The sequence below is a fragment of the Mya arenaria genome, chromosome 3, assembly GCF_026914265.1.
Source record: "Mya arenaria isolate MELC-2E11 chromosome 3, ASM2691426v1".
Classification (NCBI taxonomy): domain Eukaryota; kingdom Metazoa; phylum Mollusca; class Bivalvia; order Myida; family Myidae; genus Mya; species Mya arenaria.
In genome coordinates, this window is record NC_069124.1 from 67,089,902 (window position 1) to 67,234,080 (window position 144,179).

Consider the following 144,179-nt stretch of genomic DNA (forward strand, 5'->3'; position numbering starts at 1 on the left):
ACTATCCAATATGCGAAAGTAACGGCACGTGAGAGTCGTGATTCTCGTCTTTGATAGATATAGATCAAAGACAAGAGTAATTATTAAACGATATTATAGAACTAATATATTGGATAGTGGTTACTTACAGTAAAAAACACACCAATATATTGCATCTCAACTGATTCAGATATTAGATCTAATGTTATATAAGAGATCTCGACTAAAACGGATTAAATGATACTAATGTAAGTAAATAAAACATAAAAACATTAAAATATAATCATCGGACACAAGCAATTACTGTATTAATATTAATACCGGATTATGTTGATAACGGGCAAAATTATTCCGGGTTATTATCAGATGATAAATCCTGGTATCACATGGCCTAGTATTTATCGGATAACGATCGCTGGTTTTGTAGGCATATTTTATGACTGAAATTTCTGTTGTACCTGTCTACCAGACAAGTCGGCCCCTTATCAAATCGGCCTCTAGTTGAAACAGTGATCTTTTCGGCCCCTTACCAAATCGGCCCAACACTGTAGCATTTTCGGCCCCTGATAAAGGAGACGTTTCGGCCCTTATTGTTTTGTTTATATTACATGTTATATAAATATGTATTTTGTTAAAACTGTTACGTATATAATATAATATAAAAATAAATTTAAAAAAAGAAGAGAAATTGTCTCTGATCACTGGATCCTTTGTCAGACATACTGTTGCCGTTTTGTGTGTAAACAAGACGTTCAAAGACGTGTAAATAAATTAGTGTCGCTTATTTCTTAATATGTTTGACAGGTAATTAAAGATGATTTAAGTATACATCGTGTTAATGGTCATTATTTTATATATATATTTTCAGTCTCAATTCACTTTCAAGTATATATATATAAACATACTAAACGGGTAAAAAATATGTAAAATATCTACAACTCTACGGCCCCTAACGCATGCTGTGGTCATAAAAGATGCTTCTGTACGTTTGTTGGCCTTACAAAACACCTCTGTCATTTGTCAGCATTATAAAATAAACAATTGTGTCTGACATGGTATTATCAATATATGATTTAAATAGCTGTATAAAAGGAGGTCGTTCATATTTCTTTTTACATTCATAAAAACTTACTTGCATATGCCTTTATTTTGGAAAGCATGCATAAATATTAGGAAGTTTTCATCAACTTCTGTGGTTTTGGTGTAACTTTTCCCTACATAACTGATTGGTTAGGGAATTAAAATCAACGTGAAGTATCAAAAGCTGGGATGGCATATTTTGATTTGTGTATATGAGATCACACACATATATCCGTGATGAAACAAGAGCGGTCACAGACAGCTATATCCTCCGCCTCATGGGGGCATTTTTTGTAACGAAAGCCAATCAATGGTAAGGGTAGTTTCCCAGGAACATAAGAAATGCGTAAAATTAAGAAAAAAGCAATAACTCTTTCAAAAAAGGTCAAATTGCAAAAGCCTGACAATATGCGCTGCGTCACTATACTGGGCGAGTACCTAAATCGGAACAGTACCTAAATATGGAACACCCATTATAAAAGTGTTTTTCCTATCAAGATCAGTTTATTTACGATTTTAATAAATAAAGACGCTTGCTTCAGATACAGTTTCCAAGGAACATGATTCTTCGGTATTTCAAAAACTGCAATCAATAAAAGTTTTTCATGTTCAAATGTCAATACATGGCATGCGGGGGAAAGACTTCATGCTTGCCATAACCACAGCATACTGGTACAGCCTGTATTATACTGAAACCATAAAATTTTACTGACAAAAAAGACAAGCTGGAAATAACATAAATTATTAATTTATTTAAAACATGGAGCAATAATTTTAAAAGAATACATAAAAATAAAAAACAAATTAAAACTGTTACATATTTGGAGGGCGAAAATGGCAGTCCTTAATTGTGCGGTTAATAAAGTACTTTTCATGCAGATTGGTAGTATCTTGAAAAACGGTATGACTAAAATAGGTTATTTTCGCGAAAATAGCTTTTTTGACTAAAATACGAAAATAAGGTTATTTTTTATGAAAATAAGATTTTGAAAAAAAGTCATTTTCGCGGAAATAAGATTTTGATAACAATTTGAAAGTAGGGTTAGTTTTGGCGAAAATAACATTTTTTGACAATAATGTATTGAGTTTTGACTAAAATAAAGTTATTTTCGCGAAAATCAGATTTTGATAAAACTCTGAAAGTAGGGTTAGTTTTGGTGAAAATAAACTTTTTGAACATATGGTTAGTTTTTGGATAAAATAAAGTTATTTTCGCGAAAATAACATTTAAAAAAAAATGAGAAAATATCTTCTTCTGTTGTCGTAAATGACAATTTTTAATCAAAAATATTAAAATACTTTTATTTGGTCTACATAACACATATGACGGGTGCATTAGTGTTTCGAAACAATTATGTTTTTAGGAAAATTGAACAATGATTATTGAAAGTATTTTAACATGTTTCTGTTGATCACACCTCCATCCGAAATGTGCAACATCGAAGCGGTTATACACACTTGTTTGTCATTAAGCGGATTAAGTTGATGACAAAGACCCATAATTATAGAGCGTTATTGCTACCCATAATTATAGACCGTTATTGCTACTGAAGCAGGTACACGATAAACTAAAGGGAACAATCAAAGATGCAGACATATATGCCTATGGCAACCTGAGCCTAAAATGTAAATCGTGGTGCGCTCGCCGAATGAGTATAACTTTTATCAAAATGTTATTTTCGCGAAAATAACTTTATTTTAGCCAAAAATTAACTACATTTTTGTAAAAAAAGATATTTTCGCCAAAATAACGCTATTTTCAGATTTAAATCAAAATGTTTTTTTCCGCAAGAATAACTTTATTTTATTCAAAACTAACTAAATTTTTGTCAAAAATGTTATTTTCGCCAAAACATTCCAGATTTTTACCAAAATCTTATTTTCGCGAAAATACCTTTCGAAAAATGCTATTTTCGCCAAAACTTACCAGATCTTAACCAAAATACCTTATTTTAGCCATAAACTTACTATAATTTTGTCGCAAATGCTATTTTCGCCTAAACTTACCAGATCTTAACAAAAGTCTTATTTTCGCGAAAATAACTTTATTTTCGCCAAAACTAACCCTATTTTCAGATTTTTACCAAAACTTATTTCCGCGAAAATAACTTTATTTTAGCCAAAAACTAACGGAAAAAAATGTTATTTTTCGCCAAAACTAACCCTATTTTCAGATTTTTACCAAAACTTATTTTCGCGAAAATAACTTTATTTTAGCCAAACACTAACTACATATTTGTCAAAAATGTTATTTTCGCCAATACTAACCATATTTTCAGATTTTTACCAAAACTTATTTTCCGCATTTTTTTTTTTATTTTATCCAAAAACTAACTACATTTTTGTCAAAAATGTTATTTTCGCCAAAATTTAGATTTTTATCAAATTCTTACTTTCTCGAAAATAACTTTATTTTAGCTCAAACTGAGTACATAATTGTTAAAAAGTGTTATTTTCGCGCACACTCACCTTTTTTCAGATTTTATCAAAATCTTAATTTCGCGAAAATAACTTTATTTTCATCAAAAAATACCTTATTTTCGTATTTTAGTCAAAAAAGCTATTTTCGCGAAAATAACCTATTTTCGTATTTTAGTCATACCCCTTGAAAAATGCCATTTATATCAACCAATTGGTCTTGAATCCTAGTATGCTGATGGAAAATTTTGTAGTTGTGGTGCAAGTCTAACTAAAAATATTTCACAAATAATGCCGAAAGTGTTCCGATTTAGGTACTCATCCAGTATAGTCATAAACGTAAGAGGAGTTGCAAAGAAACCAATTTTAAATGTAAAAAAAGCAAAGGGCAATAACTCATTCAAAAATGGTCAAATCAGGAAAGCCCGACAATATGCACTGCTTCACTTTATGATCATCAATCTGTGAAAGTTTAGAAGAAATTGCATGAAAAACGTAAGAGGAGTTGCGAAGAAACCAGTTTTATATGTAAAATAAGCAATGGGCAATAACTCTTTCAAAAATGGTGGAATCGGGAAAGCCCGACAATATGCGCTGCTTCACTTTATGATCATCAATCTGTGAAAGTTTGGTAGAAATCGCATGAGAAATGTAGGAGGAGACGCAAAGAAATGAATGTTGGACGGACGGACGCACACACACACGCACGCACGGAAGTGCACCTACCATTACTATATCCCTTCGCCTTTTCAAGGCGGGGGATAATAAAATGATCCAAGGATAAAACAAGAGCATCACATTCATTTGCTATTGCCTGTCTGTCGTATTGTGTTTTCTTGAAAAGGGTCAACTGAACAACAATTAAAGCTAGAGTTATGGTCATTTCTACATATGTGGGTATTATCTCTGTGATGATGATGCATCATCACCATCCTCATCTCATCACCAATATCCCTCGTCCTCCTCCTCCTTTTTCTCCTCAGCCTCCTCCTCCTCCTCCTCCTCCTCATCATCATCAAATCCATCTGTGCAATTACAACTTAAGAACTACTTTCAACTTTATTTATTGACAAACTTCAACATAAACTAAAACTTTCACACAGTCACATAATAAATACCATAAATATCACAATACTTAGATCACATGACTTGCACTAAAGTACATGTATCACAACTGCATAACAAACAAAACTTTCAAGCACATTTTATAACACAAATGAAAAAATACATGTTCAACAATAGGATACTGGTCACATATAAAAAGTCATTGCAGAGGCCAAACACAAACTACATGTATATTAGCAAAGTTTTAGATGCCATATCACAAAAACACTTCAACCAAATGCATGACATTATGATGAACATCTTCATTATTCTCTGCAGGTCACTAACGTTCAGCCACATCATTTGCCAGTTTTCAGGTATTGTATGCGTCCCTGAAGCTCGATGGCTTGCCGGTAGTCGCTTATCGCCTCTTCCTTCTTGCTGAGTTTTCCGCGGACGTCCGCCCGTCTCTTCAGCACCATTGGATCATCTGGCTGAAGATCCAGCGCTGAAAAAGAATACAGCCATTTTTACTGAATTTCAATTTCAGTTTATGTTTAATAGATGTTTAAAGAGATGGTGCCACTAGGCCAAATCTTTATTCCCTGTGGAACAAGAGTATATTCAATGCACAAGCTTTGATATTTTTCATAAGATTTTTATACTTGACCTACAATTTTTTTTTTAACCCATAATCTTAAAGATGCACTCTTACTCCCAAATAAGATGTACCAAAATTAATTGTTTTAATTTACAGAAAAAGGATGAATAAATATTGAAAACAATGGTTCTTATAGAAGATACCGCGTTCAATTGGAAAGAAAGGTGTAGAAAACACAGTGTTTCTACCTTATGAGGCCCACCAGTCATTTAATATTTGTGCATTTTCAGCTATTAAATACACGATTACACTCTTGTTATCAGTTACTGTATATGATATTTTCCAATTTATTTAATTTATTTAAGTAGTTAAAGGTTTATCACTCAAAATTTATGTTTGTTATACATGTGTATGTATTGATTTTAAATCAAGTGTCACTTTAAAAAAATCAGACAAAAATCTTAAATTGTCCGTCTCATACTCAAATAAAAACAAAAACGTATCAATCCCAATCAACGTAATACAAAAAGTCATTGATTAAATCCCCTGGTACCTTTAGTGTAGTCCTTCTCTGCGAGTTCGTACTGCTGTGTGGAGGCGTACAGGTTTCCTCGGTTCAGGTACATGTGGGCGGAGAACGGGCTCAGCTTGATTGCTGCCCGGAAATCCTCCAGGGCTCCCTTTGAATCCTTCAACATCACCTAAAACAAAAGCAGGTTAAACAATATAAAATCTGTTTAGCCTGATTTTCATAATTCTCAAGACAAAATTACAAATGCATTGTTTTTCGTGGGACTTTTGTTCTTACTATATTTGTGTTGCTTTTCAAAAATAATCTTACTTTAAAGGTTTAACTGTTTTCCTTTTATAACCATACAGTGCTTAATTTTTAATATGAGAGTATTAAATACCAATACATAGATTCAATGATGCTGCTGATCCACATACTTTATCTGTAATTCACATTATGAAAGGAAACCTCCAAAAGGAGCTCAACTTTTAAATAACCTTTGTACAGAGAATCTTTAACTGGAACATTGTATGAACAAAAGTTTTAGAAACCACTTCCTGGTATAGTTTAATTTATTCTGTTTCCACATGTTCCACACATACCTTAGTAATGGCTCTGTTCAAGAAAGCTGATTCATCTTTAGGGTTGTGGGTCACAGCTTTCTTATAGTAGTCAAGGGCCTGAAAGGAAAAAAATCATGAAATACTTTTTTTAAAAATTATTTATTTTTTTTACAAAAAAAAAAACATTTTCCTTTTCTTTCCCTTTCCCTTATCAATCAGAATCTGCACTATTTTCAGCTTGAAAATCTTGAATATGCTGGTAAAACAACAGATAAAAACAGCATGTCTACTCTGCTAAGAAACCCTTGAGTATAAATGTTCTGTAGGTGAACCTAAATATGCGCCTTTTAGGATTTACTAGAGCTTTCACTGGATGGGATAAATACCCCCACATTAACATCTTCTTGTAATAAGAAGCATCACTGGGAGTGATGTATGCTCCTTGAATGACCTATGTAAGTGAGTAGGCATGATATAAGTTAATGGTGTTAATGTTTCTTTTGTACAATTGAAGTAAATACCTTTAAAACATAAAACGTTATGAAGAAAGTAAAACAAAATTAGTATTGAAATAATCAACAAGGGCAATAACTCTTAAAACACCATACACAAAGTAATGTTTATTAGACACAGCTCTTCTCCACAACACCATCAATATGTGTATGAAGTTTTAAGTCAATATGCTATTTTTTTTTTGAGAAATAGCTACTGTGAGTAGAATTGTCTCAATGTTGCAGGACAGACAGAACTACGACTTCTGTACAGGACAAGGTGATTACTTTATAGTCCTCATGTGTTGGGGTTTAAAAAATTCTAAGAAAATAAGAATATTGCCATGAAAAGGTTTTCTCTTTGGGCGTCTTGTTGGTACACTTACGGTGGTTGTTGGACGCCCAGTATTCCTTAAGAATAATATTTAACGAGGATGTCAAACTCGTGTTCAGTTTATATTTTTAACATTGAATAAATATCCTTTCAACTCACTGTTATTACTCATGTCTTCCATTCTAGCTTGAACTTGTCATGGCTAGCCCCTACTTATTCAGGGGCAATACATTAATAAGTATATGACTCGTAAATAGTTCCAAATGCGGAGAATATCGAACCTCGGAAAAGTGTCTGGTGTGGAAGGATACATTGCCAGCGTTGAAGTAGGCGAGAGCGTATGTTGGGTCCAGCTCCATGGCAGCATGGTAGTCTCGCATAGCGTTCACACGGTCATCCATGAACTGAAATAGGATAGCAAGTTGAAATTTTCATTTTATGTTTAGAGTTTCAAATGAGAGAGGGTAAAGATAATGGGAGAAAAACAATCAAAATTGAAAACAGAATACAAACATACTTAATTTACATGTATAATTTCATAATTTTTCAGAAATGAAATGAAATTATGGCTATGATATTATTATTCAAATGCACATTGAAACAGGATTTAACTGTGTGAACAAATGAACTGAATTAAATAATGGGAGAAAAACAATCAAAATTGAAAACAGAATACAAACATTCTTAATTTACATGTATAATTTCATAATTTTTCAGAAATGAAATGAAATTATGGCTATGATATTATTATTCAAATGCACATTGAAACAGGATTTAACTGTGTGAACAAATGAACTGAATTAAAAGTTATCATAGTTATTTTCATTCTTATCTTGTGAAAAGCATGAAGAAAATTCTGAAAAGGAAAATAGAAGACCGGTGTATGTTAAACAGTTAAATGAAGAACTCCTCTCTCTCACCTGGTGTATGACGCCCCTATTAGTGAGCAGCTCCGCAGTCGGGTTAACCTTGACAGCGACATTTATATCCTGGAATGCTGCAAACGTGTCACTCATCTGCAGGTTGATGATCGACCGACCCTCCAATGCTGGCTTGTAATCTGAAATTATGTGCAACATTAGTATGGTAATGAGATTTGAAAGATATAAACATGCATACATTGTAATGCATATGTTAAAGAGATAACAAATATGTTGGTATTCATATTTGCATTTGTAAAAATTGTGTAGACAATAATTTTGGCTTAACACCATACATCTATAGACAGGCCTCCATACTTGTTGAAACACCTAGTGATTTGACCATTAATATTGCTATTTGATACAATAATACAAGAGAAACTTCAGTGACAAGCGCAGTAGTCAAACATTCAAACAAATACCCACATAACGCACACAAGCTACAAGCTACATACTAGGTTTGAGGTCTAGAGCAGTAGTGAACTGTCTCCATGCCTGCATAAAGTGGCCAGACACTTGGAGCGTGTAGGCGAGGTTCACACGGGCTGGCAGGTTCATAGGGTCATTCCGTAACACACGCTCATAGTCACGCCTGTAATTTAACAGTAAGGTAACACATACATGCCATATTTTCTGGAGACCATTCAGGAGGATTTGTTCAAAAGGCTGAAAATTCAGGGGGATTTTGGTTGTATTCAGGGGGATATTTTTAGCAGGTCTAAGTTGGCGAAATTTTAAAGAATTTTTAGACTTAAGTATGAAAAAATGTATTCACATATAGTTTGCTTTGAAAACCTCTGAACTTTTTCATTATACAGAATTATTTTATGTCATGATTTATCATATTTTTATGATACACTGTCATGTCATACTGTAATGCACTTGCCGAACAAAATATGTCATTGGAAAAATATGTTTTCGAGACAATTTGATTAAATTTACCTTCCTCCAAAGTCTTTGAAAAAATTGTGCTCAGCTTTGATGACTTTCAGACAATAGGAGAATAGAATAAATATTATTAATTTCTTCCTTCCAAAAGAGTAATATATCTTTGCCTTTGATAATTACTACAAATTAGTTGATCACTTGTTGTAAAAGTTTCCTTTTGGAGACATACTGTGGTTTCACTTTGTCATTATTGCCTGATGTAAAATTTCAATTTTTTTTTTTTTTCAGTGAAAATGATGTAGAAAATGCTCAAAAATTTTAAGCTATTCTTTCACAGTTAGAGTTATCCATTACTACAGTATTACCTGCTAATAAGTATGTTCGCAAGCAAAAATACACCTATCATTATGGTAACATTGATTTATTGAGCACTAACAGACCTTCCAGTTGTTGATAGAGTTAATATATTTCATAAACTTAAGACCAATATGAATTAAAAAGCCAAAACATTGAATTTTACATAGCATATTTGAGTCCCATCTCATGCCCATAGTCCATGTAGACGTTGCCGCGAGCGATGGTCCCATCCAGGAAGAAGGGCTGATTTCTGATACACAGGGTGAATGTTCGCACTGCCTCCTCCAGCTGGCCCAGTCTGTAAGAAGAATTAGAAAATTATTACCTCTCCGCCACAACAGAGAAACAAGATAGTGATTCTTCAAATGGCTACATCCCTGGCTACATCCCTGGCCACATCCCTGGCTACATCCCTGGATTCGACAGTTAAACTCCAATCCTCTCACAGATACAGCTGTAGTTAGATTTTATCCTGTGTATTTTCAGCTGAATAGTTCAACTCCTGATTTATAATATTGCAATCAGGATAGCTCCTATCTAAAAATGAAAAACCTTTTGTAGTGATGTTGGTGCATTATCTGTAGAAGAAAGGTATATAAACATGAACACGCCCATACTTGTGGTAGCAGAGTCCGAGTGTGTGGAGAATCTTGTGGTCATGAGTGCTGATGTTGGCGGAGAGCTTGAAGTCGTACAGGGCATTCTGGTAGTCTTTCTTCTCAAAGTACAGCAGACCGCGGTTGATTAGCACCTACATGAAACATGTTAAGTGAGAATGAGAATGACAGGAATATGTTTGGTGTGTATTGCAGTTGTGGATAATGTCATAGCACAGTATTATTGTCAAATACACACATTCTGATCATTGAATAATTAATTTCATCTAATCTATTTTGTTAATTTATTCATTACATGAATTTATTCAGAATTTGCATTATTCGAGCAACACATATTTCAAATTGTACTCGATCAGTTTTACGAAGAGTCATTATATTTTTTTACTTTTTTGGTAATGTTTGTACATAATGCATAATGATTTCTATCACCAAAAGGGGACATAAAGCTGCTGAATTCCAAGTACCTTTAGCTTCAATGAATCGCCAAGGAGTAGAACTATGCCATAATCTGTCAATGCCTGAAAAAAAACAAAAGCCTTAGTATAATGAACACACCAACAGAATATGAGACATCACCACAATTCTGAAGCACAAAGGCAGAAAGAATGCTTATCCATAACCCTGAGATCCCTCCATAAATTGCCCCCAAAAAGAAGAAAATGTTTCAACATTAACAGTACAAGGATTATATCCCCCATCTCACACCTTCTGGTAATCCCTGTTTTCCTGGTAGCAGACAGCCCTGTTGAAGTATGCAAGTGCGCAGGTACTTTCAATACTAGCCGCCTTGGAGAGGTCACGGATGGCAAGGTCATATGCCTTGATGTGGTACTTCAGGGCACCCCTGGAACAAACATGTAATAAATTTTCAATAAATGTTTAACAAGTGTTCCTCAATTAATCAAAATCATTTATTCCTATAGCACATTGAAAAAGCCTGGCAAATTTGAATAAAATGTTTTCCTTCTCAAGAAGATCAAGTTCAATGAAACTTTGAGTATCCACAGACCATACATGAAGACTTATCAACTCAATGAGTTTGTTTTAGCAATTACATTCCATCTGAATGTGTTTTTTTTAAACCTCATAAATATCCTGAAATGGTGGTTTTTAAAACATAAAAATGGAAAGAATTCATTTACTAACAGTAGATTATAAGTATCTTCCATGAGAGTGTAAGATAGGTTCATTCCGACCCGAGCGTAGGGTGTTTTGCAGTAACGAGGTTTACAGAGTTTCCGCAAAACACTCTGCACGAAGGTCGGGATGAACCTATCTTACACGAGCGGCTATGGTAGATGCTTTTTCTCCCACCTCAGTTAAAAATAATTAAGTAAAAATGTGTTTTTTGCTGGAACTCTTTTGTGCTTAGTGAAAATAATTGCGTATGGATATGCGATAATTCGTGGTTGTCATGGATATGCGCGCAGTGATTCCGATTATATAAATAGTCAAATCGGTCTTTAAATAGTCCTAAGGAGAGTGAAGCATTATTTCTTGAATGGTGCGTGAAAACTGTTTTATGGTGACATTCGAAGCGAGAAATAACTAACTAGCATATTGCCACAAGACAAGGTTTCCATGATGCTACAGACGAGTCTTCAACAAGGGAGGTAATTACAATGTGGTGACCATTTGAAAGGAGTTCCATACGGGCATTTTATCTTTGCCCGTGGGCAAGATAAGAATTTCTAGCATGATTAAATTATTGGATCTACTTATCTGAGGTGGGAGAAACAAATCTTTTACAAACACATACCTATACAGAAAAGCTCTGACACTCTTAGGTTGGAGCTTGATGGCCTCATTACAGTTGAGAATGGCCTTGGTGTAGTTACCGCGTGCCCCATAGTAGCAGGCCCGGGATAAGTATGCCTGGAAGATAGTTGGGTTGATGGCCAAGGCGCGGTTGAAGTCCTGGATACCCTTCGACATCTTCAACTTCATGCGGGCCATGCCACGTTGGTACAGGGCCTGCACAAATTTAAATTGACATGAACCAATTTTCTTCTGCTTCACCAACTTTGTTTACATATTAAAATGTTTTCAAAGTTGAATCCTATTAATAAGAATTTTAATGACAGAATGACTAAATGCATGGATGGATGGAACAATGGATGGGATGGAACAGGATGGGAAGGGATGGGATGGGACTGGATAGTATGGGAGATGGATGGATGGATGGGCTGGGCTGTGATGGGCTGTGATGGGATGGGATGGGATGGGATGGGATGGGATGGGAAGGTATGGGAAGGGATGGGATTGAATGGGATGCGATGGGATGCGATGGGATGCGATGCGATGCGATGGGATGGGATGGGATGGGATGGGATGGGATGGATGGATGGATGGATGGATGGATGGATGGATGGATGGATGGATGGATGGGATGGGATGGGATGGGATGGGATGGACAGACAGACGGAAGGACGGACGGACGGACAGACGGACGGACTGTCGGATGGACGGACAGACAGAAGGACAGACGGATGGATGGATGTGGGTTAGAGAAACTCTTTACCGTAAATAGTTTGTATTTGGTATTGACAGCAAATCAATTAAACAACTGACCATTTAATCAAAAACTAACTGATCCAACCTAGCATTCAATCAATCAGAACAAAAGCAATTCAACATCTAATCAGTTAATTAATATCAAATCAACCAATCACAATATATTGAGAAATAGGAATCACATGATAACTTACCTCAGCCATGTTGGTGTTGAGCTTAATGGCATCAGTGAAGGAGTCAAGGGCCTGTGGGTAGTTGGCCAATTCCATGTGACATTGACCAATCAGGTAGTGGGTATCAGCTGCCTCTATAGGCCAGGGGTCTCGGGCTCTCCACGGCTTCTGTAAGGAGGAGAATTATTAACAGAGGTACTAGAGGCAATAAAAATGAATTTTTGGCAGGAAGATAAAAAATTATTCAACTTTAATTTTTAATTTATATTATTTGAAAAGAAAAGATTTCAACATCAAAAATATTGAAAAGAAACATAGTTTTCTTGATAAACAGGTTGCTATTTGAAAGTGCTTTCATACATTTATAATTTAATTATTGAGGAAGCACTATTTATCAATGTTATTGGTATTGCTCAAAAATAAGCGTTCAACTTCTAGCCCCCAGTGAGGATCGAACTCACGACCCCTGGTTTACAAGACCAGTGCTCTACCACTGAGCTATGGAGGCTTATATATTGTAGATCAATTTGTAAATAGTTTTATCACCACCGCTGTCCAAGTGTTACCTACAATCAATACTGTAAACCAATGATGTGTACATTATCTGGCATTAGTCCAAGTATGTAATACATTCCTTATATAGACAAATAGTTATCAGGCAAACATAGGAGCCTTCATAGCTCAGTGGTAGAGCACTGGTCTCGTAAACCAGGGGTCGTGAGTTCAATTCTCACTGGAGGCACTTACTTTTTACATGCATATATGACTAATAACTGAACATTATAAAGTGTTTTATCAATACAGTGTAATCAGTCAGTATTTGTCTATGATAACCATGCACAATACTGTATTAATTTGATGTTTATTATTTAATAAACATATATATCATTGAATTCTGGTGAAATTGCAGTTTATTTGTATACATTACTGGGCAGTTGTACATACTTTTTTGTTTTATAAACTGATTAGGCAAACTTTCAATGATAGAAGCACTGCTTTAATACCGGTAGTTTTGAAAAGGTCCATTCTGTCAGATCAGTAGCTGCCTGATTTTCTGTTAAGTAAGTGTTCAGCTCTTTACACATTCCAAATCTTCACACTAATTGTTGACCATCTGAGATTGACACATTTTCGTAACAAAAAATCAACTTTATTTTTATGGTGCATACATGCCATATTTCTGATAGGCTTCGCAGAGGATTTTGGTCTAAATTCCAGGGGATTTTGATATTTGACCAGGGGATTTTTACGCAGTGAAATTAAGCTTAGAATACTTAGCACGTACATTTAAGTCAATTCTTATAGCACTGAGCAAGATAATCTTTCCACTATCAATTTTATCTTTCATGAAATAATTCCACCAACACACTCTATGATTACAACAATTTTTGGACTAAGACAACATGGTCTTGGATGGTACAAGAAAGTCATAGATTGTGTGTTCATTGAATTTTATACTCATAATATTATGGATGATTTCCACTGTGAACCTTGATCTAGAGTCTGTTTTGAAGTAAAAAGGTTTTACATTTATTTTTAAATTCCAGGGGATATTAATCCCCTGCTGGGGGACTTGGGGATGGCTGGGAAGTCAGGGGGATTTCCCCCCCTGCTGGGGGACTTGGGGATGGTTGGGAAGTCCGGGGGATTTGCCCCCCTGCTGGGGGATATGGCATGTATGATTTTTTCAATATTTGTGGTTCAATATCTATATTGTTTCATGTTTTATTAGCTGTATTTATTTGTTGAGTCACCAGCATATTGGTTGTTTAAGTTCAAACATTATTGTTTGTCTAATTACTCTATGAAAGTATTTTTATTTTCACTTTTTCCAGGTACTAGCGATCTGACAAAATACACTTTAGTTAAATCCCTAGATTAAGTTATTCTGGTAAGGTAATAAGTTGTGCATAAGGCCATTATACATTTGTTTTTTTCCTCAGCCTCGTTTTTTGTTGCATTATGCAAGGACCTACTATAATAATTGTAATAAAATCTTAATAGTAAATTATTTCATAAAATTTCAACCAGGCAAAGCGAACGATCCTTTCTTTATAACAGCAGTGAAGATATTAAAATTGAAAATAACAGCAGTGAAAATAACATGATATTTCACTAAAAAGCATGTTAGAAAATTCTGAATTACATTTCAATTTATTAACATTGAATATCAGCACTTGATAAAACATTGGATTTCATTTACTTGTAGGTCCTTTTATAATGACAATGTCTATGTGTTAGTCTACTGTACACATAAAATAGAGAATACCCTACCTCTCCATCATTCTAACACCAAAAACACAGCAAAATGTACCAAATCATACACATATTTCATAAACAAAATTAAACAAGAGCTCTGAATGTAATTTTCAATACTTCATGCAAAAAGGGGCATAACTCAACATTTTTTGAAGCCCTAGTTATTTGCCTTGCTACATATGTGTAAATTGTCATTGGCAACATGCATACTTAGATTCATGTGAATATCTTTAATGTTTTTTGAGTTATAGCTTATGTTTTTCAATGCTGATTATGCCACATACAAAGTCACCAAGGCTACCACAGTACCTCAACTTCTTTTTTCTTAGAAAAACAGAGGAGATAAATAACCCCATCATTGAGAATTTTTCCATTTCTACATCTTAAAAGTATTGCCCTCTAACCATGCCATATTGAATAAAGAAACTTAATGCTTGAAACAGATAATAGAATAGTTATTACTGGAGTCAAAGAAAGCCAAATATTCAAACCAAAGATAGTTGTCTTAATATATGTTATACTTCTTTTTGCTTTTTAAACTGCAAGAGCAAAACAAATACACATTTTTAGGAATGAGGTTGCGGAGAATTTTGAATGATGGTTATTTTATGAATTGAGTTCCTTTGAAATAACTATAAAATGAATTTTATGCAATTAAACATCAAACGTGAATGCGAAAGTAACAGTAAAATGTGCAATAAATTACTAATTTATTCTGAAAGAAAAAAAGACACAAATAATGGTAATGGCTGAAAATACATCTTTGATTTTCAAAATAATTCTGTAGTAAATTTTCATTTTTAATCATCTCCAACACTTAGTACCTAAAAGATTTCATACAAATTACAATTTCCTTTAAAGGGACAAGACACCAGATGATAAAATTGCAAGAAAAAAAGAGAAAATTGTCAAAAACGTACATATAAAAAAATTAATTGATATTGTTGTGAACAACATATTGAATCTTCTTTGCTGATGTACCATATTATTCTGTTTCTGGACGCTAGCATAGATAGGACACAGGCAAAAACATTTATTATAAAACAGCTAAAATCCCTTAATACAAAAGATGGGATGCACAGGAAAAATGCTTATTTTAAATAGGTTAACTCAGCTGAGACAGAGACAAAAAATTATTTTAATCATGTAAAATGACATATTATCGGCCTCATACTAGCTGGTACTGACAATTCTAGGCTTATCTTCTGGAAAGAATGTATATACTGAATTTTGGACCATTTGGTGTTTAGTCCCTTTTATATGAAAGCAAACACATACACTTCAGGCAGAAAACTTTTTCATAAATTTTATAGTATAGCATACCGGTACATTTCAAACACTCATGATATTAATAACTTGGGAAAATCACAAATACACGAATATCATGGAAAAATTTGACTCACATAAAGGCTGAGAGCCAGGTTGAAGCTGTCCACAGCCACCTTGAACTTTTTGGCTTTCATCTGGGTTTTCCCCAGCAGCATGTACATGGAAGGCTTCGGGTTAGAACGGGTGGACAGCATAAGGGCATCTATAGCCTGCAATAGAAATAAGAGAGTGGATTCTTTGTACTATATACAAATTCTTCATATCGGTTTTCTCAAACAACATGTTCATGGACTGCTTCGAGTAGGAGCATGTGTCTATATCCAGTGAAGGGAGAGAATCATTTTGTCCCGCATACTCTCAGCATGGGATTTTTCAACTGGAATGTATATTGGTGAAATTTCAGTCATGTTGGACAGTATCAGGTTGTCTATGGCCTGTAAAGGTAGAGAATCCTTTTTATAATAGTAAAATCTTAATTGGGGTTCCAAATTAATGTATGAGGTGGTTTGTGGGTTGAACACTTGACAAAACAACAGGGTTCCTATGGCCTATGAAGGGAGATAATCTATATACTATATATATGGGCAGTTTGGGGTTGAAGTACTTGACAAAACATCAGGGTGTCTGTGGATGGCACAGTAGAGAAAAATAAGTAAAGCCTCCATTGATCTTTTCCCAAAAGCTGTTTGTACATGCAAGTCTTTGAATTGGACCATTTGAACATTATCATGGTGTCCAGGGTATTTAGCCAAGGAAGACCAATAGTCAATAGTCTGCAAAGGGAACCATGTATATATATATTCAAGATAAATATTAAAGATTCTGATTGTAGAAAAATTCCTTTCCCACAGATGTTGATAGAATGTTAAAGATACAGGAGCACAGATCACATACCTTGTCATAGTTCTTCAGGAAGGAGTGAACCACCGCCTGCTGTGTTGGTCGCTGGCCCATAGACACGTCATTACTGATCTCTGACGCATGTCTGTAATACATGACACACAAAAGTTGAACATACTGCATTTAGTACCGGTAAAGTTTACATAAAATATCTTGTTTTCATCTAGTGAAACACACTTTTTCCTTCAAAAGGATTAATTCTGCCAAACAAATGTGCACACTTTATTCTCTTAATGTCATATAAAGATAAGATTTGAATGGTTCTTTCTTGTTTTGCCCTTCCCTTTACTCTAAAATGTTTGTAAAATATAAAAGGTTCTGATGTTCTATGAACACTTACTTCACACAGAAGGCTGCTAGGTCAAGCTGACCCAGCTCCAGCAGAAGTTGGCCCTAAAATAAATGTCAAAGTAGAACACATCAAGTAGAACATATACCTGCATATAACAGAAATCAGCATTTTAAATATAATTTATTGAATGTTGAGAAAACTCCTTTTTTCAGATATTTGTAAAGTAATTATATTTTCTCAGTGGTTAACAGTTACTTCATAGATCTTGGTTTCATCATATTTCAAAATCCAGTGTCTTATTTTCGTCTAATTGGAGGTGGAATTTTGGCCCAATTCCAAATGCTAAAACTAAAACGTAGTTTTTTTTCTCAAATGTGACATTAGAATTCCCAATTTATACTGTGACCCCACCCCAAAAACAAAACAAAAACAACAACAACAACCAAACAAACCCCAAACCCTGTCATATTTTCTGTCTATCTTCTACAGCACTCTTGTTTATTTCTACGCAAATTTCAGTTCCCACTTTTAGTCAAAATTACACATTTTCCCAAAAAGCCTAGGCCACATTTCCAAAACGGTGAAAGAAAACACTAAAATCTGATAAGCTAACATTTTCCAGAATATTTCAGTAGTTCAAAAATCCTTACCCTGTACATGTAGTAATGATTGACATCTGGCCTTAGATGTATCGCTCGTGTGAAGTCACGAAGAGCAAGCTTCAACTACAAACACAAAAGAAAAATGTACATTTTCCACGTGGTCACCACCAATACAACTTTTGAGTCCTGGCAGGACTGAAGACAATATCAATTTAATTTCAATTATTGATAACATTCCCAGGTGTTCTGACTTTGAATTTAAAACTCATAATACAAAAGTGAAAATCTTAATTCTTTTGTAAAATTGCTACTTGTAAGGATCCATAGGCATAGTGAACATTGCTGTTTGTATGACAAATAACTCTATTTATCATCACTTTCTGACAATACATTTAAAATTTTACATTTCTGATTCTGATAACCTCAAATGAGACTAATAATAATAATAATAATAATAATATCTTTATTTTAAGAAGGTGACATATTAAGATCATGTACAAAACTACAGAATCTTATTTTCGATATGGCCCTCTGAAACAGAATGAAAATATGGCAAATAATCATAAGACAAACATGAAGACGATGCTAACAACGATGACGATGATGATGATGATTATAAGTATGCTGTTGATGCTAACTTAATGATGCATATGATGACATGATGATGATGTTGAATCAATATTAGACAGATACTCTCAGTTAAATATAATTATGAATAAAACATCACAATTTGTATAATCACAAGTTTCCTATGAGGTACTGTTTGACCTTTATTTTATACGTATTAAAGTTTTTTGATTCTCGTATTTCCAAAGGTATATTATTCCAAACAATTCTGCTGTAATATGTAAACGATGCTTTCATATAATTAGTACGAGGTCTAGTTTGTAAAACAATATCTTTGTGTGCCATTGATCTTAGCATATATACATTATTGTCTGAAACTGTTACTAATTCTGACATATATGATGGAGCCATGCTATTCAACGTCTTGTAAACTAATACTGCTGCGTGGTATTTACATCTATCCGAGAAGTTTAGCCATTTTAGTTCTTTAAATAGATTTGTTGATGAATCTCGTTTAGATTTACCAAGTATGATTTTTGCAATTCGTTTTTGTAAGTTATTTATTTTATTCACATATGAATTGGTTCCCTTGCCCCAGACCAAGCAGCCGTAATCAAAATTTGGCAGAATATATGCATTGTAAAACATTCTTTTTGTATCAGGTGTGAGGAAATATATTATATTTTTTAGAAGTGCAATTTTCTTATTCAGATTTTTACAAACATAATCGATTTGCACATGCCAGTTTAGTGTATTATCTATATATAACCCTAATAACTTTTGCACAACAACATTAACTATTTGAACATCATTAATACAAAGTTCAAGATTCCCAGTGTTTTTTAATTTATTTGCAGACCCTATTAACATGCATTTAGTCTTGGAAGGATGCAATGACATATTATTTAGTTGACACCACTTATTAACATAATTTAAATGATGTTGTAATTTATTTTGAATATCCGTCAACTGATATCCAGATTCATAAAGTGTTGAGTCATCTGCATATAGATCTATATTTAATGTTGGATGCATAACTGCAATATCATTTATGTATAAAATAAAAAGCAAGGGTCCCAGTATGGAACCCTGGGGTACCCCAGATGTAACAGTGAGTTTTTGCGATTTAATTTTGCCAATCTTTACAATTTGGTTTCTATTTTCAAGATATGATTTAAACAAATTCAATGCTATTTCAGAAAAATGATACAGTTTCAATTTATAAAGAAGAATTTCATGATCAACTAAATCGAAAGCTTTTCTCAAATCCAAAAAATATCGCACCAACTAGTTTACCACTGTCAACATCTTTAAGCCAAGTATCTATAAGTCTTATTAGAGCAGTGTTACATGAATGGTGTTTTCTAAATCCAGATTGTGTTTTGTGTATGACATCGGTTTTCTCAAAGTACAACTGTACCTGTGTCGCTATATGCCTTTCAAAGATTTTTGATATAGTTGGGAGTATTGAAATGGGGCGGTAATTATTGGGGTCCTCTTTGTTGCCCGACTTGAAAATTGGTATTACTCGTGCTTCTTTCAGTTCATCAGGGAAAACTCCATGCGCTATACTACTGTTGATAATTGATGCTATACAAGGTGTAATAGTATCACCACATTGCTTCAAAATTTTGGGGCCTACTCCATCTATGCCTGTGGCCTTTCCAACATTTAATTTATCAATAATAGTATGGACTTCATAAGGGGTAATATGTTTAATCTCAAACCTATTTGTACCTAGTTTTGTATCTAGAATATGTTTTAAGTTTCTAAAATTTGTATTCAAAAACTTTGTTTTATTTATAATGTTTGAAATGCTTACAAAATGACTGTTTAATTCGTTTACAATATTTGACGGATCTTCAACCGTAAATTCATTAAATGTCATTTTATGAGGTAATGCTGTCACAGTTGATTGATTCAAATGTGAAATATCTTTTAGATTTTTCCATAAATATGTCGGATTTTTATTGTCTTTTATTGCATTGTTGAAAAAATTCTTTTTACTTTTCTTTATCATAGAAGTTACTTTATTTCTAAGTATTTTATACTGGTCTATGTTGCCAGTTTTTCGGCATGTTATTGGCCCTATACCTTGATACTTTCTTAAAAGCAAATTCTTAAATTTATTTTATTGACCATCTCAAGATAAACATTAATGCAAACAAATAGTTTGTGAGCAGATACAATTCTACTGCCATACATGCCTTACCTCATGTATTTTATGATAGGCCTCACCCCGGCACACATACGCCCTAACATAGGTAGGGTCTACCTTGATGGCTGAACTGAACCGCTTGATCGCCCTGAAAAATATGCACTTTTATTGTTAACACCCTTTTTTCATGAATGCATTACTAACCAGTATGCAGTTAAATTTTAGTAAAATCTAGCGATATTGTAAAACCCCCCATGGTTTCTTTCATGTTCTTCGTGGTTTTTCCCATATATTTAATATTCACCATAGTCTGCATGATATCCTTAAATAATTCTTAGTATTTAGATACCTGTGGTAGTTGTCATGGTGATTCATCATGATGAGCCCAAGGTTCACGTGCGCACAGGCGCTGTCCTTGTTCAGCTTCAATACACTCTCAAAGTCCGGGATTGCATCATCTGGTCTGGAAACATTCAAACAGCATTTGAAATACTGAATATATCTATTCAACATATAGATTGGATACGATGAAACCAAGTTTCAATTCAGACAAGCAGAACATTTGGGTAAATTGAAAAAGTAATGAATAGTATTAAAGATGGACAAGGATAACTCTATATGATCTATATATGCTTGACCTTTGTTGAAGAAACACTAAACATGTCAAGCTTGCCACTGAATAGAAATGATGATACCATTCTGTGAAAGGTTGTTGCTAAATTAGATATAAGTGTTTTTATGAATATGGATATTAAATTGTTGTATTGTATTTGTTCAGGGGAAAGGCTGTTTACTCATTGTGAAAAGTTATTTTAAAATTCTCTATTGTATGGCCAGGCAAAAGCCAGGCCAAGCCAAATATTTTGACTCAACAAGTGTGACCTTGACTTTTGAACTATGGCATAGGTCTTGCACATGACACATGAGTTTCTCATAATATCATTTGTACTGAGAAATTTTAAATCACCCAATGCATAACCAAGCTACAGATGGACAAGCCAAAATACATGTTTTGACCATTGACCAAATGTGACCTTAACCTATGTACTACTGACAAGGGTCTTGCATGCCGGCTTTTCATTATGAACATTAGTGCCAAGTAAAACCTAAATACATATATTTTGACCAATTACTCTTATATGAGTCTGGACAAGCCAAAGCCATTTCTTCCAATGACCCTCAAGTGTGACCTTGAACTTTGACCTTCAGACATGGGTCTTGTACATTGCAGGCAACCTTGGCATGCAATCTTGTCATTGTGCACATTTGTGTTAAGTTATTTTGTAATCCCCCCATGCATGACCAATTTCGAACCAAGACAGAAATTGTTTAAGACAACCCACACAAACACACATCATAACAAATAAAATTAAGCATATAGTAATAACACCAGCCTTTCTTTTGCTGTTCTGAAAGCTCATATACCTAGCATTGTCTTTTGCTTATCCCATAAGCTGTTTTTTAGTTAGAACAGGAAATGCCCTTAGTTACCTGCCCATGGCGTTGTAGAGGATACCTCGGTGAAGATAGGAGCTGATGTTCTCCTCTGAGTCTTTGATCAGCAGTGACACACTGTAGTCATGTAGGGCTCGCTTCGGATGTGCTCTGATATTGGTACAGAAAACTTGTTTTTAATCAAACATGAAATTGTAACAGCCTTGAAAGATTAGAAACATAAAATAATTTTGTTCATACCATATACCATTATTATAAAATCAATTTAACAAGTTACAGGTTATTCATATTTAGCTAGTTAATGCTGTAGTCAATTCTCTGTTCACACTTTTGTGAACAAAATGCTTGTAGAAATAATAAATCATCTACAAAAGTTCAAATTAGCTCTATTCTTAATAATTATTGGGAAATGTGATAAAAGATGCTCTATTTTGCCAAAATGCGTTCGATTTATTGAATTCTGTTCAAATGAGTATCTGACAGTTGCTGTTTTTGTCTTTGTTCATGAAAGTAAGTAAAAATAACTCAATTAAATTTCAACAATTAGAAAAAAATAAAAAATGCTAACATAAAATCTGTGAACGGGTCCCTTTTACATTGAGGAAATAATACTAGACTGTGTACAAAGTTTTTCTTTTAATCACTGCATCAAAAAAGGTAAGTGGGACAGAGTCAAAACATAAATATTGTAGTGCAAGATGTGTTTATTTGAATGAGCCCCTACTTTCGGAGGATGCATGCCCTGTGGTAGAAAGCCTGCCAGTGACCTGGGTCAAGGTGGATGGCTGCTGAGAGGTCTTCCACAGCGGGGCTCCACTGCCCCATGGCTGCGTAAGATCGGCCCCGTAACACCCGTGCAGAAGCATTCAGTGGATCTACACGGAGAAGGTCTGTGAAGTCATTGATGGCATTGTTCCAGCTCCTAGCAATTGGAAATAAATAACTTCACATTATTTAATTCAACTTAACAATTGGAAATAAATAACTTCACATTATTTAATTCAACTTAACAAAAAATAAAGTACTGTAATGAGTTAAAGTATCAAATTAAAATGCAATGATCAATATTAAAAACATGTGAACCCTTAAACTTTTTAAATAACTTGACATTTTATTTAATAATACTTGACAATATACAACATACAATGACCAATGAGGTACAGATTTAGCTTTGACATTACCAAAATAGGACTTCAGTTTGCTTACTCAGGTTTTTTAAACTAATTCTTTGAAGCAACAAACAACAGTTAAACTAAAGTTTGTGAACAGTGAAACTAAAATAGAGTTGATAATAAGCCCCCAGTGAGGATCAAACTCACGACCCCTGGTTTACAAGACCAGTGCTCTACCACTGAGCTATGGAGGCTTATATTCATGTTTATGATACAATTTGATATACAAAACAGCTGTTGCATAAGAAATAGAGCAGCTCCTCGCAAAGTGATCAATAGATGATTACAATATAATTCATTGTAATTGTCTGTTGAACTGTTTGTGTCCTGCAAGCAGCCTCTATAGCTCAGTGGTAGAGCACTGGTCTCGTAAACCAGGGGTCGTGAGTTCAAACCTCACTGGAGGCACTGTGTTTTTACTTTAAAAAATATTGATGTTGAGCTTTGACTACAAAATCGGTATCAAGTTATGAAAGACAAGAACTTCATAATTATATTAGAGAAAGCATGAAAAGTTTCCAAAAAATATCTGCTTGTTCGAAGATGATATCAGATATCAATACTAAAATAATTTTCAAACTCACTTTTATCTAATTGCTTACTTTCTGTACAAACAGTAAAGTTAACTGTGAAATGAACTACTTTGCAAATTTTTACACCAACTAAACGTCAAACTGTTCAAGTACTACCCTCTTGTCTTTTTCTTCTGACCACAGATGAGGCTAATAGAGAAATGTTTCATATTATATACACATATCATATAAACATCTTCAACCAATTATATGACCAATTATCTTCTTAAATTGGTGAAAGTTATCTAAAAAGTTTGGTAATTGTAATTGTTGATTGTTTTGGATAAGTATTGAGCAATTAAATTATTGAGATATACATACTGGCTGAAATATATCACCTGTAGTTTTAAACAACAGCAACCTTGTCTATTAGTATATTCTAATTTCTGTATTTTCACTGTGCCAAAAGCTCATGTCAAACTTGTTTGTTCCATTCCCCAGTATACTAATACTAAAATGTACCCATAGTGGGCGCTGACCCACAAACTCTTAGATAAGAACTGGTCTTTACCACTTTTTCACCTATTTAGTTTATTCAGAGGCATAAACAAGTCACAAAACTCTTGATATTATTAATAAATGGGATGCTAAAATGACTATAACTTACTTGTTTTCAAAGTAGTACATTCCATGTTTAAGAATAGCATCAATCCTGTGAGGTGCGATCTTTGTACAGGCAGAATAGTCCTCTAGGGCCAGGAGCATGTCCCCACGCTTTTCGTAACATTCTGCACGGGCAAAAAATGCCTCATGATCCCGCGGGTTCAGCTTGATAGCCTGTGTGTAGTTTACAATCGCCATGGTGATGTCATCCTGCTTCTGATAGATCTCAGCCCTAGAATAAATGAGAAAGATTTTTCTTAAAATTGTAAGAAAAAACTGAAATGAAATTGCCAGCATTTAAAATACTTTTTTATAAACTTTATGGGACAGAAAACATTAAGCCTACTCCAAAACATTTGTTTTTAACTTTATTTCTATGACTTAGGATTAAACAAAAAAATGAAATGTACCATATTATATTGTGTATAGGATGCACTTCTATGCCAAAATTTAGCCTCTAGAGTGTTTCCTAGGTTTTTACAGAATTAGATCTAAAAATGAAGTTTTTTTACTCAATTTTTACATGTGTTTTTTTGCCTGCATCATATACACAGTATAATACAGTTTTGTCATTATAATGTATAATGTTATAAACAATAAAACATGTTGTATGCAATTCGCACTATTTAAGTGCACATACATGGATCTGTAAGCTCCTGAGTGATTCTTTGTGTGTTTAAGAATAAAGGTAAGATCTTCAAGAGCCTCTTTCTTGCGATCTTGGAGAACCAACAGCAGGTGCCTGTGCCAGTATGCGTCCAGTAACAGTGGCTCAAGCTGGATGGCCCTGCAAATGATCATTGTTTAATATTCTTGTGATATCAGTTGATATATATGAAATATGTTATGCTTTGCAATTGTATTTAGACTTAAGACTGTAATAGTATTTTGTGTAAAAAAGAAATTCAAATAATTCAAAACCCCAAACAACTGCAAATGCTCATCTGTTTTAATTCAGTCAAAAAGAAGGCATAACTCGACAGTTAGAGTTATGGGCCTTGCTATATATATGGGTATTGTCCATGGTAACATGTATACTGAGTTTTATTTGAAAATCTTGAACGTTTTTTCAGCCAAGGTTAAATGTTTATCGCTGCCACCACTAAGGCTTTGATTATACCTATATTTGCTTCCTCTAAAATCAGACAAACTAATTTATGAAAATAATGGCTATAAAACGTGACACTATAAAATTCATACTAATATTTGTACTAACATTACTAGTGCTTGGTAAAAACTTTCTCATAAATAACCGTTTAGATGTAGATGAATTCTTACTTGGATAAATCAGTTTCAGCTGCTTTCAAATACCCAATCTAAAATAAATAAATCAGATAAGTCATAAATATTTGAATGTTTTATATTTTTATTGTATATAACCTTTTACAACCTATATGAATATTTACTTTTTTATTTCAATGGCATGAGTGAAACATCTGTGGGACATCTATCCCAAACACTGAATCCACTGTGTCTCGTACCTTCCTATAGAGAGCTCCCCTGCGGCTGTAGTCGAAGGCAGATGGTTTGGACACCTTGTCCATCTCTCCTGTCAACTTCTCTATCTCCTCCATCAGGATCTGGAAAGGTAAACATTTACCCATAAACAAAAAGTTTCATCACAAGGTAAATTGCCTGCAATCAGGAAATTATGGCAAATTAAGACTTTGGATATCTTAATACAAGCACTGACTTTGACATTAACCATGTTTGTACCAACGGCAACTCCAAATACAATAAAAAAGTATGTATCGAGCCAGCCAGACTGCCAAAAAATCTTCCTTCTAATAGCCCAGTGTTTTGTTGGCAAGTCAATAAGAGCACTGCTGGTATATCAACATGTGTCCATTTTTGCTCAGTTGACCATATGGCGTTACTCTGAATATAATAGCAAGAGAGATGGGACTTGCAACACATCTGCATAATTATCCTAACAGTTTTCAAACATGGCAAACTTTTAAGCTTTTTTCAAACAACAATGTCAACTACTCGAAAACTATGAAATAAGATTTTGTTTTCTTTTGAGATAAGGACAAGCTTATAAGAAGGCCAAATATTAAGCCTGCTTCAACAATACCTGGTGGACTTCTAGAGTCTCATCAGTCTCAGTGATAGGCTCAATATACTCCATGCCCTCTGGAACAGCGCTGGACAGGGAATCCTTCCTGAATACATAGTTGTTTAGGGTATAGTATTGCCTTTCTTTATAGAACAAATGCTTAGAAAAATACATAGTCATAACTCTCCACTACTAATGAAATTTAAAGGAAATATTGAGATGTTACTTAAGATCTGAAACTCTTCTACTCTAGTACCAAATTTACAATGGAGATATGATATGCAATTTTGAGTCTCAACTAAAACTTTTATGTTAAAACTGGATGAGATCAAAAGATGTTATTGAATGTGGGCCAAGTCTTCCCCCTGACTCACCTTTTCTTCATTTTCTCAGCCTCCTCCCGCTCTGCAATCTGCTCCTCCGTTAGCTCCTCCTCCTCCTCGTAATCGGAATCCTCTGGCGTTGGCGGGTACACCTCATCAAACCAGTTGTTCCAGATGTCCCTCGTCCACTCACGAAGGTCTGCATTTTTCCTGCAATGTTTAAATGAGGGCACTCTTTCTCATTATTTCAAGATTTTTTGATTTTTATGTCACATGCTGCAAAAAATGGTCATTTGTAAGAAAATGGATGACATTTTCATCTTTATTTCAAATTAAATATTATAAAAGTAATCAAAGCTATCTTGAATTATGTATGAAAAAAACAGCCATTATTTGTTCTACACATTCTGACAAAAAAACAAACAATTAAATCGCATAGATGAAATATAAATTTTATCATGCACAAAATGAATACCTTTTCCCTTTCCTTCTTGCATATTCATTGAAGTTGAAGATGTCGGGCATGCTCCGTCTTGACCCTTCACGTACACGTCTGTAACATTAAATGCTGTTTAAAAATAACTCAATTATACAATGATTTTGTAAAGAAAATAAACTCAATCATAACATTTTCATTGAGAATATCACAAACTGAATTAAAGGAAGATATTTGATGGATCTTTTCAATATGGCAAGGATCTACAAACCGGTACTCTAAGTGTCTCATACTAGTACTGTATGTGTATAAAACTGGTACTGTCAGTGTCTGTGTCTAGTAAACTGTAATATTCCTTACACTGATACTGTAAATATATCATACTGGTACTGTTAGTGCCTTTAAGTGGTACTGTAAGTTCCTGACACTGGCACTATAGTTGTCTCATACAGGTACTGTAAGTGTTTCATACGGGAACTGTAAGAGTCTAATATTGGTAAGTGCCTAACACTAGTACTGAAAGTGTCTTATACAGGTACTGTAAGTGTCCCATACTAGTACTGAAAGTGTCTTATACAGGTACTGTAAGTGTCCCATACTAGTACTGAAAGTGTCTTATACTGGTACTGTAAGCGTCTCATACAGGTACTGTAAGTGTCTCATTCTGGTACTGTAAGTGTCTTATACAGGTACTGTAAGTGTCTCATACTGGAACTGTAAGTGTCTCATACTGGAACTGTAAGCGTCTCATACTGGTACTGTAAGTGTCTCATACTGGAACTATAAGTGTCTTATACTGGTACTGTAAGTGTCTCATACTGGAACTGTAAGTGTCTTATACAGGTACTGTAAGTGTCCCATACTAGTACTGAAAGTGTCTTATACTGGTACTGAAAGTGTCTTATACTGGTACTGTAAGTGTCCCATACTAGTACTGTAAGCGTCTTATACTGGTACTGTAAGCGTCTCATACTGGTACTGTAAGTGTCTCATACTGAAACTGAAAGTGTCTTATACAGGTACTGTAAGTGTCCCATACTAGTACTGAAAGTGTCTTATACTGGTACTGTAAGCATCTCATACAGGTACTGTTAGTGTCTCATTCTGGTACTGTAAGTGTCTTATACAGGTACTGTAAGTGTCTCATACTGGAACTGTAAGTGTCTCATACTGGAACTGCAAGTGTCTCATACTGGTACTGTAAGTGTCTCATACTGGAACTGTAAGTGTCTCTTACTGGTACTGTGTCTTATACTGGTACTGCAAGTGTCTCATACTGGAGCTGTAAGCGTCTTATACTGGAACTGTAAGTGTCTCTTACTGGTACTGTGTCTTATACTTGTACTGCAAGTGTCTCATACTGGAACTGCAAGTGTCTCATACTGGAACTGTTAGTGTCTATTACTGGTACTGTGTCTCATACTGGTACTGTAAGTGTCTCATACTGGAACTGTAAGTGTCTTATACTGGAACTGTAAGTGTTTCATACTGGAACTGTGAGTGTCTCATACTGGAACTGTGAGTGTTGCATACTGGTACTGTAAGCATCTCATACTGGTACTGTAAGTGTCACATACTGGAACTGTAAGTGTCTTATACCGGTACTGTTAGTGTCACATACTGGAACTGTAAGTGTCTCATACTGGAACTGCAAGTGTCTCATACTGGAACTGTAAGTGTCTCATACTGGTACTGCAAGTGTCTCATACTGGTACTGCAAGTGTCTCATACTGGTACTGTAAGTGTCTCATACTGGTACTGCAAGTGTCTCATACTGGTACTGCAAGTGTCTCATACTGGTACTGCAAGTGTCTCATACTGGTACTGCAAGTGTCACATACTGGAACTGTAAGTGTCTCATACTGGAACTGTAAGTGTCTCATACTGGTACTGCAAGTGTCTCATACTGGTACTGCAAGTGTCTTATACCGGTACTGTTAGTGTCACATACTGGAACTGTAAGTGTCTCATACTGGAACTGCAAGTGTCTCATACTGGAACTGTAAGTGTCTCATACTGGAACTGCAAGTGTCTCATACTGGAACTGTAAGTGTCTCATACTGGTACTGCAAGTGTCACATACTGGAACTGTAAGTGTCTTATACCGGTACTGTTAGTGTCACATACTGGAACTGTAAGTGTCTCATACTGGAACTGCAAGTGTCTCATACTGGAACTGTAAGTGTCTCATACTGGTACTGCAAGTGTCTCATACTGGTACTGCAAGTGTCTCATACTGGTACTGTAAGCATCTCATACTGGTACTGTAAGTGTCACATACTGGTACTGTAAGCGTCTTATACTGGTACTGCAAGTGTCTCATACTGGAACTGTAAGCGTCTTATACTGGAACTGCAAGTGTCTCATACTGGAACTGTTAGTGTCTCTTACTGGTACTGTGTCTCATACTGGTACTGTAAGTGTCTCATACTGGAACTGCAAGTGTCTCATACTGGTACGGTAAGCATCTCATACTGGTACTGTAACTGTCACATACTGGTACTGTAAGCGTCTTATACTGGTACTGCAAGTGTCTCATACTGGAACTGCAAGCGCCTTATACTGGAACTGCAAGTGTCTCATACTGGAACTGTTAGTGTCTCTTACTGGTACTGTGTCTCATACTGGTACTGTAAGTGTCTTATACTGGTACTGTAAGCGTCTTATACTGGTACTGCAAGCGTCTCATACTGGAACTGTAAGCGTCTTATACTGGAACTGCAAGTGTCTCATACTGGAACTGTTAGTGTCTCTTACTGGTACTGTGTCTCATACTGGTACTGTAAGTGTCTCATACTGGAACTGTAAGTGTCTCATACTGGAACTGTGAGTGTCTCATACTGGAACTGTGAGTGTTGCATACTGGTACTGTAGGCATCTCATACTGGTACTGTAAGTGTCACATACTGGAACTGTAAGTGTCTTATACTTGTACTGTAAGTGTCTCATACTGGAACTGCAAGTGTCTCATACTGGAACTGTAAGTGTCTCATACTGGAACTGTAAGTGTCTCAATTTGGTACTGTTATTTCCTTACAATGGTACTGTTAGTGTCTCTTACTGGTACTGTGTCTCATACTGGTACTGTAAGTGTCTCATACTGGAACTGTAAGTGTCTCATACTGGAACTGTAAGTGTCTCATACTGGAACTGTGAGTGTTGCATACTGGTACTGTAAGCGTCTCATACTGGTACTGTAAGTGTCACATACTGGTACTGTAAGTGTCTCATACTGGTACTGTTAGTGTCTCTTACTGGTACTGTGTCTCATACTGGAACTGCAAGTGTCTCATACTGGAACTGTGAGTGTCTTATACTTGTACTGTAAGTGTCTCATACTGGAACTGTAAGTGTCTCATACTGGAACTGTAAGTGTCTCATACTGGAACTGTGAGTGTTGCATACTGGTACTGTAAGCGTCTCATACTGGTACTGTAAGTGTCACATACTGGTACTGTAAGTGTCTCATACTGGTACTGTAAGTGTCTCATACTGGTACTGTAAGTGTCTCATACTGGAACTGCAAGTGTCTCATACTGGAACTGTGAGTGTCTCATACTGGTACTGTAAGTGTCTCATTCTGGTACTGTAAGTGTCTCATACTGGAACTGCAAGTGTCTCATACAGGTACTGTTAGTGTCTCATTCTGGTACTGTAAGTGTCTTATACAGGTACTGTAAGTGTCTCATACTGGAACTGTAAGTGTCTCATACTGAAACTGTAAGTGTCTTATACAGGTACTGTAAGTGTCTCATACTGGAACTGTAAGTGTCTTATACTGGTACTGTAAGCGTCTTATACCGGTACTGCAAGTGTCTCATACTGGAACTGTAAGCGTCTTATACTGGAACTGCAAGTGTCTCATACTGGAACTGTTAGTGTCTCTTACTGGTACTGTGTCTCATACTGGAACTGTAAGTGTCTCATACTGGAACTGTAAGTGTCTCATACTGGAACTGTGAGTGTTACATACTGGTACTGTAAGCATCTCATACTGGTACTGTAAGTATCACATACTGGAACTGTAAGTGTCTTATACTTGTACTGTAAGTGTCTCATACTGGAACTGCAAGTGTCTCATACTGGAACTGTAAGTGTCTCATACTGGAACTGTAAGTGTCTCAATTTGGTACTGTTATTTCCTTACAATGGTACTGTTAGTGTCTCTTACTGGTACTGTGTCTCATACTGGTACTGTAAGTGTCTTATACTGATACTGTAAGTGTCTTATACTGATACTGTAAGTGTCTCATACTGGAACTGTAAGCGTCTCATACTGGTACTGTAAGTGTCTCATACTTGTACTGTAAGTGTCTGATACTGGTACTGTAAGTGTCTCATACTGATACTGTAAGTGTTTTATACTGATACTGTAAGTGTCTCATACTGGAACTGTAAGCGTCTCATACTGGTACTGCAAGTGTCTCATACTAGAACTGTGAGTGTCTTATACAGGTACTGTAAGTGTCTCATACTGGAACTGTAAGTGTCTTATACTGGTACTGTAAGCGTCTTATACCGGTACTGTAAGTGTCTCATACTGAAACTGCAAGTGTCTCATACTGGAACTGTAAGCGTCTCATACTGGAACTGTAAGCGTCTCATACTGGAACTGTAAGTGTCTCATACTGGTACTGCAAGTGTCTCATACTGGTACTGTAAATGTCTCATACTGGAACTGTAAGTGTCTCATACTGGAACTGTAAGTGTCTTATACTGGTACTGTAAGTGTCTCATACTGGTACTGCAAGTGTCTCATACTGGTACTGTAAGTGTCTCATACTGGAACTGTAAGTGTCTCATACTGGAACTGTAAGTGTCTCATACTGGAACTGTAAGTGTCTTATACTGATACTGTAAGTGTCTCATACTGGTACTGCAAGTGTCTCATACTGGTACTGTAAATGTCTCATACTGGAACTGTATGTGTCTCATACTGGAACTGTAAGTGTCTTATACTGGTACTGCAAGTGTCTCATACTGGAACTGTAAGTGTCATGTACTTGTACTGTAAGTGTCTCATACTGGAACTGTAAGTGTCTTATACTGGTACTGCAAGTGTCTCATACTGGTACTGTAAGTGTCTCATACTGGTACTGTAAGTGTCTCATACTGGTACTGTAAGTGTCTTATACTTGTACTGCAAGTGTCTCATACTGGAACTGTAAGTGTCTCATACTAGAACTGTAAGTGTCTCATACTGGTACTGTAAGTGTCTCATACTGGTACTGCAAGTGTCTCATACTGGTACTGTAAGTGTCTCATACTGGTACTGTAAGTGTCTCATACTGGTACTGTAAGTGTCTCATACTGGTACTGTAAGTGTCTCATACTGGAACTGTGAGTGTTGCATACTGGTACTGTAAGTGTCTTATACTTGTACTGCAAGTGTCTCATACTGGTACTGTAAGTGTCTTATACTGGAACTGTAAGTGTCTTATACTGGTACTGTAAGTGTCTCATACTTGTACTGCAAGTGTCTCATACTGGTACTGAAAGTGTCTTATACTGGAACTGTAAGTGTCTTATACTGGTACTGTAAGTGTCTGATACTGGAACTGCAAGTGTCTCATACTGGTACTGTAAGTGTCATATACTTGTACTGTAAGTGTCTCATACTGGATATGTAAGTGTCTCATACTGGTACTGTAAGTGTCTTATACTGGAACTGTAAGTGTCTTATACTTGTACTGTAAGTGTCTCATACTGGATATGTAAGTGTCTCATACTGGTACTGTAAGTGTCTCATACTGAAACTGTAAGTGTCTTATACGTGTACTGCAAGTGTCTCATACTGGTACTGCAAGTGTCACATACTGGTACTGTAAGTGTCTTATACTGGTACTGCAAGTGTCTCATACTGGAACTGTAAGTGTCTCATACTAGAACTGTAAGTGTCTCATACTGGTACTGCAAGTGTCTTATACTGGTACTGTAAGTGTCATATACTTGTACTGTAAGTGTCTCATACTGGATATGTAAGTGTCTCATACTGGTACTGTAAGTGTCTCATACTGAAACTGTAAGTGTCTTATACTTGTACTGCAAGTGTCTCATACTGGTACTGCAAGTGTCTCATACTGGTACTGTAAGTGTCTCATACTGGATATGTAAGTGTCTCATACTGGTACTGTAAGTGTCTTATACTTGTACTGTAAGTGTCTTATACTGTTACTGCAAGTGTCTCATACTGGAACTGTAAGTGTCTCATACTAGAACTGTAAGTGTCTCATACTGGTACTGCAAGTGTCTCATACTGGTACTGTAAGTGTCTCATACTGAAACTGTAAGTGTCTTATACGTGTACTGCAAGTGTCTCATACTGGTACTGCAAGTGTCTCATACTGGTACTGTAAGTGTCTTATACTGGTACTGCAAGTGTCTCATACTGGAACTGTAAGTGTCTCATACTAGAACTGTAAGTGTCTCATACTGGTACTGCAAGTGTCTCATACTGGTACTGTAAGTGTCTCATACTGGAACTGTGTAAGTGTCTCATACTAGAACTGTAAGTGTCTTATACTGGTACTGCAAGTGTCTCATACTGGTACTGCAAGTGTCTCATACTGGTACTGTAAGTGTCTCATACTGGTACTGTAAGTGTCTCATACTGGTACTGCAAGTGTCTCATACTGGAACTGTAAGTGTCTCATACTAGAACTGTAAGTGTCTCATACTGGTACTGCAAGTGTCTTATACTGGTACTGTAAGTGTCATATACTTGTACTGTAAGTGTCTCATACTGGATATGTAAGTGTCTCATACTGGTACTGTAAGTGTCTCATACTGAAACTGTAAGTGTCTTATACTTGTACTGCAAGTGTCTCATACTGGAACTGTAAGTGTCTCATACTAGAACTGTAAGTGTCTCATACTGGTACTGCAAGTGTCTCATACTGGTACTGTAAGTGTCTCATACTGAAACTGTAAGTGTCTTATACTTGTACTGCAAGTGTCTCATACTGGTACTGCAAGTGTCTCATACTGGTACTGTAAGTGTCTTATACTGGTACTGTAAGTGTCTCATACTGGAACTGTAAGTGTCTCATACTAGAACTGTAAGTGTCTCATACTGGTACTGTAAGTGTCTCATACTGGTACTGTAAGTGTCTCATACTGGAACTGTAAGTGTCTCATACTGAAACTGTAAGTGTCATGTACTTGTACTGTAAGTGTCTCATACTGGTACTGTAAGTGTCTCATACTGGAACTGCAAGTGTCTCATACTGGAACTGTAAGTGTCTCATACTAGAACTGTAAGTGTCTCATACTGGTACTGCAAGTGTCTCATACTGGTACTGTAAGTGTCTCATACTGAAACTGTAAGTGTCTTATACGTGTACTGCAAGTGTCTCATACTGGTACTGCAAGTGTCTCATACTGGTACTGTAAGTGTCTCATACTGGAACTGCAAGTGTCTCATACTGGAACTGTAAGTGTCTCATACTGGAACTGTAAGTGTCTTATACTTGTACTGTAAGTGTCTCATACTGGTACTGTAAGTGTCTCATACTGGAACTGCAAGTGTCTCATACTGGAACTGTAAGTGTCTCATATTGGTACTGTAAGTGTCTCATACTGGAACTGCAAGTGTCTCATACTGGAACTGCAAGTGTCTCATATTGGTACTGTAAGTGTCTCATACTGGAACTGTAAGTGTCTCATATTGGTACTGTAAGTGTCTCATACTGAAACTGTAAGTGTCATGTACTTGTACTGCAAGTGTCTCATACTGGAACTGTAAGTGTCTCATACTGGAACTGTAAGTGTCTTATACTTGTACTGTAAGTGTCTCATACTGGTACTGTAAGTGTCTCATACTGGAACTGTAAGTGTCTCATACTGGAACTGTAAGTGTCTCATACTGGAACTGCAAGTGTCTCATACTGGAACTGCAAGTGTCTCATACTGGAACTGCAAGTGTCTCATACTGGAACTGTAAGTGTCTCATACTAGAACTGTAAGTGTCTCATACTGGAACTGTAAGTGTCTCATATTGGAACTGCAAGTGTCTCATACTGGAACTGTAAGTGTCTCATACTGGAACTGCAAGTGTCTCATACTGGAACTGTAAGTGTCTCATATTGGTACTGTAAGTGTCTCATACTGATACTGCAAGTGTCTCATACTGGAACTGCAAGTGTCTCATATTGGTACTGTAAGTGTCTCATACTGATACTGCAAGTGTCTCATACTGGAACTGTAAGTGTCTCATATTGGAACTGCAAGTGTCTCATATTGGTACTGTAAGTGTCTCATACTGATACTGCAAGTGTCTCATACTGGAACTGTAAGTGTCTCATATTGGAACTGCAAGTGTCTCATATTGGAACTGTAAGTGTCTCATATTGGTACTGTAAGTGTCTCATACTGGAACTGCAAGTGTCTCATACTGGAACTGTAAGTGTCTCATATTGGTACTGTAAGTGTCTCATACTGATACTGCAAGTGTCTCATACTGGAACTGCAAGTGTCTCATACTGGAAATGTAAGTGTCTCATACTTGTACTGTGTTTGCCTTATATTTTTCCTGTAAGTGCCTTAAACTTGTACTGTAAGTGCTTGACACTTGTTCTGTGAGTGTCTTATACTTGTACTGTTAGTGCCTTAGATATACCAGTACTGTAAGTGCCTTATACTTGTATTGTAAGTGCTTGACACTGGTTCTGTGAGTGAGTTATACTTGTACTATAAGTGACTTATATATATATCGATATTGTAGGTGCCTTATACTGGTAATGTATAATGTTAGTGCCTTACGCTGGAACTCTAAGCTCCTTCTCTATTGGCTTGGGTATACGGATCATGGACTCTGCCCTCTTCAACTTGCGTGGCCTTTTCTTCAGGAAGGTCTCGATGTCGTCCAGCCGAGCCATGCTGACGCTTGACTTTGTCTTCTTTTTCTTCCTAATAAACAAGTAATAATCAATTAATTTTGAATGCAAATTTATCACACTACCATCATTTTGTTTTTTTAAACAAACATAGTAATGGTGTGATGTCCTTACATCATTGTTTTCACTGCGATTCTTGCATCAGTATCTCTGTACCTGTAAGTGCTTTGATTCTGAATAAGTAAAAGTTGTTCTGAAGTGATATGGCTAGACCAGTTATAATAATTATTTTGGTATAAAAACCTAGTAAATGTTCTTACTTCTTTGGCAGAATGACATAGGCTCTACCTGCCGCAAGAGCCAGTTCTGCTGGGGTAGGCTCATCTTAAATAGAAAAAACAATGCAATACTTCTTTGATAATAGTGTGCTAATGTCATTTACATAATAGAATATCAAAAAAGTGATGGCAAGGTAATAAAATGAAACAAGAGCGGTCACAGACAGCTATATCCCCTGCCTCATGGGGGCATTTTTTGTAACGAAAGCCAATCAATGGTAAGGGTAGTTTCTAAGGAACATAAGAAATGCGTAAAATTAAGAAAGGGCAATAACTCTTCCTAAAATGGTCGAATCGCGAAAGCCCGACAATATGCGCTGCGTCACTACATAGTCATCAATCTGTGAAAGTTTGGTAGAAATCGCATGAAAAACGTCAGAGGAGTTGCGAAGAAACCAATTTTAAATGTAAAATAAACAAAGGGTAAAAACTCTTTCAAAAATGGCCGAATCGCGAAAGCCAAACATTACGCGCTGCGTCACTATACAGTCATCAATCTGTGAAAGTTTGGTAGAAATCGCATGAAAAACATAAGAGGAGTTGCAAAGAAACCAATTTTAAATGTAAAATAAAGAAAGGGCAATAACTCTTTCAAAAATGGTCGAATCGCTAAAGCCCGACAATATGCCCTGTGTCACTAAATAGTCATCAATCTGTGAGAGTTTGGTAGAAATCGCGTGAAAAACATAAGAGGAGTTGCTAAGAAACCAATTGTAAATGTAAAATAAAGAAAGGGCAATAACTCTTTCAAAAATGGTCGAATCGCGAAAGCCCAGCAATATGCGCTGCGTCACTATATAGTCATCAATCTCTGAAAGTTTGGTTGAAATTGCATAAAAAAGTAAGAGAAGTTGTTGCGAAGAAACCAATTTTAAATGCAAAAAAAAGAAGGGCAATAACTCTTTCAAAAATGGCCGACTCGTGAAAGCCCGACAATATGCACTGCATCACTACATAGTCATCAATCTATGAAAGTTTGGTAGAAAGCGCATGAAAAACGTAAGAGGAGTTGCGAAGAAACCAATTTTAAATGTAAAATAAACAAAGGGCTATAACTCTTTCAAAAATGGTTGAATCTCAAAAGCCTGACAATATGTGCTGCTTCACTTTATGATCATCAATCTGTGAAAGTATGGTAGAAATCGCATGAGAAATGTAAGAGGAGAAATGAATGTGGGATAGACGGACGCACACACGCACGAAATCGCGCCTACCATTACTATATCCCCTCGCTTTTCAAAGGCGGGGGATAATAACATCATCATTCATTGGGGCTGAACATAGGCAATAATTGATTTTCATCATTAATAACTTTCACCAAACCACATGATTTTACTTAAACACCATAACATACACACGTAATCTGCCAGTAACATTTGCTGTGTCACATCATTCATCTTAATTGTGCTGCCCTTGTACGAAGAAACAGTTCATTCTATTAAATTTCTATTATCAAATGACATGTCAGCCCATTTTTGAAGACTATATATTTATTTATGGATATAATCAAGTTGTTGCAATTATTTCCAATTGATAGTGGTTGAACATTTCAATTTAATAATCATTTATGATCTTTGATAATCAAACACTATTTGAAATAGACAATATTTTAATTTTCGAATCCTGTTTTTTGTCCATCCATGCAGCAGGATAGCAAGATCAGGTCATTTTACTTTTTACCCTGTTTATTATAATTTGTCTAAATTTCATTTAATACAGGTACAGTTTTTATGTGAAGTTGTGAAAAAGAACTTGGAAATCTTGTTTACCATTGTGCGGATGTCGTCATGTTTATCAAAGTGTAGTAATGTAATAAAAAAAGACACCATTATCTCTTGCAGTTAATGCACTATGGATGTAATTTATTCTCTTAAGAAATGACTCGGGGTAATGAAAATATTTTACGATAAAATCTACTACCATATGAATACCTTTAGGTTGATGTACTTTCAAGATATCTGGCTGATACTGATGGGGCTCAACTCTCTGAAAAACAAGCAACATGAGTAGAACAAAAATGAACTGAACGTAAAATAACTCAACACTGAATAAGTTTAGTTAAATCAAACGGAGGTTTCTACTTGTCTACTAACAAGTAACCAACATATGTATGAAAACCAGATCTGAAATATATACACCTTAAAGTTACCACAGAAATAAGAAAAACTTTAAACTACATATACAAAACCCCTGTTATCCAGTCTGTGTGCCAAACACAGCTTAGCAGTTCTACACACTTTAGACCTCTATTGAGCACACTACATCACACTGTTATCCAGTTTGTTGCCAAACTGTAGCCATTAAATGACCCATTCTATCGCACATCTTCAGCTGTTCTATATAAAGTTACACCATTCTGGCATCAATCTTTAGCTGTTCTGCATTAAATTACCCTATTCTTGCACACATCTTCAGCTCTTCTACAATAAAGTTAACCTATTCTTGGCCATTTTCAGCTGTTCTACTTTATGAAGCCCCACTCTTGTGCCTATTTTCAGCTGTTCAATATTAAGTAAAACCTCTTTAGCTGTTCTACATCAAGTTATCTAATTTTTGCGTCCATCCTTAGCTGTTCTACCTTAAGTTACACCTTCCTTGCGCCAATCGTCAGCTGTTCTAAATCTATTTAACCCATTCTGACACCCAACTATTGTACATTAACTTACACCTTCTTGCGGCCATCTTCAGCTATTCTCCATCATGTAACACCTTCTTGCACCTTCTTGCACCAATCTTCAGCTATTCTACATGAAGTAACCCACATTTTTGACTACCTGTAGCTGATCAATGGTCTCCTCCTCCTCCACCTCCATGTTTTCTGCATTCTGTTCCAGCTCTGCCTGCTGCTGCTCCAGTTTCCGCTGCATCTTCCACTCTCGAATGTTTGCCTTCTGTCTTGCAATCTCTTCCATTGCTGAATTGTAGTCTTGGGCCACCATCAGTGTGTCGTCTTCCTCTTCAGCCAGGTCAGGGGCTGATTTTGACCTCCTGAGGGTGGACGAACACAACATAATTATTGACATGAATGCATATGTAAAGTACAAGGAATCAATATAAAGAGCTACTCTAATTATTGGAATAAATACTCACCCAATATACAAATTGTAATCTAATCAAGGTTACACATTGATAAAATGGTACCAAGGATGAATACTTCCACAATTGTACAAAGCAGCCATGTTAGGAGTTGGTGGATTAAAATCTATTATTATTGTCCGTTTTCAATGTTTTAATTAATGAGTGACATAAGACTGCAATCTAATTCTTTAGATTTAAAAAAATGGCTAGCTTTTCAACTTTACCTCCAAGGCACAAATGCAGGCAGGAGGTCTGACATTGAGAGCTCCCTCTTGGGTTGAACAAAACTTGACTCCCTGTCTCCCATACCAGCTGCTCAAAAAACAGATTGTTTATGTATAATAAATTGACATCACTGTTCAATGAATTGAATATAAGAAATAAAGATTGAAAAAAACAAAAAAAACATCAAAATCTACCAAGACTGAATAATGACTTCATAAAATAGCACATAATTTATGAATTAAAGAACAATTTCATAAAATTCATAAAAAAATAGACCATTTTTAAACATTGACAAACCACCTTGTTTCAGATTGAGTTCCTCTCTCTCGCGCTCCGAGTCAGTGAGTATCCTTTCCTCATATGGGAATAAACGGCCAGCCTTGATGTCCTCGTCACGTGTACGGCTTGCCTTCACAAGTGTTGTCAGGTCCTCGTGAGACCCATGCTTCCGTAACAACAGTCTGTAATTCCAAGCATGCTGATATTGTTTTTTTTGTAGCATAACATGACCAAACAAATATTTCTGCAAGAGAAGTGAGACATGATGCATGCATGTTCATTTTTACTGCAACAAGAGAATAGAGCTCCATATGAGTAATTTGAACACTTTCTAACTTAAACCTGTTTAGAAAAACATTTAAATTTTAGCACAATATTTATGACAAAACCATGACAGATTTTCTTCGAAACGATATTATATGCATGATACTATTTGCCTGTAAAAGTAACACTATATTTTAACTGATCACTTAACTTGTGATATAATGCAGGGTTTCAGTATTGTTCTCATGTCAAAGCACCTGCTATGACATTTTATCAAGATGGAGGTTGCTGCACTAAGAGTAATATAGGAAAAGGTATCAGAGATTTATAATTTTTATTATAGTAGAAGCCCCAAGAAAAACTAGTCAATTCAGCCCCCAGAGAGGATCGAACACACAACCCCTGGTTCACAAAACTATCACTGAACTATGGAAACTTACACAGTATATGACATATATGTTCATTTTTTAGTATAACATGTCCAAATGTTATTTGCAATCAATATTGTTGTACACTTTATCTAGCCTTCATCCAGATTGGTGAACATTCCTTAAGGAGGTGGAATGTTATCTGGCAAGTATTGGAGCCTCTATAGCTCAGTGGTAGAGCACCTTATAACATTCATCCAGATCGGTGAACACTCATTATAATGATGTAGTGATAGCTGGCAAACATGTGATTTATAGCTCAGTGGTAGAGCACTGGTCTTGTAAACCAGGGGTCGTGAGTTCAAACCTCACTGGAGGCACTTATTTTGTCCATGTTTCAAAAACAAAAATGCGTATTCAAAACCTAAAAATTCTCAGTCATATTCACAGTGAATAATTGTGTTTCGAATCAATTGAGGTTGATTTTGATTTGTTAAACATTCGATTAACCTGCAAATTTACTCCATTTTTATTACTGCTATTCTTAATACCAGTACTCTTGAAATAAGCTTAAGGGGCAGACCCAGTATTTGACAGAGGGGGTGTTACTTTTTGACTTGCAACCCTCCCTCAATACCAAAGTTATTTTGTTTAAAGTATTAGCAGGGGGGTTGGGGATCTTCCCTCAAGGAAACTCTTACAATTTCTAGTCTGAAATGGTGCATTTGGGGTTTATTTTTTTTTTACTTTTTTTCTCCTATATTGAAAACAAAAGTAAATTTGGACAAATTGTGGGGGGGGGGGATGCTGGGTGAACCCCCCTGGATCCATTATGGCTACCAAGAATATTATCTTTATAATGACAATGAGTAATGGGAGACAGACAGGAGTTTGTTATTTTACCTGTGCACATAGTGCATCTTCAATGCATACATAACTAACATGATTACAAATTAGCAAGACAATGTAACATCATACCAGTACTTATACAAAACTTTATAACATTTTAAGTGTCAGGTGATTCAGTGAAATATGGATGTAGCATATAACACTTTACAATGTATGTAATTAACATCTTGATAAATATCTAATAGTTTTAATAAAGAAAATCAATCAACATTAAATACTTATCTCTATGTCAATGAAAATACACCACATACAATAGGAATATTAGATAATTAGCCGTAGTTATCCTCATCACCCGGTAACCGACCTTTATAATTAAATTATGATTTGTATATTTAATGAAAATCATAAGTAATTTTAAAGTAGAACCTAGAGCAGAGTTAAAAAATACAAAAGAAAATACTCTGTTTATAGGACGAAATTTTACCTTGGAGGCAAATATGTGCATAAAAATGCAACTGCCCACTGAAGTGTTGGTATTTCATGTTGATAATGATGAGGAATTTAATAAAAAGAAATGCATATATAACAAAAACAGAAGATGATGTTTAAACAGAAGATGATGTTTTAATTAAAAAATCAACAAGGTATTCCAAATTTAATTATATCACATGGCGATTACTTAGTTTATTGACTTCATGTTAGGTACCTAAAGAATGTGAATAATTATTAAAGCTAATTTTTTATTAATATTCTAGGCAGATTTATATACAAAGTGTTCAAGATTCTTTTCTACAGAATGAATTGTTTAATACTTAAGAAAACATAATTTATTGAATTCTAATATTTCTATCAAAACTCACTTATAATACCTTTATCAACATGATTTATGTACTTTTAAGACACATACCATCGACTTTTTAATAAAATTAATAAGTTTTTCAATTGCAATATAAACATGGCCCAAAAATATCCTAGGTGCAAATGTTGGTCATAAAAATTTGGTAATAGATTATTATAATAGTTTATTCTTAACTTTTTTTGACAAAGGCAATGAATAAAGATAAAAATAATAATCATCTAAGCCCTTAGTGAGGCTCAAAGTTTATATGACTGATTGCTCTATTAAACCACTGAGCTTTGTAGCCTCTCATACACATGATACAATGACAGCTGTGCAAGTATGGCTACAATCAATATGCTATACTGTGTACACATTATAGCATTCATCCAGATCAGTGAACACTCATTATAATGATGTAGTGATAGCTAGCAAACATGTGAGCCTCTATAGCTCAGTGGTAGAGCACTGGTCTTGTAAACCAGGGGTCGTGAGTTCAAACCTCACTGGAGGCACTTACTTTTTATAAGACAAAAATAAAATATATAATTGAAAATTATAAATCTCAGTCAAATTCACTGAAAAATGAACTACATCATGATGTATTTCATTAGAGATCAGTCTGACAATACCAAATTTAGAAAACATGAATCGATAAAATGAACAGGTTTTAGAAAGATTACAACCATAAGAACGTTTAATGCTCATTTTTATCAAATTTAGAAAACAAATTCCAAATTAATGAATTTACATACACACTGCTTGAAATACTGCTGATTTAGAAAAACAGATAAATTGAAAATGCTAGTGATTTTTTCATTTCTTTTGTCGTGATTTGGTAAAATCTTACAAAATGAATTGTTGGAAAATTTTCAGCGAATAAAAAGAAACCTGGTGGGTTTTTTTTACTGAAAAGATATTTCATTTTGGTTTTCAATTTTGATTCTAAAAATAGAATAGACCCCAATCTCCGCCATAATAGCACCACACTGATACAAGTTAAACATGGTCAGAACTTGTTGTAAATTTCCATTACAATGACCTATATTTCAACGGCACCCTGTGACGTAAAGAGGGATCACATGAACTGGGTGCGCATATTTTTGTCTAAATTTTGCAATATACTGCAAATTGTTAAGCAAAGAAAACTGCCAATGATGCTCAATGCTGTGAGAACTTTGAGACATGGTCTCACTATGCAATAATTAGCACAATTTTCTGTATTTTTCTTCTTTGTTTTACTTCCCTCTATGATTAGTCTGAGTGATTCAAGAGTCCAAAGTTTTATTAAATGGAGCCAGACATTACAGTAAGTGAGAGTATAAGTGAATATCTACCACCATTTAAATGAAACGACACATGTAAATCGATATATACTGTCACTGTTTTCTTTTATTTTACCTGTTTCTTTTTTAAATATTCTATTATAAACTCTGCAGTACCACAGTAAATGTGAAATGGAACTATATAGCCAACGCAAGCTCAGATGAAAAATAAAATGCTGTTTTCCTTTTTATTTTTTTTTCCTTCTTCTACAACAGTTGTGGATCCTGGTGGTTCGTAAAATGTAGAATAAAGGCCTTTTATACTAAATTGATGAGTTAAAACACTTAAAAATCATAAAACATGAAGTATAATGCATGTATCACTAACAATGTCACATCAAAACTTAATACACTAATTATTTAGTGCCCAAGTCAGGACCAAACTCCAAAACCTCTTGTAAACATCACCAGCACAGCAACCACTGAGCTATAGATGTTTACACTTCACAACAATATTGATTTATAATTGGCCCCCAAATGAGGATCAAACTCATGACTCCTGGTTTACTTGACCAATACTGTAACCACTGAGCTATAGAGTCTTACACACCACAACATAATCTGTTACAAATGAGGGTCAAACTCATGGCTTCTAGTCAACATGACCAGTGCACCAACCAGTGAGCAATAAAGGTATAATCAGGAACTTGTTATCTTTAACCAATTTGAGTCCCAGTGAGGGTCAAACTTTTAGCCCCAGGTTAACAAGACTAGTGCTCCACCCAATATGTTTGGAGGAATACCCATTATCTTTTTACAATTTGTCATGATAGCCATCCAAATATTACCTGCAATCAATATTGTTGTACACCATTTCTAGCATTCATCCATATCGGTGAACATTCCTTATGGAGATAGATTGTTAATGGACTATCATAAGGAGCCTCCATAGCTCAGTGGTAGAGCACTGGTCTCGTAAACCAGGGGTCGTGAGTTCAATTCTCACTGGAGGCACATATTTTTTCATGTGACAAAACAAAGACAAAAATGAGTATTCAAAACTCATATCCAATGCAAATAGTTGTGTTATACTTCAACTGAGGTTGATTGGTTTTATTTTTGACATGTTATATTTCAATAACCATCAAATTTACCTCATAATTGCTATTGCTTTAATACTGGAATTACTGCCTTGATTTTGACCAGAGAATTTTAGCATCAAAATGGTACTGAGTAATGACAAACAGAGATTTACCATTGAGGAAAAATTTACCCGAGGGCAAAAATGTGCACTGGGCTTTTCTTGTCCCACTGTGTTTTTCATGTCATAAATGCAACTCATATTTTGATTTTGGCAGGGTTTTGCAGTAAATATTTGACAAAATGACAAAATTAAAGGACAAAAGTTGTTAAAAAAAATACATATTTCTAAAAAGTGACAGATATGATTTACTTAAAGGGGCTGCACGTATGATGAAATAGGGAAAAAAAAAAGAAAATTGTCGAAAACTGACATAAACTTGGAATCGATGTGTACAATGCATTGAAAATTACTAACTGAAGTACCACATAGTTTACAATTAATTTATTTTTCACAGGTTTTTCGCATTTTTCTATTAAAAAAGATTACTAGGTATGTCTACCTAGTATAATTAATTTCTTATCCGTGATTGGCTAGTCGATATTATAATGTGATATTACCAAGTTAGATATAAAGCTTAAATATTCCAACTGTTTAGGGTAAGCCTTCGTAGCACAGTGGATACAACACTGGACTGCAATTTTGGCGACACCGGTTTGAACCCGGTCTCCTACTCAATTTTTTTTTTTACATTTTGGTATTTTTTTTACAATTATGATATCAATGAGTAAAACAATTTATTAAATAATTGTCCTGAGTTTCGTCATAAAAAAACACTTTTTTTGGTATACAGTCCCTTTAAGGCTTAGTGTTTATTTCAGAGTTAACTATTTCTTTTTTCATGCTTAGCTATTTGGTCTCCAAAGAGGCATGTGTAGAAGTTCCAAAATGGAGTACTTATCTTTCACTTTACAATAAGTTAAATGCTCAGCCACATTCAGAATATGAAAGTCAAAAACATACTTGATTCTTATTTCGTTTAAAAAGTTTGACACATATTAAATATGAGAACATAGACTTTAAGTTAAGTTGCTGTAATCAAAATTTTGAATGATGTAACTTAAGGGAAACTTAACAATATCAACTATCAATATTTCTATAACAAGTCACTTACAATAGCTTAATGAATATGATTTATGTTCATTTCCAACAAAAATAATTGAATTTTTATTAAAAATATTCATTTTTTAATTGCAATATTAACACATCCAAAAAATATCCCAGGGGCAAATATTGGGTATAAAAACAGGGTATTACAGTAACTTAATAATCTTCTAAGACCCAGTGAGAGTCAAACTCACACACCCTGGTTTACAGGCCCAGGGGCTAACCACAGAGCTATGGAGCCTCACAATAAATGGGATATGGTAAACATTAATGAATTATCAACGGAGCTGTGCAAGTATTTAAATACCTACAATCAATATTGCTGTACACCCAGATAGGTGGACACTCATTATAATGATGTGGTGTTATCTGGCAAACATGTGAGCCTCTATAGCTCAGTGGTAGAGCACTGGTCTTGTAAACCAGGGGTCGTGAGTTCAAACCTCACTGGAGGCACTTACTTTTTAAAGTGACAGAATCCAAAATATAACTTAAAATCTTAGTCATATTCACTAAAAAAAGGTAACTACACCATCACAAGATATTAAATAGAAGACGATGCCTGTGGGCATGGTATCATTTTGAGAATAAGTGACCTGAAATTGATAAACATTTTGAGGCCTTTTATCAATATAAAACCCATTTTTATAAATTTTAGAAAACTTGCATATACATTCCAAAGTGATTGACCTTGAATGTGATATTCATTTCAAAATATGAATTATACTTATTTGATAAGTTATTGCGATGAATTCAAAAAACACTTGTCCTCTAACACACTAATCATTTATGTCATCACATCAAAATTTGATAAACTGGTTATTTATATGATTTAAAAACTGACCTAAAATTTATTTCTGATGTTGAAAAAGAGTTTTTTTATTAATTTCTTAAATTTTACCTTAAAACAGGAATGAGAAAGTGAATAGTATGGTAAGTAAGTTAAATAAAAGGAAATGATTAGTCTCAAGTCAATTTCAATATGTTCAGGCAATTAAAGACAAGAATGGTAGAATATTAAACTCAGCCCCCAGAGAGGATAAAACTGGAGATATATATATAAGACCAGCATTTCAACCACTCATTATGGAGGCATAACAATTTTCTTCAAACTTATTATGCCAGGCATCCATGTGTTACTTACAATCAATATTGTTGTACATTTGATCCAGATTGTTAACATCTTATAAACATGTATTGTTCAATGGCACAATGAAAAGCCTCTATAGCTCAGTGGTAGAGCACTGGTCTCGTAAACCAGGGGTCGTGAGTTCAAACCTCACTGGAGGCACTAAATTTTTCATAAGAAATAAACACCTCATAAATTGAACTCAATTATATTCACTGAAAATACTACAAAACAAGGTGTTTTGCTTCAGATATTTTTATTTTTAGATTTTTTTTTTTATTTTTTCAAATATTCAATGGGCAGTTATTGTGGATAAAGTCAAGTAAGAGTTATTTACTTTACACATTAAAAAAAGATGTTATGAATCAGTTCTTATCATCAAAGTTTAAAGATGCAGTATCTTTGACAGCATTTTTCTAGCAGGGAAAGTCAACTTAAAGATATGGAATCAGCATTTCTCATACATGCAAGGCATGAACTATTTTTTTAACCTTGAATGATTTGGAAACGAGTATGATTTATATAACAAGAGCAGTCATAAGACAGTGCACTCGACTACGCCAGTTTGACTTGAAGTGAATACAATATTGATGTATGTGCCTGTCAAAAGCAAAAAAAATCAAATTAAAAATTAAACAGTGACAATAACTCTTGGGGGCCCAAAACACAATCTTATGAAAGGTCTCTATAATCTCTTTATATAATGCAAGTTTGCTTGCAATATGTCAACCCTTACTTAAGTTATTCCATACCAACCATTTTTATATTAATAGTAATTTTGACCTTGACCTTGATCCTATGGGCCTCAAACGCAATCTCATGAAAGGTCTATATAGCCTCTTCCTATATACCAAGTTTGGTCATTAGATGTCAAACCTAGCTAAAATTATTTGATTCATAAGGTGACTTTGACGCTGCCCTCCCACCAGCCTGTCCAAACAATGACACAAATCTTTCTTATAACTTGTTTTCCCTTAGTGAAAATCTGGTTAAGAATATAAAAATGTGCTTGTCAAAAGAAATCCAAAAAAAATAAATAAAAAAAAGTAAATAAAGGGCCATAATTGGTATTTAGGGTTTAAATGGAGTCAATCAGGGGCCATAACTTGTATTAAGGATAATATGGAGTTATGTAACTTCATTGTGTGATGGTCCTGAACAACTTTGTGAAGTATTAAGTTAAATAAATGAAGGGTATAGAAGTTATTTATAAATATCCCAACCTGCCCTAAAACTTTAACCTAAGTTCCAAAGACAATAAGGGACCATAATTTGTATAAAAGATAAGATGGAATTATCTAACCTCATTATGTGATGACCCTGAACAACTGTGTGAAGTATTTAGTCAATTGAATGAAGGGTATTGGACTTATAAGAGAAAATCCCAACTTACCCTAAAACTTTAACCTGCCTTAAAACTTTAACCTAAGTTCTTAAGTCAATCAGGGGCCATAACTTGTATCAAGGATAATATGGAGTTATGTAACCTCATTGAGTGATGGTCCTGAACAAATGTGTGAAGTATCAAGTCAATTAAATGAAGGGTATAGAAGTTATTAATACATACCCCAACCTGCCCTAAATCTTTAACTTAAGTTCCATAGTCAATCAGGGGCTATAATTTGTATAAAGGATAATATGGAGTTATCTAACCTCATTATGCGATGGCCCTGAACAACTGTGTGAAGTATTAAAGGAATTGAAGGTAGGTTGTTGGACTTATAAGTGAAAATCCCAACTGGCCTTAAAACTTTAACCGGACGCTGATGCTGGGGCGAGTAGTAAAGCCCTCCTTATTCTTTGAATAGTCGAGCTAAAAATTGAGCCAAAAACTTAACCTAAAATTTAACGATGACCACCTGCCCATTCTGCCCAACCAGCTTTTGCTAGGCCATACACAGAGATTGTTCTTAGCTACATGACTATTATTAAAGAAAAATATAATAACCTAAGACCAGTGCTCTACTGTGAGTTCAAACCTCACTGGAGGCACTGAATTTTTCAACTGACAAACAAATTAATAGATGATATTCAAAACGTTTTTTACTGATTTTGTTTAACATCACAGTACTTTTTAAGAAAATGAGTAGATGAATATTCAATTTATAACCATAATTTGACAAATAATTACAAACCATTTTTTTCTCAATTATGACCATCGAATCTACCTATAAAAATAGCTGGTACCTTCTTCCCCATCTGCTCATCTATTTTTCCCTATTCTCTGACATCAAATCTGACTCAATAGACTCCACATTCTGTAACTTTTCTACATGCAGTTTTTCTTAAATACAAGTTGTCTTCCTGTTCAAATTAAAACCTGAAATTGTGCTCAATATTTACCTCCCCTGTTAACCTCTCAATCTGTTCCAGATCCTCTATCATGACCACAGGACCCACACTCTCTTACACACTGAAGGATCCATTCAATACCCAGATGATCTTTCCTTAATTTCACAGTTTAAACGCCTTTCCTCTCTTCAATTTACCTGCTCAGCCTAATTGAAAATCTCCACTCTACTAACCACTCTTACCACTCCACCTGTTCCCTGTCCTCCTCAAGAACCTCATTATTGTTTAACATAAAGTAGTTTCCCAGTTTTCTCTAACAGTAACAACCAATTATATCCCCTGCCAACTAGTCATCTCCCTTGCTTATGTCTCAATCTCAATCCTCCTTGGTGATTTCAGGCTTCTGCTTCAACCAATTACTTATCTTTATTATTACAAAATCAACCATTATCCCCCTTTGCTAACAAATTATCTCCCCTACTCACCTCTCCATTTGCTCCATCTGTTCACGATCGTCCTCAGTGATTTCCGGCTCCTCCAACTCTTCCTCACTGCTTGATGATTCCTCCATCACCTCTTGAAGTTCCTGAGACTGCACTCCTGCTGTTGGCCTCTTCAGGATAAAGAGATAGAAGATACTTGATAAGGAAAGAAAAAAGGTCTGCAGAGAACAAGCCTTGGAATACTCATTGTCAAATTATACATGAGTCAATGTTGCAGATCATTATGCACAAAATAGGTTTCAGTCTCGCATTAGTGGAAAAACAATATTTTAAATATTCTTTTAAAGAAAAGTTTTCTGTTTATTATCTCACAGTTTTATGTAATGCTTACAAAATGTGTATAACGATATCTGAAGATGACCAGATTAAAAATCTAATGCTTGAAATTTTACAGTGTGTGTATACCATGTGATAAATTACTTCATAAATGGTACACCGGAAGGCAACATTTTGCTTCAAATGATGACATATAACACAGATAACTTTTCATTTTCTTCACCAATTAAAACGAAACAAAGGGCAGTCTATGCTGCTTAAATAGCCCTGCTTTTGTTTTATTACCTGAGTTTGATTAGGTGATTAGTTTCCTCAAACACTTAGACAAACCTTTTTCCAAATAATGTTTAAACAGTGCTCAATCAGGCGGCATTTTTGTGAAAATGTTTGTCATAGTGTTAAGAAACTTAACTCTCAATTTTGATTGTAAGACCGAATGCCAGGCTATGGAAGTGGCATGCATAGACTGTGCCATGTTTCATTTAACATGGTGAAGAAATTGTAAAGTTATCTTTGATTAAAGTCTTCATTTGAAGCAAATATTACACTCCAACATAGAATTTGTGACATAATTTTTAACAGTGTAAAAAATGGGCAGATTGTTCAGAACTTTGATAAAGTCAACAACATTGTTAACATTGTCAATGTCAACTTTTGAAGCAGTATTGCTCTGGTAGTTTCATGGAAAAACTTCTTATCTGCAGTATTCCTAACAAGATTTGAGACAACTGCTTCATATGTTCTTTTTTATTTAAATACATGAACACATCTTAAAATGCTTCACTTTTAAAAGTTAATAATGCTGATGTTAATCATGTTAACTTTAACAATCAGCCAAATGTTAATATGATTTGATCTTTTAAACTTATTATCTCCATACCTGGTATTCTGGGAACAAAATGTCTTTGACCTTGGCTGGTGCAACATCCAGTTTGGGTGGAGCAGGAGCCCAGTACAATCGAGACTCATTATACTGACTGTAGGCGGGCTTTCCTTGCACTAGCACCTTTTCTGGGTCCCTCTCAAACTGAGGATGAAAGCTAAGGTATAACCAAATTGTTTTCGCAAATATGCAAGCAATAATTTCTCTTATGCATGAAATATACATTTTTGTTCTTAATGGAAATTGAAATGAGACACATGTTAAAGCTGTGAAATAATGCAATGAGCCTTAATCTCATGTACCACTTGTTCTGCACGTTGTTTCCATGTCTCCAGTGATTGGTCAGCACCGCTTTCTTCCTCTGCGACCTTCTCCAATACCCGCCTTGCGACTGCTGACATTCGTCTCTCTTCACTGCCCTCCTCAACTGGGCTCACACCAGGCCGGGCAGGGCCACCACTTCCAAACTGAGGAATACAGACAGAGTCAATGATGTACTGACTTTATCATTTTTTGTATAGAATATTGCTATCATGACCAAAAAACATTGGCCCTGTTGTGTTTAATTCAAAGAAGTAGCTTTATGAAAAGGCTGAGAGTTAAACAAAGTTCAATGTTGTTGTGAAAACCACCCTACCATCACTCTAAAGGTGGTGTTATGAAAGTCAAAACACTTTTAAACTTCTTAACACATGGCTTTCTATTTTTTTGAATTTCAAGAAGATATGTTGCGATACTATTGATAAACCCATGTACTTACCCTGTACTGTTGGTCAGGCATGGCAAACTGGAAGCGGCTAGGAGTGTGGTACTTCCTGCCAACGTTCAAGAACTCATCTGGCAGCTGGTACTCCCGCGTGACTGTACAGAAATGGTGCACACTCTTAGATGGCCTTTTCTCCTCCTCAACATCCTCCTCCCTCTCACGTTTATCCCCTACCGGTTTCCACGCCGACAAAAAGGAGACGGAGTCCGAGTGTACAGGCGTTTCAAAGGACTTGAACCCTGGTAGGGGCGGATGGCGGCCCTCTAGCAAAGCCTGCTTGCCTGTGATCCCAACCAGGTCCTCGTGGGTCACATTTGGCATCCGGTACTCCTCCCAAGCCTATGAATGTAGGATTACTTATATAATGTTTTCATGTAAGTCAATTTTTAATGTAATTTGCATTTTCATTAATTAAATATGAATTCTTACCAACAAAAAAAGAAGGAGTTTTCAACAAAAATCTTCTGTAATAAGAATGTGAAAACAGTTTCCCTACCTTGTCAATGTCAATGACCTCCTCTCCCTCTGACTCGGAGTCCCCCAGGGCCAAAGGCTCTACCAAAGGTAACTTCTGGGCTGTCGATGGTGGCACAAGGGGAAGCTGCACTGTCTCCTATTGGGATTAGAAAAAAAACACTTTGCTTACGTATTTAGAAGTACACTTTGTTAAGTGCCATGCCGACTTAAAAAAAAAACTTCTGAAGAGAGACTAAGCACGAGCTATTATGCTTACTTCCTAATTCTGTAAATGTATACATTAATAGCTAGAAGCACTTTTTTCTTGCTATTTTATACTTACTTACATTATAACTTTGTGATTATCTGTCGATTTGGTGTTGTAAGTGAGAATTCATTATAATTATCAAAATAAATACTGGTTAAACCAAAAAAAGCAAACTAAATGTTTCTGCCCAAATGCTGGTAGCGCGTCAATAGGACCAATGGTTATTAATTAAGAACAAAAGAGCATTGTTTATAATTCCTGTTATAGTAGGGCAACAGATCTGATTTATAAATAACGAAAGCAGGTGCAGTGCCCAATATGGCGTTTATAGAGAAATAAGCTGCACTTTCGTACATTTTGAGTCAGTTTCAGCAATGTTCTACTCCCAAAATGAGACGAAATGCCAACAAAGGGACTCCATGCACGTCTATTAGGGCATGTGCATCTCTACATATACAGTATCTAACATCTTTTAACCCAATTGACCCAGATTCTATTTTGGCATTGTGATTAATGGTGGCATCATCTAGCTCTACGAGCATGCAACCACATTGTCTTGTGACATTTTGCCAACTTACCATTCTTTCCTCAAGGTACTTTTCTGCCTCCTGTCTGTCTTGCTCTGAAACACATATTACCATAAAGATTATACATCAGCTTATAAGTCATTTTACTTTATCATGCATTGAAATACATTATTATAACACACTCAATGAATTTCCTCAATCTCTTTGGCTGATGTCATTAATTTGTACAAAGACTGTCGCATAATGTTGCATATTTTGACTCACTCATGAATATATAGTTTTATTTCTGTATCAACCTTTTAGGAGATATTATGCCCATAAACATTCTGACCAATTTTAGTGATGATTGGACAAAGGTTTCAAAAGCAATTGATCGGATAGGACCGATTTAGGTTATTTCCATAATTAAAGGACAATAACTCTCCATGACTACAGTGATATTGATGGTAATTGAGCTTGTTAGAGATATATGGCAATGCAGACAAGACCAATTTGAGGTAATTTCTATAATTAAAGGGTGATAACTCTTGAGTGACTAAAGTGATATGGCTGGTTATAAATGTGTCCAAGATATTATGCAAATACACATTCTGATCAAATTTGGTGATGATTGGACAAATGCTTGTAAAGCTTTTGAGCAGACAACTTACTGGATTCCACCTGCCCACACTCTGCTGGTAAAACTATATTTTTATTATTATTCTTTATTATTCCCTATTTTTTTAAAACGGGCATATAAAAAGGAAGTTGTTTTTAAGATTATCATGTTTTAGTTCACAGATGTATGGTTAAGTGAAATATGATACTGAAACCAGTTATGCTTAAAATATTACATGAAATTGGGGCCTTTATTCTCTAAGGCCATTTTATGTGACGGGCCATGTGACCTACCATCGGTCTTCTCCTCTTCCTCTTCCTCAATGGTTTCTTGAATCTCACTGTCCTTCTTCTCTGTTGCCATGGAAACAAAATATTTTATATACATACATTTCATTTATTTCTTCTTAAAATCAGGTTGTAATTGTTTTCTAAGATATTATAGTGTTATTTTTGTTAAAGTATTATAGTTTTCTGATGATTAAGTTTAAGTTATTACTTAGAGATTACTAAATGTAATTTTACTATGCTATACTGTTAAACATTATATTTAATTTAATTTGTTCTAGCATAGAATCTAGCATACACATGCCTATAGAATTACGTTAATGTATCACTATCCGAATATGACGATATTACCATCCCACATCTAAAACTAGTTATGCTGTAATAAAGCATGTTAGAGGATGAGCTAATAAATGAGAAGGATTAAGGGCCCTTATACCATGGGAATCAGATGTTAGATCACAGTTGGTTGTACAAGTCATGCACAAGAGAGAGCAGAAATGAAAAGTAGCCAACATAACAACAAATTAATAACATATTTTTTTTTAAATACAAGTAAAATGTTTAGTAATGAAATTCCTTTCTAAACTATAATGTAATCACATCTATTTTAAGATGTTATGGTAACATGAAAATTGGTTAACTTTCAAGCAGAGGAAGAATACTGCCAACAGATGTAAACACTTGTCCGTATCACTCAAATATTTTTCTCAGAGTTACTGGACATGCCACACGTGAGTGTGCATACTGCCATAGTGAACATATGTACCAAGTTTTATGCTTATATGATTATCAGTTATTTATTTATGCAAGGCCAAGTAAGTATTTTCACAATGACAAAGATGCTGATGACATCAAATCTACAGCAATACCTTGACCTTTGTTCAATGAAAAATAGACAACCTTAAATTAGGCCATGTTATTGTTTTCAATCATTGGTTGATATTAAATTGTTATCAAACGTTAGTTGACATAAAAAAATTATCAATCGTTAGTTGAGATGTTGACCACACAAGATCATGCAGCACAGTTAGCGGAAGAGGGACAGTTAAGAGGCAGCTGCATGCGAGCACAGGCGACCTGACATGCTGGACTCTGCCCCGGGACTTGGGGTCAGGTACGGGGTCACGGGGGTGACGGGGGAGGGGCCAGAACTGAGGGACCCCAGGGGCAACGCCAACTGACCAACACTCTCCGTCGTCTCTGAAACATGGTCGCCAGATGTGAAGATGCTTATGGGTTTTTATGAATACAATTATGCAATGTAACTTCTACCTTTTCAGTCTTTGATTATGTGACTTTTTCTCATTGTTATAAAAACATTCCAAAAAGGAATTCTATTTTACTACAAATATCCAATAAGAATAGCTAAAAACATAAAAATCGGCCAATTATTTGAACAGTTTTCCTGCTACACTTTTGAAGAAAAGCAATTCTAGATTTATTTTCAATTGTTACTTTCAAAAAGACAGTTGGGTGAATATATGACATTTTAACAATGAAGATTGAAGAAAAAAATCTTGGACTTTAACACTGAGACTGAATGGTTCAATTGTACAATAAAGGAGGATATCTATTCTTCCATAATATTCTAAATTCTATTGTTTGGCAAATCAAACTATCGGAAAGTGAATTTCTTTCTACATAAAAAGGCTACATGTGAACACTCAAGAGCTCTTTCTCCCAGGGCATTCTTGCCATTGTATTGTTAATTTTGAAAATTCTATAAAACACTAAAAATGAATATTCTCAGTAAAAAAGGGAGAAAAATATTTTAGATAAAATATAAAGTATTCATAATAAAAGATTATAATACTAAAATATCTGCTTATTTCAAATTTTGAAAGTATAAAAATCATAAAATCTAACTAAATACACCACTATGAACTAAAAAATAAAGAAATAGAAATAAGTCTGTTATAAAACAAGTTACCAGGAAACTGTAACAACCCTGTAATTCAAGCAGGAGGACAGTGAACACAGAGATATACTTAATGCGTTCACTTAAAATTAAAATAAAGCAAATTGTAACCGCTTTAACCAGAACGGTTCTAAATAATTAATTTTCATTATTTGAATCTCCAGCAAAGCGAAGACTGCTTTTGGATCTTTTTCTGGATCTTTTCGATCTTCTTCTGCCTTATTCATAAAACTTCTTAATGAACCAAATCAACATCTTTTTTTTAATATCGGTACCCTCTATTTATTTATCAAATTCATATAAATGCATATGATCTTTTTCTGGCTTATTTTCATATCTTTGGCATACAAACATAGTTAGTTTGATTTACTAAAATTAAGAAGAATAATATTTATTCAGTAAGATGCTTAAAATTGAATACAGGTACAGTAGCTGAAATATTTCAAAATGTTCCAGAGACAAAAAGCTGCATTACTATATTGAATGTTTACATTGGTATCATTTAGGACTCAGCATTCAGCCATCGGCATACTGGTATGCACTTTCTATTCAATGCTTTATTTAAGTATTCCATGGGTATCATTTAGGACTCAGCATTCAGCCATCAGCATTCTGCTATACACATTCTATACAATGCTTTATTTAAGTATTCCATGGGTATCATTTTTGACTCAGCATTCAGCCATCAGCATTCTGGTATGCACATTCTATACAATGCTTTATTTAAGTATTCCATGGGTATCATTTAGGACTCAGCATTCTTTCATCGGCATTCCGGTATGCAAATTCTATTCAATGCTTTATTTAAGTATTCCATGGGTATCATTTAGGATTCAGCATTCAGCCATCAGCATTAAACATAATACATTTTACAATGATTGTGAAGAAAGCGGCGGAAACCTGGAGAAAACCCACTTGTCCGGTGACCACTTACCAAATTCACATGCGCCCAGGCTTGGAATCGAACCCGGGTAGCCTTCATGAGAAGTGAGTGCGCTAACCACTGTGCTGAACCGGCATTTACATATTGTAGGGTGAATGCGAAAAGGTTCTAAGTGACATTAGATAAAGAAGAAGATAGAACCTTTTCGCTTTCAACCCTCGATATGCACTTTCTATTTTATGCTTTATTCAATGTTTACATGGGTGGCATTTAGGATTCAACATTCAGTGATTGGCATTCTTGCATACAAGCTCATTTTAACTTCTTGAACATGCCTGAATAGTAGTAATTCACAGAGACAAAGCGCACTAAAACAACCACATGGTCAGATCAGGACCCATATACTATATCGTCCTGAATCTAAGTTTGAGACTCAGACTATAAAAAGCAAACTTTCAATTTTGTTGTAAAAATGCTATAACACGAGCAGGTTATTAAAAATCTGTTCTAAAATGTGGCACACATCTTTGGTCAATTTTAGTTATATTATAGCTTATTTGAAAAAATTAAGAATACAGTCTGAGACTCAAAACGTTGAATATAGGCACAGCTTTTTCCTTATCGTTTGTATAAAAGCATGTCATTGTTTGCTGGTCTAAACAGGACCACATTTGGAACACAATAAACTGTACAGTGTAGTATAGCATCAAATGTATACAGCAAGTGTTTACTGCAATCATGCTCAAAAATTACTTAAATAAAGTTTTATTTGAACCCATTTTGCAGTGGAAATCTATTTGACAATTTAAATGGTCCAGAAAGTACTAAGGAGGCTCTGTTGTCTATATTCAACATAGAATGTCATTCATTTATTTGATTTTTTTCGAGTTTTTTTTTTTTTTCAGGCTGGCTAGATTTTCACACTTAGGGTTGACGCTAAACATGAAACCTAAGGTAAAGTGGAATTTAAGATATCCTTTATATGCAGTTTACTTCTGCTTTCAACTGCTGCTTTCCAGCCACTATTCCAGTTTTGTTAAGTGGTAAAAATTGATATTGCCCAATCAAATTTCAAAGGTTACATAAAATTGTGCTTAAAATATTGGTGCAATAAAAATAGATATTTCAGTGGTGTTTTAATTTTATTGGGATACTGTAACATACCTGGCCGCTCTTCCTGACCCGGCTCACCACCTGAACAGGAATAAACAACAATCATTTCAATGTACTACTATTTGGAATCTTTGATGTACTGAACACATTTGCACAAGATATGATTACATTTTATGAAATACATGTATTGCTAAGAAATTGTTCAAGCATTCATACCACACGACTGTGTTACACCATCTTAGTATGATCTTATGCTAAAAAAGAATCAATTTTGTGTATTCCTGATTTTTTTTACCTTAAAACGGCCTTATGTATAAATTAGCATTTAAATGCATTTTAAATTTTACACCCCAAACTTTATTCATTACAATTATACTTATATTGGATTAAAGTTTTCTTTATTCAAATTTCTTTAAAGTTATACAATAAGAAAAAAAAGAACTACTCACTGACTCCGCTTGATCGAGACATGACCCTGTCCATGATTTCTTGTATCTTACGGTCAGCCTCTGTCTGCCTAAAATCACAACCAATTACATTACATTTGAAACGACTAGTAATGAAACATTTCATAGCAAAAGAAAGTAAAAAAGAGAGGTGTTGATTAATGTTAAAAGTTAAAGAGAGTGTTGATTTCTTTAAGTTACATGCTAAATTGTTAAAAATGTTTCTGCATAGTTTTAGGTTCTATACAAACTGTCTGGAAATATATTGAGGTCATTCACAGTAAAACACGACTAAAGACTCAATCCCATTTAAGAGTCTGAAAGAATGCAATTCACAATAATTCTCTATTGGTAAACATTATACACCACCTTCTACTGCGCTGAAGTTAATAAGTAGCTAAGTTTCCATCAACCGAGTACTTGGTCAATTAAATGGGGAGTGGGAGATAGGATTTCCTTTTATTATATGCTTTCTGTTGGCTTATAGAGATTTATCAGTGAAATAAAAAATAGAAGATATTTCACTCTTTCAAACATTAAAATAACACTTTGATATTTTTCACTGTTTTGAAATTAAAGCCCGCTCTCAATTCCAAATCAAAAGTCAGCGCACACAGGGCTAGGACACAAATTCTACGACCTCATTTCCAATATGATGTTACCTTCATATACAATTTTTTCTGCAAAACGACAATTATCCTTTCTAGGCATATAATAAAAAGAAAAATTGTCAGTGTAAGATTGCAATATATTCACCTTGTGAGAAAATTAATATTTGATTCATGGCTTCGCACTCTTTAAAAATATAGCTTTTGGTGCTCACTCGGTGAAATATAGTACCATCTTACACTGAATCAAACAATTATCCTATATCTTACATTTTCGGATTGTAATTAACTTTTGTTGATCTCAAAAAGTACAATACTAGCAAATATTGCATAATATTTTTTTTTTAACTTTTAAGTTAACAATATTTATTTTTCAGAATTTTCAACTCATTATTATATACATGTTTATGCCACATGTTCACTAGCCTCATAGTAATAAAGGGACTAGACACCAGATGGTCGCAAATTCAGCAAATACAGTATTTCATTACAACAATCCTAGAACTGTCATTATGTAGTATGAAACTGATAATACATCACTTTGCATGATTAAAACAATATTCTGTCGCTGTCTCAGATGAATTTACCCATTTTGAATTAGCACATTTTGGTTTCCCAGTTTATAGTGTGTATATTTAGCATGTGAAAGTCACATGGTTAGTACAGAGAAATATACCGATGCTTTTTAAATTTACTGGTATTTACGAGGTAAACAAAATCGAATTGGACAAGTACACAAAAACTGTGAAAGATGCATTTGGTGCATAAGTGATGTGATACATCAGTAAGTAAAATTCAATGCATTGTACACAATAATATCAATTAAATGTTTTTGGCTAGTCCCTTTAAGTATGAATTATCCATAAATTGTGTTCAAATTGTCATGTGTAAGCACAAACATATCATTCTATCATCATTTTTTTTCAAACATTAAACAAATAACAAATAACAAAAAATTAAAATAATATATTCCACAAAATGATTTAAACTACACTATTAACTAAACATGCAATTGGTGAGCTATTTATCAAATACTGGAAGCCCAGTGCCCGCATAACCTGCTACTAGTATACATGCAGATTTCAGTGGTTGTTCTAAAAAATATCAGCAAAAAGATTGATAAAATAACTCATAGCATTATATTATTTGCACCAGCACTGGACTTCTGTGACATGTTAGCTGGCAAAAGTTAGGTGAAATATTAAGGGCGCCGCTAACCATTCTATATTCTTACCATTGAAACATGATGGTTTTACTTAATGTTACTGCACAAAATAAATGTCAAACAATGGCTGTTACACTGCTACAACAAAGTTGGTGGTGGGGAATACTTACTTGTGTTGACTAAAATGAAAACAATTTCTAAGTTAGAAACAAAGTTAACAAGTATAATTAATGTGACTGCATTATTTGAAAAGCAAAATAATTGTTGCAATTTTTTAATGAATCTTTCTTTGTTAAAAGTTTGAACACTTAGTTGAGTGATCTTTGATGAAAATTTAAAAAATCCGAACATTTACGAGGAAAGTGACATTTTCAAATACCAACATAATAAGTTTAAAACTACCAATTACAGAAAGATATAAATAAGTGCCTTAAATGCATTTAACAGTGGTAACTACATACTGTCCAGCACGAGACTGGCTGCGAAGGGAGGCTATGATTTCATCGACAGTTCTCTCTGTACGGGGGCCGCCATCCTTTGATTCATCGTCCTTTTTCTTGTGACCTTTGTCTGTAAAATAAGCATAACACAATAATGAGCATGATTTTTGTCAGCATTTGGTATGCATTGTGGAGAATGACACCAGGACACAATGCCAACAGTCAAATTGCTAATAGGTAAAAAGACAGTTCTAACAATGGTGCATATTATCTTTGTTATTGATCATCAAAACTCATTCACTAGTAGATTAAAGGTTATATATGGTGGCTGACTTCAAAAACATGCTGGCCTTTTCACTTCAGTTCTTGAGTATTGGGGCGAAAACCTGCCAGTCAAATAACCCGAAAACGCAAAAATGGATATGCCAGAAATCAGCCACCATTTCCTGCAGTTAATTAAGTTTAAAACATAATGCGAGCATAACACACAACAGTATTTAAACACCACCCTAGTTTAACACCCACCACTTACATTGGTTCAGGGTATTCTCACCTTTCTTTTTGCCTTCCTTCTTCACCTCCTTCTTTCGCGGTGACTTGCGAGTCCTGAATACAGGCTCGGCCCCGGGGGAGGCTATCTTCTTCGCCTCTTCCAACATGTCCTGCACAGACTTTGCCTATGGTTTATATGGACAGAGGTTTATCATGTGATCAATTTCTATAAAACATTCAGATTCATAAAATATACTAAACAAGTTTCTATGTATCTATTCAAATGTTCAAATTGAATAGGACAACACAAATAGTGAATTGAAAGATAAATGAAGCCACAAACATTGCCAATATAACATCAGATGTACTCAGTTACTGATATTGCATGATATTTGCTTTCTTAAGTTATCTGATTGTGTTACTGCTTCAGATATTATTGCATATTTGTTTTTTAAAGTTATGAATCATTGAGTTTTCTTTAATAAGAACTTTGAGATATTTCTATGAGCAAACAGAAAAGTTAACACAACAGGAAACCTACGGCCTCTGACAAAGCTCCACTTTTCCTGCCCTCATCATCTGCCAACCCTGTAGGTATTTTAAGCTCTGCCTGACTCTGCTCTCCGACTGCTGTCTGCACGTTTTCTAAGTCCTTGTCCATTTCAGCAATTGCATCAGCATATTTCTCATACACCTTCTCATCGGGGAGAACGATTTCCTCACTCTTCAGCGAATCAGCTATACTCCTGGAGCTCTTCACTAAATAAGATGAAAAATAATGTAAATTGAAAGAAATTAAGTTGAAAAGTAGAAAGATATGACTTTGCAATTACTGAGCACATACCTATGAATGTATAAAACTTACAGTGAAATAAGACAACAACGTGAACCTCCTTTGTAGGAGGAAAATATTACGTTAAGGACTTTTAGACTCCATTCTTGAGAAGTGGGAGCAACTATCTTCTATCACAACAATTTAAGCATTTACTTCATAGAGAGCTGTATCAGTCACCCCTGCTATATAATTTAAACATAAAAAAGATGACCTATCAGACAACAGTATGCTTTATACCTCTATGCCTCCTCTTCAGTGTTGATCGTGGGGCCTGTTTGGGTGGGCGAACTGCCAGGGACACCCGGGTGGTGGTGCCCTCGGAGCCCAGGATGGCAGGCTTCTTCTTTGGCACCTCATCCTCGTAATCAGGCTCCAGGGCTATGTCAAGCTCGTCTGGGGTGCCTGGGGTCTCTGTACGTACCATGTTGGCCTGACAAGTAAATTGGATACATTGTAATTTGAATAAGCACAAACATAGACAAGTTAGTACTGAATAGAATGTAGAATCACATGTAAATTCAAGATAAACCAAACATTTTTTAATAATGTGTTTGTGTAAAACATACAACGTTAAAAGGGTTTGCGTGAAAATATGTTTATGTAAGCTGCAATAGTATAACAAAACTAAATATATTTAAAGAGAGATACTGTTGTCTATGTTTAATGAAATGTAAACAGAGGCTAATTAACACTTTAATCCATTATAAATACCACTGATGACATTGGTATTTCAATTAGCAACAATGGTCTTCCACCTACCTCCTCTATTTCCAGAAGTGAGTCTCGAGCCTCAACAACCGGCCGTCCCTCCATGACAACTTTCAGGTCACTTACATCACCGCTGTAACAAAAACATGTAGGGGACCCTTCACAGATTTAGATGCAAGCCCTGACATGGTGGTATTTATATGACCTTGATCTAGTAAAACAGTTGCCAAGATGTTTAACATCTAAATTAAGTTTAATGTTACCAGAGTTCTTGTGATTTTCCAATTCAAAAAGTAATGCAAAGTTTAGATGCTCTAACGTTGCTTAAATTTTAAGTTAAATTACAATTTAAAGGTAATAAATCACACATTCGAGAATGATATAAGGGAAAGTAACTTTGTCCACATTGCAAGAAATTTAAGATTACCAACTTGGAACATCCATTTTAAAATAGAAGTATGAATACTGTATCGATCTTAATGGGAAACATTTTGAAATCAAACACAAATTGAAAACTGAAAATATTTCAAAATTGTTTCCTTCAAATCATTTGCTGATATTCACTAGGAGTATAAACATGCTTACTATATTGTAACTGTATTCAATCACATGGTATTACATTGATTATGATGATTTTTTTTTTGAAGATGGTCTAAAAATATCTTTGATTTTAGATTTAAAAACATTACTTTAGAAAATAACACCTGATTAACTTTAACTTTGAAAGTGATCAGACAGTAATTGGAGAATTTCAAGCATATATGTACATGTCCTCGGTAGAAAATAAATATGCTGTAAGTCTAGTAATCTATCATAATTATAAGCATGTAACCTGGCTAAACACGGGTTGCTACCTACAAAGAAATGCATTTCATAGATATACCAGACAAGGTGGTTAACTGTTTATTGCAACAGAAAGCCAAAATTTGAATATAAATTGTCAAATGGAATATTAACTATACGGTTGTTTTTGTTATAAAAAACTTATGTCTCCCTCTCTCATTTAATCTCAATATGGTGAACATTTGTGGCAAGCTATTTCAAATCCTTCAAGAGGTTGAAGAGATATGGAGCAGACACAAAATGTAGTCATATGACCTTTGACCTTTAAGTTGACATAGAACCAAGCTGGTTGTAACATCCTTTCTGCACATTGTCTCAGTATGGAGAACATTTGTGACCAGTAATTTCATAATCCTTTAAGTAGTTCAGAGATATGGAGCAAACACAATTTGTTATGGACAGACAGACGGACGGATGTTCTCAAATATCAACCTCTGTTACGTATTTTCCCATTACTACATGTACCATTATAAATATATACACACTAATGTCCTAATAACCCTAGCCAGGAAGTGCTACCTAACAAGTTTATCCTCTATAAGGAATTAGTACCCAATATATACCCATATGTGTGTGCGGACGGACGGATGGATGGACATTGATGGGGGAGACATAATTCTTTACATTATAATGACTTATTTGATCACTAGCAATAAAGAAGCACTACATGCCATTAAGACTACAATAAATAAATATTATCATGTTTTCACTGTTTGTCACAATGATCACTATACAAAGTGATAAACAATTTTGATCTTTCAATGATAGTTCAAGTATGTCTACATGGCTTGGTACAAGCAATAAATTGGCCAAAAATCTATGTTTAAATATTTCAATTTAAGAGCAATCATACGTACTGTCCATGGCTGTCAACATTGAAACAAAATGACTCAATGCTGATATAAAATAGAATAAAATCATTAAACAATAAATAGAACAAGGGTGCTGTGTATTGCCAGCCATACAATAGTAAAGTTCTGGTTTTGTTGCCATAGTAACAATAATTTTAAAAGCTGCACTCTCACAGATCGAACTTTTTGACAACTATTTTATTTTTTTGTCTTGGAACGAGGCAATGGAAATTAGTGGAATAAGACTGCTGACAAAAAATCAGATCGCATATTTCATATTTAAGTTCAAAAATTGATGTTTTATGCATTTTTCTTCAAATGTTAGTAACGCTTTTAGCGATAAAACATTAATTGTCAAACGGAAATATGAAAATCTGAGATCTGATCTTTTGTCAGCAGTCTTATATCACTGGTTTGCAGATATTTACGCAATAATTGGCTCATCCAAAGACACAAAATGATGTCTAAATGGTAAATCTGTAAGAGTGCAGCTTTAAATGACATGCATAGTCTCCTAATGGCCCCCTATCCACAAACCAAGTTTTTATTAGGCTAGCTTGCATATTTTTTGATTCATTGCAGTGTCCAGTTTTTCTGTAGGGACATGGACAGACAGACAAAGTCTTAACCTCTAGTCCCCTTCAATGAAACCAGTAGGGGACTAATCATCACACTGAATATCGTTATATGAACACAATATGCTTTTCTACAGGTATCAAACCATTTTGAACAAAATATCCAAAGTAAATAATTCTATCATGACCATATTGCATTATAGTTCACTGGAATTACACCAAAACATGTTACCTTTTTCTGTTAGGCAGAACCCCCAAAGATGTCACCCTGGCTTGCCTCATACCTTTAATAAATTAATATACATATAAAAATAATAACAACAGTAAAACTTTCACACTAACATTATAATTTTTTTTCCATTATTTTTATGCCAAACTCCAGTTTCAGAAAGTCCCTACTGTCAAATTTAACATTTGTTATTAAGCCGTGCGGTCTGAGTAAGTAAAAATTCATTTAAGTCAAAAGAAATCAATCAAGAGAAAGATGTACCAATCTTAAAAAATAACAAAAACATGTACTTTTGCAAGCAAATTGGTATAAAAGACAAAAGGCAACCTTCAGTGGTGATAGTGTTCTCCCTGGTGTAAGGGTATGTCCGTATCCTGTCATCCATGTCCTTGGGCTGTCCAAACCTGTCTAGGGGGTTGTAAGGGGGAATGTTTGGGATCAGCTGGAACTGGGGGACCTGAAGAGGTAACAGCATGGTACAATGTTAATCACATGAATGAAGTTCAGCTTATTAACAAGTTTTGCGTTACCTACTACAGAACTGATAAGAGCAGCACAAATTGCTCTAATAACTTCCCTTTTATACTTATTATATCAGAACAACGTTCTCTAATAACTTCCTTTTTCAGCTTATATGGAATGAGGCCAAATTGCTCCAACAACTTCCCTTTTATTCTAACAAAATCAGGACAAATTACTCCAATAACTTCCCTTAAATTGTCAGAACAAATTGCTCTTATAACTTTTCTTTTATTCTTACAAAATCAGAACAAAATGCTGTATGACTTCCCTTTTATTCTTACAAAATCAGGACAGATTGCTCTGATACGTTCTCCTAATTCCTTAAATACAAAATCAGAACAAATTGCTCAAGGCACTTTCTTTTAATTGCGGCATCTTTCTTATGTTTGGACATGAATAATACTGTTAGAATGTTTAAAAGATATCATATAAATAAGGAATATTATGTAAGTCAGATGATCTGTGGGTTGCATCACCTTGAGGTGCTAGAGTAAAAAAAGTTCAACAGTCATTTTTTTTGCGTAAAATTGTGGAAGTATGTTAATGCATACACACTTGTCTACACTGTGATACAGAGTCAGAGAACACCAATCATAATATGATTTTTTTCTTGGTTTCGATATTTTATGCTTTAATCATACCATATTTTAGACAGAAATGAAATAAAAAACATATTTGAAGGTCTTCAGTTCATGACAGTATTTTGGGAGCTAAACTTCAGTTGTTGTACCTTTGGTTTCATCTTTAAAAGGTCATCATGAAATACTGGCTCTGATTTGTTTTTTTTTGTTTTTCTCTGAGGAGCAAATGCTGGTCTCAATCTCCTGCAAAGAAATAATTTATAATAATAAAAATTAAAATAATTATTTTATCTGCATAGCATTATTCTAAACCTATCATAACATAACCTTACACAAAACAATACAACAGTCAACACCTATAGGGAACCACTACAAACAAGCAAATTCGTTGAATTGATATCCCCCGCCTGATTGGGCTAAGTCAAGGAATGGAAATCAATTGTTGGTGAAATAATTATATATATGAGATTGAGTTTGATTGCAACTGTTTGAAATAAAAAAATATATTGTATATAATGTAGCATTTAGAATTGACCAATATTTTTTCTAAGATTTGACCTATTGACCTTGTTTTTGACCCATATGACCCACTTTTAAAACACAGTCGAAATTTAACCCAAGAGAACATGCTGACCATGTTTGAACATAATCCAACCAATCACCACCATAAAATAGTTTCGGACAAGATTTATGAAAGATTTGACCTAGTGACCTAAATTTGTATCACATGTGATGCAGTTTAAAACATGTTTAAAACATATGGACGGCATGTAAAAGTGGGGCACATGGGGTCAAAAACTAGGTAACTAGGTCAAATGTTAGAAAAATGTTTGAAACACATTAGAGACTTTATGAATGGTCTAATATTCATGAAACTTGATCAAAATGTTTTCCTTGATGAACTAGTTTTAAATAAGTCCAAGATTTCATCAAGGAAAACATTCTGATTAACGGGGGGGGGGGGGGGGGGGGGGAATTGTAGAAAACACATTATTTTGGGCCATATTATCACATGGTGAGTAGTATTAATTTCCCATAAATGCTCTTTCAGCTCTATTGTATTTAGGCTTCTTTCAGTGGAACAAAAAACTTATTGAAGAAAAGCTTCAATGAATCTTATATTCACAAATGTGAAAAGCGAGAAATTGGGAATTGGGACTTTCCGTATTTTTTTTACATTTTTATCTTTTGCAATATTTTCTCTTCCAATGTTGGTTAAAGTGGGTATTTTTCTCCTGACGTTGTCTTTCCTGTAGAAGAGCTTCATGGTAATTATTTTTACATTAACCATCCAAAACATTTTGAGATCTGATTCCAATTTAAATTGATTTGTATATGTATCATAAAATAATAACGTGTTGTTTGGCATATAGTATATTAAGAGTCAATACAGCAGTCCGATTTCTTGCTTCTTCGACCTTGAAATAAAAAAACCTTTACAGAAGCCAGTGGAACTGAAAGAGCGTCATCACAGATGGGAACTATGTAGTAAACTGTCCTAATATCCAGGTGAAAATATGGCCCAAAACATGTTGTTTTCTACATTTAACTCACCATCTTTGAAATATCACATAAGCCGCTGTATACTCACTTTACATGTTTGGCTTTATCATAGACTTGGAGTTCATTTCTATAAGCTCAATGAAAGGCCTACCTTACCAAGACATTTGTAGCACTCAGTGTTCAACATTTTATCATGGTATCTCTCTTACCTGGAAGTATACTCCTCATTTTCAAGAGGCTTTTGAAGCTCCAACTCCTTCTTAACAACAATTTCATCCAATGATTTCTTTGCCACATCATCCAATTCATGCTGGAGGGCAATATCCATCATTCTGTTTGTGCCATAGCGAAATGTCCGCCTCTCATCTTTGAGTGAGGACTGCAGATCCCTACTCCCCATTCTCATTAATTATTGAGTCTAGTTTTCAACTGTAAATAAATAATATAAGATGAACATTTTAAACAACCAAGATATAAATTAATGATGTATTAAGGCATTCTAATGAAGAAGGCTACATCACATGCATACTTGATGGACATGTACAGCATGTTTATTGATGTGTATACTCTGTTCATGTACATGCACATAATCAACCACTTACTGAATCTTTCAATGAAGTTACCTTCAACATTTCTACTTTACTGCAGCCTCAGATGATCTTTGAATAGGTGAACTAATGTATGAAGTGAATGATATACGGTACATCACACCAGTCCATTTTCAGAAATTTCATGTACCTGCACAAGAATGTATCAGTTTCAAAAAGCCTTAGTTAATTTATACATGTCATTATATGTTACTAATAACTTTATACCAGCAGGATAAAAATGATGAAAAGGAAGTGATTTTCATGTGATTCAAATGAAGTCCTGCCACATTTAGGCCTGACAGTGACACACAATGCCAGTATCATGAGTACATGTCATGTGTTGTTTGGTGAAACATCATGATTTGCTTTCCAGACAATCTTAGCAATATTATTACCCTATATCCTGTATCTTTATCTACATTATGTCTTTGGCATGTTAAAGAATCAAATTGGCATTTTTTAAAAGGTGCACAAGAAAAAAAGGAGAAGATAAAACAAACATAGTTAAGAAAAAATAAAGGAAAGGAATCTTCCAAGTAAGTTTTCAAACATCAAAGCAAGATCAATTCAGCTTCTGCAGCAGTGCCAGCTAGGGTGCTGTAGTATAAATACAACAGTACAATTTAGCCGAAAACTACTGGCCATAAGTTTGGGATATTTACGCTTTGAGCATGCTTGAAAGTGAGTATTCTCTTTCTCATTTACTCATGGTGCTGGCTATGAGTCCTGTAAGAATGAGTACATAACCAAGCTAGTAGCACAGTCCAGACATCTATGTGTGTTTAGAAATAATATTATAATGGTAACGAGGCTTAAGTCCCGTTCCCAGTCTCACTAGTCCACCTAAATGGCCGTCAACGAGTCTTATGACGATTTTCTTTACTATGGCAGACTCGTGACGTCCACCATACCAGCAAAAAAAAGCGAACGGTCCTTGCGCAGAGAATCCTCACAGCTACAATTTTGAATTTATCTGTTAAAAATTCAAATTTCTACGAAAATATCATTGCCTACTTTTAAACATATATTTATATATGTCATTATGCCATAAAACATGTTCAGATATCATAAATCACTTACACTCACTTACACTGTTTATCAAGTATACCAATATCTGTAAATCAGGGACAAATCTAACAGCTTGCATGATTTATGTGAAATAACGACTCTAATGACAAATTCAATCCAGTTTAGATCACTGTCAGGTATATCTATATTGAACAATTTTGTCATTATTATTTCAACATTGATGCATAATATTACTATATATTCTTTCGCTCAGTGTTAAATGGTAGAGAGTTGTAGCGTTACTGGGATAAACAAGAAATGTCAAAATAATAAAAAAGTATCGCTGATTGCTCATAATTGTAGCTAACAGTGACACCAGCTCATCATTTGTTGACACTTCTGTTTTATCACACCACATTCCAGCAAAACTGACATCACCTTACGAATATTTTTTCATTGAAATGACTTTTTTTCCTGGTTAAACAATCGAAATTGGTTTTGGCTGTTCAAACCCGTTGTAAATCATGAAATAAAAAATAACAGAGATACTATGCAGAAACGGGCACCGTGCGCATAACTATTCCAATGACACAATAAATTGCGTGTTTTATTTATGAAATCGGGGTATTCATGTATCTCCGATAATGTTATCTTGCCTACACTTATTATTTATGCATCCATACTTACAAAAACGATCAAAATAACAAACTTTTCTTCACAAATAGTTAATCGTCCACCATATTGTTTACAAGTTGCCTGGTTAAATTCAGTCAAGTCGGTTATGTCACAAAACGGGAACATGCGCTTGCTTGATAGTGCCAAGTCGTCACACAAACCATTTACTTGTGATCAAAATCACTCTAACACATTCCTTACGCCGTACCGTACACTTTTTCCTTTTTCAGATGAAGTTTGACTGTTTTAAGTATAGTTTGCTTAAAGTTTAGAGTATTTGTGTATAAATGTATTTGAGAACGTCAAGTTATTTTTTAAGGTTTTTTTTTTTTTTTTTTTTTTTTTTTTTTTTTACAGTAAATCAGTTTTTTAAGTGCCGAAATGCGTCTGTTGCACGTCTGCCGTATCCTGCTGTACCAGACATGCGCGATGTGTGTATGTAAGCTTACTTATACTCGCACTCGGGCCTTGCCTGTTCGCCGAGTGCTCCGATAAGATTGTTAGTCATTTTATGTTTCTGGAGCAAAGTGCACAGATCCTGGTTAGAGCTACCCCGGTTTCTTTAACGTGCACCAGTGTATAGCACTGTAACATTTAACACCCCTCCCGGAAGACGATTAGTAGGGCATTTTTCGTTAACCGTTAGTAACGGTTTAAGCCATAAAACATTAATTTTTTCAGCAATCTTATATCATTGGCTTGCAGGTATTTATGCAAAAATTTTCTCTTTAAAAGACAAAAAAGTTGTAAAAATGGTATATCTGTGAGAGTGCAGCTTTAAATTCGCATCATAGAAAAACTATACTTTCTACTTTCGCCACTTGTGAAAATATGTTTTTCTATGACACTCGTGTTATAAAATGAAATCAATGTCTCTCTATATATATTACTGTTAATGGTCTAAGGCAATACGCCGATTTTCCAATAGACTTTGAGGTATTTTATCTTTACCACATACACCATTAAACCATTTATTTAAAAAAACAACAAAAAAACGTGTTCAAGTGTATTTATTAACCCGCAGCATATAATTAAAACAAAATCAATACTTATTTATTCTTACCAGAATCTTAATTCAGACGCTTTTGTGAAGTTTTGATAACATTTTCATTTATTAATATATCACCTTTTGCTTATTTGAGGCCCCTGAACGGGTTCAGAGCGGCCACATCACATATAGGCTTTGTATTCGAACAACTGCTCTGTAGTTTTTGACGGTTACATCATATTCCAGTGAAGTAAGTACACAAATATATTCTCACGTCAGCATTCCTTTTATACACCTGATAAAAAACACACTTCCGATAATGTGTTAGGCCGTTTGATAGTAATATTTTGTAAAATGTATTTACACTTTGCCCGAATGAACTCCGAGAAATATTTTTTCTGTGAAATGCAAACAGTTGAAGTGTCATTCTTAATTTGAGCATGATTTGTAGTTTTCGTTGTTATATGGCATAGCTGTGATCTTTTGAACATTTTATATTTAAAAGAAAATGGTTGTTAAAATGTTCGTTAGAAAAAAACAAAGAATGTGGAAAAAATATAACACAAATATTGTAACTACTTGACGGATCATCACATGCTCTTTCAGACTATATATTTTAAGACCAATTATTTTATTTTACGTTTAACGTTATCAGAATGATGGGGTTGCTCATACTTTTTCTATTTTCGAAGTGGTAGGCAATCAAAAATGGTTGTACAAAAATGATTCTAAGCAAAACGCCAACGAAATTACGGGTATGGTTATACGAACAGGAGATAAGTCATCACCTCGATCACAACGGGAAGAGAGGCAAAAAGGCGCAATAGTTTATGCTTGGATTCAATTAAATGTTCGCAATTGTAAAAACACTATTTGGCAGTGTTTTGGCAGCGTTTAGTTATTATTTTGTCCTTTCTATCCTTGAAGTTATTGCTACAATTCACTGTTGACATGTTTGTTGTGAAGGTTTATTTACGAGTAGCAGCTACTTTTCTTGCTTCTTCGTACATGTAACTTTTCTCGAAAACGTGATGAAAAAAATCCTAATTTTTAAAAATGGAACACATTTTCGCTTGAAGTACCGATATAACTGATACACTTCTTTTTACTTTTAAATCATTAATACAGGTTTTATCAAATGATTGCTCATCTCTTTATTTCTCGGTCCTGACATTTAAGTGCTTAATACTGTTAGGGTTTTAATTTATATTTTGTCCTATTGGGTGACAACAGGAAGCTTTTATTGATTTAAATCACCTGCCCATTGAAATAGAGGAGGAGCGAATAAACAAAATTTAATTTGTACATTAAGCCAGTAAATGTTTGAAAATAAAGCGGTCACTCGGCAAAATTGAAAAATGGTACATCGCGTTGAAATGATAATTAATTTGTTTGGCCTCAGAACCCATCGCGATAAGTATATAAAAGAAACAAACGGGCGGGCGACAATTATATACCAATGTTAGCTGATTTCTATTTGGAATCAACGCTTGATCAACTGTTTTTATTATGTATACACGATTGAACCATATTTAATCTCAACATGTTCCAATTAACTTGCATGCGCGTTTTGTGTGGCTTTTATCTTGTTGCAGTTGGGTTTGAGCTTGAACTATTTGATGACCTCTCTACGTACTGCCCTTATATGTCACTATGTAACTACAGTGAAGGTAAACCGTTGAACACATCTCTTGATGAGGATAGTATGTTTTGCTGCTCTGCATGCAGCTGCGATGATGACTGTGGACTGACGGGAACATGCTGCTTTCAGTCCTTGGACAAATACAACCCTCCAGATGAAGTATCGTGCATACCATCTGGCAAAGGTCTTGATAGGGTACAGGCATACTACATGGTGGACAGCTGTACATCAAATGACAACTTTACGAAGGAAGTCAATGATAAATTGGCTCCCGTCGACAACATAGCCCTTCAAACCATATTTAAGAATGCGTATTATGCGGAATGTAATGGGGTGTATGATTACCGGAAATGGAAGTTGAATGTTCTACTTACAGAATTACCCACGACGCCGTTGGAAACGCGAACCATAACTGTCTCCAACGCAAAGAGGCTAACTTTGCCACATTATTATCATCCACAAAATGCAACTGAATGGACCAAGAAGCAGTGTTTATATCACAACGCTGATGCGTGCCTTGACCCTACACTGAAACGGAAATGTATGGCGCTTGATGCACCGTTTGTGAGCCTATCAGGACACAGATATAAAAATGTTTATTGTCTCATGTGTGGTCGGCATGGACGACATGATAATGTGATTTGCGAAACGGATGCTAAATTACCAGAAAAGGGTTTCGAAAAGGAAGATATCTACTCATTGATCAACTATGACGCTCTAGATACTGTTGACAAAAACATACACGTTCGAACGGAAAACAAAGGAGAATGTCCAAAAGGATATATCCCGAGTCCTTCGCTGGTAAGTCATTTATTTGTTTACTCATGCTAAATTAATGGTTTGGCGATTCTAGATCTTGTTTCACAAAATAACACGTTTTCAATAGATCTTAGACATACTTGTAGTAGCAAAATATATAATAACATTGGTTTACTTTCATTAAAGGTTAATTGAAACATGTAAATAATGTAGAAGCTTTGACATCAATGTTCTGCATATCAAAACATATATCATATATACCATTTTATGTATGATATATTTTTTTTCATCTTTTAAAATACATAACGATTATTTTCTATCCCAAAGAAATGTTACTGTTTTATATGTCGACCTGGTGAGTACCATTTTGTATACATTTGCAAACACATCTTAAGAAAACATACTTTGTTAAACCAAGTGTTGGTGCACACCGGATAGGCATTTCCTGTGAATTTTGCCATACTGAAAAATCTCTTATGCACCCTCCATGTAAGTTAAGTCACGTGATACAGCGCGACACTTATTTTTTATAGTATGGTTTATTTTTAGTATACTATGTCGATTTTGAGAGGAACTACTTGACGTCAACAGTGATCTAAAATAACTATGCGTCATGACGATGTCATTCAACAGCGTCACACGCACTTTCTAGTGAAATGTACAAAACTGCATTCAATATGTAAATTTAACCAAAAATTGATAATTTTAGGTGCACGCAAGGAAAAATATCCATCTTTTTCCGTTCCGGATCGTAAAATCCGACCCTCGGGCACGCTGCGTGGCCGGTAACTCGGCAAGTTTAGTTTCCGGCTTTCATGCATGCCATCGGATCGGATTTTTCAATCCGGACCGGAAATTTATGAGAGATGTGATTATTATTTTGAAAACTTACTCTCCAAAATAGCAATATCAAAGCAGTAAACCTGCGCTTTACTACCACTTTACTACTTGCGGTTTTTGATCACTATATTTGTATAACAATTAACTCATTCAATTAAAGTACGCTTTTACCTCCCTTTGTTCGCTATTTCTACTCTACTGTTTTGATCACAAAACGAAATATATTTGTTTCGCCTTACGCAATTTGTGATGACACTATAGACGTTCAGGTCCAGTAATTCGTGATAAGGGGCTTCGGCCCGTGAACTCACGTTTGCGGCCCGCGACATTACTTTCGTTCACCATCCTGTATTTTGCAAAGTACCCGGATATTTTGGCTTATATTTGCTCCATTCTATGGTAAAGTATGTAATACAGTTAAATATTTAACTCCTTTTTTGATAGCGTTACATATTCGGACAGAAATACAACCATTTACGTTATTCAAGGACCTAGGATATCTGATTTGAATTACACTATACTCAATCTTCCATTGTGCTTTGCAGGGGATCTGTCATTTGATCTTATGCCCGGAAGGCATGATGTTGCTAGAAAAAGGGACATGTGTGTATTACATCGAATGGTGGTACTACGACTTTTACCAAATAACACTGACCCTGACGCCTACCACCGGGAAAGTACCGATAAGCGACATTACAGTCATACAAAACATGAAAACCAAACGGGCCTTGCGGTATTTGCACTGTCCTTGCATGGACGTTGACTGGTCATCATATTGGTCAGTTTATTTCTGGAATGACACATTTGGGGACGTGACTGCTCTACTTATAACGTTAAATGTTGAAGAGAGAGGCAATGGAAAAGAACCGAAACCATTTATCAACCGTCTAAGGTCCTGTATTGAGCGTAAATGGACCATAACAGACTGGGGTCTTCAACAGGAATTCACCGCACAATTATCTCCATACCATGTCGCTCCGTACTATTTTATCGGGGATGCAAATCTACTCCTTCGTAAATTGATATTTCGGCGCATAAAAAGCATAACTAAGCTTTTCTTCTGTGAACAGGTGCTAATTATACTATTTAAATACTTGTAGTTGACCATGTTTGCATTTAAAGAAGATAAAACAATATATAGGGGATAATTGTTTCAGTGTAAGAACGTAATATATTTCACCGAGTGAGCACCAAAGACTATTTTTCACCAGTGGCGTAGCCACGAGTGGAATATTTACCATTGGTACTCACGAGGTAAAATATAATGCGATCTTACACTGACACAAACACTTTTTTTCTTTTTCTTAAATGCATCAAAACGATATAAACATGACATTTAATTATTGTTTTTAAGAAAAGCGCGCCATATTGTATGCGAACGTAACGTCCTTTCGGATATTGCGTCGTTGAAATTGTATCCTAGCCCTGTGCGCGCTGACGTATGATTTGGAATTGCGTGCGGTCTAAAATTTCAAAACAGTGTAAAATATCAAAATGTTATTTTACTGCTAAAACAGTGAAATATCAATTTTATTTCACTGATATATCTCCATAAATCACGGAAAAGCTTTTAATAAATTTAGTTATTATTTTTTTGGTCCTTTGTCATCAATGAAAACGTTGTTACGAATTTCGAAAAAAAAACCCGTTTAAGCCGGTGCTGTTTATTTCTATGAAAAATTCGTTATTCAATTTGAAACTAAACAGCTATTTTTTTTTATATAAAATTGGGATAAATTTTTAAGTAATTTTTAGGGAAGTTTACACATTTAAATGATTTGATTGGTTAATTTTAATGAATAAATGTTGATCAATGGATGAAAAGTTTGGCTAACTTTAACCAAAAAAAGAAGAATTAACCATTTTTTACGATTGGTAGCACATATTTTAGATGTCCTAGACCGGCCTGTCAATTTTTGTTGAATATATTGAATATTGTCTTCCTGATTATTTATTATATTTGTTTTCAAAATAGTTGAAAAAGTAACAAAAATATAGCTTTTATTGTTATGCGTTTTATATCTGTATGTTTGTGTCTGTTCAACAGAACCTTGGAGTAGGATTTTGTCTTGGCCCCAGAACTAAAAATGTACACATGGTTATAGGTATACATAAGAAAGTGAGATCAGACTATTAATTAAACTTTACCTTTCAAAAGTATTTTTGTTTCGCATTGAAGACCAGCGTTTTCTGTGATTTGTTACATCAAGTATTATACATGTAATAGTAATCATTGTGTCTTTTTATTATCAAACCAGGTATTTCTGAGCAAGGACGATGTGATTAGAGAAAGCGTTTTTAAAATAACACTGAACGAGACTGGGCGAGTGCTTTATAGGAACGAGTTTTCAGAGGCAGGAGAGGATTTGGAAATGAACCCCACTGGATATACCGTCTGTTTAGAGGACTTCAACAGAGACTGGTTGCTGAAGCATCATGCTTTAAATCCGGCGTGTACTCCAAGTGTCAGATACTTACGTTATGTTTATACTCTTTTGTGCATAGTTGTATGGCAAGTTGCATGTTAATAGGTAGACTTAAAGAAGCTTATTACATGTAGATCTGTACATAGAGGTAGTTGCATGCATATCCGTAAATGATAAAAACAGCAACGTGAATTCCTCCATTCAAACTGCTACTCTGCCTGTAAACGCCTAATATTCGGAAATATCTCCAGTACTGTCAGAGCCTGATCGCTTCAATGCTTTGCACCAGTATAACATAATGACAACCACCACGAATGTACATGGAGCTAGTTGCATTAAAGTTTAATGTTAAGGACAGAAAAGAAATATCGAGACATGTTTATTGTGTGTGTCTTTTCCATTTTGTTTTGCTTTACCTCCCGATCTGTACAATAATACAACCATTTTGAGGCTCTATGGGGGCATAGTTTGAAACCTTGAAGTATGACAGGTGAGCTGTGTTTTCATCGTCGTCATTATCAGTCTGCTGCACATCTGCCGTATCCTGCTGTACCAGACTTGTGTAAAAGGGATATCATTTCAATACAGAACATTCAATTCGTATCATAGAGAAAACTATATACTTCACCACTCATAAACATATGTTTTTATGACACTCGTGAAATAAAATACGATCTTACACTGAAATAAACAAATATATTCTATATCACAAGGCGAAAACCTTGAACCCGGAAGTTCGCTCCTCATAAATAAGTTCTCATTATTTATGTCAAGCTGTATTGTTATCAAGCTCAATATAACATCGAAAAATTGAAATGAGGCATTTAATACCATTGTATTTGTTTCATAAAACATGTAAGAATATTTAGTCATACTATATTATTTAAGCTGTTTGTTTTGTTCTCCCGGATATATATTATGATATTCAAATATAAATTCATGTCCTGTCATAATATTCATATGTTTACTATGTTAATGGCCGAAGGCAATATGCCGATTTTCCAATAGACAAGAGGTATTTTATCTTTTCCACATACACCATTAAACCATTTATTCCAAAAAAGCTTTTTCAAGTGTATCTTTTTACCCGCAGCATATAATTAAACAGATCCACTACTTATTTATTCTTACCAGAATCTTAATTCAGACACTTTTGTGAAGTTTTAATAATATTTTCATATATTAATATACCAACTTTTGCTTATATAACCCTCCTGGAAGGTATCAAAGCGAACACATCACATCAAGACTTTGTATTCGAACAACTGCTCTGTAGTTTATGACGGGTTCCTCATATTCCAGAGAAGTACGTCAACAAATATCTTCTAACGTCTGCATTCCTTTTACACATCTGATACCCCCGCCACTTCCTATAAGGTGATAGACCGTTTGATAGGAATGGTGTTATACTGTTTAAATAGATGAACACCAATGGCTTGACACTGTTTTGTAAAAGGTATATGCCCGAATAAACTCCGAGGATTATTTTTTCTGTGAAATTGTTTAGAAATATTAATACAATGTAATGCAAACAGTTGACGTGTCATTGCTTAATTTGAACATGACTTAAAGTTTTCGATGTTATATGACATATCTGTGATCTTGTGAACATTTAATAGTTAAGGAAATGGTTGTTCAAATGTTCGTAAGAACAAATAAAGAAGGTGTGGAAAATATAACAGAAAAATGGCAACTACTTGACTTATCATTACATGCTCTTTCAAGCCGCATATTTTAAGACCAATTATTTTATTCTACGTTTAACGTTATCAGAATGATGGGTTGCTAATACTTTTCTATTCTCAAAGTGGTAGGCAATCGAAAATGATTGGAATGGTTGTACAAAAATGATTCTGAGCAAAACGCCAACTAAATTACTGGTATAGTCATACCAACAAGAGATAAGGCATCACCACGAACAAAACGGGAATAGAGGCAAAAATGCGCTATAGTTTATGCTTTGATTCAATTAAATGTTCGCAATTGTTATTTTTTTTTCATTCCTTCCTTGAAGTTATAGTTACAATTCAATGTTGAAATGCCTGTTGTGAAGATTTATATACAAGTTCTAGCAGCTACTTTTCTTGCTTCTTCGTATATATGTATCGATACGACAAGGTGCGTCATTTATCGTGTTTGTTTTCTTCTTCAGAAAACCATGTGATTTGTCGATGAATTGACCGTTATCACATTCCGTATGGTAACAATTAGACTTAACTTTTCTCGAAGACGTGATGAAAAAAATCATCATTTAAAAAAAAAATGAAACACATTTTTGCTTGAGGTACCGATTGAACTGTTACATTTTTATATCTAATTTTAAATCATTAATACAGGCTTTATCAAATAATTGCTGATCTCTTTATTTCGCGGTCCTGACATTCAAGTGCTTAAACTTATATTTTGTCTTATTGGGTGACAGCAATTAGCTTTTATTGATTTGAATCATTTGCTCATTTGAACAGGGGATGAGCGAATAGACAAAATAAATTTTGAACATTAAGCCAGTAAATATTTACAAAAATGAAAAATGGTTCATCGCGTTGAAATTATATTTAATTTGGTTGGCCTCAGAACCCATCGCGATAAGTATATAAAAGAAACAAACGGGCGGGCGATAACTAGATAACCAGTGTTAACTGACATTTATATGGAATCAAAGCTTGATGAATAGTTTTATTATGTATACACGATTGAACCATATTTAATCTCAACATGTTTCAATTAACTGGCATGTGCGTTTTGTATGGCTTTTATCTTGTTGCAGTTGGGTTTGAGCTTGAACTATTTGATGACCTCACTACGTACTGCCCTTATATGTCACTGTGTAACTACAGTGAAGGTAAATCGTTGAACACATCTCTTGATGAGGATAGTATGCTTTGCTGCACTGTATGTAGCTGCGATGATGACTGTCGACAACATAGCTCTTCAAACCATATTTAAGAATGCGTATTATGCGGAATGTGATGGGGTGTATGAATACCGGAAATGGAAGTTGAATGTTCTACTTACAGAATTACCCACGACGCCGTTAGAAACGCGAACCATAACCGTCTCCAACGCACAGAGGCTAACTTTGCCACATTATTATCATCCACAAAATGCAACTGAATGGACAAAGAAGCAGTGTTTATATCACTACGCTGATGAGTGCCTTGACCCTACACTGAAACGGAAATGTATGTTGCTTGATCCACCGTTTTTGAGCCTATCAAGGCACAGATATTTATTGTCTTATATGTGTTCGGCATGAACGACATGATAATTCGGTTTGTGAAAGGGATTATAAATGACCAGGAAAGGGTTTCGAAACGCTAGGTGTCTACTCATTAATCAACTATGATGCTCTAGATACTGTTGACAAAAACATACTCAATAGAACGGAAAAAAGAGAATGTCAAAAAGTACTTCGCTGGTAAGTCATTTATTTGTTTAATCATGCTAAATTAATGGTTTTGCAATTCTAGATCTTGTTTCACAAAAGAACAAGTTTTCAATAGATCTTAGACCTTCTTGTAGTAAAAAACATATATTAGGATTTGCTCGACCGTCATACTAGATGGCCTTCGCAGAACATTGGTTTGAATTCATTAAAGGTTAATTGAAACATGTAAATAATGTCAAAGCTTTGACATCAATGTTTAGCATATCACAACATATATCTAATATACCATTCTACTAATGATAAAAATTATTTTAAAATACATATCGATTATTTTCTATCCCAAAGAAATTTTACTGTTTTATATATCGACCTGGTGTTAGAAGGTGAGTACCATTTTGTATACATTTGTAAGAAAACATTCTATGTTAGACTAAGTGTTGGTGCACAGCGGATAGGCTTTTCCGGTGAATTTAGCCATGCTGGAAAATCTAATCTGCATCCTCCATGCAAGGAGAGTCACGTGAAACAGCGCGTCACTTATTTTTATTGTATGGTTTATGTTTAGTATACTATGTCGATTTTTAGAGGAACTACTTGACGTCAACAGTGATCTAAAATAACTACGCGCCATGACGTTATTAAACAACGTCACACGCACATTCTGGTGAAATGTACAAAACTGCATTCAATACGTACATTCAACCAAAAATTGATAATTTTAGGTGCACGCAAGGAAAAATATGAATAATCTTTTTCCGGTCCGGATCGAAAAATTGGACCCTCGGGCACGCTGCTTGGCCGCTAACTCGGTAAGTTTTGTTTCCGGCTTTCATGCGTGCCATCGGGTCGGATTTTTCAATCCGGAAAGAAAATTTATGAGAGAAATTATTATTATTATTTTGAAAACTAACTCTCCAAAATAGCAATGTCAAAGCAGTAAACCTGCGCTTTACTACAACACTTGCGGATTTTGATCACTAAATTTGTATTGCAATTTACCTATTCAATTAAAGTACGCTTTTAACTCCCTTTGTTTGCTATTTCTACTGTACTTGAATCACGCAACGAAATATATTTTTCACGCCTTACGCCATTTTTACAATTTGTGATGACGCTATAGACGTTCAGGTCCAGTTATTCGTGATAAGGGGTTTCGGCCCGTGAACTCAGGTTTGCGTCCCGCGACATTACTTTTACGAACCACCCTGTATTTTGCAAAGTACCCGGATATTTCGACTTATATTTGCTCCTTTTTACAGTAAAGCATGTAATACAGTTAAATATTTAACTTTTTGATAGCATTACATACTCTGACAGAAATACAATCATTTACGTCATCCGAGGACCTAGGGTATCTGATTTGAATTACACGTTACTCAATCTCCCATTGTGCTTTGCAGGGGATCTGTCATTTGATCATATGACCGGAAGGCATGCTGTTGCTGGATAAAGGGACATGTGTGTATTGCATCGAATGATGGTACTTAACGACCTTTACCAAATATCATTGAGTCTTACGCCTACCACCGGGAAAGTACTGTACTATTTTATCGAGGATGCATTTCTACTCGTTTATATCATGAATTGCGAAAAAATACTAGCGGTGGGGTAGATTTATATTCGAATGTGATGTTTATATATGGTGAAAAGTATTTAATACATTATTTTCATGCTTTATTTAATTCGTGTTTAAAACGAGGACATTTCCCAGAAATCTGGTCTGAGGGTATTATTTTCCCTATACTCAAAAAATGGTGATGAAAATGATCCGAGCAATTATAGAGGAATAACATTACTTAGTACATTAGGAAAACTGTTCACACGAATTCTTAATAACAGGTTAAATAAATGGGCAGAAATATACTCAGTTTATGTAGAAGCTCAAGCAGGTTTCCGTAAAGGCATGAGCACAGTGGACAACATATTCATACTGCACTGTTTAATTAGTAGTTGTGTAAGTAACAACGACAGACTGTTCTGTACATTTGTTGATTTCCAAAGGCCTTTGATTTTGTTGTAAGAGATGTGCAAAATTACTTAAATGTGGGGTAAGGGTAACATACTAAATGTAATCAAATCTATGTATAAGAATGTTCAGTTAAAACGTGCGATAACCTAAGCTATTCTTTCACATGTGATTTAGGGGTACGTCAAGGTGAAAGCCTTTCACCTTTTTTATTTAGTATATATCTTCATGACATACAGGATACATTTATTATACAAGGAGTGCAAGGTATCGAACTAGGAGAAATTAAATTATTTGTGTTATTGTACGTGGACGATATTATTTTGTTCGCAAAAAGTGCACAGGAACTAGAAAATTCATTAAATGTTTTAACTGATTATAGATGGAAGCTGACAGTAAATATTAAAAACACACACAATAAAGTGATGGTTTTTCGAAAAGGCGGTAGAATACCATAAAATTTGTCTTTCAAATATAAGAATGAAGATAAAGGAATTCTAAGTAAATTCAAATACCTTGGAATTTTATTCACCACAGGAGGTTCATTCAATAAAACTGAAGTTCAAAGTTTCAAAGTTTATTGTACACTCTGCACATATAATACATGTGATACGAGGTTTACAACAAATTTACAACAAATAAACATTCACAAATTAAATCGGTCAGGCTGTTTAGGTACTTAGAAAAAGAAGAAAAACGCTATTTTCTATCTTCTGGAGTCAACTAAGACAAATATAATAAATATATTTATATTAATTTGTAACAATTTATAGTAAAAATTGAGGTAAGCGCTAGTTAGCCTGGTATATTAATAAAATATTCCAATATAATCTTAAAAAATTCGCTAAATCTATCAATTTCTTTTCATCTGTTTCATTCATCATTTTTTATACATAATTGTGTAACTGATAAAATGCTAGGAGTCCAAGCACTTATAAAGGCTATTTTGAAAATGAATAAGTACTTATTTAAGTTCACCAAAATTTCACCAAAACACATTCTTGATCTTCTTGATAAACTTATAGCTCCATTTCTCAACTATCCAGGTGAAGTATGGGGATTCAATACTGGGTCTCAGGTTGAGCGCACTCATTTAGCATTTTGCAAAAGGTTGCTTGGCGTTAAAATATCAACGCAAAATGACTTTATCTATGGACTTGATGCAAATCCTAACAAAATAAATTGTGCTTCGAAAATGCAAGTAATACTTTGACTGTTATGGTTTTACGAAGCTTGGTTAAATCAAGGAGTAGGGAGTAATAAATTATTTTTACTGCTAGTTAAACAACGACTGCGAGACAATTTCGTTCAAAATATAAATGCAACTATACATGACTCATCTAGGTCAATGTTTTACGGAACTATTTTCAGTTTTTAATTTAGCAAGAACCTCAACCTAATAAACATGCCAAAATACAGTAAAGCTCTATCTAAATTACGCTTGTCGTCACACAGGTTAGCTGTGGAAACCGGAAGTTGGCGTAGACCCCAACATTTACCATATCACGAAAGCAAATGTATAAAATGCGGGGTATTGGAAAATGAATTTCATTTTGTTTTGGAATGCGATAGTTATAAAGAAAAAATAAATAAACAGCTACTTATGGCGTTATCCAAGTTTCTTCAAATCAATGCAATTGACGTGCGACATGAAATTCTTCCTTCATGAAGGTCTCATATTGCTATTTGAAGATGTAAACTTACTATGCCAGATGACATACTTTGTTGTTAATTCTGCTATACTATGGATCTTGTCAGATTTGTTTGCATAATAAAATCTTCTTCTTCTTGTTGTTCTTGTTGTTCTTGTTCTTGTTCTTGTTCTTGTTCTTCTTCTTCTTCTTAGTCTTCTTCTTCTTCTTCTTCTACTTCTTATTATTACCATTAGAACAGTTTTAAGTAAAAAGCTAGGGATATCAAAAAATTAAGATAATGTAATATGTACGTCTTTGAAAACTGTTAATATTCCAATCTTTGTTGATTTATCATTGATTGAACGATACTTGTTTTCACTGTCCAATCATTTCCAATAATCATTAGTGCAAACGAGCAAAAGAGGAAAATCTTTTATATAACCATTTGAAAGTTAGCCCCGGCACGTTACAATATATCACCTTTTGCTTATTTGACGCCACTGGAAGGGTTCAGAGCGGCCACATCACATCAAGGCTTTGTATTCGAACAACTGCTTTGTAGTTTATGACGGGTACCTCATATTCCAGTGAATTACGTCAAAAATATCTTATCACGTCTGCATTCATTTTATACATCTGCTAAAAATAACACACTTCCTATAAGGTGATAGACCGTTTGATAGGAATGGTGTTATACCGTTTAAATTAATAAACAAAAATGTCTTCACACTATTGTGTAAAGTGTATAAACCATGTAACCATGCAACTTGTCGATGAACTGACCGTCATCACATTTCGTATTGTAACAATTTCAAGTGTTTGAAATTATATTTTTTCCTATTTGGTGACAGTTTTTTTCCAAATTCGCAGCACATTTATTATGGTAAATCAGCAGTTAGCTTTTGGTTTGAATCATTTGCTCATTTAAAAACAGAGGCGAAGCGAATAGACCAAATATAATTTTGAACCTTAAGCCAGTAAATGTTTGCAAATAAAGCGGTCACCCGGCAAAAATAAAAAAAATGGTTCATCGCGTTGAAATAATAATTTGTTTTTGCCTCAGAAGCAATCGCGATAAGTAGAGTTTGAAAACCGGACTCCATTTGTTATCGACAATCGAATCGAATCAGACCAAACATTTCGATTTACTATCGGACAACAATCAAAAGTTCATAATATCAGTAAGTAATACATTCTTTATACATAGTATCATCATGATCATTTAAATGGTTAAACCTGGAATCAGTACGTGAAATACTATGGTCATGCATTTTGCAATAGAAAGTAAATTTCCACAACCTTAAGAACACAACACGTACTTAATAATTGCACATCAATTGCAAAATGATGTAATACGCATCATGTAAGTTATCTTAGCATTTCATCTATGTAAAAGCATATTAAATATTTGTGAACCAGCTTAACATTCACTATCCTGTCATATTGAACAGTTCAATAGAATAACTTAATTTCATAAAACTTTCCCAAAAAAGTAAATTATTTAATTACAATTAATACAAAAAAGATTTCAACAAGAGGACCATGATGGCCCTTAATCGCTCACCTGAGTAAAAGAGTTAAACATTTGTAATCAATATAGCTTGATATCTGTTCTCAAAGCAGTACATAGGATCCATTTCAAAACTCTAGCTTCAAAAATAAGTCAATATTGATATATGTTTTCAGGCTGTACACATGCTCGAAATTTCATAACAGACTTAAAAAATAAGGAAGGTCAAAAAGATACAATAAAGGTCATCCAAGCCCAGCATTGATAATTGTTTTCAAAACTCTACACATGGTCCAAGTTCCATTGCTGTAGCTTTAAAAATAAGAAAGTAGGCTAACAGGTCAAAGTCATGGTCATCCAACCAGAACATTGTTATTAGTTTACATAATTGTGAACATAGTCAAAATTTCTTCGCTGTAGTTTCAAAAATAAGACAGTAGGTCAAAAAGGGTGGGACCGAATTTGACTCAAGAGGCGTAATTTGCACAATCTTGGTAGAGAACCACTATATGATGCTTATAACAAATTATTAAAGGTCTGGGCCTATCGGTGTCAGGCGAGAAGATTTTCGATATGTCCACAGGAAAATTCATGGCTTAAACCCCTTTTGACCCCGCAGGCATACATGTAATTTGATTTTTACAACCAATAATTGAGACACACGAATGACGGACAGCGCACCATCCAATAAAATATATACCTGTTATGAACTATGAGGATTTGATAAAACTGCACTATGAACAGCCTAAAGTAACAGTGTCTCAATTTCCATCCTTCATAACATCAGTGTGTGTACACCGCGTGATAAATTACATCATAAAATTATCTACGTCAGAAGGCAACATTTTACCTTTTATGGCTTTTATCTTGTTGCAACTGGTTTTGAGTTTGAACTGTTTGATGACATCTCTACGTACTGCCCTTACATGTCACTGTGTAATTACAGTGATGGTAAACCGTTGAACATATTTTTGATGAGGATAGTATGCTTTGCTGCACTGCATGCAACTGCGATGATGACTGTGACCGACGGAAACATGCTGCTTTCAGTCCTTGGACAAATACAACCCTCCAGATGAAGTATCGTACATACCATCTGGTAAAGGTCTTGATAGTGTACAGGCATATTACATGGTGGACAGCTGTACACCAAACAACAACCTTACGAACGAATACAAGGATATACTGAGTCCCGTTGACAACATAGCTCTTCAAACCATATTTAAGAATGCGTATTATTCGGAATGTAATGGGGTTTATGATTACCGGAAATGGAAGTTAAATGTTCTACTAACAGAATTACGCACGACGCCGTTAGAAACGCGAAGCATAATTGTCTCCATCGCAAAGAGACTAACTTTGCCATATTATTATCATCCACAAAATGCAACTGAATGGATCAAGAAGCAGTGTTTATATCACTACGCTGATGAGTGCCGTAACCCTACACTGAAACAAAAATGTTTGTTGCTTGATGCACCGTTTATGAGCCTACCAGGGCACATACATAAACGTGTTTATTGTCTCATGTGTGTTCGGCATGAACGACATGATAATGCGATTTGCGAAACGGATGCTAAATTACCAGAAAAGGGTTTCGAAAACCTAGATGTCTACTCATTAAGCAACTATGACGCTCTAGATACTGTTAACAAAAACATAAAGGTTGGATAAGAGAATGTCCAAAAGGATATATCCAAAGTCCTTCGCTGATAAGTCATTTATATGTTTTATCATGCTGAATTAATGGTTCTGCGATTCTAGATCGTATGACCCACGAGCTTGTTTCACAAAAGAACAAGTTTTCAGTAGAACATAGACATTGTAGTAACAAAATATATTAGGATTTACTCGACCGTCATACTAGATGGATATGCACATGACCTTCACAGAACATAGGTTTAAATTCATTAAAGGTTTATTGAAACAATAACTGAAATATATTCTGTGACAGAAAAATGTAAAAGTTTGACATCAATGTTTAGCATATCAAAACATATATCTAATATACCATTCTACTAATGATAAAAAATGATCTTTTAAAATACTTAACGATTTTTTTTCAATCCCAAAGAAATGATTCTGTTTAATATGTCGACCTGGTGTTAGAAGGTGAGTACCAGCAAGAAAGTAAATAAAACATGCAAATAAATAATCTTCAAAAACTCGATCTTTAGAGGAACTACTTGACGTCAACAGTGATCTAAAATAACTAAGCCCGGTGACATCATTAAACAACGTCGCAAGCACTTTATGGTGAAATGTACAAAACTGCATTCAATATGTCAATTTAACCAAAAATTGATAATTTAAGATGTACGCAAGGAAAAATATCAATCATCTCTTACCGGGCCGGACCCTCGGGGACATTGCGCTGCCGCTAACTCGGTAAGTTTAGTTTCCGGCTTTCATGCGTGCCCTCGGGTCGGATTTTTCAATCCGCACCGAAAAAGTATGAGATATTTTATTATTATTTTGAAAACTTACTCTCCAAAATAGCAATGTCAAAGCAGTAAACCTATATATATATAGAGAGAGAGAGGATAATTGTTTTAGTGTAAGATCGTAATATATTTCACCGAGTGAGCACCAAAGACTATATTTTACGCGTGGCGTGGCCACGAGTGATATATTTACCTTTGGTACTCACGAGGTAAAATATATTGCGATTTTACACTGAAATAAGCGATTTTTATTAAATGCTTCTAAAGGATATAAAATGACATTTAATTGTTGTTTTTAAGAAAAGCGCGACAAATTGTATGCGAATGTAACGTCCTTTCGGAAATTACGTCGTTGAAATTGTATCCTAGCCCTGTGCGCACGACGTTTGATTTGGAATTGAGAGCGGGCTACAATTTCAAAACAGTGAAAATATCAAAATGTTAATTCACTGCTAGAAACAGTGAAATATAAATTTTATTTCACTGATAAATCTCTATAAATCACGGAAAGCATATAATAAATTTAGGTACATGTATTTATTTTTTGTCATCAATGAAAACGTTGGAACGAATCTCTGAAAGATAACGTCGCTTAAGTCGGTGTTGTTTATCTCTATATTGGTTATTCAATTTTAAACTTAACAGCCAATTTTAACCAAACAAAATAATTAACCATTTTTTACCATTAACTGCAGATATTTTGAACCATTTATTAAATATTGTCTTCTTGCTGATTTAATATATTTTTCAAGATAGTTGGAAAAGTAACAAAAAGGTAGCTTTTATTGTTATGCGTTTTATATCTGAGTGTTTTTATAGTCTGCTCAACAGAACCTTGGAATATATTTTTTTTTGTCTTGGCCCCAGCCAAAACTAAACATGTAGACATGGTTATAGGTATAAATAAGAAAGAAAGACCTATCTTTAAATTAAACTTAACTTTTCAAAAGGATTTTTGCTTCGCCCTTTAGACCAGCGTTTGCTTTGATGTGTTGAATCAAGTATTATAATAGTAATCATAGTTTCTTTCATGCTTTAAGATGAAATATGGGGTTTTAACAGTGAAATAACAACAGTGAAAATATCAATTTGATATTTTCACTTCAAAATAAGGAGTGAAAATATCAACTTTCAGAACTACTTTTTAAATTCCTTTGTTGTTACATGTACTTGCATTGATCAAAACAGAACATTGGACTTCAGTAAATTATGTCAAAAATGTTAAAAAAAGAAAGAAATATTTTATAAATTTAAATAAATATAGAATTGGAAATTAACAACTTACCTTTATTACCGATTATCCCGTTTATCAAACATTTTACTGATCTTTGAAGCTGAATGTTCGAACATTTGCTTTCATACTAAACAAATTACAGACAAAAACAACTATTCGAACATAAATAAAATTTTATATCCTCGTTCAATGTATTTTGAAATGTTAACCGTTGTAGTAAGTAAAATGATCTTCCTGGAGAATTCACACAATTTACAGATAGATCCGATATTTTTTACCCCACCCACACCTCAAAATGTGTCAACAAACTAGCGTGGCATTTACTCTTTATCTGGAAAACAAACATTTTAAATCGAAACAGACTAGTCTCTGACAGTAAGATGACTGAATATTAACTTACTGTAAAATCACGCGTACATGAAGTCTTAAACTAAGAAGAATGGTTAAAATCCAATGAGTATCCACATTTGTTTTGCTAACACATTTGACCTTCCAAATGTTCATTCTTTAAATAGCGGCGTAGTAATTTGGTTTTGTATTCATGCCCATCTGAAAATAAAAAGTGTTTTCATTATTTTTTGGAACATATGTGCACTAAAAATTGTTTACTGTTCATAAAGTTTTGCAATAAAAAACGAGCGAATATTAAGCTATAAGAATGAATAGCAGAGAACTATTTCTCAGCAAACTGAAAGAAGAAAAGTTGACAGCTATAACTATGCATAAGGGGCGCCCCACGGGTAGCGGCGTAAAGCCCACCCTTTTCAAAAAAGGGGGTTATTCAGAAATAAATAAAAAAAACAAATAAAACTCCGAAAATAAGCATAAAAGAAACAGAAAATTTGTTTATTTCAGTGTAAGATCGTATTTTATTTCACTCGTGATCATAAAAAACTACATTTTTCGCCACTCGTGAAATATGTATTTCTATGACACTCGTGAAATAAAATACGATCTAACACTGAAATAAACAAATATCCTCTATATCTTTTATTATCAAACCAGGTATTTCTGAGCAAAGATCGATGTGGTTAGCGAAAGCGTTTATAAAATAACATTGAATGAGACTGGGCGAGTGCTTTATAGGAACGAGTTTTAGAGGTAGGAGAGGATGTGGATATGAAGCCCACTGGATATACCGTCTGTTTGGAGGTCTTCAACAGAGACTGGTTGTTGAAGCATCATGCTTTAAATCCGGCGTGTACGCCAAGTGTCAGAGACCTGCGTTCTGTTTATATGATTGTGTGCATAGTTGTGTGACAAGTTGCTTGTTAATAATAAAAAAAGAACAAAATTGTCGAAAACAGACATAAACTTGGTATCGATGAGTACAGTGCATTGAAACTAACTAACTGAAGTACCACATAGTTTACAATTAATTTATTTTTCGCAGTTTTTTCGTATTTTACCATTAAAAAAGATTACTTTGTATGTATACCTAGTAGAATTCATTTTTATGCGTGTTTGGCTTGTCGATGTTATCACCTGATATTACCAAGTTAGGTATATAGCTTAGATATTCCAAAGGTTTAGAGTAATCTGGTGTATAGTCACTTTAACAATATTTAACATTTATTTATACAGGAAAGTAGACATTTTATCTGGTGGACGAGGCCGAAATGCCAGGGAAAGGAAGTGACAGTGTTGTGAGCCTGGCCCACCACTACTTTCAGCACTATGGTGTCGGTGAAAAACATGCTTAGGTATTTAGTGCTTCAAAACGATTACCCATTAAAATTATCTTTAGAATAATTAATGGATTAAAGGTTTTAATAGCCTATGCAAACTTCATCCTTATTGCTGAGAAGAGATTATGAGAATCAATAGTGAACATAAAAGATGATGAAACTTAATATATTTTACACTATGAAACACATTCTTACTCATTTTTTTTCCATTTCACATTCGATGATTGATAACGATTGGATATTTGGATTCAACTATGGCTTATGAAGTGTGTTCCTCATTATAACATTGCTTTCTTCATGTACTGAATATAGCTTAAATATGAAAAAAGAATATATTAATTTTTCCAGGTTCTTTTCGATAATGCCGTCGGCCAAAACAAGAACCATACTGTGCTTTGGTATGCCATGTGGCGTGTAATGACAGGTAAGTTTTCTTGTCTGTTAATTATTGTTTGTCTGGTTTGTTAGGACAAATGCATTGAGCCGTCTTTTGAAATCAATTACATCATTGATACCTGCGATTGATGCTCTAATATAAAAGGATGCAGAACTGGATGAAGTTAAAGTGTATTTGGCAGTAATATGATATGAGGAATATGTTAACTAAATAAACATATATGTAAACACTCTTATTGTAAGATTTAAATGTCTTGAAAATTTTATTATGCCCTAGTTAAAATCATTTGTTTAGTTATATTTTTTGTGAATATAGATAAGTTTTAGGACTGCATGAGAGTGTAACGCTTAACACTATGTTGGCTGGGCACACCAAATTTGCTCCTGACTGTCACTTCGGCATCTGGAAGGTGAAGTAGCGATGCTGTTATGCCGAGAATCTTTAAGAAATTGCCCACACTGTATCTGCCTCCTCAAAGTACGTCCACAACATCCCACAGTTGGCTAATGACCCTCAGCAGCCAGTCACATTTCACTGTTGGAAATCATTCCTAGATACATATTTCAAAACTCTAAAGAATATTACCAAATACCAACATTTCTACGTATCAAAACATAAACCAGGAGTTGTAGTATGCAAAGAGTTTGTAGATTCCTCAGAAATTGAAGTTAATCTTTTGACGATGAGTCCAGAATGTGGTGTTTAGCCTGAACTAAAGCACGCACCATGCCTAGATGCTAAACGTCAATGGTACCTTCGCGATTATATTGGTCCATTCTTTGATCTGAGTCACCAAGATCTGCAATATGCCGTAAACCAATTCTGTGTGAAGTCAAAGTTGATATTGACAAAAATGACACACCGAAAGGCAGTAAACGCAAACATAGCCTTTTGTGTTAATTTAATGTGGACTGGTTAAATGTAGTGCTGCATAGATCTGTTTGTCAAACCAGTCAGGAAGTATACTCATATCATAAATGGCATTTTAAGCAAGTGTAAAATTACATCATTAAAATGAATGGTGTTGAAAATGTGAACGCTTTGTAGTATCGATTAATGTGTTTAGCACTGTAAATACTCACATTAGTAGGATTGATATGAATAATATATCCCAGGAGAGGAAATGCAAAATAACTTATTGGAATTGTTTACTTAGATTGTTATAGGCTTTTCAAGTCCCTTTATATTAGTTGGAAAGAAAACCCTTGTTTAATCAACTTTGTATTGAACAACTTGAGTAATATTCTCTACATCTAAAGACTAACACAATTAAGATCTATGTATCTGAAACATGAGAAAGAATATTTGCATTTTGTGTAATACTATTACTAATATCATTAATTGGTTGCATTGCATTGTGTATTGTGTTTTTTATTATAAAATCATTGGAAACTTCAACTCTTTTTTTCCAAATGACCATGCATATTTTTTCTTTATCACTTGCTTGGATTTTAGCATTACCAAAATGTGACTTGACAAGTTTAGAAGATGCATTTTTTATAATTATTACTTCAGTTGAAAATGACATCTCGATGAATTTACTATTGTCATTTACTCATTTGTTGCTAAAATGTTGATTGAATATCAAATGTTTGTGACAACCTTGAAAAAAATGAGTAAAAAATGGCATTATCACATGTAACCATAGCAACAGACTATTGTTTCCGTAGTTCTTTTATGTGATGTTGTACATATAATGAGCCATGTGTACTTATTAATTCTATGAATTAGTTTAAGTGTTAGCTATAACAGACAGTTAAGTTAGTATTTAGGCATGGACCGCTGCATTTAAAATAAGAACGTTTTTAGTGGACATTGTTTTCAAACTGGCTTACCAATGTGTAACAGAATGATCCATATCTTTTGATTTCTTTGTACAAAAATGACTTGAAACTTAAGTTTTTATACTTTAGATACTTGGTATCATTTACATGCCAATAACTTAAAACACATTGTATATTGAGAACACATTGTTTGTGGCAGGGTTTGAAAATGATAGGAAATAGCATTTTCATTAGTAACCATAGCAACCGATTTTTGCTTTGACCTTTGTGGCCAATTTCTATGTCATTATCGACATTAGCAATGTGTACTTGCTATTTTGATTTTGAAGTTTATGTAACACTAGTAAAGATAAGTTAAATATTAAAATATCTTGACAAATATATATTATATTTAAAATTAGAACAGTTTTGTTCACATTGTTTTTTAGCCTTGTGTTTCAAAATGTTTCATATGTTTTTTAACTTGTGAAATTTAACGTGAAACTTCAGATTTAATTTCTGTAAATACTTAATATCATAAAGATGTCAATAACTTATAAATAGTTTTACTAAGATAATTCTTTTTTTAAGCAGACTTTCAAAAATGTGGGTTAAAGCATTTTCATAAGTAACCATAGCAACCGAATTTTGCTTTGACCTTTGTTGTAAGTTTCTTTATCATTTTGGACATTAGCGATGTATAATTGTAATTTTCCTTTTGTAGTTTATGTGATACTAGTAAAGATAGTTTTATATTTTAATATTTTGACTTGTGTACTTCATTCAAAATAAGAACAGATTTAGCGAACATTTCGTTCAAATTGTGTTAAAGCTCTCTGTTACAAAATGTTCCATATCCATTGTTGTTTTTTTAATATTTGACTGACTAGTTCAGATTTTATTTCTGCAATTGCTTGGAATCATAAAAATGTCAATCACTTAAACACAACTTTATGAAAAACATATTTTTTGAGAAACATTTAGAAAATGAGTGAAAATGGCATTATCAATAGTTACCATAGCAACCAAATGCACTTATGAACTTTTCGTAAACTTTTGTAATGAAACTATGAGTGCTTATTGTTTCTATGCTAAAACTTACACGTTACATGTAAATAGTCCTTGACATTATACTTATCTGACATGGATATTTCATTCTAAATAAACACATTAGACCATACATTTTGTTCATTTCAATTTCTACACCCGTGTTACGAAAAGTACTATATTTTTTTAGGTTTTGTGAATTTTGACTTGAAACTTTGGATTTTTGTTCTAGAAATATTTGGCATCATAAAGGTTACAATATCTCAAAATGTCATTTTTGGGCCAGAATGATCATATTCCCATTCCCATCCACATATATAGACTGAAAGAAGCTTATTACATGTAGATCTGTACATAGAGATAGTTGCATGCATATCCGTAAATAATAAAAACAGCAACGTGAAGTCATTCAATCAAACTACTACTCTGCCTGTAAACGCCTAGTATGCGGAAATATCTCCAGTACTGTCAAAGCGTGATCGCTTCAATGATTTGACATAGTATAACAAAATGACCACCACCACCACCACCACCACCACACAACTACAAAAACCACCACCACCACTTCTACTACTACTACTACTACTACTACTACTACTACTACTACTACTACTACTACTACTACTACTACTACTACTATTACTACACAATAAATTCATCGAATGACTACATTTTCATTCGTTGCTTTACCACTCGTAAAAATATAAATTTTTTTATGACACTCTTACAATGAAATCAGCAAAAAACTCTATGTCACATGGGGCGAAAACCTTGAACCCGGAACTTCGCTCCTCGTAAATAAGTTCCGAGTCATTATTTATGTCAAGCTATATTGTTAACAAGCTCAATTTAACATCAACAAATTGAATTGAGACATTTAATATCATCGCTTTTGTTTGATAAAAAAATGTAAGAATATTTATTCATACTATAGTAATTTAGCTGTTTGTTTTGTTCCCTTGGATATATATATATATACTATGATATTCATATATGAATTCATGTCCTGTCATCATATTCATATGTTTACTTAGTTAATGGTCGAAGGCAATATGCCGATTTTCCAATAGACTTTGAGGCATTTTATCTTTTCCACATACACCATTAAACCATTTATCCCAAAAAAGCGTTTTCAAGTGTATTTGTTTATCCGCAGTCTATAATTTTAACAAAATCAATTCTTATATATTCTTGCCAGAATCTTAATTCAGACGTTTTTGTGAAGTTTTAGTAATATTTTCATTTATTAATACTGTAGCGAAATTGGGCCGAGCGATCATTCGTTTAACTGTTGTCTGTTGCTTTTACATAAGGCATAGGATTTTGCTATTATACACTTTCACTTTTATTTTGAATAGTTAGAAAACCGCTGTCTTTCAATTGTCTTAAAAATAATGTATTTCATTAGCAAATGAGCTTTCAGAAAATTAGTGGAAATAGTAAATAGTAAGTATTCATAAACAACTAGTATTTGAATGACTAATATATTTTATATGCACTCAATGCTTAACTTTTAATATGGGGTATGGAATTAATGCTGAGAGTGAATTTACTAATTGACAGCTAATGACATAACATGATCAAAAATAATTGGATGGTTGAATGGTAATAATCATGATGAAAACATCGATTTATTATAATAATGTTGTTTTCTGAAATTATGAAAATATAATCCGACCCCTACGGAAAAAGACTTATCTGTGGTCTAGTGTTAACACACTTGAGTCTCAATCCAGGGGTCGCAAGTTCGATTCCACGTCGCATCACTAGACATACTAATCATCTTCCGGGAGGGACGTAAAATGGGTTTCCCGTGTGACAGTGCTATACACTGGTGCACGTTTAAGAACCAGGGTAGCTCTAACCAGGGTTACATTCTGTCTGTGCACTATGCTCCAAAAACCTAAAATGACGAACAATCTTAACGGAGCACTCGCCGAATGGGCAAGGCCCGAGTGCGAGTATAATTAAGCTTACACACCACCAGTTTTATTCGTTCTTGTGCTGGCTTCTGCGAGTGAAACAACTTGGATTGAACAAGGTGTAATATATTCATTACATCTAATAGTGGTTAAACACAATTTGTCCCAGCGGCAAATATACATGTTAATTAAGGGGTTTATACCGAACTATCTATATTTGATATAGATATAAGTATGGTATTAACTGTGAACCCGAGAGTATTAAATAGAAAAGCGCCTCCTTGCCAATAGAACCCATGAAAGAAAACTCAAAATATCGTACATTGACATATAACCATTAGAACAGTTTTAAGTGGAAAGCTAGGAATATCGAAAAAGTAAGATCATGTAATATGTACGTCTATGAAAACTGTAAATATTCCAATCTTTGTTGATTTATCATTGATTGAACGATAATTGTTTTCACTATCCAATCATTTACATAACCAATAGTGCAGATTATTTGGCAAAGTAGCCAAAGAGGAAAATCTTTAAATAACCATTTGAAAGTTATCACCGGCACGTTACAAAATTTGGCGCCCAACGAGAGACTATTTGAATTTTCATATATATTCACAAACCTACAACAATTGCCGGAAGAAGTGATCGTGAATGCCATCTGGAGCAAGAGATAGATAATTTAAGGCGACAGCTCCATATAATGAAGTAACAACAATAAATTGATGCAATGCAACGGGAGATTGACATAACTTTATATAAAATAGATGCATCAACGCCAGTCAGGGAAAATATACCGCGTGGTAGGATTGATATGCCTAGTTCATTTGTTAAAAGAGAACTGATATAAACAACCCCAGCTTTTCATTCAAAATTGACAAGACCAAGACGGTTGTTGCCTGACACGCCAAATAAAACAAATGTTTCCTTTATTAACATAGCATGCCAGACGGAGAATGAAGGTACGTTGTTGAGAAACTGTGCCTTTAGAACATACGAAGCGGATATGCAATAGTGAGGGCACAGTTGATCGGCGTGAAACAATGAAGCCGGCGACTAATGATGGGACTAGTGCCTGGGTGGACTATTAAGCCCATTTCGAAGCATGGGATGACCATCAAAAAGGCCTGTATCTGTCTATTACATTGAGGGTACAGGCGCAATGTGTATTAGGAAACCCTGCAAATAACACTACCGACTACAAGAAGTTGGTGAGTGCTTTGAAGGATCGATTTGCCCCTTCAAATCAAACTGAATTGTACAAGGTACAGTTAAGGAACCGGCAACAAAGAGCTACTGAGATAATGTCAGAGCAAGGCCAGGATATTCGCCGTCTCACAAATTTGGCATATCCAAGCGCACCAAATGACTTGCGAGAAACGCTCGCAAAAGAGCAATTTATCGATTCATTGATAAATGCAGATACGCAATTGAAAGTAAAACAGGCTAAGCCTGTTGATTTAAATGATGCTTTTCGGCATGCTGTTGAACTAGAGTCCATGTCTCAAATGAGGGAAGAAATTCGAGATCTTCGAGCAAAGCTGAACGCTCAAAAACAATCGAAATCGTTCAGTAAAAATGAGATTGGACGTAGAAGATATCAGCAAACACCGTACAAGAAACAGTTTGATATTGAAAACAGATTATTTGGAAAAGAGTCAAATGAAAGACAATTGGACAAAAAGAAAGCAAGTTTTGAGCGTGGGTCAGAATAACATTTAAGATGGGATTGCCCAAATATTTAAATTCAATCTTATGACGGAAAGAAGGAAAATAATAAGCAGCAACAGCAGCAAAGCTGAAAACAAGCTCATATCCAAACATCGGCTGTTTTATTTGTGTCAGCTAAAATAGGGAGTATAGACGTCGCATGCCTTGCTTGTAGATACAGGAGCTACGCTTACATTAATTTCCAACAAAGTATGGGAATGATTATAGGTTATCACATCCTTTCGACTTTTGAAGCTCCAATTAAAACAGTTTCTGGAATTAGCATGGATTTAATCGGTAGCACGGAGCTTGCAATACAGTTTGGTAAAACGAGTTGCCCGATAAAAGTTGTAGTAGCAGACATGAATGTTGATGTCGTACTTGGGATTGATTTTATGAAAGTGCACAATGTTCATTTTGATGTTATACAGGACACATTAACAATCAATGGGCAGAAAATTGCTTTGCAAAGCGTTGGGAAATCAGGTTGTTACCTTGTAGGGTTGATGAATAAGGGTGACATTCCTGCACAATCAGAAATGATTGTACCGGAAAAAATAAACAATTGTAGTAGAAAGGAAAAAGGGCAGGTTATAGATTGCGATCGAATACGAAAATCTAAGAGTCAAACATTAGATAGGGTAAATAACGAAGTAAAAGATGGTCAAAATCTGTATGGGCTCAAGATTATATATTTTGTTGTTCCCGTACGGAGATGGTTTGAGCAGCATCTTATTCAATGTACCGAAGATAAGAAAAAGTTCATGTTAGCTCAACAAGCAAGTTGTGATAAATGTGGGAAGATCTTTAAAAAAAATTCATTCATCATGATAAGACCTATGAGAAAGGTGATAGGGTTAAGGACAATCGAATCGAATTGAACCTGGGTGTAGTAAGATTGACGTTGAGAAATTGGAAGCTGCTGATGAAGGATGGGATTGTGATCCTGGTATTGAACTTGATTAAAGTGATTATAATGATGAAGAAGAAAAGTGTGTTGAAAAGATGTATGTTGAAAATGAGGATGATTTTGATGAGGGTACAATTAGTGAAAAGAAAGAAGTATTGCGGAGATATGTACGTTAAATGATGGAATGAATGAAGAAGATGTTGATATGGCTATTGGCAGAGTGACGCGCAAATCCACTTAACCTTTACTTCCATGTGTCATAAAACGTTTTCTGGGCGAAGTCCACGCATCCAAGAATGCCGAGTCAAATGTAAAAAAGGAGGATTACGCTAACTGAGACCAGTCAGATGGAACAGAGTGAAAGTGAAGTCAAAGGACATTATGCTGGACGTCCTATATCAAAGCCATTACCCAGAAAGATTGGTTTGAGTTTTCTGAAGTGCATAAAGGATGGAAAACAACGTTAGGAAATGATTATCCGAGATAACGAGGACGTCAGTTTGGATGCGAAGACAGTATGCTTCGAGAGGAAGAAGATTGGCAAGCAGACATATTGTCTTGGAGATTATGTTGCTGATGGGTTATTCAAACCTGCCAATATCACAATAGAAGTTTCCGAAGAAGCGAGGCTTCAAGTGAGCTTTGAAACTGAAAAATGAGTGTGTTGTATACATAACTGAAACTTTTGCGAAATGTTAAAATTGAAAGTTTGTTTTTGTCTTTGTATCAATGCTACAACAGGAAGCTGATGAGAAACTTTATTTATTTACAGGATCAAACTCATTTATTGTCATGTTGTAAATGTCGTTTTTCATTAAAGTGTTTTAAACTTAAATTTGTTATAATTGGTCGGTTCAAGTATTAGAAAAATAGGTTTATCCCCGCGACACGCGTTGTAATAGGTAGATAGATACTTTTTAGATACTTTTTATTCCTCCATGAAATGAAGAGCAAAACATTGATATATATACAAATAATGACACATATTGTGAATTACATTTAACACAATAACATTCAAACAATACGAGTAAACCAAACATGCATATTATGTACACAAGTAGACAAACAGAATAAAATATCAAGTACTCTCGAAAGATAACAAAATTAAGCATTGGTAAGAAATATTTAGATTTAGAGCAGCCCTCTATTCCTAGGTATAATTACACACATAAATGCAAAGCTAGTACGAAAAACGAAATAACTAGGAAAGCAAAGTGTGATTTTACAATATACCTAATTATGGATCAACTTAATTCAACAAGTCGATCAAACGAAGTTGCTGACATAAATGACCTTTTCTGTTTATCAACAGTTGAATTTAAAACACACGATATGTTGCATACTTTTCCTTGCTGATTCACCAATGGTGTGAATATTACGATATAACGAAGGTAAAACTAATTAAAAAACCGTCGTCTATCTGTTATATCATTACCCCACCCATCTCAATTAAAGAGATACGTTCATATATATATGAACTGTACAGTATGGTGGCAAGATTTTATAAATATCATTGAAATGTGCATTTTGTTACTTGATTGAGTTACTTTACTTAATTGTATTAACAAACATTAAAACGTTACTGGCAGAAATGAGATACTCAATTCTACATAAATGTGTATGGCCTAAAATCCACACGTCATGTAATGTAGTGACAGTACTGGTTGAGTTGTATAACCCGAGCAGTTTATGTCTTACTTTTGAAGATCTACATATTTAATTAATTGCTCTTACAAGTACGCCTTATCGCTGTTTAAATGTTCAGCTGCTGGGATTGTCCCAGTATTTTCAATAGTATGATTATAAACGTATGGCAACATTTCAGACGGGCAGACAGGCCATATAACAGCAATGACCGGATATGTAGCTGTCATTTTGTCGATGGGAAGAAGGAAAATGGTCCAACCATTTCAGCTTCTGTAAAGACGTTGGCAGATTTTCAGACCTACCTACCCCAACAAGGTAAATTTAATGAAGATGTAGATGTTGTGTAGTGTTATGTTTTAAAACCGTTCACAGCTCATGCTAGACAGAACTTACTCGTACGATAACACTTTTTGGTGTCCAATATCCTTATAAAATCATAGTGATCAATATCAATATCATTGGTGTGCTTTTCAGTAGTTTCAGTATTGATTAAAATAAAAAAGGTTACTAAATTGCAACATGATCTTATTTGTTATTTCTTGAATGATATTAATACGTTTTCTTTCTTTATTTTTTAATATCCAGACGTAAGAAACGCAAGGTGGAAGAGGCTGTAAACCCGGAGATTGACGTACCTGATATAGCCTCTGGCAGCAACCATGACAATAGCTACGTACAGCAGCAATTGTTAGAAATGGATGATACGGAAGGCTCTACAGCGTGTTCAAAATCTGGTACATTTTTACCTATTCATACGGATATTACAGACTCAAAAAAGAACGCGGTCAATCCAGGGATCAAACCAAAGTCCCCTTGCAATACAGATGCTCTTACAAACTGAGCTAACCGAGCTCAATAAGTTTCATACTCTCTGACCAGTACTATGTCATGAACCATTTGAACATTCATGTAGACAAACTTAAAACCCTCAAATGTATTTATGCTGAATATATTGTTTCATACGAAATATCACAGCACAATTCAAAGATCAATTCCTGCATCATTTTACTTTTATGTTGCCCTTTACTTTGTCCTCCATTTACTTGTATATTTATTTTAATACATTTTCTTTTCATACAAAAAGTTACTAGTTGTAATAAATCTTTACTTTTTCTTATTTTATGCCATTCTAGAGGCATCTTGGACCAAAATAGTTTACACCCAGGTGCCATAGGCTGTCTTGTACTTAGTTTTAGTTACTTTTGTCATACAAAATGTTTCAGTTTCACAGCTGCAAAAGCAGATTGCTGAGTTGGAAAATGAAATCAAAACTCTTAAACTATCGAAACCAAGACTGACGCTGCAAGATATAATTTATGATACAGATAAAGTAAGTTTGTTTACTTCAAGAGGATTTGTTCAGTGACATATCAATTTTATTTAATCAAGTGAACACCAAAAGCAATATTTTCACGAGTGGTACAAGCACTTGTGAAAATGGGAACTTTTTGTGTTGACAAGATGAAATAAGATTGATATCTCGATGAATCAAACAATTGTTTTTATCATATGCTCAAAAGGACATTTACCAAATGATAGGTTACTGTATATTTTCATAAAATCATTTTTGAAATAACATCGTTCGAACTGTGTCTCCGTCCTGTACATGCTGACGCTTCATTTGCACGTCAAAACCATGAAGAATATCAAATTTATATTTCACTGTTTGACATAGTGAATAATCATCTTTATTTCACTGATAACTTTCTATATTCCACTGAAAGGCATATAAAAAAGAATATTTTGTTTCAAACCATGTGTGGACTGGATATGAAGACAAAGCCATTACAAAGGTATTATGTTACCTAAAACTATGGAACATCAGGGACAACTTGAAAAGTTGTTGTCAATATATATATATATATAGTGTGAATACATATACTGCCTTTAACGTACTTAAATCACCTCTTATTTTCAAAGCAATTGTGTTATTTACATTGGTCATAAGCATTTTTACTTTTTGACAGATATTCAGATTTCATTTATTGATATGTCTACTAATTGCCCAACATAATTTGTCGTAGCATAATATACGACAGTTGCATAGAGTTAACTGACAATATTGTTTCACTGTTTTGCAGATGCTGTTGTACACGTCATTCCCAACAGATGTTTTCCAAGTGCTGGCGAACATGGTTCAGAGGATGGCACCATTTAACTATTATGCTGGTTGGACAATCACCTACTTTAGCATTCAGGATAAACTTCTGATAGCTTTGATGAATCTACGATTGAATTGTAAGGACCTACAATTAGCTGTCCGGTTCAATACCAGCAGGACAACTGTGTCTAATTTTTTTCTAACACCTAAATATCTCTATTGCATGAAATATTACATGATTTTTTTTTATGGCAGTAGGAATTCCAAACCAGCTGAAATGCAAGGGCGCCATGCCAAAATCATTTGAAGATTTCACCTTAGCTAGAATCGCTATGGATGCTACAGAAATCATACAAAAAAGGAAGAAGTAGAATCCATGTTGAAAGAGCAAACGAAAAAATAAAAAATACGATATTTTAAATTATATCTCTGCTCAGCATAGACATTTGTCAACCAAACTACTTCAAACTATGTTGCTGTTTGGTTAACCTTCAGGCACCATTATTGAAGGAAATTGCTGATAAATATGATATTTTGGAGTGAAACATATTAAACAACTAAATGAAAAGATCTTTTGCTTACTTAAGTTTGTGTCCTGTGCATAATAATCAAACATTACTATCAATTATTACTATCAAACACCACCTGCATGGAATTTAAAAAAAACGGTATTTTATTTATGACAAACAATGTAAACAATAATTTTCTTTTATAAGGTCAAATTGAAAAACGAGAAAAAAGACCAGTTGTGCATGCGCCATGTGCTATGGCTTTTTTTTTGTACAAAAGAGTTTCTGTAATGATCACTGGACTTCCCTTTTGTTTGAAATAATGGATACAATTAACAATTTTTCAAAAATTAAAATAGTCTTCAAAGATGACAGAAGTTTGTTAAAGCAGTGTTCGATAGTAAACGTTGAATGTGATACACACTATTGACAATTGTCCAATTTCAGTGTCAACAAAACCATTAGTACACCCATCATTTTCATGAAGAAAATAAACTCAATAAAGTATATCTTTATTTAAGAGATGGTAAAAATGTCAACATGAAAAAATCAATCATAGAAGACTTATTAATTGCCCAAGAATAGTCTTTTACTATTTTAACAATGTGCATGTCTTTCGTTGTCCAAACAACCAAATCACAACACTGAGTGCCAGTAATATGAAGCTGTCCCTGAATTTGGAGTCAGTAGTCATGAGAGCGTTTAGAGCGTAAATATGAAAAAAAACAATCTGAAATGAGCTTTCTATCATTTGTGCATTGTGTAATATATTAACATGCAGTAACTGGTTGATGTCATTAGGTACCAAATCACATTAAAATGTACGAAACTTTACGGTACTTACAGCAATAAGCATTTTTAATAATAAGTATCATTATATATTTTTCATGAATCAGAAATAAGACATTTAAATATTTAACAGTTTGTACCAAGTCACACATCCAGTTCTGCAATATGCATCTAACCCATTTTTCTAATGAGTCATCCCCACTGGATAGGCGCACTCTTCTATTGATTGTAGGCGCTCAGTGGCCGTTTCTTCAGGGATGCACATTATCTGTAAATACATTATCATACTAAAGTGACATCAAACATGTTGTTTATACAGTTCATTATAACCGCATAAAATGTATATTGCTATCATAATGCTTGGATAAAAAGGGAAAACAAATAATAATAAAGCAAGTTTAACAAGAGACCTATTGCTTAGTTAATCAACCAGCTTTACCGATTGCGTTTTGAAGCAGCAATTATTTGTCCGAAGTTGGAGGCAGTGAATCGCAGCTATATGGTGGCTGCCCAAAGGGTGTTTTCCCTCTGCCCGGTTGTCATGAAGGCTGTCTGGGTGATCTCCTCCTGGGACAGAACAAGTGTTTGCCTTAAATAAGTGCTTGGATCTTCTGATGAAAGGTATCCTGTACTGACTAGCACGTCTTCAATTAGTGGTAATGGAAGTTGTGGCGGCTTGGGTTCCTCCAACAGAATCCAGTGTAAAGCTACACGTAGACCTACTATTTTGAATGCTGAACATTTTTTATCTGAAGAAACAAATTAAAGTATCCAAACATGCTAAATAATAAAAATAAGAACGTCAATGAACAGACAATGTTCAACCCCAACTGTACAACAGTAACAAAACTCAACATTTAACTCCAACAATATCGCAACTTTTGAAACGCCCTAACAGCCCTAGGCAGTTATGTAGAAATGATATGTCGTCTGTTGTGACAGTCCTCTTAAGAGCCCTCGTTAAGAACATTTTTCAACAGACATCGGTACAGTTTTTCAGCTTTTACCAGACCAGAGACATCAGTTTTAGTCAATTTTGTTCTTTGCTGTTGTATATTAAGCAAGTTCTTTACCAGTCCTGCTCAAATTGTACCATACATGACTGATGGGTCATGTAGTATCTGCAAATTGTGGTATTTAATCTTAATTGTTCTAGTTTATCAATAAAATTTATGTTAGCATTTCATATTAATAATGTAATGATAATATGTTACCAGTACTCTTGTTGCCTTGGGGATATCAGTCATTCGTTGTAACTGTGGTCTTTGGAGGTGTTGACTTTGGACGTTTGAGCCAACTGAATATTACATCTGTTTTGCTAGCTCTCTTGTACCTGTAAATTTCAAACAAATCTTCAAATGATGACCACATTTTAACAACATTTAAAAAGCAGTTATTTTACTATTGGAGACATATTATTGTATTTCAAATGATAAATCACTGCTATGATTTCTGTTCAACAGTGAAAATGTATTTTTAGTCTCAATTAGTAATGTTGATATAGCCTTGGAGTAAAATAATCTGTATTTTGTCCCAGATATAGCCAAGAATAATATCGTTGAAAGTTAAGAGCTTTTAACATGCACATATGGATATTTCGGATACAAATAATGTTCAAATTAAATATCACACCTGGGCAAAAGTGATTTAAATATTTACACGAACAACAAGACTGTTGCTACATGTTGGCCTTTATATTCAGCCATAGGGCATTGGCAACGCGTAGACTGCACTGCACCAGTTTTCTTGCTCTAGGCATATCTGGGAAAAACACAAAGAAGGCCTGCTATAAATGTAATACATACTATATAGGGTGGTTTTAGCATTACTAAATGAAAACAGTGATGCAACAAAAAAATAATGTCTTAGTGAGCTTTGCAACCATAACATCAAGAACAAATCATTAGGCTACATGTACAACATTATACATGTTTTGTCCACAGGGCAGTTGACAGACAATACTACAGGTGGCAGAAGCAGCATATTTTTATGTTTTCCTAATTTTAGGCGGTCACATGACGTGACTTACCTGCCCTATCGGTGGCGTTGGTAATGTAGCGAAATTTGACCGAGCGATACTTCGTTAAACTGTTGTCTGCTGCTTTTACTGTAAGGCATAGGATTTTGCTATTATACACTTTCACTTTCGTTTTGAATAGTTAGAACATTTTTCAACAGACATCGGTACAGTTTTTCAGCTTTTACCAGACCAAAGACATCAGTTGTTTTTCAATTGTCGTATAAGTATGAGACTATGTCGTATAAGACTACAGCACGTTAAAGAACCAGGGTAGCTCTAACCAGGGTGACATTCTGTCTGTGCACTATGCTCCAAAAACCTATAATGACGAACAATCTTGACGGAGCACTCGCCGAATAGGCACGGCCCGAGTGTGAGTATAAATAACCTTACACACCGTTTCATTCGTTCTTGTGCTGGCTTCTGCGAGTGAAACAACTTGGATTAAACAAGGTGTAATATATTTATTACCTTTATTAGTGGTTAAGCACTATTTGTCCTAGCGGCAAATATACATGTTAATTCTCTAGGGTTTTATACCGAACCATCTATACTTAATATATATGTATAAACTGTGAACCCGAGAGTATTAAAAAGAAAAGCGCCTCCTTAACAATAAAACCCATGAAAGTTAACTCAAAAGTCCTTACCGTACATTGACCTATTACCATTAGAACAGTTTAAGTGGAAAGCTAGGGATATCGAAAAAGTAAGATAGTGTAATATGTACGTCTATGAAAACTGTAAATATTCCAATCTTTGTTGATTTATCATTGATTGAACGATAATTGTTTTCACTATCCAATCATTTTTAATAATCATTAGTGCAAATTATTTGGCAAAATAGCCAAAGAGGATTCTTTTATATAACCATTTGAAAGTTAGCCCCGGCACGTTACAATATATCACCTTTTGCTCCTGGAAGGGTTCAGAGCGGCCACATCACATATGGGCTTTGTATTCGAACAACTGTTTTATAGTTTATGACGGGTATCTTATATTCCAGTGATTTACGTCAACACATATCTTCTCACCACAGCATTCTTTTTATGCATGTGATAAAAAAAAACACTTCCTATAAGGTGATAAATATAATACAAAAAATGCAACTACTTGAGTGATCATCACATGCTCTTTCAAGCCACATATTTTAAGACCAATTATTTTATTATACGTTTAACGTTATCAGAATGATGGGATTGCTCATTCATTTTCTATTTTCGAAGTGGTAGGCAATCGAAAATGGTAAGAATGGTCGTACTAAAAGGATTCTATGCAAACCTCAACGAAATAACGAGAACGGTTATAGGAGATAAGGCATCACCACGAATAAACGAGGAAAGAGGCAAAAAGGCGCTATAGTTTATGCGTATGTTCAATTTAATTAAATGTTCGCAATCGCTAAATAATTATTTGGCAGTGTTTTGACAGCGTTTTGTTGCTATTTTGTCCTTTTTTCATTGAAGTTGTTGCTGCAGTTAAATGTTGAAATGTTTGTTGTGAAGGGTTATTTACAAGTTCTAGCAGCTTTTTTCTAGATTTTTCGTATATATAACTTTTCTCGAAAACGTGATGAAAAGATCCTAAGTTTTAAAAATGGAACACATTTTCGTTTGAAGTACTGATTTAATTAATACATTTTTTAAATCATTAATACAGGTTTTATCAAATGATTGATTATCTCTTTATTTTTCGGTCCTGACATATTCAAGTGCTTAAAGACGGTTAGGGTTTAATTTATATTTTGTCCTATTGGGTGACAGCTGTTAGCCTTTATTGATTTAAATCATTTGCTCATTGAAAAAGAGGAGGAGCGAATAAACAAAATATAATTTGAACATTAAGCCAGTAAATATTTGCAAATAAAGCAGAAACTCGGCAAAATTGAAAATGGTACATCGGGTTGAAATGAAAATTATTTTGTTTGGTCTCAGAACCCATCGCGATAAGTATATAAAAGAAATAAATGGGCGGGCGACAATTATATACCAATGTAAGCTGATTTCTATTTGGAATCAAAGCTTGATCAACTGTTTTTATTATGTATACACGATTGAACCATATTTAATTTTAACATGTTTCAATTAACTGGCATGTGCGTTTTGTGTGGCTTTTATCTGGTTGCAGTTGGGTTTGAGGTTGAACTATTTGATGACCTCCCTACGTACTGCCCTTATATGTCACTGTGTAACTACAGTGAAGGTAAACCCTTGAACACATCTCTTGATGAGGATAGTATGTTTTGCTGCTCTGCATGCAGCTGCGATGATGACTGTGGACTGACGGGAACATGCTGCTTTCAGTCCTTGGACAAATACAACCCTCCAGATGAAGTATCGTGCATATCATCTGGCAAAGGTCTTGATAGTGTACAGGCATACTACATGGTGGACAGCTGTACATCAAATGACAACTTTACGAAGGAAGTCAATGATAAACTGGCTCCCGTCGACAACATAGCTCTTCAAACCATATTTAAGAATGCGTATTATGCGGAATGTAATGGGGTGTATGATTACCGGAAATGGAAGTTGAATGTTCTACTTACAGAATTACCCACGACGCCGTTAGAAACGCGAACCATAACTGTCTCCAACGCAAAGAGGCTAACTTTGCCACATTATTATCATCCACAAAATGCAACTGAATGGAACAAGAAGCAGTGTTTATATCACAACGCTGATGAGTGCCTTGACCCTACACTGAGACGGAAATGTATGGCGCTTGATGCACCGTTTGTGAGCCTATCAGGACACAGATATAAAAATGTTTATTGTCTCATGTGTGTTCGTCATGAACGACATGATAATGTGATTTGCGAAACGGATACTAAATTACCAGAAAAGGGTTTCGAAAAGGAAGGTGTCTACTCATTGATCAACTATGACGCTCTAAATACTGTTGACAAAAACATACACGTTCGAACGGAAAACAAAGGAGAATGTCCAAAAGGATATATCCCGAGTCCTTCGCTGGTAAGTCATTTATTTGTTTACTCATGCTAAATTAATGGTTTGGCGATTCTAGATCTTGTTTCACTAAATAACACGTTTTCAATAGATCTTAGACATACTTGTAGTAGCAAAATATATAATAACATTGGTTTACTTTCATTAAAGGTTAATTGAAACATGTAAATAATGTAGAAGCTTTGACATCAATGTTCTGCATATCAAAACATATATCCTATATACCATTTTACGTATGATATATTTTTTTCATCTTTTAAATACATAACGATTATTTTCTATCCCAAAGAAATGTTACTGTTTTATATGTCGACCTGGTGTTAGAAGGTGAGTACCATTTTGTATACATTTGCAAACACATCTTAAGAAAACATACTTTGTTAAACCAAGTGTTGGTGCACACCGGATAGGCATTTCCTGTGAATTTTGCCATACTGAAAAATCTCTTATGCACCCTCCATGTAAGTTAAGTCACGTTATACAGCGCGACACTTATTTTTTATAGCATGGTTTATTTCTAGTATACTGTGTCGATTTTCAGCGGAACTACTTGACGTTAACAGTAATCTAAAATAATTATGCGTCATGACGATGTCATTCAACAACGTCACACGCACTTTCTAATGAAATGTACAAAACTGCATTCAATATGTTAATTTAACCAAAAATTGATAATTTTAGGTGCACGCAAGGAAAAATATCAATCTGTTTCCGTTCCGGGTCGTAAAATCCGACCCTCGGGCACGCTGCGTGGCCGGTAACTCGGCAAGTTTAGTTTCCGGCTTTCATGCATGCCATCGGGTCGGATTTTTCAATCCGGACCGGAAATTTATGAGAGATATGATTATTATTTTGAAAACTTACTCTCTAAAATAGCAATATCAAAGCAGTATACGTGCGCTTTACTACCACTTTACTACTTGCGGTTTTTGATCACTATATTTGTATAACAATTAACTCATTCAATTAAAGTACGCTTTTACCTCCCTTTGTTCGCTATTTCTACTCTACTGTTTTGATCACAAAACGAAATATATTTGTTTCGCCTTACGCAATTTGTGATGACACTATAGACGTTCAGGTCCAGTAATTCGTGATAAGGGGCTTCGGCCCGTGAACTCACGTTTGCGGCCCGCGACATTACTTTCATTCACCATCCTGTATTTTGCAAAGTACCCGGATATTTTGGCTTATATTTGCTCCATTCTATGGTAAAGTATGTAATACAGTTAAATATTTAACTCCTTTTTTTGATAGCGTTACATATTCGGACAGAAATACAACCATTTACGTTATTCAAGGACGTAGGATATCTGATTTGAATTACACTATACTCAATCTTCCATTGTGCTTTGCAGGGGATCTGTCATTTGATCTTATGCCCGGAAGGCATGATGTTGCTAGAAAAAGGGACATGTGTGTATTACATCGAATGGTGGTACTACGACTTTTACCAAATATCACTGACCCTGACGCCTACCACCGGGAAAGTACCGATAAGCGACATAACAGTCATACAAAACATGAACACCAAACGGGCCTTGCGGTATTTGCACTGCCCTTGCATGGACGTTGACTGGTCATCATATTGGTCAGTTTATTTCTGGAATGACACATTTGGGGACGTGACTGCTCTACTTATAACGTTAAATGTTGAAGAGAGAGGCAATGGAAAAGAACCGAAACCATTTATCAACCGTCTAAGGTCCTGTTTTGAGCGTAGATGGACCATAACAGACTGGGGTCTTCAACAGGAATTCACCGCACAATTATCTCAATACCATGTCGCTCCGTACTATTTTATCGGGGATGCCTTTCTACTCCTTCGTAAATTGATATATCGGCGCATAAAAAGCATAACTAAGCTTTTCTTCTGTGAACAGGTGCTAATTATACTATTTAAATACCTGTAGTTGACCATGTTTGCATTTAAAGAAGATAAAACAATATATAGAGGATAATTGTTTCAGTGTAAGAACGTAATATATTTCACTGAGTGAACACCAAAGACTATTTTTCACCAGTGGCGTAGCCACGAGGGGAATATTTACCATTGGTATGAGGTAAAATATAATGCGATCTTACACTGACACAAACATTTTTTTCTTTTTCTTAAATGCCTCAAAACGATATAAACATGACATTTAATTATTGTTTTTAAGAAAAGCGCGCCATATTGTATGCGAACGTAACGTCGGATATTGCGTCGTTGAAATTGTATCCTAGCCCTGTGCGCGCTGACGTATGATTTGGAATTGCGTGAGGACTAAAACAGTGTAAAATATCAAAATGTTATTTCACTGCTCAAACAGTGAAATATCAATTTTATTTCACTGATATATCTCCATATATCACGGAAAAGTATTTAATAAATTTAGTTATTATTTTTTGGGTCCTTTGTCACAAATGAAAACGTTGTTACGAATTTCGAAAAAACCCACTTCGTTTAAGCCGGTGCTGTTTATTTCTAGGAAAAATTCTTTATTCAATTTGAAACTAAACAGCTCTTTTTTTTATAAAATTGGGATAAATTAAAGTAATTTTAAGGGAAGTTTACACTTTTAAATGATTTGATTGGTTAATTTTAATGAATAAATGTTGATCAATGGATGAAAAGTTTGGCTAACTTTAACCAAAAAAAGAAGAAGAATTAACCATTTTTTTACGTTTGGTAACACATATTTTTGAACCATGATGTTCTAGACCGGCCTGTCAATTTTTGTTGAATATATTGAATATTGTCTTCCTGATTATTTATTATATTTGTTTTCAAAATAGTTGAAAAAGTAACAAAAAAGTAGCTTTTATTGTTATGCATTTTATATCTGTATGTTTGTGTCTGTTCAACAGAATCTTGGAGTAGGATTTTGTCTTGGCCCCAGAACTAAACATGTACACATGGTTATAGATATACATAAGAAAGTGAGATCAGACTATTAATTAAACTTTACTTTTCAAAAGTATTTTTGTTTCGCATTTAAGACCAGCGTTTTCTGTGATTTGTTACATAAAGTATTATACATGTAATAGTAATCATTGTGTCTTTTTATTATCAAACCAGGTATTTCTGAGCAAGGACGATGTGATTAGAGAAAGCGTTTTTAAAATAACACTGAACGAGACTGGGCGAGTGCTGTATAGGAACGAGTTTTCAGAGGCAGGAGAGGATTTCGAAATGAACCCCACTGGATACACCGTGTGTTTGGAGGACTTCAACAGTGACTGGTGGTTGAAGCATCATGCTTTAAATCCGGCGTGTACTCCAATTGTCAGAGATTTGCGTTCTGTTTATTTGATTATGTGCATAGTTGTGTGGCAAGTTGCATTTTAATATATAGACTGAAAAAAGCTTGTTACATGTATATCTGAACATTGAGATAGTTGCATGAATATTCGTAAATGCCCCCTCCCCCCACAACACCCCCGCCCCCACCTCCCCACACACGAATTCCTTCTATGAAACAACTACTCGTGTAAACGCCTAGTATACGGACATATCTCCAGTACTGCCATAGCGTGATCGCTTCAATGCTTTGCACCAGTAAAACAACAATGGTGATTTAACTTGATTAATACGATCATGATCATCACTCTACTATTACTAATGCTACTACTACTACTGCTCCTGCTACTGCTACTACTACTACTGCTACTGCTACTGCTACTGCTACTGCTACTGCTACTACTACTACTACTACTACTACTGGTACTACTACTACTACATTGTACTGATTAAGGCGTAACACGTAAATTAGTATAGTATACCCGAATATATCCAATTAGAAGTTCCAACTGAAATTCATCATTTATTTATTCAGTATATATTCGTAGAATTAAAGTAAACACATCCATATCAAAACTCGAATTACAGTTGCATGATTAAACGCCCGTCGTATGTTTTATTTTGTTGTAACTTTGGACTTCTTAATGATGTTTGGTGTGTTTTGCATATTTGGTGTATGGAGATAACTCTTTGGCAATGTAAACAAAATATTGCAACACTAATAACCAATTATTAACATTAAGAATAGAAGACAATCGATATATGTATCTGAATAAATGGGAGACGTATGTCACATGCAAGTATATGTTCATAGGAATAAGGCTGAAACTGGACATAAAATCATACGTGACGGAAATAAATATATGCTAGTCAATTGTGGCAACAGTGTTGTCACCTATTATCACCATAGTTTTGAGAAACATATAAATGTTGTTCTAAGTAGTTTTAGTTTTGACAATGATGTGTAAAATACATTCTACACCAAATGCGTTTTATTTCTTTATAAATGGATACACACATGTATCATGGGCAGTAATGTCAGGTGTGTCCAGGTTTCATGGTTCATTGTTTCAGGTGAAAAACGTCCTCGATTCGGTTAGTATAAACATTGTTTTCTATATGTTTCAACGATATTTATTAGTAACGACGTTGTGCACCGAATGAAGATCAAATGCTTCTTTAGGATGACGATTTATCTCCAAACTGGCGACCTGCACGTTTTTCACCCCAAACAATAACCAGAAAATCTGGATGCACCAGCTGAAATTTCTGCCCTTGTATATACAAGTGTATGTTTTTGACCAGCTGGAAGTGATGTCGTAGAGCAAGATAGCATCGCTGATGGACTGGTAAATAAGAGTTCAAGTTTAATATTAAATGGAATACATCTTAACACGTTATATAATAGAACAACTAAATATGGAACTAAAAGAAATTCAGGTAAACTCCGTTTTGATCAGATCAACCCTGATTATACTATGGAAACTGCCGGGACGAATCAACCAAATAATGAGCCCGCTGAAAGGCACATGTACCATCGCCGAACACTTACTCGCCGAAACACACCACGCAACGAGACAACATACACCTATCGCATAACACCTTCAATAACGTTAAATATTTTTACTAAAGTTGGGGTTACGACCTTGAAATTATAGTTCAAACACATATTTAGATCACCCCCTCCCTTTTTTGATGGCCTAAATAAGGTTATCAGCTTATGCCGTTTTGTACTAAGCTGAAAATGATTGACCACACTTCATCCTAAACATATTAAATAATGAAATAATGAACATGCAAATTGCACAGATTAATGTACTTGCAATGAAGTTGATATCAGAACACAACAGAACAAGTAAGCACCTTTTTTAACGATGCTCCCAAAAGAGGTTGCAACGATTGATTTTTTGATCGACTTGGCTGGGTAGCGGTTTGCGTCCTTTAGGGATGCGACAAAGTAGTACCAAAGTAACACAAAGTTACTACCACCACTCGTTATGATGGTTTGATGAGCATCGATGACCGTTGCGCACAAAGGATTTGTTTAAAAAGCCTTGGTCCAGCGGTTACATGACCCCTGGCTCACTTGAAATAGTGATACACACATGACGTCCAGTACACTTTAATGGCATATTTTGTAAGAAAGAGAACGAAATGGTGCATGTTTAAACCAACATAAAAGCTTGAAATGCAAGTTATATACAAGCAATGGCATCTGTTACATATTGATGTGAATTAAATAAATTGGCTGAACATATTTCCATGCTACACGATTTTCCCCCAGTAATTGTTGCTGTTGTATGCAAACTTATCTGTTTCACCAACCTCTGTGTGCGACAACCACGACATTTTCTCTGGACATAAACAGACGTCGTGTTTTCCGATGTCGTTTTTGTTTCATAAAACTATAAAAGGCAGCGACTGTGTTCCGATTTTCACCACTAACTATTTTGCTGCGACCGAGATATGATCACTGTGGGAGAAGTTGTTGAAACTTATAGGCATTGTTTTTAAAACGTACTAATCCCCCCCCCCCAAAAAAAAAGAAAAAACAAAAAAAGAATTCAACAAGAACAACAAAAAACAAAAAAACAACAAAAAAACAACAACAACAACATAAACAAAACAAAACCAATAACAAATACAACGAAAAAAGAACAAAAGCACATCAAAAACGTACGCAGTATATGTCAAGAAATGTTCTATTAATGAAAGCATTACTGCTATGATATTTTATAAAATGACAAGCAATTTAATAAAAAATTGCTCCTCCCATTGACAGAAAGAAAGTCTTATTTTGTTTTCAAAATATCGGAAAGAAAAACGAAAAAAAAAACAAAAACACATGCCCTTAAGAAGTTATCATCTACTCGTATACCGACTTAAACATAACAACAGCAGTGACATTTATTGTTCCAGTGACAAGACATTGGTTGTTGGTTGTCTGCCTAGACAGTGACAACACGCATATAGTTGCAGCGTTTGTCAGATGGAGCTCCAGAACTGGAACATCTGCTCGAATACCACAAGTAGCTACAATACAAGTCAATGGAACCCGTATGTTTTGGTAATTTATAACTAAAATTTACCGAACAGACACAAACAGACAAACGAATGTCGAGGGAGGTTTCTAAGAACATTTAAATACAATTTTTAGTTGCTGTTATTCAAGCGAAGGAATTTTCCATTGTTCTAGCATTGGTCAATCTGTATATATGTTTATGAAATCAATAAGGCATAGAAAGGCTTAAACTTGTCTGAAAATATATAATCTTCTATGTTTTAAGTATATTAATAAATACCAAAGTTTTTTATCACACAATTGTTGAAAACACCTGCCTAAGGAGAAGAGTAGTGAACCAGCTTGGAAAAATACAGATCGTTCATAAGCCCAGCATTCAACCAAAGTACATGTATAATGAAGATCCACTGAATCCCTTCAAGGTAATTAGGATATATAGTGGATACCAATGACTCAAAATTATTTCCTTACAACGTCTTCAAACATTATAACCAAATGCTGTGAAACACAAACAGATCCAATCTTATCAAATGAAACTGGACAGTTACCGGAAACGAGATTAGTTATGATGACCGACAATCTTTGTAAAATATTTGATTAGCAAAACATTTAAAAGGCTCAATTACAAATTAAATTGGGGGTATTAAAAAAGCCATTACCCAAAACACATCAACCAAAACAAAACCAGAAACAATGAGAAATCTGCAGCCTCATCAAAAAAATCAGAAAAAAAACATCAAAGGAAGTCGAGCAAGAAACAGAAAATCAAAAGAAAAGAATTAGGCACTTAGAAACGTCTCTTCATGAAACCACTTTTTAAAAAGAAATTAAATTAGCAGAAAAAATGCAGACATTGAACTAATAAAAATTACACAAGAATCAGGTGAAAAACGTCTAAAAACTACACAGAAAGAGCTAGAATGTCTGGAACAAAGATTTATCAAGAAATGTGAAGAACTTGTCAAAAAAGACAAAGAAATCAAAATGATAAATAGCAGACTTGACACTCTACAAGATGAACTCACACATAGCTGTTCATATATATATATTTTTACTGTAATCATGAACATGTTATGACTGGTGTGGGTAAATGTAATATTACATAATACCAAGTCATATGATGCAATTGTTCTTTATTTAGTATACAGAGTGTATTATCTGTCAAAGAATTAGTATCAGAGTGAAATTACATACAGTTGTTCTGTATGTGCTATACAGAGAATATGACATAAGAAATACAGAAAGGGTAAAATACATTTTAACATGTTCACCCAATTGGCCTGAAAGGCTTTTACAATGATTATTGTTTATATATCATATGTTGTTAACAAATTTAACTTACACACACATGTTTTGTGAAGTTGATGTAGAAATAAGTTTAAACGCTTTGTGAATATTGTTTCTAGTTACACATTGTTTATTATGTATATATATACATACAAGTAAATGAGAAACTCTAGGAAAATATTTCCTCAGTTTAGGCTGTTGGAATATAAACGGATTGAAAGACACATACACGGGTAAGTCATTCATGAATACAATATCCAAATTTGATATAGTATGTTTACAGGAAACAAAATGTCTAAACCCTGATAACCTCTCTATCCCAAATTATTATGCAGTTACTATGAATAGACCATATGAGCACAATTATCCTATATCTGGGGGAATGGTAATTTTCATCAATCTTAAGTTAAAAAATAGGATCTCAATTATTAACAATAGTTGAAGTGAAAATGTGAAATACAATGGCTGAAGCTAAGTAAAGATGTTTTCAATTTACAGTCAGATCTGTATTTATTTTTTACATACATTGCTCCAACATACTTCTCGTATGTTGCAAGGAAAAACCTAGATATTATGCCCGTGATTGAAAAGGATGTATCGAAATATATGAAGATGTGTTAAATTATGATTCTTGGAGACACTAATGCTAGAATCGGTAAAGAATCAGATTTTATTGATAATGACAACACGTACCTGTTCCACATAACATATGTAATACACGTACATTAGATAAAAGGCAAAGCAAAGATGATATTTTAACCTAGATGTAAAGATCTTTTGGAATTTTGCCATGCTGTTAATTTGCATATTCTGAATGGACAGACATTTGGGTATATGTTTGGTAAATTTACTTGCTTTAAATATAATGGTAATAGTGTTGTGGACTATTGCATAATATCAGATGAGTTATACATCAAAATGACTACTTTTTTGTACATATTATTAAGCGACCATGCTTTTATATCTGTAAAACTTCTGCGCAAACTTTGAGGAAATAGTTGAAGACGCGTTGTTCACTGCATCATGTGTTTCAACTACATATTTATGGAAAAAAGAATCTTCTGTGATATTTACCAAGGCATTATAATCAATTAATAATGTTCAATCTATAATTCAGAATTTAATCAATAATCCATGTTTTACCAACTCAGATATAGAACCTAAAGTTTCAAACTCAGTTGCTAATATAAATAAATCTTTTACTATTATTATTATTATTATTATTATTATTATTATTATTATTATTATTGTTATTATTGTTGTTATTATTATTATTATTATATTGCATGAAGTATGTGAAAAAAACCTTGAAAAACAACTTTATTTACGGAGAATTGGGAAGAACCCCTCTTTATGTTTATCGAATGACGTCTATCATCAGATACTGGTTAAGATTGACAATGTCGAATGACAGAAAATACGTAAAACGTACAATTCAATGATATCAGATATACAAGACAATATCGGTCAATTCAACTGGCCATATAAAGTCAAATTTATGTTAGAATCAATGGGGTTTAACGACGTTTGGCTAAATCAAGGTGTCGGAAACATTAATTACTTTTTATATATCTTCAAACAAAGAGCGAGAGATATATTTATGCAAAAATGGAATGAAGAGTTGAGAGACTCTTCGAGGGCCTCCTCCTATGACTCGAAATAGAAATGGGACGATGGCATAAACCACACATAACCCCAAGAAATGAAAGAAAATGTCAACTTTGTAACACTCTGGAGGACGAATTTCATTTTCTCTTAGAATGTCCTTTATATCATGAATTACGGAAGTCATACATACGTCGATATTACTGGCGTCGCCCAAATATTATGAAATTTACTGAACTTAGTCGATATTACTGGCGTCGCCCAAATATTATGAAATTCACTGAACTTCTTTCAACGAATAACATGAATACTATACGCAAATTATCGTGCGATATATTTAAAAGTTTTAAAATACGACAAAATACATACTATAATTAACACTTTTCTCCAAATGTAACATGTAAAGATATATCGGATATGATACGGATATCTTAAAAATTCCTCGAATAAGGCAATGCTTCTATAAATCATTATTCAACCAAATTAACATTTTCACTTGTAAATTTATTGTTGAAAATAATATATATATATATATATATATTCAGTTGAAAATTGTATTGGATTGCATCATCTCACATTCAATTTTTAATCGTTTTGAATATATATATATATATATGTCTGATATAGAAATTGATGAAAATTGAAAGAAAAGGATTATCATTGGGCATACCGGAAATGTTTTATTCTCTATATTATCGTTTGAAATAAGTATTACTCATGGGCTTTAAGCTTATAGTGAATAATCTATCTATCTATCTATCTATCCATCAATCCATCCATCCATCCATCCATCCATCCATCCATCCATCTATCTATCTATCTATCATAGAAAGGCTGTGAAAGCTAAGAAACCTAACCAAAAAAGCTGGTTTGATAATGATCTTAAAATCATGGAAAAAACTTTAAAACAGAAGAGTTTGTCATTCTAAAAAAATCCTTCAGGCCCTATCATTAGAGACTCCTTTAAATTTAGAAAAAAATGTTTAGTAAATTTTGTAAGAGAAAGAAGAATGAATTTAAAATACTTATATTTGAAAGATTAAATACATTGCATGATAATAATCCACAGGAATATTGGTCATTAGTTAAAGACGTTAAAGAAGATAAGTGTGATGATTGGCATTCAAAAAAAATCACCAAAAATTGGACACAATACTTCTCAAATTTGTTCATTGTTTAAAGGAAATGATCCTAACGATTCATCTAACTATAGAGGTATTAGTATTATTCCATGTCTGTCGAAAGTGTTTAATAGTAAATTGAATGAAAGACTTCAAAAAGATTTTGATACTCATGGTATCATTGATCAGATTGGATTTCAGCCACAAGAACAAGTGATCATATGTTTGTGGTAACACTCTCGTTGAAAAATACTTAGATAATGGGAAAAAGATATTTGCTCATCTGTTTTGTTCATTTTGCCAAGGCTTTTGCGACACATTTATACATGCAATACTATAAATAATCTTTGTGATATAGGGATAACAGGACCTTTTTTTTCTCCCACCTCAGATAACTAGATCCACAAATTTAACCATGCTAGAAATTCTTATCTTGCCCACGGGCAAAGATAAAACAAGTAACCGTATGGAACTCCTTTTAATGGTCATCACATTGTAATTACCTCTCTTGTTGAAGACTGTCATCTGTAGCATCAAAGAAACCATGTCTTGTGGCAATATCTAGAATGCTAATTAATCATTTCTCGTTTCAAATGTCACGATAAAAAAGTTTGCACGCACCTTTCAAGAAATAATGCTTCACTCTCCTCAGAACTATTTCAAGACCGATTTGACTATTAACATAATCTAAATCACTGCGCGCATATCCATGACAACAACGAATTATCACATATCCATACGCATTTATTTTCAGATTGTTATCAGCCGCAGTTTGTCACACAGTGCTTTTGCAGAAAGTAATTTACTTTTTGAAAATAGTAATAATAGCTGGATATCCAGTTTTCAATTTCTACTAAAATATCTTCAAATAACACATACATCTATGTATAATAAACATTTGCACAAGGTTGTAAAACAAAAACTTGTAACGTTGTTAAAACAACTTTTCAGAAAATCATTGGCTGAATCTAGCAAGCTTAGAACATATTCTTTATTAAAAACCATTTTTTTGCAGAGAATCATACTTTTATTAAGACCCATGATGTAGAACATGTTTCTCAAACTTTAGAATAAGCTCTCATGAGCTTGAAATAGAAGTTGGCAGATACAAGCATATTACAGCTAACAAAAGACATTATAAAATTTGTAATTCTACAGAGGTTGAAGATGAGGTCCATTTTATTACCGACTGTAAAGCTTATGATAAGCAGCGAAAACAATTTTATGATAGCCAAAAATAACAACATCGATTCTTTATAAAAATAGCAAGTTTATTTGGCTCTTCAGTAATGAAAGTAAATATGTGATACTACACTTAGACAGCCATGTATTTGAATGTTTCCAAATAAGATAATAGTGTTTGGTGAAATGACATAATAACAATGTACATTTCACAAATTTATGCAATATTTTAGTTTATCAATAACATTGTGCATAATTGATATCTGTTAATCCTCACTTGCGAGGTTGTCAGTAGTGATTTAATGATTGCCAATTGATGAGTGGATGCCTGCTTTTTGCTGTTGTCTCCTGTTAAAAGTTTTATAAATACTATTTTGTGGTTGATTAAAAACATGATTCCCATTAGTTAGTCATAATCAGACTTAAACAAAGACTTATTATTTAACTCAATTCGTTACCTTAAAGTTTCAATTATATATTTCTGCATTATGTAAACTGTGATTAACATGTCATATAACATGACCCATGATTGGAAATAAAATCTAACTTACCTTACGGTGACATTGTCTGTGTACCTTTCATACTATTCAGAGAATAATCGTTGTGTTCTCTAATTTTCAATTTTGTCTTTATAAACCTGTATTAATATGAAATGAAAGGATGTAAAACATTTCAAAAGAATTGAAAGACGTCAATTACAATTATTGATGGATTTGATCACTTTGTGATATCGATAAAGTACGGATAACTTTGATAAATATGGGGATATTATGATAGGACGCTTTTCTGGTGACCTGTATCACGTCGAGTTTGGTGTGTAAACACGTATCCGTTGAGACCGCAGTTCGAGACGGATACATGTTTACTCACCGAACGGGACGTGCTTCAGGTCACCAGAAAAGCGTTTTATCGTAATATTCCATTTATTATATACCTGCCTATTTAATTATTCCTTTTTATTTTTCGGTTACAATTTGATTTAACTTTATCACCATCTGTCAAATGCGCGTATGAATTCGAATGTGTTAACGTAGTTTTGTGTAATGAAGTCAAGGGAGGCTACTACAGCGAAACGAAGTCAGAAGTTACATAATTCACTTTATTCAGCAAAATAAGAACAAACTATTTTATTTTAAGCAAAGTTCACAAATTGGTAATACGAAAACAATTATTAAATGTCACAGCACAAAAAAACAACAACAACAGAACAACAAAAAAGTGTTACTTATTTTACGAGTATACACTAATAGTCATTTCCTGTAGACGTAACGCGGCCATTTTAAACAGAGTAAATATTCGTTGGATTTTTTGACAATCATTATATGCAGAATTCGTGAGTCAATCGCTCTGTCTATCGATGACGCGAATTCGCCTTCTTCTTTGTATTGGCGAGCTCCTCATCTTGATGATAATAAACATGTTTAATCCAACAATTTATGAAATGGCAAACAACTAGTTCACTGAAGCATGTGTGAAGTCTAGACTCTAGATCGGTTGGAAGTGTTCTCTTCTTCGTGCTTATCCTCATGGTTCTTTGAAGAACACGAAAACCATGTTCCTGAATATTAGCATGCTTCTAGGGCGTGAGTAAAGTTAGTAAATTTAATGTATTTAAAAGTTGACCGGTTTTACCAGCTGTTTTGGTCACGCTATTTTTAGCAACGCGGAAATAGTTCCGAGATTACACACGGTACTCGCATGATACGGAATCAGAAAACGACAGTATCATGATACGGATTTTTCAATACGGCGTGCTGTATTTTCACTGTTGGATATGGAAAAGGAATTTGATAGGCATATAATAAAAATTCTGACGTCATAACAAGTCAACAGTATATGTTTTATCATTGCTAAACGTCTACCTTTCAACAACTGAACGGAACTCTTGGATATGAAGTTTGATATCAGAACAAGTTTTGATATGTGTTTTAGCATTGCTTGTTTATGTACAATTGCACGGAGCTCTTTGATATACAAATGGAAGTTAGAATAAGTCTATTTGCAATGTATGTTTTAATGTTTCTTCTGATTTGTTTGCGCCCTTAATAGATGTTTTCATACTTGTGGTGATAAATCAAAAACATGATCGTGTTGAGACACGACGAATTAATATGTTTTTTTTCTCTTTGTAATGCCCAATTTATTTCGATGATAAACTTCCTGAAGAATATGAATCATATTGACTAAATCATCAGAGTCTATGTAACCTGAGAAAGAACACGACAAATTTTATGTTAATGAGATATAATTTTACTCCTTGTGTTATGTCTAAGGGCTAGATATTATAAGAAACACATTGATTGTAACTACGTTTATTTGGACAGCCATATTGTAGATCTTATATCACGGAAGTACCGTGTTATCCCAGCATGCAATATAGATATAAATAGCAGACTACAGTAATGAGCATGGTTCATTCATAAGGATATAACATCCCTCCTATTCTTGGATTGAAACATCATGTTATATAAATTTATTTTTATAAACATCAATAAATGATTTGTTAGTTCAATTTCAGAATATGGATATAAACTAATAAGTATTCAAATTATCAAAATCATAAACATGTACATTAAGTTTGTATTGATGGAACACACATTTAGCATCTAATTGTCTGAGTTCGTTCATATCAGCAGTGCTTGCTCTACGTGGTCAGTTATAAAGCAATTAATCATGAGGAATGCATGGAACTGTCCGGATTCCAATCGTTTGTAGGTCAGTTTTACTATAGTTCTATTACAAATGATAACACTAGTCAATGAATCTTTTCTACTACATAAGCAATATCAGACATATTACACTTTACAAACATGGACAATTTCTTTGTCTTATAAAATTACAAGCTCAAAATCACAATTAATTAAACACATCCGTTTATGATATCATTTAGCGATTTAGTGATTTAAAAACATCTAATAAATTCCAGTAAAATCCAGTGGATAGTCCGTTTAAATTATACAAAATTTGTGTATAACTAAACATTTTTTCTAATTAAATGATTCCAATTTCTAACGAATAAAATAATCACTTTTGATACTTCCGAATTGAATCAATTACCGATATATCCATGGTGTACAATCAAATAAAACACATACGATTGGCATTATTATGGCCAATTCTCGCTTTCTTTTTCACTTGTCTTACAACACACTCTCTCTAGCTCGTAACATAATCGTTCAAGTACGATGGAGGACGTCTTTCACGTGTTGGCCTTGTACTCGCCAAACCTGAATGCGGGCTCGCGTGTGAATTTGTCTCATTCCCGGTTGTATCCCCTTCATCGAGGTCGTTTCCAAATGTTTCCGGTTCCTTCCCGACAAATCCCGGATCAACAGTTTTCATAACTGATGAATTTTGAGTCATGCAATGACCAGCATCACTCATAAGGCTTATCACTGTCCCTTTTTTGTCAAAAACCGTGTATGGCGTAGGCTTATAAATTGCATCAGATTTAGTTTTTGCTTCATTCCTTACTAACACACGACCCCACCCCCCCCACACACACGCTAATTAATCTGTCCCTTGGATTTATGCGTTTATCTTCATATCCTTTCGCCCTCATTTTAGACAAGTCGTCATTCTGTTGTGCTATTTCTCTCGTTTGAGGATTTCCACTTTTTTCCTGCCCGATGTTTGGCATTCGAGTTGTCGGATCTCTACCAAACATTAACTTGAACGGTGAATAACCAGTCGATACGTGTGGTGTTGCTCTGTATTGTCTTAAGAAGTCATACAGTCCTTGCTTGTAGTTTCGTGCCTCAATTAATGAAGATTTGACACTCTTCATCAGTGGTTTGTTGAAAGATTCTGCTTGTGCATTTGCTCTAGCCCATCTCGGTGTTATTTTCCGATGAACTATTACGTAAAACTTTATGAAATCAGCAAATGCTTTGCTTTGAAAGGGAAAGACATTGTCAGTTTTAATCACCTTTGGTATAACAAACATGGATACAATCTTGTCGAACACCGGTACTACTGTGTGTGCTGAAACACTTTTAACTATTTCAACTATCGGATATGTTGAATACCCGTCTATTACCGCAAGTAAATAGTCCCCGTTTTCGAGCGGACCGCAAAAGTCAGCGCTTATATTCAGCCAAGGTCCCGACGGCAATTCACTCATTCTCAAAAGTTCACGCGGTCTTGGTTCATTTGAATTTGACTGACATGCTAAACACTTTTGAATCGCAGTTTCAATTTCAGAATTCATGTTTGGAAAATATACTTTCGATCTAATGTAACTTTTTGTTTTCACAATTCCTTGGTGACCTTCATATCCTAGTTTTATTGCTTTTCCACGGAGTGATTTTGGAATCACAAGTTTATCATTTTTCATCAATAATGTTTCATTGTACACAGTCAGTTCGTCCTTTATGCTACGGAAGGATGCTAACTCTTCTTTGTCTATTTCCGGGTCATTCGGTGTTTTCAATTCATACCATTTTCCATTCTTTGTATATTCAACTGCCTTTTGCATTGTCTTATCTTTTAATGATTCCATTTTTACCTCATCTATTGTCATTGCATTCGGTACTGATTGCTCTGTGACAAATGAAACGTATTCCTCCGCCAAATTTCGTTCCTCCGTTTGTTATAATGGATGGCGCGACATGAAGTCTGACGGGTTGTCTTTCCCTGATCTATATTCTATTTTCATCTTGAATGGTTGTAGTCGCAATCCCCAACGTTCGATTTTTAGTGGTGGCTGTTTCTTCTCCCAAATCCTAGTTAACGGCATGCAATCAGTTATGCACGTGAATGTTGGTGCTCCCTTTAGATACATCGCAAAATGTTCGCATGACCATACCAAAGCCAGGGCTTCTCGTTCAGTCTGACTGTATCTCGTTTCCACTTGTGTCAAAGTTCGAGATGCATAAGCCATCACATTGCCTTCTTGTGTGGGTATTCCCGAGACTCCCACAGGTGATCCATCCGTTATCAATTCAATGTTTTTGCTGGGGTTGAAGTATGCCATGACAGTTTCACTGCTTAATTCACTTTTCAATTGATCGAATGCTGTTTTCTGCTCAATGCCCCATATCCATTGAGTGTCATTCCTTGTAAGACGTCGTAACGGTTCTGATATCGTCGCGTAGTTTTGTATAAACCGCGATGAATATGACGTCATTTCCAGGATGCTTCTCATTTCCGTCACATTTGTGGGTGCTGGCATTTCTTTGACTGCCTCTGCCTTCGGATTAGAAGGAGAAATTTCATCTTGCCCAAATACTACTCCGAAAAACGTGATCTCTTTTTTTATTGAACTCACATTTCGACTTGTTTAGAGTCATACCGCTTCCGTGTATAGCCCGAAAAACTTTGTCTAGCGCTATATCATGATCACCTTGATTTTTCGCGTATACAATTATATCATCCGAAATGTTTTTAGACCCATCTATACCCTGAATTACTTCACTTCTTTACTTCTTTTGAAACACCTCACTAGCAGAATTTGTCCCAAAATTCAAACGTTTATACTGATAAAGCCCCATGTGTGTAGCAAAAGTTGTTATATACCGTGACTCCTCTTGTAAAACAAGTTGATTGTACCCGGCTTTGAGGTCGAGCTTACTAAACACCTTCGCTCCATTCATATCATGAATCAGTTCATCTATCGTCGGCATATGATGTCGTTCTCTTTCTATGGCTTTGTTCGCCTCTCTCATATCAACGCACAGTCTTACATCGACATTTTGTTTTGGAGGTGTGACAATTGGCGATACCCATGGAAGTAGGTTCATTTCTTACTTCTTCAATAATATCATTTTCTAATAAGGTCTTAATTTCCTTTTCCACTTTTGTTCTCAAATGAAATGGTGTTCTTCTATTTCTCTGTGCTACAGGTTTCACATTTGGATTGATATGCAACTTCACTGTTTTGCTCTTTTCCAATTCCTTTGTAAATCCCAGGGTATTTTTCTTCAATCTTTGTTTCTGAAGTAATGTTTTGCGTTATCTTTACTAATTCCATTTCACACGATGTGTCATAACCGATCAAAACTCCATAGTTTCCTTTCACTAGATAAAATTTTGCTACAGTTATTTTCCCATTCTTTTCAATAGATAAATTCATGCATCCTTTTACTTGAAGTGTATTGCCTCCCCCGTAAGGCAAAAGTATAGGTAGATGTTTTCTCTGAATTCTAGGTTTTCCAACGTATTCATAAGTCCTTTCATCCATAATGTTTACACTTGAACCTGTGTCAATCGTTGCTGTTATGTTCTTTTCATTCACGATTATTTTTTTTTGAGTTGTTTTCCTTTTATATTCTTTTCCAACACTTTTCACAGTTATATTATAGAGGAATTCATCCTCTGAATTGGACTGTAATTGCTCCTCACGGCGTACTTCATTTACTTTGCCTCGTTTTGACGTTTGACAACAACGCGCAAAGTGACCAACCGATGAGCACATGTTACAGGTTTTGCGTTTCGCCGGGCAAGGGGTACCTCTATGGGGAAATTCATATCCACAATTCCTGCATTGATTGGCTGGCAACGCCCCGCGATAGTTCCCGCGCTGATGCGATTGGCCATTTCCCCGAAAATTCCCACGGCTCTGCGAGCGAAATCCACGTCGTGTAGCCGTCCTCCCACGTGTTATCAGCCTACCTCGCCCTCGTTGAGTGTAATTTGATACCTTTCTCACGAAATTGGAGTCATTGTTTTCCATTACTTTGGCGTGTTGATCACTCTGTTCAAGCATTCTACCCATGGTCAAAATATCATCAAGTTTCTTGTCAGGTTCACGTAAAGCCCTATGACGTAGCTGGTTTGACTTACCGTTTTGTATTACTTGCTGTAATATTTCGGCATCAATATCATTAAATCCACAATTTTTCGCTAGTGTTCGTAATTCCGTTACATATTCATCAAGAGATTGTCCTTCCAACTGTTTATATGTTCGGAAATTGTATATTTCTATCTGAATGTTCTTCTTTGGCGAGAAATAGACCCCAAGCACTTTCTTTGTTGCATCATACGTTTCTGCAGTATCCTTCTTCTGAACATCATAAATGTCGTACACTTTTTCACCGGCATAGTGTAACAATAAAGCTCTTTGTTGATCACCATCATCCACTTTCATTCCCTTAAATAAATTCTCTAAACGACCAATTCATTTTCCCACCGTGTTCCTGAACTTGATTTGTCCGTCTCAAGATCGAAACTTGGAAAATGTGGCAAGTTGTTCATTTCTTTTCTTTTTAGTTTACATCGTCATCCATCCATAAACTAGTAAAATGTTTATATCCAAATAATCCACAAACACTTTTTCACATATTTTGGTATCCTCGTCGCCAGATGTTATGTCTAAGGGCTAGATATTATAAGAAACACATTGATTGTAACTACGTTTATTTGGACAGCCATATTGTAGATCTTATATCACGGAAGTACCGTGTTATCCCAGCATGCAATATATATATATATATATATATATATATATATATATATATATATATATATATATATATATATATATATATATATATATATATATATATATATATGTAAATAGCAGACTACAGTAATGAGCATGGTTCATTCATAAGGATATTACACCTTGAATCTAATGTATGTACATGAAAGCTGACATAGAAGGCGAACTTTATTTTCACTCTGTATATTGAAGGCACTGTTTTTACTTGTTCTTTGAAAATTATGATTATACCACACGAACAACTTATAGGCTAAACATCCCTTCTCTTTTCATTAGTTTCCGGAACATGTGTTCGTCCATCGGCACTTTTACCATTTGCGCATGTATGGTCGGGCGGACCTCGGAAACGGCACCATGGAGCCGGTTGCGTGTGCCGAAGGCATACAAAAAGTGAAAAACGAAGGCGAGGGCGCCGACTGCAGCGCACATGTAGAAACACCACTGCTGGGAGGATCGGGGGACGTTAATGGCGAATATGGTCACCGCCATCAGGTTAAGAAATCCTAAAATATAAGATACAAAATTAGATCAATACACAGATTGACGCAGGCTTGAAAAATAGCATGTACCTTGCAATAAGTATCATATATTTATTTCCCATGCCAACCACTCTAATCAATACTTGAAAAATCAACAACACCACGTTAACCGTCTCTCAGGTGTCTACCCGCAAACGGTTCCATTGCTACGAGAGCAAGACGAACGTCACGGCTGTCTGTGCAGAGTACGGATAACGGCGCCAGAAGGCAGCACAGCAGCATGAGGACGAGAGACGCCGCCTCTAGTCCCTGGCTCCACCGCAACCAACTCGCGTTAACTAAAAGAGGAAAAGGAACTATTGTATGCACTGGGTACAGACGATGCGGTGGGAACGCACTTTGGTGTCAACGCACAGTGGTTTGGTTCTTACCTAAGTGCAATGAGATCATAACGAATACACTTTGGTGTTTCTGTTCAAATTGCCCATACGTTATTTCTGACAAATATGAATGATTGTATTGATTTTGTATATGTGTTCATCACAGCTATACCTAGTTTCCGGTGTTACGTATTATTTTCTGTATTTCACAGGTGTAATATAACAATATCATTCCGCATGTTTATAATTAATTTAATTGGAAACAATAATTGCCTAAATGGTAATATTCCAGAACGCCATACTTTTATAGAGATAGAAATATATTAGCCTTTAAAAATACTTTTTTAATTAATAACTACTTGTCCATAACCTCCTCAATTAAAAAGCGCCAAAATATCATTATTATTTTTATCTGTTTATATTCCACATGCTTTTTTGTTTTTAATATTAAAGTCAAATGAGTTAAGCATAATAATTAAGAACAGTCGAACCCCGTTGGCTCGAACTCCCAGGGACCGGTGGAAATACATCGAGCCTCGGAAAAATCAAGCCAAGCGGAATTGTAACACTTCAATTTAAAGAAATCTGTCCTCTATATCTAGTTCGAGCCAACGAGGAATTCGAGCCAAGCGAGATCGAGCCAACGGGGTTCGACTTTAGAATTAAAAAGTTAAAATTGCATCGACCTATATTGTGCCCCTTTAAAACGATCAGAACTGTATTTCATTTCAAATTATTAAGGGTGCAGCATTTCTACAATACATGAAGCGCGGGAAATAATATTGTTTTGTCAATTTGTGTAATTTGGCTCAGCGCAGGTGAAACAGGTAGTCTTTTTGTTATTTTTTTACTGAAAAAAACATGTGATGAAAAGAATCTGATACTCATCATCATATAATACATAAATTTATTCAACTCGTCCAGCAAACAGAATGCTCGACAAAGGCCCGCTCACATTAAAATGCTTTTATGATCTAATACTTAAAATATATACATATGAAGCATGTTATATTCATTTCCCAGTGTAGAAACCTGGACCGAGAAAGTGTAGGTGGTCCTGGTGAAGGAGCCCATGAACGATCTATATCGGTTGAGATATACATGAATCTCAGCAAACAGACCGTGGGTTCGAGTTGTATATGTACCTTCGCTTTTGCTTCGTAACTAGTATATGGCAACCATGAATATTAGTTTAATGCCGTTTCCATCTGGCATCCCCGCGATATTTTCACAGCTGCAACTGTCCTCACAAACACAGTACAACCACAACCCCTGGTGGACTCTCACGCCTGGTCCGTCGCTCACTACCGGGTCATCCTCCCGCCAGTAGGGGGCGCTGAAACAGATTACTTGTAGCAGCGTTATGATCAGCAGAAGACCCACCGACAGCCTTGTGAATAAGTGGGTCTCCTCCCACTTCGACCTTGCCTTACCCATGTCCAGTTACTTTAAAACTGTAGGCTTTGTTGTAAATTGTATACGTCTTTTTTCTTAACTTTATAACTCAATCCTTATCAGCGTTTTTTTTTTTAAATCGTTCCACCAATTGTGTACTGAGTATACTATTGTGTACACTGTATGCATCTCAATTTTCCTGCGTATCACAATATGTCGCTAAGTTTTCCTTTTTTTCGATTTTTGTTTGGAAAAGTTAAACTCCTGTACTTCGACTAACCGCTAACTAAAGATACATTATCATTTAGTTAACGTTTGAAATATATCTTAGACTGAAATCATCATTGATAACGACTTTGATTAATTGAGATAGTTATAGCTCATTATGCATTTATTAGCAGGCTCTGAGACAATAAGGTAATCAAGATTTGATCAATCCCGATCAAATTGTATACCGATTTGATTTGCAGATAAACTGGAATAGACAGATTAAAATAGTTTTTCTTTACATTTTTCCATAAACGTAAATGTCCATGGCCTATGTCTACAATTTGTGTTTTATTTTGTTTAGATATTAGCCGGTTTACTTTTCAACATATGAGCATTTGAACTATGTAACGTACTTGACGTGACATGAAAAAAAATTAACATTGCTCTCTCAAGATTTCGATTTTCTGCTCATAAACTAGCGATTGAGACAAGCAGATATACCAATACAGATATAGATGAAAGAGGTTGTGGCTCATGCAACATGAATCAGGTAGAATCTGTGTTTTATTTTCTTCTCGTATGCCCAAACTATAGGGAACTAAGATGTTAAAGTTCTTAAAGTCAACCTTTTGCCATTGGCGAACATTGAAGAAATTCGAATACCTACTCAATTGCACCTCAAAAAATATACTTTTCAATCTGGCAAAATATATTTTCTTTGCTAACCAGATAAATGAGGCTGGTATGAATTGATTTAGAAATCACATTATTTATATTGAATAATGTACAAGATAGATAGATGGATTCTTTTATTCCTCAATGCAGATTTTTTTGATACGTTTACTTACACATGCATACTAACTATAATAGGATGTTATACTCTTTTTCTCCTTTCATTGATTTATTTGTTTACAAGCTACGAGCATTGTACAAGATGTAATGCAATAATCAATTCGTATCGTATCGTATCGTATCGACTTGACTTGGTCGAGGAGAACCAAAGTGTATAATTAAGTAATTGAATAGTACCGACAAAGGTATCGCTTAAAAGTTGATAAAACGTGGAATTAAAGATACAAAGAACGTGAAGTAAAAGGTATATCGAAAAATTAATTGTGTTAGAATGTCGTGCAGAACTAAAAAAAGACTTTCAAAATTTAAATGTCGGGTAGGCTTGACGTTCGAGATAAATTCTTCAAACATCATTAAATGCCGTTTGGCGGAAATTCTTTTAATCGACATGATGTCAAACAGAACATCAAAGATGTGTTTTATTACATTGAAAGCTTTTCTGAATAGTCATGTTGAAGCGAAAATATAAATAAAATCATTCATTTTTGACTAAAAATTCTTTAACACCATTATAACGCGAAAAACATGTAAAACTAACGAAACTGTTTTCTTAACATGCATATCTTAATGATGGAATGGATGTTGCCCCCGTTTGGGATATTCCGGATGCCTAATGTAAGGCCGTCAAATTCCATTTTGAGTGAGAACGCATTTAATCAAGGAAACGATACTGAAAACCGTTATAGCCCAACCGGGTGTCAAATGTTTAAGAGGAAAAAAGATGTTAAAATTAGCAATTTGCATACATTATGTTTTTGTGGTGTTCTTAAATATTGATTCTGCTGCTTAAAATGTGTTCATTAACTTATGCTAAATGAATCTTTGCCAGGCTTACGTTCATGTCGTTACATTTATTATGCTTCTTGCAGGTGCAATCCACAGCCCGATCTATCAAGGCCAAACTGGAATCAGATGACAGTGAGTCGGCGGCATCACTAACATCTCCGGTGACATCATCGCGTTCAGGTGGCAGCACGAGACAGGACAGGGCAGCGGTGGCCTGGGCCAGCATGGACTCCGCCATGTACAGGACTGAATAGGTGTCAGTCGTGTGATATGAACTTTTGTAAACTATACTGTTTTTGTTAAACTACGTTTGATCAGTGCCATGCACATATACTGTGTTTGTTAGCGATTTTTGTTATTGATTGAATAAAACCCTAAACTCAATAGTGTTATTCTTTGCAAAATAATATAGGGGACATCCCATTGGTGAAAAGTTCTGTCAGTTTTTTTAAATGCTTTACAACATACTTATTTTCATTATCCAAACATGATCAAAAATCAGAAGGGCTTGAAGATTTCACAATATATCCCCAAAAGATGCTAAATCACCCACCGTTGATTTCACCAACGACACTAGGAAAATAAAAATAATGTAGAACTGTCATGAATATCGGGATGTCGCGACATTTGACGTTGTTCGAATGTCGAGCTTGCTAGACGATAGACATTCGACGTCATGAGTCATAACCAATGTCGACATATGACATACAGAACACAGATTGAGATCAATGACTCAGCAAAAACAATCAAAATTAGTCAAGCTTTTTCAACAAACGACATTGAATGGCAAGCCTTTCATAAAACGACATTAATTTTAGAAAATGAATGCAGGTATATTGATATTCTTCATTGAATGTCGAGCTGGCTTTAATAACTACATTCAACATTTAGTGTCGAGCACGATTAATAACTACATTCGACAATGAATGTCAAACTGTTTAGAGGCACTATATTCGACAGGTCTTGAACAATTACATTCGACATTGAATGTCGAGCTAGTTTGAAGAACTTGAAGGTAAATGTATCTGTAAAATGGACATTCGACATTGAATCACTGATTGAAAAACGAACGAAATTCGACATCATAAAAATTTTCGAGCATTCGAAAAAGAGTTTTTATTTTTTTCAGAAATCTTTCAGAATGTTTGAATGTCGTGCAGCACAAAATAGAATCTTAATAATTGATTCTAATTATGTGTTCATCAACTTATGTTATATGCATCGTTTTCATGTTTGTGTTGTTTGTAATGGTCAAATACATATTTTATTCCGACTATTCACATTTCTTTGAAATTACGAAAATTAACAAATGAAACTAAGTCACATTTTGCCGTAGATGATCAATCTGCATTGAATAATTATCTAACCAAGCCCAGTGATTTCATGCCTATTCATGAAAAGTATGACGATGGATATTTGGATAAAAAGCATAATAGGTGGAAACTAAAATTTATATAATCTACCATTTTATGATACAAATTTAGCTGTACCGTACATTCATGTCGTTACATTTATCACGTTTCTTGCAGGTGCAATCCACAGCCCGATCTATCAAGGCCAAACTGGAATCAGACGACAGTGAGTCGGCGACATCACTGTCTCCGGTGACATCATCGAGTTCAGCTGGCAGCACGAGACAGGACAAGGGAGCGGTGGCATGGGCCTTATAGGCATTTTTGCGGCATTTGCCGGTATAAAATAGCCTTGTAGGCGAATGAAAACGGTGACGCAATGAGGTCAGAGATGCGCCGACGGTCACGTAACGTAGGGAATCGAGAGACCTAAATTTCAATAGCAGTACCAACCTCCTAGCATTTTTGGTTCCGGAGATATCTTCGAGAACAGCTCCCCCTTACGAGCTATATGGGAGCGCGTTTAAAGTACGAAATGTTGCGAATTTGGGCCTATTTTGACGGGCTAGAAACCAGTGACCAAATATCATCCCAGAAACCCCGACGGGTGCATCTTTTAGGGTATAGCGTTCCCTAAATGGCAAAATTTGCACCATCCTGGTCAGGTGCAGGGATGCTGAGAAGGCTCAACCCCATTTTGAGGCATTTTTTGCGGCATTTTAGAGGGTAAAATAGCCTTTTAGGCGAATGGAAACGGTGACGCAATGACGTCAGAGATGCGACGACGGTAGCGTAACGTAGGAAATCGAGAGTGCTAGATTTCAAGACCAGTACGGACCTCCTATCATTTGTGGTTCCGGAGAAATAGTCGAGATTTCATTCCCGTACCGGGTACGTTTGGGTACGTTGAAAAGTACGAAATGTCACGAATTTTGTCATAATTTGACGCGTTGGAAATTGATGACCACATATCACCTCGGGCACCCCGACAGGCGCATCTTGTAGGATAAAGCGTCCCTTAAATGGCAAAATTGGTCCCAGCCGCGGCAATTGCAGGGATGCTGAGATATCTTCGACACCGCCCAGCCAAGGTTTAGGCATTTTTCGCTGCATTTTAGAGTGTAAAATAGCCTTGTTGGCGAATGCAAACGGTGACGCAATGACGTCAGAGATGCGCCGACGGTGGCGGAACGTAGGAAATCGGGAGTGCTAAATTTCAAGACCAGTACGGACCTCCTATCATTTGTGGTTCCGGAGAAATAGTCGATATTTCATTCCCGTACCGGGTACGTTGGGGTACGTTAAAAAGTACGAAATGTCGCGAATTTGGTCATACTTTAACGCGTTGGAAAACGGTGATCAAATATCAACCCGGGCACCCGGATAGGCGCATCTTGTAGGGTTGAGCGTCCCCTAAATGGCAAAATTGATCTCAGCCGCGGCAAGTGCAAGGATGCTGAAATATCTTCGACACCGCCCACCCAAGTTTTAGGCATTTTTCGCTGCATTTTAGAGAGTAAAATACCCTTGTAGGCGAATGGAAACGGTGACGCAATGACGTCAGAGATGCGCCAACGGTGGCGTAACGTAGGAAATAGAGAGTGCTAAATTTCAAGACCAGTACTGACCTCCTATCATTTTCGGTTCCGGAGAAATAGTCGAGATGTCATTCCCGTACCGGGTACGTTTGGGGTACGTGGAAAAGTACGAAATGTTGCAAATTCGTTCATACTTTGACGTGTTGGAAACCAGTGACCAAATATCATCCCGGGCACCCGACAGGCGCATCTCGTAGCATAGAGCGTCCCCTAAAAGGCAAAATTGGTCCCAGCCGCGGCAAGTGCAGAGATGCTGATATATCTTCGACACCGCCAACCCTAGTTTTAGGCATTTTTCGCTGCATTTTAGAGTGTAAAATAGCCTTGTATGCGAATAGAAACGGTGACGCAATGACGTCAGTGATGCGCCGACGGTGGCGTAACGTAGGAAATCGGGAGTGCTAAATTTTAAGACCAGTACGGACCTCCTATCATTTGTGGTATCGGAGAAATAGTCGAGATTTCATTCCCGTACCGTATACGTTTGGGTACGTTGAAAAGTACGAAATGTCGCGAATTTGGGCATACTTGGACGCGTTACAAACCGGTGACCAAATATAATCCAGGGCACCCCGACAGGCGCATCTGGTAGGGTAGAGAGTCCCCTAAATGACAAAATTGATCCCAGCCGCGGCAAGTGCAAGGATGCTGAAATATCTTCGACACCGCCCACCCAAATTTAGGCATTTTTCGCTGCATTTTAGAGTGTAAAATAGCCTTGTAGGCGAATGGAAACGGTGACGCAATAACGTCAGAGATGCGCCGACGGTGGCTTAACGTAGGAAATCGAGAGTGCTAAATTTCAAGACCAGTACTGACCTTCTATCATTTTCGGTTCCGGAGAAATAGTCGAGATTTCATTCCCGTACCGGGTACGTTTGGGGTACGTGGAAAAGTACGAAATGTGGCAAATTCGTTCATACTTTGACGCGTTGGAAACCAGTGACCAAATATCATCTCGGGCACCCTACAGGCGCATCTCGTAGCGTAGAGCGTCCCCTAAATGGCAAAATTGGTCCCAGCCGCGGCAAGTGCAGAGATGTTGAGAGATCTTCGACACCGCCCAGCCAAGTTTTAGGCATTTTACGCTGCATTTTAGAGTGTAAAATAGCCTTGTAGGCGAATGGAAACGGTGACGCAATGACGTCCGAGATGCGCCGACTGTGGCGTAACGTAGAAAATCAAGAGTGCTAAATTTCAAGACCAGAACTGACCTCCTGTCATTTGTGGTTCCGGAGAAATAGTCGAGATTTCATTCCCGTACCGGGTACGTTTGGGGTACGTGGAAAAGTACGAAATGTTGCAAATTCGTTCATACTTTGACGCGTTGGAAACCAGTGACCAAATATCATCCCGGGCACCCCGACAGGCGCATCTCGTAGCGAAGAGCGTCCCGTAAATGGCAAAATTGGTCCCAGCCGCGGCAAGTGCAGAGATGCTGAGATATCTTCGTCGAGATGCACCGACGGTGGCGTAACGTAGGAAATCGAGAGTGCTAAATTTCAAAACCAGTACTGACCTTCTCTCATTTGTGGTTCCGGAGAAATAGTCGAGATTTCATTCCCGTACCGGGTACGTTGGGGTACGTTAAAAAGTACGAAATGTCGCGAATTTGGTCATACTTTGACGCGTTGGAAACCGGCGACCAAATATCATCATGGGCACCCCGACAGGCGCATCTTGTACTGTTGATCGTCCCCTAAATTGCAAAATTGATCCCAGCCGCGGCAAGTGCTGGGATGTTGAGATATCTTCGACACCGCCAACCCTAATTTCAGGCATGTTTAGCTGCATTTTGGAGTGTAAAATAGCCTTGTATGCGAATGGAAACGGTGACGCAATGACGTCAGAAATACGCCGACAGTGGCATAACGTAGGAAATCGAGAGTGCTATATTTCAAGACCAGTGCGGACCTCCTATCATTTTTGGTTCCGGAGAAATAGTCGAGATTTCATTCCCGTACCGTGTACGTTGGGGTACGTTGAAAAGTACGAAATGTCGCGAATTTGGTCATATTTTGACGCAATCACGTCAGAGATGCGCCGAATGTGGCGTAACGTAGAGAATCGAAAGTCAGTAGGGTGATATGAACTTTTGTAAACTATACTGTGTTTGTGTAACTACATTGTTATCAGTGCCATGCACATATACATCGCGTTCAGGTGGCAGCATGATACAGGACAGGGCAGCGGTGGCCTGGGCCAGCATGGACACCGCCATGTACAGGACTGAATAGATGTCAGTCGTGTGATATGAACTTTTGTAAACTATACTGTTGTTTTTTAACTACGTTTTATAAGTGCCATGCACATATACTGTGTTTGTTAGCGATTTTTGTTATTGATTGAATAAAACCCTAAACTCAATATATGTTATTCTTTGCAAAATAATATAGGGGACATCCCATAAGTTAAAGGTTCTGTTCTTAGTTTGTTAAATTCTTTTTAATATACATATTTTCAGTATCCAAACATGATCAAAAATCAAAAGGGCTTGAAGATTTCACAATATTGACCCAAAAGATGCTAAATCACTCACCGTTGGTTTCACCAACGACATAAAGAAAAGTAAAAAAATGTCGAACAGTCATAAATATCGGGATGTCGCGAAATAAGACATTGACATTGTCGAGCTTGCTAAACGATAGACATTCGAAGTCATGAGTCATAACCAATGTCGACATATGACATACAGAACACAGATTTAGATCAATGACTCAGCAGAAACAATCAAAATAATGTCAAGCTTTTTCAACAAACGACATTGAATGGCAAGCTTTTTCGGAAACCGACATTAATTTTAGAAAATTAATGCAGGTATATTAATATTCTTCAATGAATGTCGAGCTGGCTTGAAAAACTAAATTCGACACTGAATGTCGAGCACGATTAATAACTACATTCAACATTGAATTTCGAACTGGCAAGAAGCCCTATATTCGACATGTCTTGAACAATTACATTTCACATTGAATGTCGAGCTAGTTTGAAGAACTTGAAGGTCAATTATCTCCAAAAAAGACATTCGACATTGAATCTCTGATTGAAAAAAGAACGAAGATCGACATCATAAAAACATGTCGAGCATTTGAAAAAGAGTTTTTAATTTCATTAGAAATCTTTCAGAATGTTTGAATGTCGTGCAGCACAAAATAGAATTATAATTTTAATAATTGATTCTGCTTATGTGTACATTAACTTATGTTATATGCATCTTTGCCATGCTCATGTTGTTTGTAATGGTCAAATACATATTTTATTCCGACTATTCACATTTCTTTGAAATTATGAAAATTAACAACTGAAACTAAGTCACATTTTGCCGTAGATGATCAATCTGCATTGAATAATTATCTAACCCAACCCAGTGATTTCAGAACAATGTTTTGATTAATTAAAATCCTACCCAGTGATTATCATTCTTGATTGCCGTTAATGATCTGCAAGTGTTCTATAATTGCAAAAGTGTGAATCTTTGATGATCCTTTGATCAGACGAACTTCAAGACTAGTTGTTTGTTCATAGTAAGCTGTGAAAGTGTGAAGTGTGAAAAATGAATATTTCGAAGAAGGTTTAAATAGTGTGAGAAGTTTGGGAGGACATCACATCTTCTGACTACAACTGTAATAACAAACACTATAAAAACAGAAACATGGAGTTAGTAAGAGCAGCCTCAATCCTGAGAGAGCAGCTGGTGTCTCTACAGACAAGCGACAACAACATAACAGCCATGGGTAAGTTATGTTGTAAGAATCAATTTACTTAAAAAATGTAATTAATTTTGTTTTGGTTAATCGATAAGCATAAGATGCAATTTGAAGATTCCTATTAATAATAGTTTACTAACGCGACATTTAGAATTCTTACCTTACGTCATGATTATTATAATAGTTGGAAATGCATATTAATTATGTTTTATATCTTTTGCAGACATGCACTTGAGCGAGCTTGGTGGGGCGTGTCTAAGGGCTGAGCTGGAGGATAATCAGTACCGGCAGCTACGTCTGCTCCTCCGTCTGTCCATACGTGAGGGCGTACACACCATGTTCACCAAATACTCCAGCAACAAGTGGACTCAGGTCAGTTTTCTCGTAAATCTAGTACTTATTGATAATATAGTACCACGACATGCCTTTCGTGAATAGTTTTAAGATTGATATATAGATAAAAAGCATGATAGGCACTAAAATTTATATAATCTACCATTCTATGATACAAATTAAGTTGTACCGTACGTTCATGTCGTTACATTTATCATGTATCTTGCAGGTGCAATCCACAGCCCGATCTATCCAGGCCAAACTGGAATCAGACGACAGTGAGTCGGCGACATCACTAACGTCTCCGGTGACATCATCGCGTTCAGGAGGCAGAACGAGACAGGACAGGGCAGCGGTGGTCTGGGCCAGCATGGACTCCGCCATGTACAGGACTGAATAGGTGTCAGTCGTGTGATATGAACTTTTGTAAACTATACTGTTGTTGTTAAACTACGTTTTATCAGTGCCATGCACATATACTGTGTTTGTTAGCGAGTTTTGTTATTGATTGAATAAAACCCTAAACTCAATATATGTTATTCTTTGCAAAATAATATAGGGGGCATCCCATTAGTTAAAGGTTCTGTTCTAAGTTTTTTAAATTCTTTTTAATATACATATTTCTAGTATCAAAACATGATCAAAAGGGCTTGAAGATTTCACAATATTGACCCGAAAGATGCTAAATCACTCACCGTTGGTTTCACCAACGACATTAAGTAAAGTAAAAAAAATGAAGTACTTTCATAAATATCACGATATCGCGACATTACACATTGACATTGTCGAGCTTGCTAAACGATAGACATTCGACGTCATGAGTCATAACCAATGTCGACATATGACATACAAAACACAGATTTAGATCAATGACTCAGCAGAAACAATCAAAATAATGTCAAACTTTTTCAACAAACGACATTGAATGGCAAGCTTTTTAGAAAAACGACATTAATTTTAGAAAATTAATGAAGGTATATTGATATTCTTCATTGAATGTCGAGCTGGCTTGAAAAACTAAATTCGACACTGAATGTCGAGCACGATTAATGACTACATTCAACATTGAATTTCGAACTGGCAAGAAGCACTATATTCGACATGTCTTGAACAATTACATTTGACATTGAATGTCGAGCTAGTTTGAAGAACTTGAAGGTCAATGTATCTCCAAAAAAGACATTCGACATTGAATCTCTGATTAGAAAAAAAGAACTAAGATCGACATCATAAAAACATGTCGAGCATTTGAAAAAGAGTTTTTAATTTCATTAGAAATCTTTCAGAATGTTTGAATGTCGTGCAGCACAAAATAGAATTTTAATTTTAATAATTGATTCTGCTTATGTGTACATTAACTTATGTTATATGCATCTTTGCCACGCTCATGTTGTTTGTAATGGTCAAATATATATTTAATTCCGACTATTCACATTTCTTTGAAATTATGAAAATTAACAACTGAAATTAAGTCACATTTTGCCGTAGATGATCAATCTGCATTGAATAATTATCTAACCCAACCCAGTGATTTCAGAACAATGTTTTGATTAATTAAAATCCTACCCAGTGATTATCATTCTTGATTGCCGTTAATGATCTGCAAGTGTTCTATAATTGCAAAAGTGTGAATCTTTGATGATCCTTTGATCAGACGAACTTCAAAGACTAGTTGTTTGTTCATAGTAAGCTGTGAAAGGGTGAAGTGTGAAAAATGAATATTTCGAAGAAGGTTTAAATAGTGGGAGAAGTTTGGGAGGACATCACATCTTCTGACTACAACTGTAATAACAAACACTATAAAAAACAGAAACATGGAGCTAGTAAGAGCAGCCTCAATCCTGAGAGAGCAGCTGGTGTCTCTACAGACAAGCGACAACAACATAACAGCCATGGGTAAGTTATGCTTGTAAGAATCAATTTACTTAAAAAATGTAATTAATTTTGTTTTGGTTAATCGATAAGCATAAGATGCAATTTGAAGATTCCTATTAATAATAGTTTACTAACGCGACATTTAGAATTCTTACCTTACGTCATGATTATTATAATAGTTGGAAATGCATATTAATTATGTTTTATATCATTTGCAGACATGCACTTGAGCGAGCTTGGTGGAGCGTGTCTAAGGGCTGAGCTGGAGGATAATCAGTACCGGCAGCTACGTCTGCTCCTCCGTCTGTCCATACTGTGAGGGCGTACACACCATGTTCACCAAATACTCCAGCAACAAGTGGACTCAGGTCAGTTTTCTCGTAAATGCTAGTACTTATTGATAATATAGTACCACGACATGCCTTTCGTGAATAGTTTTACGATTGATATATAGATAAAAAGCATGATAGGCACTAAAATTTATATAATCTACCATTCTATGATACAAATTAAGTTGTACCGTACGTTCATGTCGTTACATTTATCATGTATCTTGCAGGTGCAATCCACAGCCCGATCTATCCAGGCCAAACTGGAATCAGACGACAGTGAGTCGGCGACATCACTAACGTCTCCGGTGACATCATCGCGTTCAGGTGGCAGCACGAGACAGGACAAGGCAGCGGTGGTCTGGGCCAGCATGGACTCCGCCATGTACAGGACTGAATAGGTGTCAGTCGTGTGATATGAACTTTTGTAAACTATACTGTTGTTGTTAAACTACGTTTTATCAGTGCCATGCACATATACTGTGTTTGTTAGCGAGTTTTGTTATTGATTGAATAAAACCCTAAACTCAATATATGTTATTCTTTGCAAAATAATATAGGGGGCATCCCATTAGTTAAAGGTTCTGTTCTAAGTTTTTTAAATTCTTTTTAATATACATATTTCTAGTATCGAAACATGATCAAAAGGGCTTGAAGATTTCACAATATTGACCCAAAAGATGCTAAATCACTCACCGTTGGTTTCACCAACGACATTAAGTAAAGTAAAAAAAATGAAGTACTTTCATAAATATCACGATATCGCGACATTACACATTGACATTGTCGAGCTTGCTAAACGATAGACATTCGACGTCATGAGTCATAACCAATGTCGACATATGACATACAAAACACAGATTTAGATCAATGACTCAGCAGAAACAATCAAAATAATGTCAAACTTTTTCAACAAACGACATTGAATGGCAAGCTTTTTAGAAAAACGACATTAATTTTAGAAAATTAATGCAGGTATATTGATATTCTTCATTGAATGTCGAGCTGGCTTGAAAAACTAAATTCGACACTGAATGTCGAGCACGATTAATAACTACATTCAACATTGAATTTCGAACTGGCAAGATGCACTATATTCGACATGTCTTGAACAATTACATTTCACATTGAATGTCGAGCTAGTTTGAAGAACTTAAGGTCAATGTATCTCCAAAAAAGACATTCGACATTGAATCTCTGATTGAAAAAAAGAACGAAGATCGACATCATAAAAACATGTCGAGCATTTGAAAAAGAGTTTTTAATTTCATTAGAAATCTTTCAGAATGTTTGAATGTCGTGCAGCACAAAATAGAATTTTAATTTTAATAATTGATTCTGCTTATGTGTACATTAACTTATGTTATATGCATCTTTGCCACGCTCATGTTGTTTGTAATGGTCAAATACTATATTTAATTCCGACTATTCACATTTCTTTGAAATTATGAAAATTAACAACTGAAATTAAGTCACATTTTGCCGTAGATGATCAATCTGCATTGAATAATTATCTAACCCAAGCCCAGTGATTTCAGAACAATGTTTTGATTAATTAAAATCCTACCCAGTGATTATCATTCTTGATTGCCGTTAATGATCTGCAAGTGTTCTATAATTGCAAAAGTGTGAATCTTTGATGATCCTTTGATCAGACGAACTTCAAGACTAGTTGTTTGTTCATAGTAAGCTGTGAAAGTGTGAAGTGTGAAAAATGAATATTTCGAAGAAGGTTTAAATAGTGTGAGAAGTTTGGGAGGACATCACATCTTCTGACTACAACTGTAATAACAAACACTATAAAAACAGAAACATGGAGCTAGTAAGAGCAGCCTCAATCCTGAGAGAGCAGCTGGTGTCTCTACAGACAAGCGACAACAACATAACAGCCATGGGTAAGTTATGTTGTAAGAATCAATTTACTTAAAAAATGTAATTAATTTTGTTTTGGTTAATCGATAAGCATAAGATGCAATTTGAAGATTCCTATTAATAATAGTTTACTAACGCGACATTCTGAATTCTTACCTTTCGTCATGATTATTATAATAGTTGGAAATGCATATTAATTATGTTTTATATCATTTGCAGACATGCACTTGAGCGAGCTTGGTGGAGCGTGTCTAAGGGCTGAGCTGGAGGATAATCAGTACCGGCAGCTACGTCTGCTCCTCCGTCTGTCCATATGTGAGGGCGTACACACCATGTTCACCAAATACTCCAGCAACAAGTGGACTCAGGTCAGTTTTCTCGTAAATCTAGTACTTATTGATAATATAGTACCACGACATGCCTTTCGTGAATAGTTTTACGATTGATATATAGATAAAAAGCATGATAGGCACTAAAATTTATATAATCTACCATTCTATGATACAAATTAGGTTGTACCATACGTTCATGTCGTTACATTTATCATGTATCTTGCAGGTGCAATCCACAGCCCGATCTATCCAGGCCAAACTGGAATCAGACGACAGTGAGTCGGCGACATCACTAACGTCTCCGGTGACATCATCGCGTTCAGGTGGCAGCACGAGACAGGACAGGGCAGCGGTGGTCTGGGCCAGCATGGACTCCGCCATGTACAGGACTGAATAGGTGTCAGTCGTGTGATATGAACTTTTGTAAACTATACTGTTGTTGTTAAACTACGTTTTATCAGTGCCATGCACATATACTGTGTTTGTTAGCGAGTTTTGTTATTGATTGAATAAAACCCTAAACTCAATATATGTTATTCTTTGCAAAATAATATAGGGGGCATCCCATTAGTTAAAGGTTCTGTTCTAAGTTTTTTAAATTCTTTTTAATATACATATTTCTAGTATCGAAACATGATCAAAAGGGCTTGAAGATTTCACAATATTGACCCAAAAGATGCTAAATCACTCACCGTTGGTTTCACCAACGACATTAAGTAAAGTAAAAAAAATGTAGAACTTTCATAAATATCACGATATCGCGACATTACACATTGACATTGTCGAGCTTGCTAAACGATAGACATTCGACGTCATGAGTCATAACCAATGTCGACATATGACATACAAAACACAGATTTAGATCAATGACTCAGCAGAAACAATCAAAATAATGTCAAACTTTTTCAACAAACGACATTGAATGGCAAGCTTTTTAGAAAAACGACATTAATTTTAGAAAATTAATGCAGGTATATTGATATTCTTCATTGAATGTCGAGCTGGCTTGAAAAACTAAATTCGACACTGAATGTCGAGCACGATTAATAACTACATTCAACATTGAATTTCGAACTGGCAAGATGCACTATATTCGACATGTCTTGAACAATTACATTTCACATTGAATGTCGAGCTAGTTTGAAGAACTTGAAGGTCAATGTATCTCCAAAAAAGACATTCGACATTGAATCTCTGATTGAAAAAAAGAACGAAGATCGACATCATAAAAACATGTCGAGCATTTGAAAAAGAGTTTTTAATTTCATTAGAAATCTTTCAGAATGTTTGAATGTCGTGCAGCACAAAATAGAATTTTAATTTTAATAATTGATTCTGCTTATGTGTACATTAACTTATGTTATATGCATCTTTGCCACGCTCATGTTGTTTGTAATGGTCAAATATATATTTAATTCCGACTATTCACATTTCTTTGAAATTATGAAAATTAACAACTGAAATTAAGTCACATTTTGCCGTAGATGATCAATCTGCATTGAATAATTATCTAACCCAGCCCAGTGATTTCAGAACAATGTTTTGATTAATTAAAATCCTACCCAGTGATTATCATTCTTGATTGCCGTTAATGATCTGCAAGTGTTCTATAATTGCAAAAGTGTGAATCTTTGATGATCCTTTGATCAGACGAACTTCAAGACT

The 144,179-nt window shown here is 34.9% G+C and overlaps 1 protein-coding gene and 9 non-coding genes across 12 annotated transcripts; 7 read left to right on the forward strand and 3 right to left on the reverse strand.

Annotated features, from left to right (window-relative positions):
* Positions 1-4,531: 4,531 nt before the first annotated feature.
* Positions 4,532-69,852, reverse strand: LOC128229007 (uncharacterized). Of its 3 annotated transcripts, XM_052940629.1 has the most exons (54): positions 69,786-69,852; positions 67,710-67,929; positions 66,147-66,240; positions 65,222-65,351; positions 64,898-64,949; positions 64,097-64,135; positions 62,448-62,529; positions 61,926-62,118; positions 61,395-61,612; positions 60,915-61,038; positions 60,383-60,491; positions 58,152-58,219; positions 57,754-57,783; positions 54,866-54,988; positions 53,795-53,854; positions 52,955-52,998; positions 52,149-52,265; positions 51,647-51,991; positions 51,189-51,353; positions 50,884-51,030; positions 49,710-49,837; positions 39,993-40,153; positions 39,692-39,779; positions 39,164-39,377; positions 38,321-38,375; positions 36,372-36,435; positions 35,978-36,124; positions 27,257-27,334; positions 26,833-26,991; positions 26,477-26,564; positions 25,881-25,979; positions 25,678-25,715; positions 25,040-25,186; positions 24,404-24,631; positions 22,777-22,974; positions 22,089-22,202; positions 20,947-21,060; positions 20,652-20,745; positions 17,921-17,995; positions 17,319-17,371; positions 16,973-17,063; positions 16,153-16,287; positions 12,512-12,658; positions 11,563-11,777; positions 10,509-10,647; positions 10,268-10,321; positions 9,804-9,937; positions 9,350-9,484; positions 8,397-8,533; positions 7,942-8,081; positions 7,303-7,425; positions 6,236-6,313; positions 5,676-5,823; positions 4,532-5,029 (listed from the first exon to the last, which is right to left on the reverse strand). In XM_052940629.1, the coding sequence occupies exons 2-54, from the start codon at positions 67,904-67,906 to the stop codon at positions 4,881-4,883; spliced, it is 6,504 nt and encodes a 2,167-aa protein (XP_052796589.1). In that variant the 5' UTR covers positions 67,907-67,929; positions 69,786-69,852; the 3' UTR covers positions 4,532-4,880. The 3 variants fall into 3 exon arrangements, with proteins under 3 accessions (XP_052796589.1, XP_052796590.1, XP_052796591.1); XM_052940630.1 differs by lacking the exon at positions 64,097-64,135; XM_052940631.1 differs by lacking the exons at positions 54,866-54,988; positions 64,097-64,135 and adding an exon at positions 55,719-55,736.
* On the reverse strand, positions 12,927-12,998 carry Trnat-ugu (transfer RNA threonine (anticodon UGU)). Its single transcript has one exon. It is a non-coding gene; the product is annotated as a tRNA-Thr (tRNA).
* Positions 13,161-13,232, forward strand: Trnat-cgu (transfer RNA threonine (anticodon CGU)). The gene has a single exon. It is a non-coding gene; the product is annotated as a tRNA-Thr (tRNA).
* Positions 23,347-23,418, reverse strand: Trnat-ugu (transfer RNA threonine (anticodon UGU)). The gene has a single exon. It is a non-coding gene; the product is annotated as a tRNA-Thr (tRNA).
* Positions 23,561-23,632, forward strand: Trnat-cgu (transfer RNA threonine (anticodon CGU)). The gene has a single exon. It is a non-coding gene; the product is annotated as a tRNA-Thr (tRNA).
* Positions 40,913-40,983, forward strand: Trnat-ugu (transfer RNA threonine (anticodon UGU)). Its single transcript has one exon. It is a non-coding gene; the product is annotated as a tRNA-Thr (tRNA).
* Trnat-ugu (transfer RNA threonine (anticodon UGU)) lies at positions 42,734-42,805 on the forward strand. The gene has a single exon. It is a non-coding gene; the product is annotated as a tRNA-Thr (tRNA).
* Trnat-cgu (transfer RNA threonine (anticodon CGU)) lies at positions 44,498-44,569 on the forward strand. The gene has a single exon. It is a non-coding gene; the product is annotated as a tRNA-Thr (tRNA).
* On the forward strand, positions 46,188-46,259 carry Trnat-ugu (transfer RNA threonine (anticodon UGU)). The gene has a single exon. It is a non-coding gene; the product is annotated as a tRNA-Thr (tRNA).
* On the forward strand, positions 47,023-47,094 carry Trnat-cgu (transfer RNA threonine (anticodon CGU)). Its single transcript has one exon. It is a non-coding gene; the product is annotated as a tRNA-Thr (tRNA).
* Positions 69,853-144,179: the final 74,327 nt, after the last annotated feature.

Coding starts and splice junctions, on each gene's coding strand:
- LOC128229007 (XM_052940629.1), bottom strand. CDS start 67,906: ATGAGAATGGGGAGTAGGGATCTGCAGTCCTCACTCAAAGATGAGAGG. Junction 52,266..52,954: donor AGTACCTTGAGGAAAGAATG/GTAAGTTGGCAA, acceptor TAATCCCAATAG/GAGACAGTGCAGCTTCCCCT. Junction 5,824..6,235: donor TGAACAGAGCCATTACTAAG/GTATGTGTGGAA, acceptor CTTTTGTTTTAG/GTGATGTTGAAGGATTCAAA.